At 40.3% G+C, this 116976-nt stretch overlaps 5 protein-coding genes and 2 long non-coding RNA genes across 11 annotated transcripts; 4 read left to right on the top strand and 3 right to left on the bottom strand.

Moving 5' to 3' along the window:
* The first annotated feature begins 13192 nt into the window (after positions 1-13192).
* CHP1 (calcineurin like EF-hand protein 1) lies at positions 13193-32795 on the top strand. The gene is made up of 7 exons (XM_033063175.2): positions 13193-13426; positions 19429-19501; positions 26514-26594; positions 27796-27923; positions 28828-28889; positions 29830-29952; positions 31293-32795. Exons 1-7 carry the CDS (start codon positions 13360-13362, stop codon positions 31344-31346), a joined length of 588 nt encoding a protein of 195 aa, XP_032919066.1. The 5' UTR covers positions 13193-13359; the 3' UTR covers positions 31347-32795.
* On the bottom strand, positions 32390-34344 carry LOC116997932. The gene is made up of 2 exons (XR_004418271.2): positions 33805-34344; positions 32390-33514 (listed from the first exon to the last, which is right to left on the bottom strand). It is a non-coding gene; the product is annotated as an uncharacterized LOC116997932 (long non-coding RNA).
* Positions 34345-35007: 663 nt separating this feature from the next.
* LOC116997316 lies at positions 35008-50239 on the top strand. The gene is made up of 4 exons (XR_004418166.2): positions 35008-35110; positions 39751-39786; positions 40508-40564; positions 41388-50239. It is a non-coding gene; the product is annotated as an uncharacterized LOC116997316 (long non-coding RNA).
* Positions 48416-56418, bottom strand: OIP5 (Opa interacting protein 5). Its single transcript, XM_033061828.1, has 5 exons — positions 55874-56418; positions 55713-55779; positions 54645-54767; positions 54047-54128; positions 48416-52757 (listed from the first exon to the last, which is right to left on the bottom strand). The coding sequence occupies exons 1-5, from the start codon at positions 56199-56201 to the stop codon at positions 52602-52604; spliced, it is 756 nt and encodes a 251-aa protein (XP_032917719.1). The 5' UTR covers positions 56202-56418; the 3' UTR covers positions 48416-52601.
* A 114-nt stretch (positions 56419-56532) lies between these two features.
* On the top strand, positions 56533-69019 carry NUSAP1 (nucleolar and spindle associated protein 1). 4 transcript variants are annotated; one of them, XM_033063251.1, is made up of 11 exons: positions 56533-56653; positions 57721-57786; positions 58849-59040; positions 60060-60225; positions 61843-61935; positions 62637-62737; positions 63503-63690; positions 65712-65884; positions 66808-66918; positions 67470-67581; positions 68069-69019. In XM_033063251.1, exons 1-11 carry the CDS (start codon positions 56561-56563, stop codon positions 68154-68156), a joined length of 1383 nt encoding a protein of 460 aa, XP_032919142.1. In that variant the 5' UTR covers positions 56533-56560; the 3' UTR covers positions 68157-69019. The 4 variants fall into 4 exon arrangements, with proteins under 4 accessions (XP_032919142.1, XP_032919141.1, XP_032919140.1 ...); XM_033063250.1 differs by having other exon boundaries at positions 65712-65896; XM_033063249.1 differs by lacking the exon at positions 68069-69019 and having other exon boundaries at positions 66808-67562.
* NDUFAF1 (NADH:ubiquinone oxidoreductase complex assembly factor 1) lies at positions 66024-77155 on the bottom strand. 2 transcript variants are annotated; one of them, XR_004418280.1, is made up of 6 exons: positions 77062-77155; positions 75209-75819; positions 73230-73415; positions 71993-72067; positions 70113-70465; positions 66024-66507 (listed from the first exon to the last, which is right to left on the bottom strand). XR_004418280.1 is itself a non-coding variant. In XM_033063252.2 (5 exons), the coding sequence occupies exons 2-5, from the start codon at positions 75710-75712 to the stop codon at positions 70325-70327; spliced, it is 906 nt and encodes a 301-aa protein (XP_032919143.1). In that variant the 5' UTR covers positions 75713-75819; positions 77062-77155; the 3' UTR covers positions 70053-70324. The 2 variants fall into 2 exon arrangements, 1 of the variants encoding a protein (XP_032919143.1); XM_033063252.2 differs by lacking the exon at positions 66024-66507 and having other exon boundaries at positions 70053-70465.
* A 139-nt stretch (positions 77156-77294) lies between these two features.
* RTF1 (RTF1 homolog, Paf1/RNA polymerase II complex component) lies at positions 77295-106300 on the top strand. Its single transcript, XM_033063257.1, has 18 exons — positions 77295-77483; positions 80103-80213; positions 88342-88489; positions 89972-90176; positions 92224-92338; positions 93896-94007; positions 94834-94969; positions 95575-95752; positions 96655-96737; positions 97068-97155; positions 97240-97347; positions 97916-97993; positions 99213-99334; positions 99716-99773; positions 100352-100429; positions 101525-101620; positions 101907-102018; positions 103649-106300. The coding sequence occupies exons 1-18, from the start codon at positions 77406-77408 to the stop codon at positions 103753-103755; spliced, it is 2013 nt and encodes a 670-aa protein (XP_032919148.1). The 5' UTR covers positions 77295-77405; the 3' UTR covers positions 103756-106300.
* Positions 106301-116976: the final 10676 nt, after the last annotated feature.

Here is a 116976-nt window from a genome sequence, read left to right as displayed (position 1 = left end):
AAGTGACGCGCGCTCGCCCTTGAGGCGCCGCGGGGGGCGCGGGGTGGGCCCGGCCCCATTCGGGGTCCCGGGGTGCGCTCGTTGTCACTCCCGGGACCAGGGCAGGCCGGGAGCCGGTGCCGTGCGTGTGCGAGAGCTTGTGCAGGCCTGGCAGCCCCTGCAGCTGGCGCGAGCGGTGAGGGGCTGGCGGCGCTGGAACCGGGGCGCTGTCACGGTTAACACGTGGGGACATTTGGTGAGGCTACGTGCGTTCTACCGCTTTCGCTTTGTCATGCACTAAGAGTTGCATGAGAGGCGCTCTGGACGAAATAGGCCTGAAGGTTAATTGCGAAGATGCTTTGCACCGCGAACACGGTGTGGCCATCAGCTGTTCAGCACCACTGCCTTCCAAAACTCATTAACTGGAGCAGCTTCATGGTGTTTAGTTGCCAGCTGGGCTTAAACCACCACACACAGTTGCTGGGTATAAAAATAAGACCATTGCTACTGCTCCAGTAAAAATTCACTAGACTTGTCTTTAACTAGTGATGCCAGTTGTATCCCTAAGTACAGCTGGGAATTGTGTGGTTTAGGAAGTGAGCGTGATTTGGTTCCATGTTAGTACCACGCTCGGACAAACAGATCTGGCATTGAGCAGCATCACTATGGCTGATGGACCATTAAAAAATAAGCCCTTTTTGCTTCTTTAAGAAAACAGTAATTTTCAGTCTTGTACATCAATGAGTGATGACTCCATTCCAGTATATTTCTTTCCATTATGCCATTCCCAAAAGAGAACCAAAGGGAAATGGGTACTTGTATTTTACCCAAGAAAGTTTTACTACTTGAATCATTATAACAGCACAGTTGCAATTAGACTGTGAAGTCCCTCTCTGGAAATCCTTGTTCCATGATAATGTCATTCCAGTCAGAGATTTAGTCCTTGGAAGAGGCTGAGAAAGCAGCTCAGTCTCTTACCAAGAAGGGTGGCCTCAGCAATCACTTAGTAACCTGTAGAGACATTCCATACCACTCTTCTACCTTCATCTCTCAGCTCCTCTTCCCTCCCTCCTTCCCTTACCTGATGTATCACCATTTTGTGTCTGGTAATAGGACTGACTGGACCCAGATGTTTTTGGTTGTGGAAATACAACCTAAGTGGTCTTGATTTCTCTGACAGGAGAGCCTGCATGTTCCACATTGTACCCCACTGGTTTGTAATAACCCATCACTGCTTGGAAAAATCTTCCTTCAGTTAAATGACAAAGAGAAAACCTTGGCAGTCCTTTTCTGTCACTCTGAGAAGCAAGCAAGTCTGACTTACAATTTCAAATAAAGACCTATTTAAATACTACCAATCTAGTACTTTGTGGGGAGAGGTAAAAAAACCCAACACACCAGAAAAACAACATGTTTCCCCTAAAAATATTTTTTAAATGTGCAGATACATCATAAATATAGTGACACCAATTTATGTCCAAAGAAAACCAACTCAAACAGGTAGTGGCATGTACTCACATGCAGACGTCACATCCCTTCCAAGCTGGTGTCTTTATTATTCCCACCTTTGCAGCCTGATGCCCAGATTGTTCTTGGACTGCAGTCTGGTTGGCACAGTGACCTTTGATCTTTTCCATTCTTCCCTATTCTACATTCATTGGTGTTCACCAATATGTCAGAAAACTTGTTCTGAGACTGAGGCATGGCCTACGTTAATTTTGCCCTAGGTAGAGCAGTAGTTTTGTCTTAACACCTTATTTTGCTTACACCTCCTAAACTGCTTTTTACACACACCACACAGCACAGTGGTGTTACAGCCTTATCCTCGTCAGTTGGATGCAGCAGCGCTGGCAAAAAACGGTGGTGATGGTCTGCAACTCCCAGCAGGAAGCTGCTCTAATGAGAATGTTACATACCTGCAACAGGTAACAAAACAACCAACACAGTTTAAGAAAGTGGTCTGTTAACAATGCAGGAAAAACAAAAGTCACTCTTTTAAAATCAAAAATAGCTCTTGGAAAATGGATGTCAAAAACAGAGAAGAGAAGAACAGTCAGACACAGCAGGAATTTCCTCCAAAAAGACCATTGTTATTTCCATTCAACAATGGAATGTTGAATTACCTGTCATTGTAAAGTCAGGAGCTTTTGTTTGACACCTCTGCAAGGGGAATAGCCCCTTTTTTCATTTGGATGTCTCCAAACACCCAATCTAAGCTCATCAAATCACCTGTGTCAGAAATTAAATTCATACAGTCCACTTGAGGTCAGTTTAAGGTCCCCCCACAGATTTTACCACATGAATTTGATTTTCAAGCTCTGCTTTGACAAAGTACATCCTTGATTTTTGAAGGATGTGGTTTAAGACCCTGCTTTTTGTTTGTTTGTGGAAAAGCAATACCTATCATCTCTGTAGTTTCTATCCTTCTGTGAATTGTTTCTCTCTATTAAATTCCATGGCTAGTTTGATCAAAAGACCATCCTCATTCATTCAGTGGTCCTCTATTGCTTTCTCCCTTCTCAGTTTCTGTATGTCTGCCAGCTGACACAGCTCCTCTGGCAGCTCCATGCAAGTGGGCTAATAAGGAAAAAGAAACAGAAAAGAAATCAAATCAATACATAGGAAAAAACATAGTTTTGTTAGGGACGAGCTCCCTCTGTAATTAGCCAATGGAACACAACAATCCTGCTATCACAGACAGCACAGCACCTTATCTACTGCAGCCTTACCATGAGTGCACTGGGGATATAGACTGTGGTGCTCATGGGTGTGGTCCATGGCTCTGTGGTACCAGAGCTCTGCACGTGAACTGGCACCTCTTAAACAAGAGGACTCTGCACTTCTAGGGAAATATTTGCTTCTGTACACCAGTGGCTTCCCAGGTGTCTGTTTCTTTGAATTTAAGCCCTAAACATGAGAACAATTTCCAAGTACCCAACAACCATATATGAATCCACAAGGAAGATTAAAAATGTAGTACATGTAGCAGCTCCTTTACTAGCTCTTTTCTAGTGATGGAGCTGCAGAGACACAGAAACACATTTTCCTAGGTCTCTGCTTAAGAACAATTACTGCTGGCAGGCAGTTACACTGAAAGTGCAGGAACTGCCAAGACTTTCAAGGTGGGAAATTTGTGTTCACCCCTCCCCCTCAGCAGTAAGGAAGATTATCAGTTTCTGAAAGACACGGAAGAGGGAAGCTGAGGGTTTCGATAATGAAGCACTGAGGATCAGAGGTCACTGCTTTGCATCTGGTGTGTGGGTAAAAAATCAGGGAGCTGAGGAGGGAGTTCAGGAGGGAGCATCTGCCATTCAGAAAACTCAACTACCACTTGCAGGTGATGGTGCAGGAAACCACAGAAAGTGTCAACATACCTTTCCAAAAACATCAGGATCAATGTGATGCCTTTCTTTTTATTCCCTTCCTTTTTATTACTTTTTTCTCTATTTTTTTCTTCATCCTCTTCTGCCAGCACTACATCACCAAAAAAGTTGTATTATCTCTTTTGGCTGCTGTGAACCACTGGCAATACTTTACTGTTGCTAGCAAATCAGGTACATGCAATCATGCATAAGTCTCAAATCAAGCACTCCTGAATATGTTGAAAACCACAAGGATGATGTGACTCTAGTAGGCGCTGTACATTTACTCCGAAAATGATTCTGGGTAGTTTGCCACTCTACATTTGGAGTTTAAATAAGTATTGCAAGCAGATTTCAAATAAAGTAGAAGAAACTTTTATTTGTGTGACCTACTCACAAAATATAGAAACAACAGAAAATTACTAACAGTGAAATGACAGTGAAAATGGCTACTTTTACTACCCATACTAGATGGCTGAAGCAGTTGCTTCAGAAGGCAACTGCTTTAGAATGCAGGAAGTATGACAATCAGATGAGATATCAAATTGATCTTCAAAATACTATTTGAAATACACAGGATCACATTAATTCCTTGACTAATCTTATGGAATAGACGGATTTACAAAAAGATTGTCTTCAGCAAGCTGAGAACCACTTTAAAAATTTTACAAGTAGCCCAATACAAAGCAGAATTTGTACTCTCTTCCCTTTAACAAACTGTTCTTTTCTCTTGTGTCATGCCTACTTTCGCATGCATTTCACATGGGAAATTCACATGTCAACCTCATTTTTTTCCGTGAACTAGGAATAACCTTCTTTTTCTGGCAGCTTTCTTCTAAAGAGGAAAGATTTTCAAATATGACCTCCTCTCTTATATCTGTGAAGCAACTATGACCTCTTGTGGTTATCTAATCTACTCCTAAATCCTCAATAATGGGATTTACGTCTCTGAGTCCTTAAGTAATTTCCAAAGGATTCAAGTCTGTGCTTCAGTGCTTTGTTAAACCAGGGCAAAGAAAAATACAATTTTTTTCATGAAGATAGACCTGCATTCTCTTTTCCTAATAAATACTTCAAGACATTTACAACTGCAAAAATGAAGCACTAAAAGGATTTAATCATGTTAGTTTGGTCTCTTTCTGGTGAAATACAATGTTTGACCATGCACTTTTCACCCACATTTAATACCAACAATATCTTACACAGTTAGTGCAACCCCTCACAAGATTATTTCATTGAGCAGACAGAAAAAGACCACAGAAAGCTTTTCATCATAGACTTCCACAGTTTACAACATATTTCCTGATGTTGATCTTTATTTTCAGTGCAACTGAATGCTTTCAGTATCTAAGGCCATCTGTGTACAAGCCTGTGTTGGTTAGAGAAGCAGAAGTTTGGAAGGAGGGATTGCTTCCTAAAAAAAACTAAAAACCAAACAGCAAAAAAACCCCAAAAAACAACAACCAACAAAAACACGAACCAAAAGCCAACACATACCTATTCTAGCATTTAATACTAGATTCTCTCTCATCTATCTGTGAAACTAGGTTGGATTCCTAAGAGCTAAGATAAAAAACCTAAAGGCAAAAAAAACATCTCCCAAGAATGGAGCTGGGGAAGCAGCTAGGGATAGGAACATCATCAGCAATCACAAATGAAACCAGAAGAACATGAAAATAACCCCAGTTAAACAGCATGACCATGATAGCCCAGGCAGAACTGCACTACAGAGTGGTTTGCACTGGTATACTTATTGCATGCACATTACATGGTCATTTTCTACTTTTAGTCTTCAGGGCAATAGGATGATTTGGGCTGGTACCAAGGAAGGCATGTTGTCATTTGGCTTAGGTTTGCCATACAGAATTCTCAAAACAGAAATTTTGAGAGACACTACTGGAATTCTAAAACTTCCATAAAAATAAAGCTGTGTTCGAATTAGAGGTTTCACTGAGTACCTTTTATAGCAATATCAAATAACATTTAATCCAGGCTTTTGAAAAAGATTTTAAGTCTATGAACAGGCAGCACAAAACCACTTGTATTTACTGAGGAAGTTAAAAGACCAGAATGAAGGGAGAAAAAACACTCTTGTAGGAAAGAGATTGTTCCTATACAGTATAGAGGTCTCATTAAATATCTAATATCCTTATTTAACAGCTTCTTTGGAAGTCTTCTTACCCCACCTCAACCCTTTCCCAGCACAAAAAAGCAAGGTCATGTGATTAAAAATCCCAGCAAAATGATAGAATCATAGAATCATTTAGCTTGGAAAAACCCTCAAAGATCATCAAGTCTGACTGTTAAGCCATCAGTGACAAGCCCACCAATAAACCACATCCTAAGTGCCACATCCACACATCTTTACCTTTAGGGATGGTGACTATATCGCTTTCCTGGACAGCCTGGTCAGGCAGTTGGATTACATCCCTGTAGGTCCCTTCCATATGAAATAGTCTATTTATTATCTATTATCAAGTTTATGTTGCCTAGATCTTAAAAGTTCTTAACCCATCAAATTTTCCCTTGCTTGTTTCCATCTGAAAGATTAACAAAACCAAGGAAAATAGAGAAAGATAATTTGGCTGCTGAACTGCACAAGAATTATTTCGTTCTAATAGTGCTGTCAATAAAAGTTCCCCTTTCCCCCATCTGACTCAGGATTCATTTTAAGCAATTTGCTGTGTTGAAACTAGGTTTCAGAATTAGTCAAAAATATTAAGATTTCCAGAACATTTTCCCACCCAAGTTATATTTAGCCTGTATTGTAAAATCTTTGTGGTTCTTCAAAACCTGAATTTCAAATGAGCTATTAGGAAATACCAGCATAAGCACTGATGCCAACTAATGCTTGCACCTGTCTCTCAAGGCAGTGTTACAAAATGTCCTTAACTACAGCAATTTCATCACTGCTTACTGCCTTGCTCTTAAAAAAACCTCACAGAAACATCTCAAGATGGGCAAAGGACAGCTAACAACTGACTCTTCAGAAGGTACCTCATTGAATCACTCCATGAAGTCACCTGCTGTCTGAACTTCATGATGGCGTCCCACTGAAAGGTATCTTCATCCTTAATGTGCAGTCATGGTGCAGAAGGAGTTGTCACTGAAAACTGCAGTACAGTTGCAAAGCATCAGCAACCTGTGATGGAAGGGATCAATATGCCATGACCAATGTCCATTAATCCAAGGCAAAGAATGTGGAGGTTTGACAGTGGGGTTGCATAATTAGAAGTAAAGTATGCTACAAGCAAATTAATCACCATTCTGAGTACATGCAGTTTTAGAGCTAGCAATCTGACTCCTTAAAGCTATTATGTAAAAGGGTAGTTTAGGTTTTAAGAATGACTTATGTAAGTTTTGTGTTGTATTTGTCTATGCCTCCTTCTAGCCTAGTACTATTAGTACCAGAAGAGAGTAAACATACAGCGATACTTTCCCAGGATACTTACAGTTTTACCTTTCATCCCAAACCTAAAATAATGATGCAAGATAAGGAAAACATAATGAAAGAATAGGTAAGTTGTCATAAACCTTTTGCCTACAAAATGATTTTGCCAGTATGACTCATCTTTGACAACACATAGAACCAGAGGGAAAGCAAACAACAGCCTCCAGTAGCAACTGCATGGCATGGTGTTCGCTTGTTTCTATTCCTGGTTTCATTCTTTTTACCTATTTGCATTGATCTGTGGAATCAGATAGCAGCAGTGAGTTCTTCTTCACTTGTACATTTTAAGGTCAAACTTTAACTCATAGACTCATGGACGTCTGTTTTATGGAAAGTCTCTCTCAAACTGTCAAATTTTCTGTATTTTTTTCAGCACACACCTTTAGGAAGAATTTTGGTATTTACTTTGGTAGTACACAGATATGCAACCTACATTTTACAATAGGCAGGAGTTTCAGAGTGTGAGGATGCCCAACAGGCAGACAACCCCTGCCCACAAGGAAGTCAAATGTAAAATAGCAGTATCAAACTTACACATATTTTATTAGAAGTTACTTCAAGAGGTGATTTTTTAAGTATTGTAAGAACATCAGTGGGGAAGACAGTGAACATCAGAACACCCCTACATTCTAAATAGTGTGTTAATTATATTAGTTTACTTATTGTAAGGAATAAATTGTTGCAGCTACTGGCCAAAACCAGGGATAATATTTTTCAAATTATGCAGGCAGGATTCCATGTAAACCAGAGATCTTAATTCCATTGCTGCATTTTTTATGCAGAGTCTCGCTCATGCACCCAGCCTGTTCCCATTTTAACAACACTGAAAAGCTGTCTCTAGGAAGTGCTTCACAAAAAGCATCTGTGAGAATTTGCTCAGAAGCACCTCCCAGTTATTTTTCCAGCAGTACAGAGTAGAAGACGAGACAGCTTAATTCCACAATATCAGGTACACCACAGGGTACCCAAAATCAGATGTCAGTCGCTTACTTCCATTAGAAGTAGGATTCGGGCCAAGGAATCAGTAATTGAATCTCCAAGCCTAGAGAACTATCAGTGCAAGGAAAGCAGGCATGGCAGCTCATACCAAGACAACAGAACAATGAGTGCAATTCTGTGTACCTTGGATCCTAGTGTGGGTAGTTCTGGTTAATTATTTCCACTGTTTCTTTTACATGTTCCAGCCAGTACCTTTGGGAGTGCCGGTGGGAATTTTCAACTCTACCTTTTTCATACAGTCAACACTTAACACTGACTGATACTTGATCCGTAATGAAATAATATAATTTTTAAGGGCAAAAGGCCAAACTAAGATTAGAAAGTAACTGAGAGAAACCTGTGCCATAAAAATTACAAATTAGCCCAGTTTAGGGCTTTGAGGAGTTCCTACAGGCAGTCCTATCTATGACAAGAAAAGTCAGTATGTATGCAAGCACAAGTCATACATAACTATGTATAACATATCCATGCCCATTATGAAGGATCATAGCCATTGTGTTACTTTCTTCTCTTCAAAAGGCTCTTAATTCTCCACTTAGTCGCATATTAATCACCACACCACCAGGGCCAGTACCAGCAATATCAGATTTTTGTGATAACTTGGCCTGTTCCCTCATTTTCACCTCTGCTTTTACCAGCAGATGCTTCCCAGCAGTGCGGGTGCCTGTATTTGAATCTGCTTCTACACTTGTGCAAGGGGCAGAAAGAACAAAGAACATAATGCACAAGCTGACCTGGCTCCTGCAAGTCGCAGTAGCCTCAGGTTGTTCCAAGTTTGATCAAGAACAGCTAATACATCTTTTAAAAAAAGCACTTTAAACCTGCTGCTATTATTGAGTAGTAACTACCTTTTAAAATGGGTCTACACAAGATTCTATCAGCCTTGCCTGCAGTTTCTTTCTAGCTAGAACAAAGCCACAATATTTACACGGTTCAACAACTAGAATGTTCATGTTGTTGAACATTCTAGTAATGTTTACCTTCTCTGAGAGAACGCCCTGAAGTTTCTCTTGGTTAAATTTTTGCTCCCAGCCAGAATGCCTTTGAAGGGTACCTGTGTATGCAAGACACTGAAGGACACTGTGCTGGTGAAAGAGACAGTCTGAGACACAGTGGCAGCCATGCACAACTTGAAGCATGAACTGTCTAGTTTAAATGCCTATAGTCTAGAACATGACCCCAACTCTGTTATTTGACAAAAAAACTGCCTGTTTAAAAGTGAACTGCAGCACTATGTTTTGTCATTATGATGCACAATTAAACAAAAAGGTTTCAGCTTAAAATATTGTGTGCACTAAAAACAGCCTGCACCCTAACTTCCGGGTTTGGCTAGGGAAGGGAAAAGATTGTTGCAAAGACAAAACTAACAGACAGACATCAACCCTTACTCTTTTTTTTTACTCCTGTACTTCGGTATTTGCATTATAAATATAAAAGTGAATGCACAGTGAAATAGCTGAGACACTTCGCATCTCAGCTGTGGAGAATATACAAACAGCAGACTATTGTAAAATGACTGAACCATATATTTTATATAAAAGGAGATGTGGATGTCCTATCCCTAGAATCGTTCAAAGCCAGGCTGGGTGAGGCTCTGAGCAACCTGGTCTAATGCAAGGTGTCTCTAGAACTAGATGATCTTTAAGGTCCCTTCCGATCCAAACCATTCTATTTTCTTTCCCACTACCCAGGTAAATGCAACTAACTTTTCTTTAGCCTACACAGGCCTTGCATTCTTGTCACCATTCTGTGAGAACAGAACAAGTGGTTTTGGATTTGTGCCTGTATAGGTATACACCTGTTTGAGAGTCAGAGCAGGAACCACTCAACCAGATCTGTGCCTGACAGCCCGCACAAATCCAAAGGGCAATAGTCTTACTGAGCTCTGAGTTATCTAGCACGCCATGTACATTTCAGGAACAAGTATAAGATTAAAATAGTCACCAAGAGGAATGCTCACTGGCTGAAGCACTTTGATTTCTCCAAAAGATCAGTTGTGTTGCTCAGCCATTTTTATAGTTGGTAAGAGCTACAGGATAAACATTTTGGAAAGCAGGCCCATTTCCTTCCAATGTCTGCAGATACTCTGTATCTACCTTTCTGTTACCATTGTTCTCTCAGAATACATCCTGTTCTGATACAGACAAACCGAGAGATAACCATCTCTGGGAAAAATGCTGTCTGACAAAGACTAAGTACATTGCTTGGCTAATATCCACATTACCTCAGAGGGAGTATTTTGAGCTATCTGAGGCCCTGAGATGGCTCTCTAAGGAAACAAAGGGAGAACTCCATGGGCCACAATCTGCTTGGTTCGGCGTCTGCTTGTTTGTTCACTTCAACAGCTTAAAGTGCACCTGAGAAAGCAGGACAATCAAACCTAACACAGAAGTTATTAAACATTATTAAGATGTCCATGCTGGTGAAATGTGAAGAGAAATATTTCATGTGATACCCTCTGCCTCTGATCAGAACTCAATTTTGCATGCATGGTTCTTACAGAAGATCCTGAAGCTGCCCAACAATAAGCTTATTTTTCAAAAAAAGCCCTTATCTCAGATAAAATTTCATGTTTATCCTAAAAATATAAGGTGAAAACAGAACCTGAACAGATGTTCACTGCAAAGATCAGCAACAATCTTAAGGTAAACTGGAGTTCAAGGTACAAAGAATGAAGTACCTAACCGGAACCCAAGAGCCATGCAAATTAAGTATCTGTAAGTCTTTACCCTGAATCAATAATATCTGTTCCATTCGTTAGGTACAGTAATTGGAGAGCAATTATACAAGCTCACCAATATGAAAAAATCATTTGCATCACTGAAACTTTACAGTCAAACAGAAGTAATTAAAATCATAAAAAATGGTAACATCACAGGACCATAAGGAAGAATAAACTATTCAAATAGTAGTCTTCTGAGAAGACTCAAAGCAAAGCCATCTAGGAGCATGGGTCTGCAGGAGTTTGAAATATATTTTTAATAGCTTTCTGAAGGCAGACTTATAAATGTTTTGAGAGCATCTATGTAACTCTAATTTCCCTGTGCAATTGTTCTGGAACTGTTCCACCACAGGTGAAATGCTCATAGGAAATTCTCCCTGAAACCACAAGCTGACAAGGAAACAAACCAAGTAAATTCTTCTACTAAGGAACACTACTGGGAAGCAAAAACCAAAACCAAAACTAACCAACCAAACCAAAACAATACAACCAAAGAAATGAGAGAAAAATGTGAGAGAGAAGAATTGTAAATAATACCTTGGAGGAGCCTTTTACCTTGGAAGAAGTCTTGTACCCACCACGTTGTTCACCTCTTCAGAGCTGAGGAACACACACTTGGCACAACTGAGTTTGAAAATCAGAATTACACTCACTGTAAGTTGTGGTTCCCCTAGCAAGTACATCCCGTTTCTTCTCCTTCTGTGAGAGGAAGGAAGCATTTCGATACACTCAAAAAGCATTGCTGTTCCCTTCCCTGAATCTGGTTAACTCAATGACAGAAACAATTTATATTCTAGTGCTGAAAAGCAAAGTTTGGACGCTTGTTACAGACTAGTTAAGTCTAATGACTTAAGCATCTCATCAGAAACAAAGTCACTATTGAACTACAACTAATTAATTTACAGACTGTTACCTATAGAACAAAGCAAGTACATTAAAAATAGGCAGAATGGAACAAGTTAATCACTTAGTCAGTCCAGTAGATGCCTTACAGCTAGTTGTCCCTCTACACTTTGCTTCTATCTCTGAAGCAAAGCAGATGCCAATAGAAATGCACAGACCTTTATATACTAGAGATGTTTTTCTTAAATAATCCCATATTTATGCCATTATTGAAGAAGGCTTAGATAAACAAATCATTTAATAGAGATGCTTTTGCCTGTGTGGATAAAAGTAATACCAAGTTAACACGAACTTTAAGAATTTTAGCATCCCAGCACAGTCCATAAGGGAAAGTCTTGCACATGTACAATAACCTACAATGAGCTTGCCTTCAGGATGTAAACAGGGGGCATTCTTATCTCAACTGATTACCTTTGGTCTAGTTACTTTCATTAGCAGTCTCATTGGACATTAACCATTGTTATTTAACCAGTAAGCTTTAATGCTACACAGTCCCAAGACCTTTCCAAAGTGAGTTGTTATTATTCTTATTTCACTTATAAATAGTTGGGGAACAAAAGCTGTGCGATTTATACACCATTCTAATGCCTGCTGATTTTAGGAGAAAAAATGAAACTGGATAATTCAGATGTCACCCAAAAAAGGATTTAAAATGCTGAACTACAGGTGGGCATGACACCCTGCCCCAAAATGCAGTAAGCAAAGCCTCACCATTGACTATTCCATGATGAAAAATTATCCTTAATCCTGGAGGGCTTCTGCCAGTTTCCAAATTCTTCACTGACATGAAGGAGGGTAAAAAACCACAGACATACATCAGATTCCACTCTTTGGGGTAAAAGCTTATCATTACCACTGACCTGCTGGAGAGCAGCTCTGCCAGGAGGGACCTGGGTGTTCTGGAGGACAACAAGGTGTCCCTGAGCCAGCAGTGCCCTTGTGGCCAAGAAGGCCAATGGTGTCCTGGGGTGTCCAGGAAGAGCACTGCCAGCAGGTCCAGGGAGGTGATCCTGCCCCTCTGCTCAGCCCTGGTGAGACTGCATCAGAAGTTCTTGTTTCCTCGGTAGAGGTGGAGCTCCTGGAGCAACCAGTGGAGGGTAAGGAGGATGAATGGGCAGCTGGAGCATCTCTCTTATGAGGAAAGGCTGAGGGAGCTGGGCCTGTTCAGCCTCGAGAAGAGATGACTGAGTGTGGACTTCTTCAATGTCTATCAGTACCTGAAGGGAGGGCGTCGGAGGATGGACCCACACTCTCCTCAGTGGTGCCAAGCAATAAGACAAGAGGGAATGGGCAGAAATGGATGCATGGGAAATTCCAGCTGAACATGAGGAGAAACTTCTTTACTGGGTGGGTGACCATGCACTGGAACAGGTTGTCCAGAGCGGTTGTGGAGTCTCCCTCACTGGAGATATGCAAGAATCATCTCGATGGGATCCTGTGCCATGTGCTGTAGATGACCCCACTTAAGCAGGGAGGTTGGACCATTTGACCCACTGCGGTCCCTTCCAACCTCACCCGTTCTATGATTCTGCGATTTGGTAAACAAAGCAAGACCGTAGGACCGGGCGCCGCTACTACCGCGGCAGAGAAACACCCACGCAGTTTCTCGAGGCGGCCGATCCCTCGCTGTGCCCAGGGGCTCCCCACACGCGTGCGCGCGGGGCCGTGGGCGGCTGCCGGGCTGTGAGGGCGGGCGGAGCCGGGCTGTGAGGGGCGGGCAGAGCCGGGCCGGGCCGGGCTGTGAGGGGCGGGCGGGGCCGGGCTGTGAGGGGCGGGCGGGGCCGTGGCAGTCGGTGCGCGCTCGCCTTCCGCCTCAGAGTAGTGGGGCGGCCGCGGTCGGGCCTGTGCCGGGGGCGGCTGTGGCACCGCCGTCGCTGCTGTTCGGCTGCGTAACTCTTCCCCCCGGCCCCTCCCTTCCCTTCCCCTCGGGCCCAGCGGCGGCGATGGGTTCCCGGGCGTCCACTCTGCTGCGGGACGAGGAGATCGAGGAGATCAAGAAGGAGACGGGCTGTGAGTGCGGGGGCCTGAGCGCGGCGGGGCGGGAGGGGCCGCGGCATCGGCGGCCGGAGCGGGGCCGTTCGCAGTGCCCGGGCCGGGGGGCCCCGCCCGCCGCGGCCGCGGCGTTCGCGTCGGGGCAGTGCCCGGTCCCAGCCACCCGCAGCCCCCGGGGCCGGACATGTCTGGCAGGCCCGCGGAAACCTGGGAAGCGCCTCTGGTTCCCCCCCACCGCTGCCGGTAGCAGCAGCGAGATCCCAGTGGGATAGAAGGGAAGCAGTGCTCTGGTGTGTGCAGTATTGTATTCGGTCGGTGGTAGCTCCTTGGGTTTTGAAGAGTTGTCTGTCTCGATGTCTGGTGCTGAGTTTCTCTCAGTTTTTAACCCAAAGAAGCTGTCGTTGGATAGTCATTTTTTTCCGAGTGTTGTTCTATGGGCTGGTGCTAAAGTTGCCGTAAGGGTATTCAAGGATGAATGCTGAGTGGCATTTAAACCATAAAGGAAGTAATGTAACTTGTGAGAGATAAGTGTTATTAACTAAAAAGAAGTGAAAATTCCTATACTAGTCAGCAACCGGGACAGCATTATTTAAGCTGGACTCTAATATTTAGATGCTTTATCCTACGGTAAACGAGTTGTTCTCCATAAATGTAAAATATTTTAGAGAAGCTGAAACTCCAGTGTTGCTAACTTGCCTGATAGGATGGTTACCTGCAAGTTCTAGCAAATACTAAATGATAATAAATGGAGGATGCCCTCCTAACTAGCTGGGGAGCAGAGGTCATAACATCATAGGTATCATTTTGCTGTTTGTTTCCCTAGGAAACTTCTCAGGTCAATGTGCTGTGGCCAGCTGACAGTTTTTCTTCTGAATATGCTTTCTGATCTGTTCTTGCTACTTGAAAATGCTTTCTTCAGTTTTCTTTCCAATATAAATGGTATCATATATTCTTTCTAAGTGATAGTTTATTTGTGTCAGGAAAATTAGTGGCTACAGAAGAGGAATAGAAGATGATTAAGACGGCACTGGTGCTAGTTTAGTGGCAGGCTGAGTGAGTTAACATAGTTTCCATGATCCTTTTTCCATCTGTCATGAAAACCTACAGGAAGACAGTGATAAACAAGTAGGAATGTCAGTCTGCTTATCCACCAATAACTTTCTAAGACTTTTTTCTTTTTTATCACAAAGTTCATGGAGTAAAGGTAGCCTCTTCTCATTTATAAAGATGCTTCAAAACCCAAACCCTAAATATGGAATATTTTTCCAGAAGGTTTTACATTTTTCCTCATGCTGCTACTTGATTTATTGTCTGTGGTGTTTTATTCCTAAAAGTTTACTTATATGATAGTTAAATAAATACCATTAAGATGGTTGTGTAGGCATCCCAAGCAGTAAATCCACTTGACTCCGGTTAGCCTCTGAGTGATTTTCTTGTGTTGTCAGAAGGTGATCAAAGCTGTGACTGGTGGGTTTCAGCTTTGTGACCCCAGGTCCGTTCATTTTCCCGTTTTTATCTGGTCAATTTTGTTAATCAACCATTGCTAATCTCTGACTCATGCTTGCTGGTAAGTCATCACAGTGTATCTCATTCACTTTGTCAATCATTTTCTTCTTCTCCCATCTGTAACTGCAGTTCGGGAATGTGATTTTTCTCTGCTTTTTATACTACTCTAGGTAGATGGAAAATTCCACCAAGATGTTAGCACTGTTACACACTTCATATATTTGTACATAAAAATATTTATACATATCTATTTATACAAGGTGGGGAAAAAACCCATACACCGGTTATCTGGATCAAAGTTCACAGGCAGAATGCTAAGGTAGTGTTACTGAATAGACTGCTGTGGTCTGTTGGAAATGTGATGCTGATGGTACTTCAGCTACTGAAGAGTTTCAGAAAGGACTTTGTAGACATGAAAAAATTTGGCAGCATTACAAGTCCTTCTTGAACTGGTGGTCTGATAAGTGCTCCCAAGGATTCTTTTTTTGGTCTCTTTACTGAGAAATGTGTTTTCTGCAGTTCATCTGGGGTAGGTGTGCAGCACTGAGTAGAATACTTAGGCAATTTGATTGAGTTCAACTGTGGAATTCTATAACTTCTGCTCAATTTTATGTACCACAAAACTGAATAACTAATGATACTGACATGAGTGAGGAACTGCCTGTTAATGTTCTTTAGCAAATCAGATGAAGAACATGTCTTTTAGGGCACTTGAAGCATAGTCTTTCAAAAGTCATGCAATGACACAATCTCTTGAATGAAATTTGCTTGGATTAAAATTCTGAGGTTTTTTTGTGGTAGTGAAAAGCAGTTTGTAGCAGAAGTTCAGAGACATCTGCATAGGTAATGCATCAGGCTCTCAGCAGCAGGTGCGAAGCCTGAAGTTGACAGTCCTAAATCTCACGTGATGTTGTCTGGAAATTGTTTGCTTTGCATAGAAACATTTTGAAATTTGAGTATGAAAACACCTTGAAGTCGTTCTAATTGCTTTGATATTTCAGTAACAATTATTTAAAAAAAAAAAGATGAGAGGCCCAAGATGTTGCTTGTCTGCATTCTGTTGCAAGCTTTTGGAAAGCCATTGGAATGTAACAGTATTCAAAATATTTGGTTCACACCCTTTGTTTCCATGCTTTGAAGCACCCTACCTAAGGATTAATAATTAATGCTCGTACCTAAATTTAGGAGAAAAAATGTTTGCATGGTAGCAGATAATAGATTTTTCTGATGGATATTTATGTATTTTTCTAAGTATATAAATGTTTTATATGGGTTTATGCTGCTATTGTAGATAAGAGTATCTAATTGCTAAAAACTTTACAATGATTTAACATAAGTAAAATAGAGGGAGCAATTCCTAATTTAGAGGTCTTGACCCTAGATTTTTAGAGTAACCTTAGTGGAGTAGCAGTATAGATAAAATAGTGTTTCAGCTAGTTTTAAGCCTTAACCTTGGATTTTCATGAAGCAGTCATAAATTGCAGATTTTAATTCTCCTGTGGTATTCAGGAGAATCTTTGTTTGCAAATGCACTGAAAAATGTCCAGTGACACAGCTTTTGTGAGGGATGAGAGCCAAAAGGAAATTACGCCAGAGTGCAGTGGTGAACCTGAATCATCCTCCTTTTTCACAGAGCTCTGATATGCTTTTTGTCCAGTGTGACGTTAATGAAAATATCACTTCTCCTGTCAACAGCTACGTATTATTTCTCACATGCTAGCTGTTACAGAGGTGTTCCAAAAATGGAGATGCTGACATCAGTTTGGGAATGGTAGCTGAGTAGAATTCTCATCACCTTCTTTGTTTACAGGGAGGAGTGGGAGTATGGGGCTTCTAATAGAAGATCTAAACTCAGCCTGTTTTTTCTTTTCACCGTCAGTTGTTGTTTTGGTTGCTAAAACATTAAATCAGAAATGCAGAAGTTTGAAGTCTTTAGACTACTGGTACTTGTTTTCTTTGTGTGTGTTGCTTCACTTGAAAGTGAGCAAGCTGCCTAGTCTGATTGTAGAGAAGTTGCCTTAGGTGAAACTGAGCAAATTGTCCAATCCTATGCAAAGAATGAAAGGTGCTGAGGAGACAGGAAGGCTGGGGGGGTGTGTGTGAAAACCCAGTTGCTGGCAGGTCATGCTGAAGTAGGGAACTGTTGAACCTAAACAGCCTCGATAAAGAAAGAACAAACCTGAAAAAAGAAATTTGCCTCATCTGTCATAGATTAAAAAAGTACTGTTCAACCTCTTCCAAAAAAAGTTTGAGCAAGTAAGAGAAGCATTGTGCATGTCCTGGTGAAGGCTTTTTAAACGACTAAATCTGAAAATTACATTAAGTCCTAGTTTAACATTGTAGACAATCTTTACTGAATAAGCATTAACATTCAACTCAGTCTTATGTCATGCATTTATTAACTTCATCAGAAGAGACTGAAAAGCCAAGATCTCCTGTAGGGCCTTGTTGTGATTTAACCTCAGCTGACAACTAAGTACCACACAGATGCTTGCTTAAACCCTGTCAAGGTGGGGGGAGAAGCTGGGGGAGAGGGGAGGTAAAACCCATGGGTTGAGATAAGAACAGTTTAATAATTGAAATAAAGTAAAATATAATTTAAAAATGTTATTGATAACAATGATAATGCTAATTGTAATGAAAACCCAAGAAAGACAAGCACACAGAACAACTGCTCACCTCTCTTGACCAATGCCCAGCCTGTCCTCAAATGGTGATTGGCCTCTCCTGGCCAATTCCCTCAGTATACGCTGGACATGATGTTCTGTGGTACAGAAGATCCCTTTGACCAGTTTGGATCAGCTGTTCTGCCTGTGCTCCCTCCCATCTTTTTGTGTACCTCCTCACTGGCAGAGCCTGGGAAGCTGAGAAGCCCTTGACTTAGCAACAGCCAAAACAACAGTGTGTTGTCAACATTATTCTTCTATGAAATCCAAAAACCACAGCACTGTACCAGTTACTGAGAAGAAAATGAACTCTGTCCCAGCTGAAACCAGGACAAGCATTCTTTCAGTGTTGAAGGAATTGCTATTCCATGTAGATTTATCCCACTCACATCACAGACCAAAGATCTAGTTGTCTAATATCTTGAGTTGTCTAGTACCTTGGTAATGTTGACACAGTTATACTGAACTTAATATTGCCTTTGTGATTTGTGTTTCAAACTGCAGATTTAAAGTCTGCAATAACTTTCTGCTTGCTTTGTATCCCAACTCCTTCACAATGTTCTTTAGAAATAGGCTTTTTAATTTTTAATTCGGTGTCCTAGAAGCCTGGAAATTAATTTTGTGAGCAATTGGCTTCTGGGTTGGGCTCAAAGGGTTACCGTGAAGGGGGTAACTAACACCAGGCTGGTGACCAATCACTAATAGGGTTCTGTAGGGCTCCATTTCAGGGCTGGTTCTCCTTAACATCTTTGTACACAATTTGGATGCATGACTCGAAGGCATGCTAAGTAAGTTTGCCGGTGGCACTAAACTGGGAGGAACTGTTTACTCCCTCGAAGGCAGAGAGATCTTAAGAGAGGGCTAGACGCCAAAGTATTCCTGGTTTAATGCAAGATCTAAAAAATACTATTAAATTTTATAATAAATCTATCTTTGGCTCTAAGTTCTGGAACAAGGCCTTCCTCATCTCTGCTCTCTGGTGACCAGTGATAGGGACCTGAGGGAAAAGCATGAAACTCTGACAGGGGAGGTTTAGGTTGGGTATTAGGACAAGGTTCTTCACCCGGAGAGTGAATGGGCACTGGAACAGGCTCCCCAGGAAAGTGGTCTCGGCCTGACAGAGTTCATAAAATGTTTGGACAGTGCTCTCAGGCACATGGTGTGATTTTTTTGGTGCTGTGCAGGGCCAGGAGCTGAGTTCCGGTGGTCCTTCTGGGTCCCTTCCAAGCCAGATTATTCTCTTACTCTATGAACCCCAAAATGTTCAGATTTCAGCAGTCTTGTAAAGGAAGAAAAGTAAAGTAAAAATTAAAGCCTCTCTGACCACTTTCCAGATGCAGAGAAACTGAGTTCACTTTCCATCTTTAGGTGGAAAAAAGACAATGAGACTAGAGTTAAGCAAAAGACAAGGAAAGGTACTATAGCTGGGGTCTTTAGTGTCATGAGTGATATAGAGGTCATCAGTGTAGGCTGGGTCCAGATTATTTCTAGCTATAAAGGAATGAAAGGAAATAAAGTGGAACTGTGAATCAAATATTTTTTCTTTTTGATTGGCATTTACTGAGTCAGATAACAAAAAAATTGTTAAAGATCAAAAATAGAAATGGGTAGAAGGTAAGAGTTAGATATTTGAAGAATGAGCTAATTTGAAGATTCTTGAATATTAAACTGTGATTTATAGCTCACAAAGTCCCTAAATGCTCATTGTCGTGTGCTTTCAGTGTAACTGGTTCTGTGTGAACTCTTTTTTGAACACAGCTTCTGGCAACAGCGCAGTTCAGTGTAATGAGGTCTGTTCCTATGAGGAATCATTGACACGCTAATTTGTCATCTTTTTTCTTTCTTCAGTCTCCCACAGTCAAATCACCCGCCTGTACAGTCGTTTCACCAGCCTGGACAAAGGAGAAAATGGCACTCTTAGGTGGGTAATTCAGCTGTACTTGCATTGGCACATCTGCATTGGTGGCTTGCTATTGCAGGATGTCTGCATGTTTTTCTCATTTGTAAATCACTGAGGCTGTTGTAGCAAGTTCTTTCATACCTACTGTCTACATGAAAGGTTTAATTGTTGTTAGGTGCTCTAAGTACTGTCTTTACTGTAGTGTTGAAGGTTTGTAGTAGTTAATAGGAGAAAGTTGAGATTTGCTATTCAAAGTCTTATAAAAATGTTCAGAACTGTGAAACAGTACTTTTATATTGTTATTTCTTACCTTTCTTTATATGATGCTTCTACTGTTTTTTATGAGAACGGTTCTGCTGTGTCATCTTTATCCTGGCTCTTAAAAGAAAAAAGATCTATACTTGCTTCTGATATCCAGTGTCTTTAAACACTTTTTGGATCTGCAATCCATTTGCTGTATGTAACTCTACACCTCTTGTTGAACATCCATATATTAGTATGCTCAAAATAAAAAACCAGCTGGAACCAAGTTACTGTAACTAAACAAGCATTCTATTATTTAAAGTGGTAGTGCAGGACATTCCAAGTTCCTTAGTTTTGTTTCCTATCTGCAATTCAAAAACTACAGAAGTAAACTGGTTTCTTACAGCTTAGTCAAATAAAGATCTTTAAAGTCTTTATCTGTAAAATGTTTTTCATTTTGATGGACCAAGTCTGCTGGAAAGAGTATTCTCAACCAAAAGGTAAACTGTGGTGAGATGATGGCGTGTTAAAATATCTCTCTGCCTGCTGTCATTCTGTAGCCTTCCCTACTCTCATGGATTTTGTTTCCTGTTCACTGTATAGCCACAGAGCACTGGAAATCTGTAGAAGAATGCAGGAGAGAATAGGAAGGGGAAAGGGACATTGCTGTAGCATAACATGAGATTTGGCTCTTACGGAGCCACATTTCATGTTATGCTACAGCATCTTAATTTCTTTCAGAGCAGCTCTATCCCAGTCAAATTCAGTGATTTAGGCATCACCTGAGGTTTTGTATGTGATCCTGTAAAATATGACTGTAGGATGCACTATAAACCCAGAAAAGCTGTAGGCCTACCTATAAACCAACTTAACTGTAATGCTGGAATCACCTCTTAAAAGATCAAAGTGGCAGGTTGTAAGATACATGGTCTTTGGCAGTACTTTGGGCTTATTGCAATTTCCTTTCCTGAAGGAAATGTGCAGTTCCTTCTGGTGCCACAAATTGCTGACTTCTCAGCATTGAAGTAATTGCATGTGGAATTGTACGGTAAACAGGACTACAGAGTGATTATTTTGGGTTAAAAATACTCTCCCTCCCCTTTTTCCTTGTGTAGTTTTTGAAGCTGATTGACTCCAGTGATTTAGACTGTGACTGTACTGTAAATTTCTAGACTTGCGTAGCTGAAGGGATGACTAAATGGATTGTGCATGTAAAAAATTGGCTTGGGATGGAATATGCAGGAACTGCCAAAAACTCACTCTGACACTAAAACCACCAATGCATTATATAAATTGTAGCATTGGCAATTCTGATATAGAGATTAACTGATGAGATTGTGGATAAGATTAATACACCTTATGTTTAAAATTATTTGGAAAAGAACATTAACAGCCTTTTCAGGCTTTATATGTGAGTTTAATATTCAATGATGAATAAAGGTGATAGCTACAGGATTAGTCTAGCACAATTTGAACCTAGAACATGTTCTTCCTCAAGTCTTCCATGTTCTCCTCCAATACTAAGTTCTCTTATTGAATCCGTAGGATTGTATAAATGTCAAAGTGATTGTACTCAGTTTATGCAAGAGGAGTAGTAATTGATTAAATATGCTATGAATGTCTGTTGCACAATGCTCAGTTTCACAGTATTATGCATCAGGAGGAGGTAGACTTCCATTGTTGATAATCATGTGGTACTTAGGAAAGGAAGTGGAGGTGGTTTGGAAAATCCCAGCAACTGTGCATATTATGATCCCTGAACTTGCAGTCTTAGCCTCTGAGCATATCCCACTGTCAAACATGTCTGACTTAAGAGTGGCATTGAATTTTTAAACTTGTTTTGGTGCCCACAAAATGCAAACACTATTAAGTTTAAGTAATGGAAAACTGCTTCCTGAGAAATAAAGATTGAGGAGACAGCAAGAACTACATCTTGGAAGGTCACAGATATTGGTTTCTGAGATACAGATCAAGGAGAACGTGCTGCTTTAAGACAAGTAAGAAGAAGTTATCACTTGCTTACTACCACCAAACAGTTTAGAGGGTATGTCTTCTGTTTGTTTCCTGTGAGCAAGATTTATTGTTTCCGTAAGGATGACTTATACCTTTGACTTACAAATCAAACATGACAAAATCACTCATGTGACCATGATTAGGAAAAGTTAGTCAGTTCTTTATGGCATTAAAGAAATCTTTAAATGTGTACCACTGTCCTGAAGAGGAGCAAGAAAAGACCACTTTGTACGGAAGATCTGGTAGATGATGATTAATCCTGGTAGCTCTGGAACTATAATAAAAAGCAGAAATCTTTCATTGCCAGATGTTTATTTAATTGTACTTATGTGCAATTTCAAGGCACTTTGTTTTTAAAGAGTTACATAAATGAAATATTAGAGATGGTTCTTGATAAAGATAAAACTTGATCTTCAAAAAGTTTTTGGTTTTTGCTTCTTTTTTTTCCTCTCACATATGTATTCTCTAAGACACTATGGCCATTTTTACCTGTAACGGTAAGAGTGTCAGGCTTACCTTCGCCTTTCTTTGAAACTGTAGAAAAATTTTGTGTTTTTCCTTCACTTTTTCTAAACAAAGTGAGTAAGTTCCCTCAGACTTGCAGCATCTGAACAAAACTGTTGGAAAAGACAGGACAAAACAGTTCTTGAAAATTCTTTTGTCAAATTTGATTTCAATATTGTGACACACTGAGTTGCCAAAACAAAAGATAGATACCCTTGGTTGTCCAAAGCTACATCTAAACTATGAAATCTGGAACATACTTGTTCTGTCTACATCCTAATTATAGCTCAGGAGGAAAACAGTGTGCCTGTTTCCTTACATGCTGATTTCCAGTATGAGGAAATAGTACAGCATGAGCAAGGTAAGTATGATTGCCTAATGAGTCTCCCTATTGGGCTGGTACTGTAGTGTACACCAGGCAAGAATACCTTTGTTCCGAAGTTTATCTACTAGTAAGTAGCTCTAGACAGACATGTAGAGAGCTATAAAAGGAGGTACTTATCTAAACTGCCATCTTCTCGTGTAACTTTTATATGGAACTTCCCACTTAAAAGTAGTTTCGTGAGCACTGGGGAAAAGACAGGTTAAGCACACTTGAGTAGTAGATTTTACTGTATAGTAATTGGTATAGCATGGAAGAAGGAAGGAAGAGAAAATGTTCTGGAAGCTGGTAGCTAAGAGAATAGACACAGGTGTTTATGCATGTCTCGTGTTTATGAAAGCTATTCATGTGTCTGATGAAGAACTTCAGAAATCCTCTGATTGTGAGAGGAGGGTAACTTGAGCCAGCCAGGCCATCTGTCAGTCTTTGTCAGCTGACTGAACCATCTGGGTCTGGAAAGATGTCAGGCTTGTTCTTATTCGTCCAAATGGATACTGCAAGATTGCAAAACGTAAAAGCTATAGCTCTCTGAATGTGGAATTCTTTATTTTAACTCAAGAAAATGCAAAGCATTTTTAGTTTTATTGAAAATAGAAAAGACAGGAAGGATATGGGTTTGGATTGGAAAAGACAGGGTACAATAATAGTCTATGCTTGCATTTCAACCACTCTTCATCCATGCTGCCTTTTTTCTTTCGTTCCTTATTGCTCATCTAATTATCGCCTTTTTGCATACTTCTTCACCTTATGTTTATAAACCAGTTAGTGCTGTGATAGTTGAGCAACTTTTAACATTTGTGTAGAGCATGTGTAAGGATGGAGTTAGATGAGATAGACGACACGATCCTGAAGGTGGGGGATATTGGTATTCTCTCCCCATAACTTCTCCACGTTTCCGGCACCTCATTGTCAGCTGTGGTGCTCTTAGATTTTTTGAAGTTTTTGAATTGTCTCAAGTTGTGAATTCAACAGAAAGCTAATTGGAGAGGAGGAAGGTAGGGAGTTTTTTATAGGAGATACATTAGAACACCAAAAGGTTAGATGAATGATAAAGCTAATGTTATCAAGGGAAGGGAGCAATGGAACCTCTTCAGCAGTAGCCTCTTAAATCTTTTTTTACCAACTTGCATGATACACCTTACTACTTTTAATTATTTCCCTTCTTCAAGTAATTTCTTGTTAACTGTATCTTCTGGGCCTCTTTCCTCTACCACTTCTGATGCGCATATATGTGGGTTTTTTTCTTTTCCATTGTTTTACTTTCCCTCAGCTGTAGATACCCCTCCTCATCCCTGGTGAGGGAACAGTGTTTTGCTACCATCTGGAAATAAAAGAAGAATGAACAAACAGAAACGGAAGGGGAAAAAAAGGTCATGTAGGCTTTGGGATAAGGCAGAACCATCTTTACAGTAGGGATCTGTTCTGTGCCCTGGAGGGACTACTCATGCTTGGGAATACTTAGAGTCTAGAAGTTCTTCGCTGCATATTACATCTAATTGTGAATATACTGGCATATGTATTAAGTGGCTGACCTGCATAATGATCACATACAGTTAAAGATTGCTTTACCTGTTGCATTTAAGCAAAGATTTTGTAAGAGCCAGATTCATGGGAAGATACCTTAGAAGAGCATTGTTGTCCATGAACACGTAAGAAGTAGAGGGTATTAAATTTCTTGTAAGTGCCAGCTTCAGCCAGGTGAAGTTGGTCTCTAATGACTGCAGGAAAGCTTAGCTTTTTAAAGTGGAGAATAACTTACCTCACATTCATTTGCTTTTATGGCAGTTGCGCAGCTATTTCAGCTACAACACTCTCTCAGTAATGTGCTCTTAATAAGCAAAAGGGCTCTACTGCAACCCTGATAATGACAGAACAAATAGATTTGAAACCGGGGAGTTATTTGTGGTTAATTGTTAATCTGCTGTTAGAAAACAATCACTGGAGGCTGAAATGCCAAGTGTCTACTGAGGGTGAATACTAAAAAGTCATGATAAGCAAGTAAAATTTCTGAAGCATTAGGATTATGCTCTACGTGGAAGAGAGGGCAGCTGCTGCTTTTAGGTTATAAAGTTAGCATTGACATTGAAGTTGTGCTGTTAAAATATTGTTATTAGGACATAGGCTTTCCACATCACTGCATCTTCTGCTTAAATCACTAATGCATACTTTGCCCTTCAGCAATAGCTTAAAATGCAGCAGTCCTGAAGGGTCTGGTAACAAGCTGATCATGCTAAACAGATGTTAACTTTGCCTATTAAAAATAACATGACCTGGTCAGAGCAGAACTTTGCTGGGATAACTTAAAAATAAGGTCTGGTCGCTCTGTTAGAAGGTCAGACAGTTTAACTGTGTTGTAACAGATGCACTGTAATTAGGAGTCTTAGCAGTGCTGTGGTGGTGACTGGGTGCAAAAAGTGCTTTAGAATGCCTTTAAAACTAGAACATCTTGCTTCTCTGCCTTTCCGGAGCTAGATTGGTGATAAAGTCAGCCAGTTTCTTTTTTACCTTGTCTTTGATATCACAGCATTCTAAAAGGTTTTTATGTTTAAATAATCTCAAAATTTGTTTATGTTTATTTTAGTAAGCCAGTTTTTAATGATGTCATGAGTCAGACCTTGTTGCCAACTTAGTTAGTGAGCATAGTTTTCAAAAGTAGCAAACATTCAGTAACCAAGTTTGAGACTTTGACCCCAACTTCAAAACCAGCAGGACTGCATTTGACTTGAAAGGAACTGCCAGTATTTCTGGTGATTGGGCTGGAAATGCCTAGTTATGTATCCAGACAGAATAGGGTGAGAATTTTTTGCAGCTTGACCCCTTTGCTGTTTGCAATTTAAAATCTAGATCATTATGAAGTACATCTTGCACTAACTGATAAGTTGCTGTGTTCTATTGTAAGGAAAACCAAATCAACCAAACCTGCTCATTAAGACACATTTGGTGTGTCTGCCTTGGTCACACCAAGATTACCCACCTTCCTGTCACTGACAGCCTGTTAGGTTGAAAGAAAAGAGAAAATACTAGTGCAATTCTAACAGGAAAATGAGGCCTGGGTTCGTGTCATACTGTTCTAAGATGTGTATGCAGTACAACTCACAATGTCTTTCAGATCAGAAGAATAACAATGTAAACATAACTGTGTTTATATTGTGCTATGTACATACAATCAGGACAATGTACATACAAACAGAAAAGAGAATGGCTGGCAAGAGCAGTGAGTCTTTGCCTCTACTGGTGAAATTTTATCTGGTGTACAGGTGCCTGTAAAAGTGTAAATTTGCCAGTTTAAAATAGGAGTATTGTTTGGTTGAAGCTAAAATAATCTGAAATTTGGCATTTATTTTAAAATATGAAGTTGTTGTATAAACAAACAAAAAAATCTATTTAGAACATGCTAATGACCTATAATACGCATGGAGAAGTGTGGTATTCTTCTAGAATCTGAAATGAGACAGTCTGGAAAAGTAATGATAACACATATGATTAAGTACCAAAATAATTATTAAAAAACCCCAATCAATATTTTCATATTGGAGCCATGATTTCTTTCAAAGCAACTTCAGAAACTTTCCTTTTCTTACCTTGCAAACTGTAATTGGCATGAATACAGTAAGGTTTCTAGCACAAATTACATTAGTGTCTGAGAAGTGTTAGAAAGTGTGATAAATGAGAACTGCTCTTTTGTAATGCAATGTAGGTTTGGCATTGTCTTTTGCTTTATTTTGTGCCATTAGTCATAAAGAAAACATAATTTTAAAAGTTGCATTTTCAAAGTCACCAAGTGTCTTGCTGCAGAAATGGAATTCCATGGATATTTTACTGTGAATTCTTTTTAAGCAGCTTCTTCTGTCTTCAACTTTAAGCTGACTTGTTGTGTTCTTGTTTACTTAGCCGTGAAGACTTCCAGCGGATTCCAGAGCTTGCCATCAATCCACTCGGAGACAGGATTATCAACGCCTTCTTTCCAGAAGGGTGAGTTTCAACAAACTGAATTTGTTAGCAGGCAGAGTTTGTCAGAAGTTTTCATAGGAGTGAAATGCTGATAATTAAAGCACAAAATTTGAATTTACTAATAACTGACCACTTCAAACTTGCCCTGCAGTGTGTGTGCACTAGTGATAGTTTCCTCAGCATATTTTAATTCTCTGATGAGAAATCCTTTATGGCTTTACAAGACTTTTTAGTGCTTTATTTATTGACAAACTCAGGCTTCTGTCATGGTTTTCCACTCCTCTTCCTAAACTACTGAGCACTTTTGAAGAAATTACAGGCTGTGTATGGACTGTGGTTCTTAAAGCAAACTTGTATCAACAAGTATTCTGTGTAAAGTAGCATTACAATTAACTAATTTGGTCTTACTGTATCTGATATAGTAAGTGTATCATGTTTATTAGGTTGGCTTTTTTGATTGGTTGATTTTAGGTTTTTATTGCACTTTAAGATATAGATTATGACACTTCTAAAACAAATCCAAAAAGATTATCAAATCTTCAGTATTGTCTCTCTTCATTATACTCTCTGGGTTGTTCTATGGAATCTGCTTCTCCTCTTGAACACAGTTGTCATTACTGATTGATGGAGATTGAATTGTCTAATCAAGTTGTCATATGAGCTGAAACCAGGCAGGGCTTACATATCCAGCTCCCACAGAAATTACAGAAGAGAGCTCTTTGTCAGAGAGCAGTGAGGAATGGCAGCGCCACAGGCAGGTGCCAAGGGTGTCAGCTGGAAGAGGTGAAATACCTGCTGAAGAAGGGCACACACCTGAACACAAAAAACAGAGCACATCCAGGGACGTTGTCAAGTCAACCAACAGTCCAGTGCTTAACAGTGCTGAAACTAATATCAAGTCAATCCAGGGAATCAGGGTCCAGATCAGCAAGATACATCGCTACATTCAGCCATAGCAGCAGCGTGGGTCAGGGCTTCAGCTTAAACAGATTTTGCAGGAAAGGGGAGCTCACAATAAGACTGCTCACAGCTTCTTTTTTTTACACATCATACTTAGTCACAGCATGATCCCAGCTTGCAACAGCATAGACAGCCAAACCCTGGGGAGGTGGGAATGGAAAAGTTCACATGGTCTTGATGCTTCAGATATTAATAGTCTTTACTGAAATGAAGAGCCTATATAAGGTAAGCCAAAAACTGACCTGCTGAAATGCTTACACAGAGAGGACCAGGTGAATTTCCGTGGATTCATGAGGACGCTAGCCCACTTCCGACCCATAGAAGATAATGAAAAGAGCAAGGACCAGAATGGACCAGAACCACTGAACAGCAGAAGTAACAAGCTCCACTGTAAGAAATGTGAACTTTCCTCTAGAATTAATTATTTTTCTGTCTACTTTTTGGTTGGCTTGGGTTTTTTTTTTCCCTCCTTAGGAATGGAGGAAAGGGGTTTGGAATCTTCTGCACAGATATTTCCTGTGGAATGTAATCTCTTCTAATGCCTGATTTTTATTTTTTTTTTAATTTACTTGGAAGCTTATCTGTTCAGAATGTCAACAATTGAGCCACTTTTGTATCAGAATTTGGTGGAATTGGTTGACTCTCGAGTAATATATATACTTTGCAAAATGTCTCATAACAGAAGTGTTTCAAAATGGTTTGTATTCAAAATTATTTCAGATTTAGAATCATATCCCATACATGAATGAGCTTTTCTGCTTGTTTCTCCAGTTCTTCCATATAATACAGTGTTTTTCCCCCACCTTCAGCTGAGCATTTTCTTAAGTATTTGGATGTCGGCCTACAGTGTATGAACAGAATGGTCCTTCTTGCTAATCAAAGTTGTCAACAGTCCTCAGAGTACTTAAAATTTTTGTCATATCTCATCCAGAATTGTAGTCAAAGAGAATGAATGGTAATGTAAAAATGGCTTGCTCTGAAATTAAAGGATTGTATGTATCTTAGTAATAACTATTCTTCCATGACTTGGTGTTTTGAGGAAATAGCCTGCAAGCAGAGTGCTTGTGAACATGAATTTTTTCCACTATTAGCAATAATGCTGTTCCTGTGTATGGTAATAACACTCTATAGAACTGAGCATGAGTTTTACGGTGAATTAAAATTCTAAGCTAATTCTCTTAAAATAATTTGCAAGTACTTAGTTTTGTTGTTTTTCTTTCAGATCAGTCTGTTGTTTTGAAGAACGACAATGGCACTTGAATTCAACTACTTTTTCTTTCTTTCTTCCCTGTAGTTGCTTTTCGATTATACGATCTAGATAAAGATGACAAGATTTCCAGAGATGAGCTTCTCCAGGTAAATAACACAGGGCTGATTTGAATGACTCAGTCATGATGTTCTCTGTGACTTCATACCTACTTAGAAGAGGGGAGTTGCAACAGTTTTCTCAGAAGAACTGCTGGAGTAATGTGGTGGCTTTGCTTACCTCTGCCTTAGAGCTTTATATGGTATGGGACTTTATTCTTATTTGGTAGGCTAGGCAGATCCTGTGGGAAGTGACACCTAAGTATTCAACAAATATATTAAACTCCTTAAGAACTACCTTCTATGACTTTCAAAGATGTTTCTAAAAGGATTTCAAAAGGAAAGTCACCGAGGTGGATTAGGTTGTTTGCCTGATCCTCTGTGCATCCTCTCTATAGAATAAAACTTACTGAAATTGCGGCAAAGGTAATCAAAGTTCATCACTGCTGCATTTGTTTGAAACTAGGCTTGTGCTAGGAGTAATTACATGCTGCTAATCCTGGAAAGTACACATGGCAATTTGTGGTTCCTGATGTAAGAAAAAGGTTTGCTTTTGACTGGAGCTGCCCTCTTCTATCTGCTGAGAAAATGCTTTACTGAGTGTGGAGGGTCATGGCAGTTGTCACTGGACCATGTACTTTCAAGATTGCTGTAGGCAAATATCTCAAACAGCAGATATGCATTCAAATGCTGGTATGTTTTCTGGGGGAAAAAGTAGAAGCACTGGACAAAATTACTCTTTCCTAGTTCCAAAAGTTTCCTCTTGCTTCTGCCTCTTCCTGCTGCCTAGTGAAAAAGCAGGATTCTTTGTCAATGGTGGCTGCAAAAGATACCTGTATTTTCTGAAAGACTTAATGTACAAAGGACAACAGAAGTCTGGCTGGAAATTACTTCAGTGAAAATCTTGTATTATTTTGACAGTACTCACAAAAATAAAGCACTAAGAATACTTCTGTTCCTATGTCAGTGATGGTTATTTTGTATGCTACAGGTGTTACGGATGATGGTTGGTGTAAATATTTCTGATGAACAGCTGGGAAGCATTGCTGACAGGACAATCCAGGAAGCTGATCAAGATGGAGATAGTGCCATCTCCTTTGCAGAATTTGTAAAGGTTTGTAAATTATGTTTTTAATGACTGAATGAAACGGCTCGGTAGTGAGCAAGTCATTCAGACAAATGCAAATGGGAACAGAGAGAAAGTAATTGAAATAGTTGTGCCTGCATTTGGGCCAAGCCTTCTGTTAGCTTTTTCATCCCTTTATTAGTCATGTTTTGGGTATTTTTAAAATACTGTCATGTTTTGGGTATTTTTAAAATACTGTCTGGGTGCTAATAATTAGTCCACATCTATCTTTATACTCTTACATAAAGCTACAGCCCTGAATATACTGAAGAATTTTTACTTTTTGTTTTGCAACTGCTTTTTTCTACAGGAGCAGCCTGACTAGCAGAGTTAGAACAGATTCATTATTCTGCTGTAATACCATTGGTCAGCTTTCACTTGTAGATCTCATCTGTTAGCAACACAACTAATACTGGTTTTCGTTTCAACTCCGGTACTTAGAATTCTGTGTTTTGATACTCTGAAACAGCTAATACTAGGGAGCCATTAGATAGTCAGTGGAGGAAGTTGTCCTGCAGCAGAACAATTTCAGCTACCTAATGGTATGCTATTGACAAGAGGAACTAGACTAATCTTCGAGATGACAAAAAATGACAGAAACAAATTGCAAAATGGAAAACTGTGGTTTGCTTTATGGAAAACTTTTTACTAAGAGGATGGTCATCACTTCTGGAAGGTAGAGAAGTTCCCCCTTCCTTGGCAATATTTAAAGCTTAACCAGGACAAGGCCCTAAGCAAGCTGATTTAGCAGGTCCTGTTTTAAGTAGGCATTGAGGGATTGGACTAAAAGATTTCTAGAAGTCTCTTCACACATAAATTACTCTCATCTTGGAGCACTGAAGACTACTGCCTGAAATAGCCTGCAGCAGAATAATGTCTTCATGCCTCAGTGTTAATAGTAATTTAGTGAATGAACTTGCCACCCCAGTTTTATAATGATCTACATTAGTAGTGCTCTGGTCTTGATTTTTGCTCTTCAGTGATTGCTCATGTCCCTTTCTCTACTCTGTTCTCCCTTGTTTTTCCTGGCTGGGAATTACCACACAATCTAGTTTTGGAAATCCAGGCCTTTCTGTGCTGTTGGCAGACTAAAACCACTTTAGTTACATTTTGATCGACAGCCTTCTTGTGGCTTTGATGGCTAAAGCTCCTTCCCCTGGACGGGCCTTAGCCCATAATGAGAAACAGCAGTCTCTATCTAGATGAAGGACTGGCATGCTGAATTGAAGACATCCCATGTTGCTGCCCATTTCCTCAATACTAGAATAAAAAACCTTGTAGGAGAGATGTACAGTAACTTAAGTAGCTGTTTCTCAATTTTATTGCAGGTTTTGGAGAAGGTGGATGTAGAGCAGAAAATGAGCATTCGATTCCTTCACTGATGGATGGAGAGCCTGTTCCTTTCTACTCCAACTACGTAATGAATAGAACTTCATTTTCTCCTTAGCACCATACCCCAGAGCATTGCTGCTGGTGCATATACAGTACATCTCCAACCTCTCCCTGATTTGTTCTACCAATCTGAACATTCCCTGTGCAACAGGAACAAAGGGAAATGGCTGCCATGCAACTTGGAAAAGGAGCTTTTTTTAATGTTGTCCATCCTGGGTTTTTTGCCCTTTATCTTGTCTCCTTCTGCACTACTGTTTCAGTAAAAATGTCTCTCCTTGTACACTACTGTTTAATCTACAAACTGATTCTTCTGAGCTCTGAATCTGAGAATGGAAAAATGGGAACATGCCACAGAAGTGCCCTCTGAAACATTTTGGAGACAAGCATCTACCCAAATACTAGGTGCATTGATAATTATTCACTTTTGCCACATTACAGCTGCCTTTTCTAAAAAAATATTTTTGCCCCTTTTCTATTTGGCTCTTTACATGCAGATTTTTTTCTTCAGTGCTTCTAAATCTGCCTTTTACTTGAGAACTTCTCAATTTCAATAGCACAAATGCATGATGATAGCTTAGAATGCTTTAAAGTACTGTGAATAGATTTTGTTCTTTGTGGAATGAATTCACAGGGACAATAGTAGAATCTATGGTGGGGACAGGCTGTGGTGTTCTCAAAAGGAATAGAAAATTTGCACTATGTCACTTGAACTGTTCCAGTGCCAGAGGCAGAAACTTGTTTCTTTCTTTGCATAGCTTGCAGGCTTGACAGTCAGTAGACCATGAAGTGTCCTCTCCAGATTGTTTTTGTCTAAGATCCCTCCCCTTGTCAGGGTGGTTTTGCTTCTGAAAGTGTAAATTTGTTTGCCAGTGTACAAAATAAAAGAAAACCAGTCATGCCAAAATCTGTATTTGTAGTTCTGTAACTGCTCCCTGGTAACAGTGTCATGAAACATGAAATCATGAGACTGATTTCATAGGGGTTTTTTCCCAATTATAGTAGCCTGCATAATTAATGATTGTTTATATTTTCCAATATGAAAGTCCTGGTCTGTTATATTTGTGTTGAGAATGGTAGCTGTATTTAAGAAAGCTCTGGCATAAGAATACAAATTGGGAAAGATCATATTATCCCAGATATTTCAGAATGTATTTCTATAAAAATCTTTTTGCAAATGTAAGATGATTAATACTATTAATGTAATGCTGATAAGTTCAAGAGATTGGAATCCTTGAAGGTTAAATAGTAACAACTTTCTGTGGCTAGATTGACAAATGATCTCGTGTAGTTCAGCTGGAGCATTCTACAATCTGGGAGATCCTTCCAGTAAAACCAAAAAACCCCAGGAGCTTCTTTATGGAAGAATCGGTGTTGTAACTGTTTCTCTGTAATGACACATGTGTTAATGTTTCTATAAATACTTACCAGTCTCAAAACTATTGTCAAATGTGCATTTCCTTTTTTTTCCTCAGTTGCTTTAATGATCACTTTCATTGAAGGATAACTTGCAAGTCTCTGAAGGATTTTTTATTTGTTTTAAATAAAGAAATTAAAAAGTAAAATGTTGCACTTTATAGTTTTGCAGAGTGCAGCACAGTTCCAGAAAGAAATATAAATTAAAAACCTTTACTCTGTAAGAGAAAGAAACACTAGACTTCTATAACTGTCTCCTGTAAAATAGGAATGTAACAGTGATAATGAAAAGTAAAAAGTGCTTGTAGGCTTTGTGATTTGTTTAGAAGTAGGTGTTGCTGTCTTCTGATGCTATAGCTGTAACCTACAGTTGTGCCTTATTGTCCCAGTGAAACTGGATATTGTATTTATCAATCCATAAATAAACCTTTCACTGTATAAACAAAACCCAAAACCAAACCATCCCCCAGCTCCTCCTGTATGGCAACCAACTATCCTTTAATTACTGAAAGAGCTAAATACCAGTAAGAATGGTGCTAGCAGGTCTTACAGATCAGTTTCCTATAACTGAGCTTGTTTTCAGATACTCCTTTATTCTGCTGGCAGAAACCAGTGCAAAACATGAGCTCCAGAAGAGGACACACAGGGCTTGTTTGTGACATTTGTTCCTACAGGCTCCCACCTCAGATGTCAGATATTCTTGCTAATGTGCTTGAAGGTGAACACAAATGATCTAACAGATGTACTGAAAAAAAAAAAAAAAAAAAAATACAATCAATCCAAGAACAACCAACCTTCCTACAATAAAAAAAAGATTCTCAACTATCAGAATCTAAGTTTGCCATTAGCGGAATAAATCACATGTAAATAACTATCTTACTCAATATTCTGAAAACTGTATATATATAACATCTAGTTTAAAAGGTGGTAGACAGTTGGAGGAGTTTAGAGACCTGAGATCTTAAATTTGTTAAATTGAAAATTGTTCAGAACTAAGCTCTACAGATTTCCACAAAAGTAGTATTTTTAGCATACCTGGCTGCTTATAGAAGTATTTTGTCTTTAGACCACGTCATCTTGAAGGTGAAAGTGTTGGCAGCTCAGAGGCGGAGCTACTTAATGTTTCATCCTTGTCTTTTGAAAAAGTAGTATAAGGGGCAGGATTTTAAATACAGATGCACCATTCTCCAGTCTACTGAGGGACAGTATTTTCAAATCTGCAGCCATGAGTTTGTTGAGAGCGGCTGGAGGCTTGACTGCAGAAATACGTGGTTGCAACCGGTTACCAGAGTATTGTGAAGACTGTAGATAGCAGAAATAGGTTTGATATCTAATCAGTACTGAAACCTGAGGCGCCTTAGCTTGGCAACAACGCTGGGAAAAGAAAATAATTAAAATACAGGATTTGACTCATGAAGAGCAGGAGTAAAAATAATGTTATTTTCTGTAAATTTACAATGGAACATAAAAACCTGCTTTTAGCTCTTTGAAACTGGAGCTTTGGTTGTAAATAGAATGTGTGTATAATATTGAAGTTAGCAAAAGTGTTTAATTCCAGTCTGCTCTAAAACGTGACGCGGCAGAAAAGCATTGTATTAAATGTTTTAACACACGTGTTAGGATTTCGAGCGAAAGGGTTTGTAGTAATCTGGGATGAATCACGGTGAGACGGGGGTGTTTCTCGAGAGATTTGTGAATGGGTACGTACTCCTCTTCACACTCTTCAATACATCCACCCGTCGGCTTGAAAGGCAAAATTACCGCTGCTTAAAAAAAAACCATTCCAAAAAATAATTATTTTTGCGGATGACACAAACCCCGTAGAATGACTGAAGGCAGAACGACTGAAGGCCGCCTTTCGGGGCAAACACAATGCTCGGTGAGCTCAGCAGGTGCTGCAGGGCCGCCGGACCGGGACCCCACGTCCCCGCAGCCCTTCCCTCCCCAAGCGGGCGGTGCAGGGCCCCAGCCCGGCCGCCCCTGCGGAGCGGCCCCTTTAAATCCCCGTGGAGGTCACCGCAGGACTCGCCCCGGGCCAGTCCCGCTCGCGCCGCCCGAGCCAATCCCTTCCCTGAGCCCTCCCCGGGGCCAATCAGAGAGCGTGGCCTTGGAGGCGGGAGCCCAGCCCCGTGATGGACGGCGCCGCTGGCCAATCCCCGCCTAAGCCGGAGGACTGATGCACAGACACGGCACCCAATAGGCTCGCGGCCGAGTGGGCGGGCCCGGGCGCAGCGAGCCCCCGCCGGGAGGCCGGGGGAAGGAGGGGAAGATGGCGGAGTGAGGGGCGGAGGAGGCGGAGGGGCCGGGCCGGCCGCGTCCCCGCGGCCTCGGCCGCGCTCAGGTGAGTGCGGCGGGAGCAGTGGCCGCGTCCAGCCTGAAGCCGGGTGCCGGATCCTTGACCGGGCTGGGACCGAGCGCCCGCTCTCCCGCCTCCCCGTCCCGCCCCGTGATTGGGCTGGGCCCGGGCTCGGGCTCGTTCCCGCGGCGCCGGGCCGAGCAGTGGGAGCGGCTGGCCGCCCTCGCCGCGCCAGCCCCGGGCGGGGAGCGGGCCGGCGTCCGTATGGGGACGGACCGGGGCCGGGGCCGGGACCGTGCCGACCCGACCCGCCCGCCGCCCTGAAAAGTCCCAGCAACTTCGACGCTGGGGACGAGGGCGTCCTGCAGCCCCGGCGCCGGGCTGCAGCAGATGCGGCGAGAGCGGGAGAGCCTGATCCTGCACAGCCATACCCGCACCGACCGGGGACAGCTGCGGCTGCAGCGACGTGGGGAAGGGAAACCGAAATTGTCTGAAATGAGGTTCGCATGTCTGGCTGCAAGCATAGCGCTGAGTACAGCTACGCTGCTGATAGCGTTCTTATTCATGCGATCTGTGGGCTGGAGGAATTCTGCTGATCTGAATGGTTATATCCTTTGATAATGTCTGTAGTGCTGACACGGGAGTGCGCAAAGGGGATGGCTTCCTAGTTGTTTGAGAAAACCAAAAGGTTTTTCTGTGGGAAGTGGAGAGATTATAATGGAATTTGGTTTAGTCTTAAAAATTCATATGGTCGTTCATAATAAGAGAAAAAGAATTTAACATACCATGAAACATGTGAAACTATTGCTAAACCCACTATCTCTTCTTTTCAAGTTAGTCCCATTCAGGCCAGGTATGCCCTGAATTCTTCAAAATTGTTCGTGGTATTTTGTGCTAGAGAATGATACTTAGTTGAAATTTGAAAAAAAAAAAAAAAAAAGATGAGGGGATGAACACTTTTTAGTGAAAGCAAAAGAATTAGTGTCACTAGCATGAGATTCCTTGTGTTCTATACTTGATAGCAGTGCTTAAAATCTCGAGTTCGTCTTTGTAGTCTGCATGTCAGATAAAAGAAAAAAGCTGAAGTGGTTAAGTAAAAAGTATAGCTTTAGATTTTGTGGAGACATGGTGTATTAGCATGCATGACCTAATAATGAAGTAGCTGTTTGTAACTGGTGAAATAACTCAAACGAAATATAAGCATGTCTGTCATAATTAGTTCTGAAAGCAGCAGCTACTTAAGAGAAAAATTTCCTAAGGAACATTTTACTGATTTTCATGTAGTAACAGAAATAGCAACTTAGGAGCAACAGAACATTAAGACACAGTATGTTGCTACTGGTGAATATTCCTACTTATACGTATCTATGTATGAACTTTTAAAATATGCCAGGGGATTTGTCTTTGGCATACTGCATATAAAGATAATTCTGTTTTATATTATCATGAGAAGAATGATAAATAATCAGCTTGCTTTTGTGTGAAATTGTACACTACTTTAGCAGTAAGAAATTCATATGGATTAATATTAATATTCTTAATTGCTTTCAATGCACAAGAACTGTGAGAAGTAGTATCTTAAAAATAATATCAGAATTTCCTATTGCTCTGTTATATGTCAAATCAATATGCATTGCTTTGCAATCTTGCCCACAGTGCTGTGAATCTGCAGTGTGAAAATTTCCATGAACAGGCTATACATCTCGTGGTGGTCACCTCTTACTCAGGGGTGTCAAAAGTTGTGGACCAGCCAAGGCTAAAAAGTCCTGACCAAGTTTGTAAAGAATCTGGAGTATCACTTGAACACCTCCCACGTTCATTCTTAAAAACTAAAAAAAGAGCAGTGTTTGAAACCAGCCCTGACAGACTGATTATGCCAGAGGTTATGTGAGTGCAAGATGCAAAACCTGCACAGTCTTCAGGGTGTTAAAAAAAATAAGAGGATTTTTCTGAAAAAGAATGTGGAAGAAGGGTTGTTTCTTCGCCTGAACAGTATTCCTACAGCACATTCCTACCGTGTGTGTATCACAGAATTGAAAGCTCTTCTTTAAGTAATTTTCCTTGGTTTCTCTGCGTGGTAGGAAGTACCTTTACAACATTGTACCAACAATGAAGTAGATGTGCGTTGGAAACCTGGTAAAAGAGGAAAGGAGTTTTATTTAAAAGTACAGAGTGGAACAAAAAATTAAGGTGGAGTGTGTGTGGTGCCTGAGATGTCTCTAGAGCAGCCAAGCACCATAGCAGCATGCTATGGATCCAGCAGTGGCAGTGTGCCTTGACAGGGGATGTCAGCTCACAGGTCCTTACTGTCTCCTGGCCTCTTCCTAGGCTGGCAACCATTCTAGGCTTCAGATGTGCCTTTGTGTGCTCTTTTGGAGGGGACATTGGCTTGTGTCTCTACATTGTCCTGACTCTGTGGGTTGTTGGTGTTACCTCCAGATCCGGGTGTCTTCTGAAGTGGCAGGGGGATGTGCCCTGCTAACCTGAGTGCTGCTGACATAAACCCCTTAGAGCCCAGTTCCTGCTCAGCGTCACATTTGGTGCCTCCACACTCAGGCACTCCCATTCTTTCTCCAGTCTTAGAACTTTATTTTACAAGTTCTCACCTTTGCCTTGTAGCTTGGAATTAGAGGCCTAGTTCAAAGTTGGCTAGAAAGCAAAAAGAGCACAAAGACAGCTAATTATTTTGCGGGACTGTAAGCTACTTTTGTGTTTATATTTGTGCTTATAATTTAAGCATTTGTCGTTGTCCACTTTCCAGGCTAAATTTGGCAGTTTTTGAGCCGTGGGAAAAACCCTAGGTGTCTTGTGATGCGTAGGGCTAATTTTGCTTTCTGTATCTCCATAGGTCTCTGCTATACTTCCAATTTTTTGTGTTTTGGTCTTTTTCTATAAACCTGTTTCTAGGTCTTTCCTTTCTCACTTCCTCATATTTCTCAGGCTCTAGGCAAGAGAAGAGGAATCATCTTCTGAGTCCTTTTAAGTCTGCTCATCTCCTGGAGCATTTGCCTCTCTGTGTAAGAGGCAAAGATAGTATTTTGGAAAGCCAGATCTGATGGATCTCAGTTTTTGTTGTACCTTAAAACAGAGCGTGGGGGGTGGAGTGAAAGTTGATTGTATAGCTGTATACTGTTAGATTAGTGTAGTCTCCAATTCCAGTGTGCTGATTATGTCAGAACACTGACTTTGGGGTTTTTTTTGCCCTACTGGTGGATTGGTAATACAGTATGTTAGTATATATGAGAGGACAAATATTGCAGTTTTGCTGGTAAATATATTTGTGAGATATTTCTTCATCTCTTTTTGGCTTTGGAATTCCTGAAGTTAGTGAATTTCTTGGATACTGAATGTGAGATCTAAAGTTCATGGAAACTAATCTTTAGTTATGGTAGAGTGAAAAAATGAATGGGCAATAGGTCAAGACTTAATGAAAATAATACTTTCTGAATTTTTAACGGAGTCATTTAGGCAGTGTTGAGCTTTCACGGTTCTTTTTTGTACCACATCAATTGGTTGTGTGTTCAGTAATGTAGGAGACAAGAACTTTTTTTTCTTTGTAATGTCCACTAGCTTTTTCTGAAGAGTTGATAGTGTCACCATCAGTCTCAGTGCCTGCTCATTTTCAATAACCTTGATGTGTATCCAGTTGCATTTGCAAGTTCTGTTGGACTACTGTGAACTCTGTGCTCACATAATTGATGAAAGTCAGCTAGAGAATGTATCAAGCAGAGCAGTTAAAAACTGGGACATTCAGAGTCAGTGAACTTGTTAAAAAAGTAGGTTAAAGCTAACTGAATTTCAATGTTGGATGAACCATTCCTTTGCTTGAGTTGCTTTAAATGTCACCAGCTGCTTTTTAATAAGACTTGCTTTAGTGTTTAGTTTAGTTAATTCATAGTCTTAGTGAAAGAAGACCCAACTTTTCAAAGATTGGATTGGTTTCTATTATGTAGTTTCTATTATGACAAGGCAATTTGGGACCACTTAATTACCAATCCTGGCAACTGTTCCTTTTCAAGTTTATTCTTTTGTGAAGCATTTGCTGTTGGTTCCTCAATGTCTCAAACTCCCATAGTGCTTGGCTGGTTCTTGAGGGAAAATTTGAGTAGGAAGGGTCAGAACTGATAACATGGGAACAGAGAAACTACCCTGAAGTAGGGGTTGTCTTTTCTGAAGGTCCAGGTGCATGGTACTTGTAGAAATGCTGTGTTGTGCAGGAATGTGGAAGCTAATAATACTTTGCTGAGGAATTTTGAATAGTTTGTTTCTCTATGATGAGATAGTTCTGCTTGTAGCAATCCATTATTCTTTCAGTTAGGTTGTCAGCTCAGCGTCCTCACTACGGTAGTTTGTTTTTAATGTGAAAGAGTTTCTTGCCTTACTGGAGACTGAATATGTGTCCATCAGTTCCCATGAAACTGAAATGTGTGCCTGCTCTTATTTAAAGTTTGTGTGTCCTGGCTCTTCCACACTTGGGTCCAATTCTCTGGATTTAAACTAGAGGAGGGGGTATATCTGATAATTTGAAAACTAACATCAGAATGTTTTAGGTAGGAAGTCTAAAAATGTTACCTGGTTCATGGAAGGTACAACTACTCTTTTGTGTCTTGTGCAGATAATGTATGGTGTTGAGTTGGTTCCTAGATGCAAAATTAATTTTGTTTATTCATCTCTTTCTTTCTAAGCTCGCTGTAGAAGATGTGGAATGATCAAAAATAATGGTAAGTACAATTGTAAGGTTATCTAGGTACTAAATCTAAGGTACTAAACTTAGCAAGTTTGTTGGCTGATTCAGATGCCTTTTCCCTGACCAAAGAAATCTGTCATTGAGATTTTAATTTTTTGTGGTGTGCTTTCAGAGAACTGAAATGTTGCCACAGTGTAAGCTTTCAGCTTGGGCTTCACCTTAAAGAAATGTTGATTTAATTATTATATATTCTAACAAGAATAAATGCTTTGAAAATTATAAAATCTCTATCCTGTGATGTCATTTGCTCTGCTAAGACAATTTCTGTCATTGTATTAACTTGGAATAGTTATCTTAAAAGTGTTATTTGTTAACTGATAGGAGTGGAAGAATGATAAAATAACAAAATGTAAATTATCAAATAGAAAAAAGTACATTCAGGATTTCTAAGATTACAATAAACTTCTGTAGTTTTGATTTGTTTTTTCCCAGTGAGTGAAATGAAGATATTCTGGTAGTTAAGGTGTGCAACAAAGGGCTGTATTTTTTTCTCAGCTCTGTCACAAACCTTTGGCGTGTTTTATTGCAGCTCTCCAGGTCTGTTTTTCCTCATTTTCATAAGAATAAGACTTTCCCAACAGTCTTGAGTGTCAACCCAATGATCAGCTGAAATATTTGAGTGACTCAAGAGAGATATCAATAGTGGCATGTACTGTATTTCCATTTTCATGGTCTACTCTCTGTTTCTAACATAGGAGCTGGAAATTGTCACCAGAAGACTATTTCTGGACTTGATCAATGGAATGGTTAAGGTAATTAAAATAAGAAAGACAGGGAGAAGAGAGGAAGAGGTTAGTTATTCTCATGTTCTTGTATATGAAAAATATTTTTTTTCCTTCTTTTTTCTCTATTTTGGCTCTCTTATTTTAGTGCAAGAGAGTGCACTAAATAATAAATAATAAATAAATAAACATTTCTGGCAATAGCTATGCAGGAGTGCAATTAGCTTCCAACTTCATGCAGAAATATCATGTCTTAGCTGCTGTGACTAGGTAGTACCAGGTGAATATCACTGATGGAAGGCCAGGAAATTGTGAAAAGATGAGTTACTGAAATTTGTCTATGCTGTGGATAAGTGGGGAGAAACGAGTGAAAGTAAGAGCCTAATGTATGTGATCCTAAAACTGAATGCTCTTCTCCTCTGCAGCACTGACAGTTTGATAATTAGTTGGGTGATAGTTCTTGGCATCTCTCTGAACTGTGTGTGACCTGCTGGAGCAGAGTACATGTGCTCTCTGCCGTGTACACTCTGCTGCTGCCTCGTTGTTGTCACGCTCTGTGTTGGAGACATGGTTGAAGCCCCACAGCTAATTAACACTGGTGTATTTTTAGCTGCGTCGCTTCTGAGTAAGTGTATAGTTCAGCATGTCTGAAGTGTTTCCTTAGCTAGCTTATGGACTTCTAAAGTTAGATGTAAAATCTTACAGACCAAGGGATTAGTGGTTTGTGAAACCAGATAATTTTATCCATCAGAGTCAGGCTTTTGAAGCAGTGAACTGGTGGGCATTTTAATGTTGAATGTATTTTATTTGGATTCCTAAAGTACTTTCCCTGTTTTTTAATTTGGAATTCCAGATCCTCTCCTAAGAAGGTGGTCCTCTTACTTGCTCAAAGGCTATAAAATGTGGATGTTTCTCTTCTAGCAAGCAAAACTTGTCCTTCATTTCCATGGAGCTGAACGAACAAAGATCTGTACACTTCTGTTTGAATCATCCCGCCAAACATTTGATTCACCAGATGACTTCCCCCGCAGAAGTAACCCACTGTTTTATCAAAACTCAAAAGCAGAGTAACAGAAATCAGCATTTGTTTTCCTGAAAAAAAGTCTACTGTGCCAGCTCTTCATTCAGTTTCTGCATTCTGTTTTAAAATGAAAAATACTTTGTAATCAGATGCAAGGGCAAGCTGGTGTTTTTCACTGATACTTCCTTCTTAATTTTAGAAAGGTTAAGTACTTCGCTGTGTCAAATTGGAATTCCTAGCAGATTTACTGTGTCAGACTGACCTGATATATATGAAAAGTTGCAGCAGGAAAACCAGAACATTTTCTGCTCTGACATGAGGAAGAAACTTATCAAACAAATGGGGGCATCTCATACAGGTATTTTCTAGCCCAGGTCCCAGACTTGACTTTGTAGATAGATGTCAACTCACATAAAGCAGCTAATGCACAAGAACAAATTCAGAATTATCTTGTCTATACTGTGTATCCCAGTCTGTGATCAAAATGTATATTTGCATGTGTGAACCTCTGTAAGTGCAGGATATGAGGAGCTTTCACTCGAAGAAGAAATTACTCTGCATAATTTCATTTTTAGCAAAGAAAAAGGAAGCTTTGAAGGCCTCTGGGGTAACAGGATAATGACTAGGTTTGCATTAAATCATTCCCTTCCTCAGGCTTTTTATGAATCCTTAGCATCAAAAGGAACAAGACCACTCCACAGTAGAAGAGCTGGGCAGAACATCTTTCTTTACTGTAGAAAATAACTTCTGATGGAATGGAAGAGACCAGAGCTGTAAAGTTGCAGTTCATCCACCTGGCTTCTTCGACACAATTTCAGATTTCCCTACTGCTGATGGAGTCTTGCTTTTTGATTTTTTCATGATTGAGAACTGAAGGACCTGTCATCTAGGTAGATATTTCTGTCATCTAGGTAGAAATAGGCCCAAGAGAATGGAATGTTAGCCACGTAAGAGGGGTGAGTTGAGAGCAGAAATACTTAGTGCAGTCCTTTTTCTGGCTCTTCTTATTCCTTCCCAAACTAAGGCACAATCTGGTGGTTCTTATGTTTACACAAGATTCTTCGTCTACATAATTTGTGATTATATAGGATGTTTTCTGTCATTCTAAGATGGGAGCACATATTGTTGACATGCTCCCTACTATGGGATTATCTGTAACAAGTAAGATTTTTGGCAAAAAACTACCAGAATTGGGATATGCATTATATTCCACCTCAAATCTGAAACTCTTAGTGCACCTTATTTCAAGCTTGTGATTTAGAAAATGTGACTTGCTAGCTTAAAATATGGGAGATACTAAAATGGTTGGGGAGGTGTTCTGCATTTCTTGTTTTGTTCTGTTTTTCCATTTAGAAAACTGCTGGAGAGAGCCAGACAGCCTGAAAATGGCTGAAAAAGCAAACAATTGAAATCCTTCTTAAATCTGGGTGATAGATTGCCATGCCAAAAATGTGGCATTTTATGGGACTGAGTTCCATAGCAGAGTGAGGACAAGCATTGATGTTGATCCTAATCTTCCAAATAATGTCTCTGTTTAAACTTGTTTTGTAACAGTAGGATTTAGTGACAGCTTTACCCATTTTTTGTTTCCATGAAGCAAAGAACAGACACCTAAGCTTAAGAGTGATGGGCGGGACGCTGCATATCAAAGTAATGCCAACTTTAATGAGCAGAGGTGCTCTAAAATTGTAATATTGTGGTGAGCTGTGTGATAAGAGTTAACATTGAGCTTGATGAGGCAGCTGCCAGCTTGGCCTGACTTAGGATTTCTTTGCTAAATATGGTCTGAACTTTCTGGCATTGGAGGCAACTAGAAAAGCACACTTCCTTTCAGGGCCTCCTTATTGAAGTCAATAGGATCTAATAGAGATGTCTGTAGAAGCAGGATCCATCTCTAAAAGATGGAAAATACTGTTGACATCATAGGATTACAGTGGGTGGGAAGTATGTGGTCTAAGAAATGTCTGATTTTAGATCTGTGAATTTTCTTTTCTTCCTTCTGTCCATACTTACTCCTCTGATGTTAGAGACAGCAAGTGTTTCTTGCATAGCTTGATGACAAAATACTCGGGGGACAGGAAGGTATTTTTGTTTTCTGTGGACATGTACAAAAATTGCAAATTTGTCTGAACTAGAGACCTGATAATCTAAGCTCCTTAACCTCAATATTTTGTAACCCAGCATTGTAACAAAAAAGTAGAATTACTGGTTTTTTTTCTTGACTCCTATTCATGACAGTATAGCAAAATTAGTTTTCAAGTTTAATTTTAGAACATCAGGATTTTATTAGGTTAAGGATCTGTGGCTTTCACAGAAGTGATACTCCAGTAGTGCATGCCCAGAAGACCCCCATTGTTGTACCTTCCTGGCCAGCACCTTTAAAGAACTGCTGTGTTTGGAAATGCTGCTTCATCTGACTCACTTTTTCTTGCTCCACTTTTTCTTTATGTTGGTTGGAAATCTTCCCACGTGAAAGATTACAAAAACAAGGGGCATGTGCAATAGCTCATATATATATATATATACATATATATATTTTAATACTTGTGGACAAAATGATGTTACAAGTTGTTTGAAAACAACAAAATCACCAATGTCTTCCATTTTGAGATGTGTATAGTTCCATAAGCATTAGTGCTTTGTAGCAAACTGTAGTGCCATGTTAGGATCAGTGCATGAGCCTAGTAGTATTTTTACAATTTCCGAGTGACAAATTTATTAGTAAACAGTGATGATAATGTAATTAACACTAGAAAGGATACAATAGAAATATCACAAACATGGTCTAAACATGCAGTATCCTCCCTTTGACAATGGCAATGCTATCCTTAGAAGTGGAACTCGTTCACTTAATGGGCTTCATAGAATCATAGTTGACTTTTTGATATTTGTCTGTCTGTCCAGCTGTAATAGTAAGCTAGAGTATGCAAGCATCCATAATTCTCACCTCTACCGTGCGATTCTTTCCTTTTTAATCTTTGTTGATGTTTTCTTCCGTTTTCAGTTTTATTGAACCATTTTTTACCCATCCTGTGATATAGTCAGAAAAGTATGAATATGCTAAGGAGTTTGTGTGCATTCTCTACTCATCTCTTACCTTCAGATAATTTACAAATTCTGTTAAGTAATCTTTTCTTTTTTTCGGATCTGATTATATGATTATTATAGCTAGCAAAACATTATCCTCATTGTGTGATAAGTTAATAGTTGCAAAATATGATGTGCTAATTACGCGTAGAAGACTTTTATCCATTATTGCAGGAATGGGGAACCTTTTTTGGCTGAAGTCCTATTGAACCTTAATATAACTTTGGTGGATCCTGCATTTACATACATCTTAATAAGACAGAATATGGTAAGGTCAAAGGCTGTTGGAAAACAGTGTTGAAGCCTGTATCTCTGCAGCAGGCTGTCTCTAGCCAGTGGATCAGAGATTCCCCACCCCTGTATTATTGAGAATTCAATATCTTGTATTTTAGGTAACTTCCAGTTTTGCTTTCAAGCTCTAAGCTCAATTCTAATGATTTCTGTCTCTCCCTCTGCTTTTTTCAAGAAGGAAAGTTTAGACCAGGGAAGTGAAATTGATTTAGCACTCAATGGGCAGCTTGGACTGGTCAAATAGGAGACTGATATAATTCTTGAGATGTGCATTGCTCTGTGGATGGCATCCTCTGATGTCCTAGGAATAAGTCTTATATTTGATGCCAGTGCTGCTCTTCACTCATTTCTCTCTTTTAGCTTAGAGAGGATACTGCATCTTTTTTTTCCTGAGACCTGCCTGTAAATGGCCATTAGGGGGAGGGAGGGAATGGGTAGCTTGGTTTTGTAATTTTGGTACGATATATCTTTAAAGTAATTAATCAAGAAGCATGTACTTCCGTGCAATGGCAGTAATCCAGGCAGAGTTAATGTATGTAACAGGGAAAAAAACCCCAACAAAACCAACCAAACAACCCTCTGCATCTAATAAATTTCTGAGAAAATTGGATAGGTGGGCCATTTACAGCAGAGCTCTGGGGGACCTGTGCTAAGAGTCAGGCTCAATTCTAAATGGACGTAGCTGTACCATTGAATAAAGTAGTTTAGTGCTTGGGAGAATCAATTGAAAAATACCTCTGAAACTGGAATGCAAAATAGCACAGTATGTAGGGGGAAGAATCCCTGATGCAAACAAAGCCATAAGATGATTTAATAAGAAAATAGAACTTTAGTAGCAATAACTGTTTTGCATGTGATAGTAAATAACTTGCATTAGCAAGACTGTACAGTAGAGTAAGTGGGTAATAACCAAATAAGTTTGTGGCGCTCTGTGCTGCAGGGAGTTGTGTGAAGAGTCTTCCTGAAAAGAAGGGCAAATTCTTCTTATGTTCCTCTCTTTGGAGGGAATTTGGAACTTGAATACTAAGTTAAGGAACTTGATATATATATTAAAAAAAGAAAAATTAGCTTTGCCGCATGTCTGAAGCACTGCCAGTGAGTGCTGGGGGAAGGGCAGACAGTTCTCTTTCAAAGGATAGCTGAAGTTTCCCTGTAATTTTTTTCTTTTTTTGTAGCCTAGCACTTGCTCTATTTCTCTGAGAAACTAAACTTTTCCAAATACTGTACTGTGAAGAGAACCTGATTCTAAAGTTAGAAGCTTTTGTGGTGGGAAGTACTTCCTGTTTTCTTTGTTTATAAAGACCAATCTGAGATAGTCTTTAAATAAAAAAAAAATTAAAAACGTTAGTGAGCACTTGACACTCAAAATATTTGTACACGCCAAACACAACTGTAGAACTCTAAAGATGTTACAGCAGAAAATAATTTCAGCTTTGCTAAATACTGTTTCAGACCATAATTGATTTCAGTTGATGCCTGGAGTTTTGCAGAGGAAAGTACTGTGAAGCCTCTGGTAACACAAAGGGTTATTGATCTACGCCTGTAGATCTGCATCCAACGAATTACTTGCTATCAAAGGGTTGCATAAAAGAGCCACAGGAGTTCTGAACTCTTCCTGGTTGACACTTTCCAGTGTAGATACCTTGTCTATAGACACAGTATGACCCAACAGACAGTAATGTATTCTGAACAGTTTATTTGATCAGAGGTTAAATCAATCTGGCTGCATTTCTTCTGGAAAGCTGAAGTAATTTAGACTGTGACTTCCAGCTTAATGGAAGCTTCTTGTGTTTTTAAAGCATGGGGCTGAAGCACTTTGGATCTTCATAAATTGATAATGGAACTGTGAAGGCTGTGAGCATTTTTACAGTATAAAGTAACCGGATAAGTATGAGAATGTCTAAATTGGCTAAGATGTAATATGCTTATGAAAAGCTAATTGATCTGAAAGACTGTAATCAGCTTAAATTCCAACTATTGAATTTTTGATAAAATTGGAAGCTGGCCATAGGGGACCTTAATTTGATTGCTCTCTGATTACATTAGAGAAATGAGGAATTTACTGTGGTCTGTGGTCAGGAAGTACATTTACATAATAATTAAATTATAATGAAAACAAAGTCACATTCGTGCTTCAGAAGTATGAACTTTGTGGCTGAACAGAATTGTTCACGGGTATATCCACTCAGAAAAGTGAGGAGGAAATAAAGACTTATGTAGCCAGGCAAGCTACTACATGTACTTCCCAGTTCAGGCTTTTAGTAATGATCTGAATTTTGTGGGCTACTGGACTAAGAATTACTATTCACAGCAACAAAAGGAATTCCTTTGCCTTTCAGCTCTTGTACTGTGGCATGACTTTTGCTTCAACATCCTTGATTTAACAGCTTCTAAACCTGAGTGGAAACGTTAGGTACTACCACACTTGGGTGTGGTATATCAAAGGTACAATGACCAGTATGGACATTCCTCCTTTAGCAGTACTAAACCCAGATGATACAAATATATTCTGTTTGTATACACTGTAGTGCTGCTGCAGAAGGTCTAGACTGCACTCCTGTTGGTACCTTCTGAAACGGAGGGTAATTGTCAAATTTAGGAGAGAAAAGAAAGTCTTGCAAAGACTTCTTGATAGTGAGAAGGAATTGTACTGAGCTTGAGGATAACTGATGCTTTACATGAGGATTACATTGTCAAGAGCTGGCAGTCTGTTTTTTTTTGGGGCAGGAAAGGACAAAAATCAATTGAAAATAGAAAAATTTTTTATGTACAACAAATCTTAGAAATTACTGCTTGTTGCATCCTTAGGAAACTGGCTGGTCTTCCTCCAAAACTAATAATCCTGCTTGCTGGTCAGGTACAGAGCTGCAGAATGACAGTTCAGGTTAGATTCCAGTAGATTTCTTTCACAGAACGATCCAGCATTTTGCCCCTGTAGCACTTTGACTGGCACACAAAAGCTAGCAGTTGAACCCAGGGTGTCTTGTTCAACAGTGCAGAGCACTAACCATGGATTCTGATGTCTGTTCCCTTTCAGTCTCTACACTTCCTCCTGTGTTTTAGAGAAAGTGTCAGTGTTCATGATGTCAGCAGAACGTTTCTGTCTCTGAGCCTATGTACTGGGTTATAATACAAAGTCCCAAGACTTTACCCCATCTAAAGAGAGAAGGTAACTTTCTGTTTAGTGTGTCCTATGTAAATCCTGTCTGCTTCTCTCCACTTCCCCTCCAAAAGAGTGTGTTGGCAGGTCACATAAAAGGCAGGTAGTTTGTAATGCCTTAGGCATGAAGAACTGCATGGAGAAACTGAAGGAAAGCTGCACAGGCCCACAAACCAAATCTTAGAGCTAGTATTCTAATTATGCATGATTCAAAATGTCTAGTGTAATGTAGTTATTACCAGTTAATTGAGATATGCATTTATACATAATGAAGCAATAGGAATTAATATACCAATAGCTTGAACTTCCTGCTTTGATTCTCAAATTTTGGGGTTTTTTTAGAGAATGTGCTGCCTCTGTAGAGAAGGGGGCAGAATGTATAGATAGGGGCAGAAGCATGGCACCAAAACTGTAAATCAGGAACCAGGATCAGCAGAACTCGCCTTTATAACCTCTTGTCTGGTTCATATCACTGTCCTGAGCATGTAAAAAGCAGGGCATGAACTAAGCATGTTTAGAGGCGAGATGAGGTTTCTCACCTGCTGCAGCTGTAGCAAGGAAAAGGGTGCAGAGTTTCTTACAGTGCAGGGGGACCGACTGGTGGGAAAGAAAGAAAACCAAACCCACAAAATAATCACCCCAGAACCCAAGCCAACAAACAAGTAACAGAAACCACAGACTCAAATTGAGTGTAGTATTTGCCAGACTGTAGGTAATAAACTTGAGTGTGGTGAGAGAAATTATTTGGAGAAGACTGAAATTAAAAAGCACAGTACATATTTTTCAGGTGTTGAATAGCTTTTTAATAGACAGTATTTTCAGGTAACTCTAGCCACATAGGCAGCTGTACTGAAGCATACTGGTACCAGCCAGCAATAATGGCATCTGCAGGAATGAACCTGAAAATACTGATAATCTTGTATATTTTTTAAGTTCTTTAAAGAGATTTTTAAAAACAGAAAATGAGATTTGATCACTGAAGGTCTTTATCTTCTGCAACAGAGGTTGCAATTGTCTTTTTTTCTTTATTTCACTTATTAAATAAAAGGGAATTTGGATGCCATCTTTCTGTAAACTCTTAGTGTGTTCTCTGTAATTCAAGTCTCTTAGTGGATAATGCAGTCAATTTCTGCTGGCAGTTTGAAAATAAGAGAATGTGTGGCATAGCCTACATCACTAATACTTTTCCAAGTTTTAACCTGTAATTAAATATGTAGAATACTGGCTTGTTGTTGCAGAATTCCATATTTGTAGCTTAGCTTAATTTTGTGGGCTTAACTTGTACAGAACACTTCTCCATGTACAGAGGCTCAGTCCTCTCTCTTAAATAAAAAAGAAGTGTCTTGGAGGAAGAAAAGGTGTGTCAAGTTAACTCCTGTTCATACTTCATAGCCAGCCATTCATAAAGCACTGTGTTTTGGGTTTAGAATGGTAATTGTGGTTTTTACCCATTAATGCTCTGTTTAGATATGTAAGGATTGCCAAACGAAGATAGGGATATTATAAGAGAAGAGAACTATTCCATGGTATCACAAGTTAGACTGAATAAAAGTCTTTGAGCCAACAAGAAACAAGAAAATTCCTGAGACAAATTTAGTCCAGTGGTTAACCGTGGTCATTTTTAATTCTTTAGAACACTATGCATGGTTTTAAAATGTGTTAAATATTTTTTTGTAATGAGTAAGCCATTGTATCCTTTGTATTTCCCCTCAGTATAACTTGGGGAATAAGCTACTTCAGGATGTCAGTGAAGTTATTTTCCTTTTGAAAAATATAACAGCAAAGGAGAAGTATTAGGTAGAAATTCCAAAAAATTACCTTAGTACTTAATAAGCTAAATTATACTGAATTTCTGATAGCATTCTTGTATGAATTAGTGGAGGAAATTATTGGTGTGACTACGAACTATGTACTCCCATTGCACATGTTTTACATGGTAACAGTGAAAGAATGTCTCCCTGCAAATTCTGATTTTTTTCCAAAAGGCAGCTTGCTTTTATATCTATGCATCTTTGAGGATTTCAAGATAATATTTTATTCTTTTGACACTGTAAAGAGGAACTGTTTAAAAATGAACCTGGAAACTCTGCACCTGTATACAAATTTTTTTAGCAATAAAGCAGCACAGGCTGAGAATGCACTAAAACTGGATGTGTCATCTGTTCAGAGACAAATTAATCAAATTACTGTACATTCCATTCCACTTCTGAGGTGTACTTGCTGTAGCTTTGTCAAAACTTATCAACTTGAGCTGAATTAAAATATGCTGGATATCTGCTTTGGGGTCAGCTGTCCCAGCAGACTTCAGGCACAAGAGCTTTTGACTTAAACAGCAGCTAAATAAAAATTGTTATCCCACTCATTCTAAGATGCTTAACTTATCAGGTAAGAGCTTCAAGGGCAGTTTTAGAGGGTAGCAGAAACCTGCTGTTTCTTGTATTGATTGCCTAAGAATAACAAGGCTCCTCAGAAAACTGCTTTATGTATGTAGTGTTTATTGTTTTGATGACTACACTTATGAAAAATTTGGTTGGTGGAGGTCCTCCAGTTTCAAAGATTTGAGAAGTGCAGTTTAAAAATTAACCAGCTATTTTTCAGCACATACTCACTATTTGAATCCATGCTAAGCTAAGCTAAGTAATATAATTTGAGGAACCATTACTTTGATGTTTCATAACAAATGAGGACCAAAGCAAGATGAAGTGATGTTTTTCTTTCTGCAAAATTAATCAAAGGAAAAGAAATAGGCCTAGGACTCACATAATGATTTGCACAATATGAATTTCTGAATTTCACCTTTTATTTAACAAGTTCCTTCTTCACAACTTTAAATATAATGCAAAAATGCAACTGACAGCTTTTTTTTTTTTTGGGATCAACACTAATGAAGCAAAACAATTTAGCATTATCCATAGTATAGACAGAAAATAGCAAAAATCAGGAATGAAAGGGCAAAATCAAATAGTCCCATTTTCAATCACATTTCTTAGACTCATGCAACAACACAAGCACTAAGGAAGTACTTCAATGGTGGTATCAGAATTTGTGAGAGCCCCTCCTCTCCTTGCAGAATGACTGTTAATACTCTGTGGTTTTGCTTACTACAATGAACTGAGATCATAGAGAACTCCCAAACAGAAAGCAGCACAGTGAGCATTAGTACTAGCCTAAGTACCAGCTGCCCACCTAAAACCTCTGAGATGCCTTACAGTGAGTTTTGTCCCCTCTGCTCCAAGCCCATTATGAGTTATAAATAAGACAAAACACAGAACTAGCAGCAGCAGCAATGATGTCTGTAACCTGCTGGTTATATATATGGAAGAAGCCAGTTTGAATCACTGGAATTAAACTGATCAAGTAAATAGAATCCTCTCTAGACTACTACAGACAACTACTAAACTTTCCATTAAGTTCATTATTCCCTTAGGGAAAAACATTAGCCCTTTAGGCAGAAAAAGAGAGGAAAAGGGCCTTTAACCTTCCACAAACAAGAATTAGGAATATTCTGTCCCAGTAACAAAGGGTAAGTAGTGCTTTCTTTTCTCTAAAATTATTTCTCTAAACATTTAGAAATAAGCAGAACCAATTTTCAACAGAGAGAAATGCCAATGAGGCATGAGAGGTATTTTTATGAAATGTCTTAACTGGCCAGTTGAAGGCAACAGGCAAATGATAACTGCAGGAAAGCACTACTTCATTGATCGTGCAGACTTCCTTGGTTTCTTAGCTGATCTTCCAGAAAGAAATGTTCAAATCTGTTCAAAGCAGTTGCTCACAGCCTTAGCTGGCAGAATTTGACTCAGCCCCAGGAACAGGACTGCCCTTCAGCAGACACGGCAGGCACGTGGGTTGCCCTTTACCTGAAATCCAAAACCTTGTGTTCTGCCTCCACGGTGCCATCCAGACTCATGCACTAAGAACACTGCAGTATCTGTGACGTGCTTATCTGCTGCTTTTGAAGGCAACACACACAAGCAAAAATCAAAATTATTCAGGAGTTCATTTAGCAGTGGCTCACATATCAGATATAGCTAATGAGCCACTTGACCAGAAACTAGCTGCCATTAAAACAAAGGCTGCCATTAACACTGTGTCTGTATTAAGAGGTAGGACAAGAACTTTAGGTCTCTAAGAGTGTTCAGTTTGTAATGGTGGCTCTTGAATATCATCACCTTTTTAAGTATGTTTTGCATAGCTCCAGAAACCTGACTTAAGTACTTATAAGGCTGGTTTTCCCCCTGAAGTCATTAGAAAAACCAAACCCACAGTTACACAGCCTCAGAGAGTGACATGCTGCATGAGTGAGCTATTCAATCTTCCAAGCATAACTTCAGTATGTCAGATATGCAGATGTTCCCCTGAAGGGATATTCTTCCTCATCAGTTCTTTCCACACACAAAGTGACAGATCAATGCTCAGACCTGGTCTGGTGTATTATTTCTTTGTAATGACTAAACTCAGCAGAGATGCAGAACTTTTTCAACTCCAACAGTTCTTGAAAAGGGGTATTAGTTGGCATTAACTCTTGCATGTCCTGGTAGTAGGTCATCTGGATCAGTTGAAGAGTTTTGCCATTCTGTTACATAATTATTTTCTTCCATTTTCTCCAGCTTCCTTATCGCTTCTTCTATGCGACGGTTGAAGTCCACAAGCTTTTCTTTCACCTAGAAAAAAATAGAAATTAAGAGTGTTAAAATTAGCAAAACCAGTCCTAACACTGGATCTTTAAATGACCTGCACCCCACTTTAAGTGGCTAAAGAGCAGCTCACTTTCAAGATGGGAAAATATAGAGGGCTTGATCTCTATACTGCATGTTTAATACTGACAAAACCAGCACGCAGATCAGAGGGCTGCACTACTACAAACTGGAGATGGATTAATGTGTGCCAGTATCAGCCCTTTCAGGGACATAATGGAAATAACTATTTAAGGAGATGGAGTTGCTGCAGTTTTACTATGATGAATCTGATCTTTCCTAGTTAACTCATGTTTTCACATAGCCAGGGACCTTCTTTGACAGTGTGTGGACAAACTTTCATCTTTAGCTTAGGAATACACGTGGACATTTTGTCTCAAAAAGCAAAGGCCGGATGCTTGAGCTTGTTCTAGTCAACAAGAAAACTCTCTACAGGGACATAATTTGTGTTTGCTACCATATGAAGTGCTACCATATTTTTACTTCAATCACATTTTTTTACTTCGACTTCAAAAGTTTTATCTGGATAAGATTTTTGCATCAGCCTCACTCGAGCTGTAAAATAACTCAGACCTTACAGAAACTGGAAGATGACTCAGAACAGGACCAAACTTATGAAATATCAAAGACCCATTACAAGAGAAACTGAAATCTAAACTCAAACCCAAAGTAAGGAACAAATAAACATAAATACTGGGTATGCTGGCTGTCCCCTATACACAATAACTTTATTTGAGCTAAGGCACAGGCAATTAACTAACGTAACAACTAGTCAGGTTACAGATAAGAACATCCAATTTGAACACCAAAACAGCAGGGAGGTCCTAGAGTTGTCTCTGAAACAAGAAATACTGCCATGCTGTTTTGAGCTTACACAGATATAAAAATATAACTCTTTAAAAATCTCTTTCAAATTAAAAAAAAAAGTCTATTTTTAAATTCAACAATGACCACACAACTCATAATACTTAGGCCAAGTCTGTAGAAATAATTCTTGGGGGTTTTTTTCTTTGCAAGGTATAGAGATAAAAGGATAACAAACTTTTGCCAAAACTTAGCTAGAACTGGGTATGTTCTGCAGTTTAGGGATCTTAGAAAATGTTCCATGTCTCGCATTGAGTCAGTTACTGTCACATAAGGCAGCATTTTCTCAATCTTGGGCACTTAAAAACTCCACATTTCTGTCAATGTTTTTGAATTAATGTCCAAAATTATCAGCAATTTAAAAGTATTTTCCATTATTGTGAAAATCTTACTTTCGTCATGTGTTCCTTTAAGGTCACAGGTGGAAAATTCACCTTAGAAGCTTCTACAATCCTTTGGTTTTTTAAGAGGTAACTGGAAAACAAAAGGGCAAAGGGAAAAAACACAACAGTTAAAAAACCTATAGTTGCCTTATTTAGACAGATGATTTAAGATACTTTTAAGGCAGATAGAAAATTGTTGCCAAAAATAATAATTATGAAAATACTCAAAACATAACAGTGGTTTTACTTTGGAATCAAGATCCTCTCATCCCCAGCTATAAGTAATTTATAGCTTCTATAGTCAAGTCCTCAACCTATCACAGAATCACTTTGATACCTTACATTCGCCAAATGAATGTGGAACTAAAGAGATTTCAGTGTTGCACACAAGTAAATCTGAAGCCTTTCACTGCACAAGGACACTCAAGAGGTGCAAAGCAAATCAAAGGGATTCACATCAACACAATTTAGGCATCAAGGATATTAAAATCCCACACCAATATGCTCAGACAAAAGCCAAAAGCCACTTTTGTTAGGTGTAGGCTACTTGTACAGTAACTTACAACTAGCAGTGAAGTCAGGGACCATAAGGGTGCAGTGTACTCACCAGATGATGCTGTCCTTGAAGAAACAGAACAAGTCTCGGAGATATGCCAGGTCACTGACAGAAGACTCAAGAACGAAGCCCACAGCCAAGCCACATGACCGACAGGATAATAAATAATAAGCACTAACAGGAGAAAGGCAAAAGTGTTCTCAAAGAGAAGCTTTTGAAAACACAGATGCTGCATATTTGTCAGAGGGTATAAAATCTTCAGTTCTGTTGGGTCAAAATCCAAGGCATAATAACACCTCCTCAAAAAAATATGTGCAAAACCAACATGACCATAAGAAATTGGGCATGTTGTAAAAGAAGTAATCTCTCTAATAAGTGAACTTGGTATTAAGGAAGAAAACACACATTATCACAGAGTGGTTTAGACTATTCTACTCAAACAAGATTTAAGTGATAAAACAATGCATGTGCCAGGTGAAAAGTCTTTCTAATAAAACAGATTATTGCCCATGAAGACAGAGGGGCAAGGGGAAAAGTCAAAAAAAGAGCAAGAAAAATTCCCAGTCCTTAAGGCATCACTTATAATATGTAAAACAGTTTTTAAACATCATTTAAACAAGCTACTGGTTCTGTAAGCCCTCAGATGACATTTTACATTCTTCCCATTAGACTGAGTTACCAAATCTTGCTAACTGCAGGATCATGAATAGGGGCAGCACAAGTTTTTAATTTCCATTATAAGAAAACCTAACTAACCAAAAGCCACCCCTCCCCCAAAAACCAAACCAAACCAAACAAAATCCCACCAAACCAACCAAATCCAGGTATGTTTTAAGTTTAGGGAAAGAAAGAAAGGGCTCTACAAGCCCTGCATTGCTCGAATGTTTCTCTCCACCCATAGAGGTTAGAGCAGCAAAACTTTTGATTTCAAATGAAAACTACATCCCTACAAAAGGTTTCTCCATCCTAAGTGTGAAACAGGCACAGACATCACCTGGGAATTGCCAGCCCCTCAAAACCCGCCGCGCACAGCCGGAGGCGCTCCCGGCTCTGCCCGCACATTTACCGCGGCGGCCGCTCACGGCAGGCCCGCTGCCAGCAAACACGGGAGCTACGCACCATCCCAGCAGGGCTCCCTCGAGGCCGACCAACAGCGAGTCCTCCCTGGTCACGTCGTTGGTGACTTCTGAGGAGAAAGACAGAGAGACGCGCTGCAGCCGAGAGCGCCCGAGCAACCCCAGCCCGGCCGCGCCGCCCCCGCCGCCCGACGAGGCACTGACTGAAGCAGACGAGGACGCTGAGCCCCGGCGGCTCCTGCCCGCACAGCTGCAGCGAGTCGCCCAGCACCGTCCAGCAGCCGCAGCAGTGGAACACGGCGCACTCCTCCGGCAGCGGACCCTTCCGCCGCGGCGGCGACGCCGGCACCGCGGCCGGCGGCAAGGAAGACGGCGACGACGGCGGAGGAGGCGGCGGCGGAGGAGGCGGCGGCAGGGGCGACGGCAGCGGGACCCAGGTCGTAGCGGCAGGGGCGGGTGGTCGTTCCAGCACGATGGTCCCGGTGGGCTGCGGGTCCTGGAACACCCTCTGCAGCTGCCGCCTCAAGTCCATCTTCTCCCGCCGAGTGTTCGGGCGCGGGGCCCGCCCTCCGAGCCTCGCAATTGGAGCGCGGTTCGCACGTCTGCCTTGTCATTGGCCAGCGGACGCGTCAATCTTAACTGCCCGCGGCTATTGGGCAGAGGCTCACACCGCGCGCGTCTTTCTCTGCCGGGAACGCCTCGTCGCGCTTGAAAATAAGCACGCGCGGCGCACCGCGTCGCCATTGGCGGCTCCCGCGCCCCGCCCCCTCGGGACACGCCCCCTGCTCTGGCCCAGCCAATGGGCAGGCGCGGCGGCGCGGTTTGAACGGCGGGGCGCTCCGAGCCGTGTCGGTTGGCGCGCGGCGGGCAGGGCCGCTCGCAGCTGCTGTCATGGCGCTCGCTTCGCTGCAGCCTCTGGAAACGCTGAAATATGCCGAGCTCCAGCGCATCGCCAAGGCCGCCGGGCTGCGGGCCAACCTTCGGGTGAGTGCTGCCCACGAAGCGCCGCGTTCTGGGGTACCCCCCCGCCGTGCCCGGCCGTGAGCCGAGGGAACGCGGCCTCGGCCTCGCGGGGCGCTCCCTGCCGGGTCTGGTGCGGCGCTGGCTTCGCGTGGGCGCCCCGGGGGCTGCGCGGCCGTCCGGGATGCGGGCAGGCACTCGGGGAGCGGGAGAGCGGGGCTCCGGTGTCCCCCGGGCATCGAGAAGGGCAGGGCTGCCCCCTCCTCTCCGGCCCTGCTGGCCCGGCTCTTCTCCCACGCCCGTGTCTCCGCGCCGTGTGCCCCCAGTGAGGGTAGTTGTGTTTGTTTGTTTGCCTTGGTTTGGTTTGGTTTTTTTACTACTTGGAGTGGGGGGAGCAGTGACAACAAAGTAGCTTCAGGGAGGAGAGGGCGCGTTTGGCGGTCGCGGTTAAGGGCGAGGGGTTCAAGGATGCCCCGGGTCCTGCTGGAGCTGCAGGTGCCTGTGTGACACTGCAGGCGATGGCAGCAGTCATGCACTGCCTTAAAAGAGAGATCTACGGCTTGCGGGGACAAGGCAGGCCCCCGTCCTCACAGGACTGAGGGTTCTGGGAATGTCTTAGTTTTGGGGTGTGGTGGTTGTTTTTATGCTGACTTTTCCATTTAGATGTTTTCATGGTTGGTGTGTTTTCATTGTTATTTTATTGCTCTTACTGCTGAGCGTATGCGAGGGGTAAAAATAATGCTTTGAGTGTAGCGTGGGCAAGACAGAAGCAATTGCAGAAGTTAGATACAATTTTAATTCGAAGTCAGCTGCGCTGCGAGGCTTAAAACTGCCTCATTCCTGGAAAATAGCTCCGGAGAAACCTAGTCAGGGAAATTTTGCCTTTGTGCCTCTGTGGAGAATATGCTGCATATTTATCTGTGGCCTTAGGCACTTTCTCTAATGGAATGATGTTCTAGATATGCCTTATTCTGTTGGAATCAGGAAGTGTTCTGCTTCTTTGTTGAATTGGTTTATAGGATGTGGCTTATGCAAGTCTTCAATGACTTTATGGATTGTTTGCTTCATGTGTTGTTTTACTTTCTCTTCAGGCAGACAAATTGTTGGAATCATTGAAGCAACACTTTGAAAGGACAAAAGAAGAAAGTGAAAATATGGTAACAGATAATAAATCAGCCGTTGCTTTTAAGAAATGCAAACCTTAATTTGTAACCCATAGATGGGGCATGTGCTGAAGGGTATTTTGACTGTAATGGGAACTGTAATAGAAATACCATTTTCTTCTTAGTGCCCTTAGTTTAAAGTACTTATGTACTGATAGAAATAGATATGCTAATGTTAATTTTGAAGCAGCCTCTTTAAGTGAAAGCTGATTTCCTTCCAGCTGCCAAAATTAACTGTATTTTTCAGCATCAGTACAAAAGTATTCTCTGAACAATAATTTCATTTTCACTTGAACAAATCTTAATTCTTGCTTGTTTGGCTCTAGACACTATTAAGTACCAAATATAAAAATATTGTATTCATTTTGCATGCCCAAATGAAGGGGACTAGATACTAATTGGAAAGTGTTTTGCATCTGCATCTACTACAATTTACTTCCACTATAATAAAAACAATGGAGTTGTGCTACTTACTTTATTTCCCTGTGTTTTGTTGTTTTCTTAATTTTTTTTAAAGTTTTCTGTAAGCTGAATTCTTTTGTTGAGTGTGGCAATCGTTATGGAGCTTTTGATTAAAAGTAATTTGTTATCTGTTTTTTCTAAAATACATCTCCCTTTAAGTGCATCCCTTAAAAATCTTCTTTAAAGGTTTGAGGAACTGGCGTAAACCTTGTCAGCTTTTGTAAAATTCTCACAAGCAGGAAAGGAGCCCTGTTTCTATTGGTGAACAGTATTCCACAAATGCACAAATGTGGGAGGGTCATGGCATCATGCAAGTTAGATGTCAATTATAAAATATTAGGCTTTTATAATCTTATTAAAATGAAATGTGATAAACCTGTCAGAGGAATTGTATTTAAAGTATCCAAACAATGAACTTTGATGCTTAGGGGAATCCACATAGTGCCAATTTATTGATTACTATGCTGCTCCATGGCATGCTGCGGCTTATCCTCTATGTAAAATACTTTTTTCAATAATAAAATTGAAACTGCTCCTGGAGTATTTAATTTATATTTGTCGGATATCTCCAAGTTAAATATTTTTCTGCTACAGGGTCCTTTAGAGAGTGTATCTGCTTCCATTAAATTGGATGAATTGAGCAATCAGGAGGAAATTATGTCTGATTCTACGTGTTTTATTACAAAAAGAGGTGGTAAAGATAAGAAAATAATCGGAAAAAAGAGGAACTCCCATGAGGAAACTAATACCAGTGAAGAAAACCCAGTGCTTTCTGATGAGAAACAGGTGATTTGTATTGCATGCTTGTGCTGACTGTCCTCCCTTCCTCTGAGCATAGTTTAAGCACACTTGATTTCTTTTCACTCAGCATTTATAGTTTATATGTGTGTTTGTGTGTGTATAGACATGTATAAAAATTCATATGTAAGCATTCTGGTACTGGTCTTCTGTATTTTCTAGCACTGACTTTTGTCTATGTGCTGTCCCATAATAAAAGGACGTTACTTGCTAGTCATCGCTTCAAGAAAATAAATTCCTCTAAAAAATATACAATTTTAAACACTTTATCTGACTGTAAGACTGCTTTCACTAGTTCATTTCAGTATTCTGAGTCTTAGGCTAGTTTCAGAATTTATCTAAAATAAGGGTGTTGTTGCTTTTTTGATACAGAAAGTTTATCAGAAATTGCACAATTGCCTAAACCTCATAATTTTTTCTATTATGAGGGTTGTGTGACTGAGGGGGAGAGTTTCATGGTGAGATGGAGGTAGAATTTTTTTTTTTAGTTACAAGGAGTAGGTAAACTAAGAGCTGTCTGAAAGACTTTTACTGAGGTAGAGTAGGGAAATGATAACATAAGCAGTGTTAGTCTTTTACTGTTAGAGAATTGTGCAGTATACAAAAATACAACAATAAGAAGCAACATCCCCAGGAATTTATTCTTACTTGCAAATAAGCAACTTTTATCTATAAAGGCAATCTTATACTACAAATGTGAGAGCTATACAGGTCAAAGCTTTCTAATATATCTAAGTTTGTGAAGTATCAGGGTAAATATTTCACAGGTTAATTCTGTTTGCACTTGGGAAAATCTCTTGCTCAATTTCCCAATCAAAGCAAACACAGAGATGAGGTTAGAGCACAGTGCTTTTAGGCTTTATCCAATCTGATATTGAAAATCCTTGAGGATGAAGCCTGTGCACCTCTGGGCAATCTGTTCCACTGACTCACTGTTCTCAGAACAAGAGCCTTTCTTTATAGCCAGTTGGAGCAATCTGGTTCAACAAAGTATGTTTAAATTGCAGGTGCATTCTGAAATGAAAGAAAATGAAGTGCCTCAGGGTGAGCACAAAAAGGGACAGAACCAAGAAAACCAAATAACTGAAGAGAGAGCTATTGAGAATCCAGGGATAGGTACTGGACAGAAGAAACAAGCAAAGAAGACTTCTACTGAAGGCAGGGGAGAACAACGTAAGTAGAAAATTGGATAAAAGTAATTTTAATTTATGCTACTTAGAATAACCAAAAGATAATTTTATTCCGTCTTCCAAGATCGTGGCATGTCTATTGATCAGTACTTTGTTTTGGGGATACCAGAAGAAAAATTGGTCTGGTTTGAGTTTGTGTTACTTGTTTAACATATTGGAACACAAATCCACAAATTCTGCAGTGTAGGAACTTTGCTGGGTTTGACTTCAGAACTCTCAGTGAAGGAGTCCTCAGAGATCAGAGTGTATTTGAATTTTACACTTCCAAAAGGATCGGTGTCTTTTGGATTACCCTTGAGGTGCTATTTGGCATTTAAGAGGTGGCAAGAAAGGGACTACTTGCTTCCTCATGCTTCATTTATCTTTTTCTACAGGCAAACAGTTTGGACTTTTCCTTTCAAGGAATAAAATTAGCAGAAAAGATTATAGAATCCTATATCATTTGTTTGAACTACCTAAGAGTGTCTGATTGTATTGCCCTGGATCACTTTTTCACCTGGTGGTGTTCTTAGTCCTTCAAATATGATGCCATTGAAAGTACACATTAATATATCCCCCACTGCTTTGTGTATGCAGCTGACATGAAGAAACGAATTTGTCTACCTAATCTGATAATTTATTGATATTGGGGGTCTGTCAAGCAAGATACACCCCTGCATTTGCTGTTAGGCTCAGTGTATGTAGTCTGTAAGCTTATTATAGATATCCTTGTTGCTCCGTAGAATTTACAAGGTCTCTCTTATATAATTTTGAACTAACTCAAAAATGTGGGTTTTTCTATGAAGGTTGCTTTTAAAAACAAAAACAATAGGGTATGTGGAGGATGCTTAGGTTGAGGCAGCATTCATCCTGACAGTTGGTACAGTGCTCATCTCTTCCTATAGCTGTAGTAACAAGTGTCTGCATTTAATATTAACAAATCTGGTTTTGAACAATTATTTTTAACTGCACACTATTATTTTTTTCCAATAAGGCTTTCTTTAAATATATTGAGGTTATCTAAGTTTACTTTTGCGGGGCTGTGAATGACCAGAAAAGCAAATGTTTGCTGTTGATATGCAAATGTTGAACTTGATGTAAAATTTTTACCTGATTTTTTTCTTGAGAAAATAAGTCACTGAAATGTGAGCGTGAGTTTATTACTATACCTGAGAGCAGAGATGACAAAAATAACCTGGACTCTGCACGTAAAAAAGGCAGTGGCAGAAAAGTTGGCAACAAGGTATTTCTTCTTTAGTATCAGCATTTAAAAAACACAGATCCAAGGCCTGTGGATTTAAAGTTTTTGTTTACCACATGCAGAGTTCTCTTGTAAACTTTCCCTGAAAAATCTTTACTATCTTAAGATACTAACCCAATATGACTTTAGGATTCATGCTGGGCTCATGATTTGTCAAGATATATTACTGACAAACCAATTAAAATGCATTTGAGAGACTTAGAACATACCTATTCCAGCTGGTTTTATTTCTCAAAACCTATACTGACTTCGAGGAGATAAAGTTTTCAAACAAATCTGGAACAATATTTCAAACTTATGTGATTACTTTAAATAATCTTCCACGAGTTGTAATGATTTTGTCTAACCTTACTGTATCAGGTAATGCTCCTCCTGCAGGAGGAGGGAAGATCCCTTTGCTTGCAAGCCGTGCATCTAGGTCGACAAGAACAGGAATGACAACTACTACACCAAGTAAGAAAACCTTCCATCTTTAGAAAGAGATGTGTGCACTCTGTGTAGAGAGAGACTCGACTTAGTTTTTTACAACTCAAATTTCTATTTCTGCTTAAATAAAATAATATTCTCTTTAAAAAGCAAGCAAACAAAACAAATTTCCCAAGTGTTACATTTCAAGGTACCTATTCCAGCTTGTAAAGTCATAGTAATAAATGACTGGCATGTATGTAAAAAAAATGGTTTACTGAACATACTGGTGACTTTTCAATATGATACTTGCATTGATTATTTTCAACATACATGACATTACTCCTGCTTGTTTAATTTTCACTTTAAATACTATGGTATGTGCTGTACTACTATACATTGACTAATGTTTATCACTTCTTAAAATGTGTTAAATAATCTCAAACATAGAAGTATTTGTTATCATCTTTAACTGCAGATTTTGGGAGTTGGGTTAGATGATCTTTAAAAGCCCCTTCCAACCCAAACCATGATTCTATAATCCTCCAGATTGCCCGGTAACGAGCCATGTAGCTGGTGAAATAGATTCTTTTGGTGCTCTTTGGTCAGCTGTGTCTACAGCCTTTATAAAAGGGATGCACTGACTTCTTTGAGGCCATAACAATCGGGGTCACAAAATTCTCCTATTGAGTACTAAACTTCCTTAGAACCATATCAGATCTGTGAATCTTATCTTTGGAATTTCTTAGACTTTAAAAAGTTGCACGAGGCTCAGTTCAAGAAAATGGAATCTATTGCTGACTACGTTGAGAGGAAAAAAAAACTGAATGAAAGTTGCAGCACAGTCAAGGTAAGAGATAACACAGGAAGATACCTGTGGGTGGCATATTCATTTATGTCCAGGCTCTTTCTGTAAAAGTCCTACCAGGTCTCTTTAGATCAGCAAGTGCAATGTTATGACCAATGAAATTTAACTGTAGTCCTTTATAACTAGTTATATGTAGTTCTTTGGATATAATTTGTATGACTATATGAGTTTTTACATGTTGACAGTGTACAGCAGTAGAAACCAACAAGTGCCTTTTTATTTTTGAGTAAAAGTAATTGTCACAATTACTTTTGTGAAAGATTTGGAACTTCTGTTTACAGCTGTTTGAATTGCTGACAACTTAACCAAGGGGATAGATTATTTTTCAAAGTGCAGGAATTAAATATTAAATTTCTCTTTTGTGTCTGAACTATCATCCCATGGCTGCATATGATTCTCCTTAAAAATACATGCAGTATGTGTCGTTCTCAGTTCTTGTATTTCACCCTCACATGGGTGAAAGCTGCTAGCAGCTGTGGAGCACTTTTAACAAAAAGTGACAGTAATGTATCAGTGAATGTATGAATGAATATGTCAGTGGCACTCCACGTGATAAGGTATGTGTTGTCAGGTCAATTTAATAATAATAAAAATACTTACATTTAAAATATCCTTTTAAAGAGAAAAAAGGGAGAAAACTGAAGAGGCCATATGCTTCTAATTCACTGTGTATTTTCCCTTCCTCTTTGCTGCTTTGTGAATAAATTTTCAGCAGAGTCTAGTAACTCAGAATTTGCTTTTCCCTAGAAACAAGCCAGTGGCAAAAGATTTTTATTCAGCCCAAATCCAGAAAGAGGCAGATTCTCCAACACTACCACTCCTTGTAGCCTCCGGCGCTCACCACGCAATTCTCTGAATGCTGCTAATCGGAGTATTTTATCCCAGAAATCTTCATTTCATCCTTCTGTACTTTCAACATCCAAAATGAATGTCAGGTAAAAAGAACAAACCAAAGCTACCAGCAAGCCATTTGATAGAATACACATGAAACAATCAATTCTGACTGTGATTTTGCTATATTATTTCTCTGCCAAACATGAACTATGCAAGACTAATTCTGATTGCTAACTTTCAGCCCGGCTTTGGGGGTGGTTTAAGCCTCACTGTACTGTTACTGTCTTCATTCTTCATTTTTGTCTGTTAGAAGAATCTCAGATCCTGGCTTTAATTTTGCCAAAGCCAAATGATGCAAAATCAAGCAAATAATTTTTCTCTTGTTACTGTTTTAGGTTTTCTATTTTGCCAGGCAACCTAATAGTTTCTGTTTATCTGAATTAATTTATCTGTAAATTCTTTTAATCAGAACTCTCTTCAGTATTCCAGGTGAGTCTTGCAATGGTTTTCTGGTACTTTCTTCCTTTTGTCCTCTACTTCCCCTCCTCTTCAGTGTCACAGCAGGGGTCCTCTCATGACTGACTACTACTATTGCAGACCATTTCTAGGAAATGGGAACCAAGCTGGCGCCAGAAGGAATTGCTAAATGAATGGACTTGTACTCAGTGCTATTTATTATACCTCATCTTATTTCAGAACATCATGTATACGGCATCATTCCTCCACAGTAATCTAATTCTCTATTAGTGTTAACACCTCATGAACCTCTGTTATCAGTATATTTTATTTGCTTCTTAATAATTTTCCTGAAGTCTTGATTAAGAAACATTTTAAAAGAAGGAATTGAAGAGACATCCCTTATCCTATTAATAAGTGTCCTTTGGCTTGAATTTCTAGTGAAAGCCTTTATTTTTACTATTTCTTTGTTGATTTCTAACTATTACATTAATTTTTACTTTCATTTGTTTCCTAAATTTTCCACAGAGACTGAAGTTCTGATTAGACATTCTCCCTTTGCTAACAATACATGGTTGTTTGCAGGCATTGGTTGTGTTACTTTCTCTGACCTTCACTTTTCAGCTTTTGCATGCCAAGATCATGGCTGCTGGGGCTTTTTTTTGTTCCTGACTAAAGTGTGTGTGGGATTGTTGTTTTTAAGTCAGATAATACAACTTCTCATATTGGTGTCTGATAATGTATAATTATGTGACTTTGGAACGCAGGTCTTCTGCTGTTCAAAGGTCAAAATCAGGTTTACAAACTTAGTGGCTTTGTTTTTACTTTAAATGTCCTCTTTTTGATTTCAATAGATACCAAATGTAAAAAAGGCCCTGCTGTTAGTGTCCTTTTGGCTGTCTTCACTGCAGCCCCAATTGATTCCTAGCAATACGAGGACCAAAACATTACTTTCAGAATTTGCTTCCAAAATTGCATTCATCCAAAGTTGCACTGTGATGGACCTTGCAAGCCGTAATTCACCTCAAACTTGCTTGCCCACAGAAACGGCTTTTTTCACTTTTACTCAGTCTTTCTAAATCTTGCAAACTTATAGTTTATTCTCAGTACCTTTTTGCAAGATTCTGAATTTTACACACATACACATATATAAGTAATCATAGGTATTCATTAAAAATGTGCATGTATGCATCTACATATGGAATATATGTGTTTTGGTATGCAGGTAAACTTGTATGTTTCAAAATTCTCAGCTTCTTGTAGGTCTTTGAGGTCTAGCGTTGTTAGTTGTCTTTTGGTTTTTCTTCATTTGAATTTTAAAAATAACAAAATATGCAATACTTTACTACAGAATTCAGATCTAAAGTAAATCATATCTGTTGGTGAATAAATCTATTAGCTTATTGCATCCAAATATATTTGCTTTTCAAAACAAGAAGGTCAGTTCTTTGTAGTTTCTAATATTACTTACTGCTATTGACACTTAATATGTTATACCAGCAAGGTATTTTAATACAGTTTTTGTATGAGCTGTGAACATCTTTCACACAGTAAATCTTTCTACATGTAGTAGAAGGTTCTGCATTCTACTTCTACATTCTGGCACGTTGCTTCACATTCCTTGTAGGGTAACTAAATTTGTCTCTGTATTTCTAAAACCTTTCAGGTTCTCGGAAGCCACGAAAGACAATGAGCACAAACGCTCCCTTACCAAGACTCCATCTAGAATGTCTCCATTCATGGAGATCTGCACACCTGACACTCAAAAGAGCCGCAAACTAAGAAGTCAGAAGAACAGTAAGGGAAATGCAAGAAATAATGATCTGACTGCATCAAAGGGTAAAGTGGATGGTCAATATTTGGTTCTTTCAGATTTTGTTGTAATGAATTACTACACAAGTTTTCAACAACCAAATGTCATGTAGACCCAGGTTTTAATTTAATTCTTGAATTTGACTGGTTCTCCAGAAACTGCAGAATCTAGTTTCCTTTGTTTTCCAGTGGTTTGGCTAAAATGTTTAGATGCCATGACTTAAACATATGGAACCTAACTACCTACAGAAAGAGGACAGAAAATCTTCTAGACTTCAAGGACTACATAACAAAAAATTCATACAGCAGATACAGGGACACTCTACACAGAGAAGAATTCCTGACAGCTTCTCAGAGGTCTCATTCTCCTTGTGGGGTTAGCATGCATCAGGCTTCTAGCTGTGCTTTAGGACAACCAATTATCAGCCTCAGCACCCTGATCAACTCAAGAACTAAAATTTAAAAAAATCAGAAGTCGTCTGATTACTCACAATCTCTGCAGCAGCACAGCTCTGCTGTCCAGTCATTGACACCCTTAGCATCACAGGGATATTTGTGCAGGTCAAGAACCCAGAGCTTCCTGGTTTGCTGTAATGTAATACTGATATTTTTAAGGGGCAAGCAAAGTTCCATGCCGATCTGAAGCTGACCTGTTTCAAAAGAATGCTTCTTTAATATGAAAAAACACTTGGTTCCAAAGAGGCATAGAAGAAATATAATTTGCCTTGAAGGGCTAGAAAAACTCGTGGGTAGCATAATCATAGCTAAAGTGCCAGTGCTCTACAACTCTTGCCTTCCCTATTTCAAGGGAGCTGCGTTCGTGCCATTCTCTTTAGCGGTAGCAGCAGGGGCATTCAAAGGCACTTTGGTCTTGATAATTGCATTGTGGTCTTCCTGTGTACATTGATGCTCTTGCTACTCTAATTATGGTGTCTTGATACTTTTCATAGCTCTTACCCCCTTCAAATTTGGAGCTCAATCTGCGGAACCCACGAGTGGAAAGAAGACATTTGATCTCAAAGCAAGTCTCTCTCGGCCCCTTCGGTATCAGCCACACAAAGGTACCGTGACTGTGCAGTGCGTGGTGGTCACACAACCCCTTCTCCTACAGGGCTGCTTTGATACAAACAGTGAGAGCAAAGTTTACAGTCTATTTTCCTCTTCCTTTTCCTTTCTCTCTGGGTTCCCTTGCAATCTGATGTTAAAGTTCTTATTGATATATGCTTTAAGAGCCTCCCTACTGAAGATTAGGATTTTATGTCCAAAAGCCCATAAATACAAGAATAAATATCCTTGTATTCCACTGAATAGACACATGTACAAGAAATATGAAATATTCCTTAGACAATGGAGGTGGGTTTTTTAAATCTCATGTGAGAAACTGAACTTTGCATGGTAAGTATTACTTCTAAGTACAGTCACCTGTTACTACTCACAGAACTACTTGAGGGGAATGGGCTGGTGAAACTGATCATACAATTTAGAGGCATTTCATCTTCAAGACAACCAGCAACAAACAGGCTAGTTAGGATAAATCATTGTAAGAAGTTAAGCACACAATTGCTAAGCTATTAAACTAGTCTCTCTCTCTCTTTTTGCCCCTAAACTGCAGGACGACTAAAACCGTGGGGAGAATTTAAAGAAAATGCTGTTCTCAGTAGGTCTGGTGGCACCAATATCTGTTCACATAAGAAAAATTACAAACAGCCACATCTCCAGACAAGGTTAGTACACACTCATCTTTATATAAAGTGTTACTTAAAATAATGATTCAGTCTTCTTAGGATTTAAATGTAGTTTAGGAAGAATACTTTTGCATTAAAGCCATTCTTCCTTCCAAAGACTGTTCAATTTCAGGCAGGCCAATGAAAGTCTGCCCTGAATTTGTAAGACTTCTTTTCCATTAACAGTATCTGTTCCAGAGTTTGGAGATCAACCTTCATCTTGGAAGAAGCTGTCAATATTGACATGCTGTTATCTAGAGTGTTAGACCTGCATGCCTGAGCAGAAGTATTTGCCTGAATGTTTGGGTTTGGTCCATAACAGTACTGTTATCTCTGCCTATGGCAAAGGCAACGCACTGATTAAACTAGTGTTAGACTGTGGTCAGCTTCAGATTCCTTTGGTTGCTTGTGTCTCTGCCTCTAATGAAACCTGACATAGTCGTCTTTTTTTTTTTTTTTTTTTTTTTTTTTTTTTTTTTCCCTCCAGGGAAGAAAGGCGTGAGTCACTTGAGCAGGACAGAAAGAAGAAAAGGGCCCGGGCTCTGGGAAAACGTAGAGGCCTGTCTGCATGTTAGGATGAATAAGATGTATCTAAGACATCACTGTAAATATTGTTCCTGTTGTGTAAAGGCTTGTGCTGTCTGTATGGTTCAGGTTGCTTTTAGCTAGTGGAATCTAGAGAGCATTTAATGAGACCTTTCAATGTGCTCTGAGCATTATGTTTCTGTGATCAACTTCTCCACTGAGATGAGAGTTCTAAACTTTCAGGGGCTTAGAACTCTCTTGTTGCTTCATAATGTTTTCATTTAACTAATTCACTTGACTAAAAGATGTTGAAGAAGAAAATGTAAGTGAAAAAAAGATGTTCAAAAAGCCTCCTTACAGCTTAGTATAGACTTGTGCATCGGAATGCACCTGTTGTGTGCTAAAATGCAGGCTTTGGATAGCAAGCTTCAAAATGTTCCACAGTCTTCAAAATGACAAGAGTTGGAAGTACCTGCCTGCCCTGTTCTCCAGATCAAACCTTATATTCTCTATGATACAGCAATTATTCAGCATTTCTAACTGCATGCTTATGAAATAGTAGAGAATTTCAAAGAGAATATGCAAACTCTCTGGCAAACTAATGTCTAACATAATAACAAATCACCTTTTTGAAACAAGTCACAACTGAATTTACAAATTACCAACTGAATGCTCTGAACAGTTAAGGTTTTGTTCCTTTCTATGCTAAGTAGATGTTAAAATTCTTACTTTTCATCTCCAAGATGCTTAAAAGAGGTTATAATTGTGTTGATGTACATTCAATGCCTTGGTTTTAAAAGCAGTTATTTTTACATTCAAAAAAATACATAGAAAAGTTGTCTGCATTTGTTAGGGACAGAAGTAGAAAGGCAATTTAGCAGTTGTAATCTCAGCTGTTGAGAAACTGTTTCACTGAATTTAGTGTCCTATCAGATGTATGTTGCAATGTCAAGAAAAAGCAATTTTTTTATAAACTTAATAGAGGAAATAAATATTTTGTATATGTCCTCTTTATCCTGGGCTCTATCACTTAGTATACTATGTGTAACTGCCTCCTTACTGTGGCACTGTTTTTGTTCCCACTTGTATTTGCTGCTGTGTTTTCCTGTGCCAAGGTTTCCTCAGCACCTCACCTGCCTCCTAATCAATGAAAGATGTTTGCTTTGGTATCTTTAGAAACAATAGCCCTCACCCTCCTTCTACAATTAAGCTGCTGGAGTGTGTGCCAAAGGAAAACAATAGCAGATCCTGCTTCATCTTGCTTCATTGTGTTCTCTTCCATATAAAATCAGGCACATTTAATATTTCTAAAGTATACTTAAAGAAGGTCACTGTGGCAGTCAGTGCTTTGATTACTTAAATTTAGTGACAGCTGAAACACATACTTTACAAAGCAAATGTTGAGTGGTTATTTTGAACTACTGAAAAAGGGGGGTATTGAGGTCCTGTGAATTCTTCCAACACAGCTGAGTTAGGCTAACTGCACACAGTGAAAGTGGGATCTGCTCTGCCCTGTAATGGTGCACAGTAAGCCAAGTTGTGCCTCCTCAGGGAGCAGATAGAGCTGGGGCTTTTTTCTCACTCCTCCTTTGGAGTGTTACTTCTTTCCACCAGCCTGGCTCTGTAACATTGTAGGATTATTCTCAACAGCTCTAAAGGAAAAGTCAAACCTGCTCCCTAGCTCTTGTTTCCATCTTGGCAGTGGCAGCTTTTTCTTTTTTTAGCTATCTAGAAGAGCCAAAGCTAAAGGTTGAAATACTTCTGCCTTTTCCCCTTCTGCTGCTGCTCTTAGTAATTGCAGTAGCTGAGTCACACTTAGGCTTAGGCACCAGTCCTCAGAGTATTAATTCTCATACCTTTTTCAGTTTTAAACTAGCAGCTGCAAGTGTTTTACAACTGTCAACAAACCACATAATGTAGCAAATGAAAGTGCTGGACAAAAAAAAGGAACAAAATAATGAACTACTTTTATTTCAGCAAAGGTCAAGACAGAACCCAAAACTTACCCAGGGAAGTGCTACTACTGCTCTCCATCTATGTACAGTCTCTCCAGGATTCTGTAGTTGGGAGTTTAAAGATGCCAGTGCTGTCACACTTAATGCATTTATCTCTTTAATGTTTACATAGGCTCTTCAAGTTGTTAAAAGCCCTCTTAAGAAGTGTTTTATAAAAATAAACCAAATATCTGAAAAATTTTCCAAAGGACACCAGCCCAAACTTAGACTGGAGTGTTCTTGTCATAAGCTTCATAGGCAAACTCTTCTCTATGAGCTCTGTCATTTAGCAGACCAAGAAAATCAATCTCCAGCTGGAATGGACCATCTATTTTATCTCCAATGGTGAATCCAAGGGTTCTAACCTAATTAAAAGACACAGAGAATAGAACAATATTTATAACATTACAATTAAAGTCAGTTGTATCTCCCCTTCCTGTATTTTATACAGCTATCCTCTTTAAACTGACATTTTTTAAGGCTTGAACATTTCACTACCCCATTTCCAATACAGACCCCAGTGGGAAATGACTCCACATTTGCCTTTCTACCACTGTGGTAATAAACCCTTGATTTAAAATGGCCTGAGCCTAAAGCAACAGTTACTTTTATCCTTCATGGTTTGTGTACAGCCACTTTCATCACAATTGGCTTTCTAAACACATTTTCATAAACTCACAATTTTTTCATGAATAGGAAAAACAAAGATGTAATTAAGGATGGAAGGGATCATTCTAGATCAAATGATACACCATCTACTCTGTGAAAATGCCAAACCAGATATTTTAGAACCTAATTTTAAGCTGGCATGAAACTTAATTACTGAATTTAATAGTAAGACAAGGTTCTTAGCCACTGTTTTCCAATTAGAATAATGATCTTAAATACAAGAACAAAATCTGTGCGGCTCAGGGGTGCTTTCTGTGTGCCTGTGGCTTGCCCAAATGCACTGGAGTCACCAGTGCAGGCCACCCCATGAACCTGAGCCCTGCTGAAAGTGCAGCTCTGAGCAGTGCCTTTGATTTTAACGACTGCTGTAAGTTCAGGAAAATAATACCTAGGATTTGTCGGATGAATAAATGTGGATTGAGTCTAAATATATATAAATAAGTAACAGAATAAAGCTAGATAAATGCACTGGCACACCTCTGGATCGTTATGCTTTCAATGCTACTCCTTCTCCAGCAGCAAGCCCCTTGGCTTTTGGAGCCCAGAGAGCTTATAAAGCTTTTTTCCAAATCACATTGTTACAGATAATCTATGAGAGTCACCTAAACTCTCAGGTCTGAAGAATCTATTCCTCTGCAAGCCCTAGATACCTTGACTGTTTCCTGCCTTTTTTTATTCCTATTTAACAATTATTTTCTGCCTTTCCAGGTTCCTAGGAAAACATACATTAGTACCACAAGGGCCATTCATTTAAGAGTTGGACTTGATGGTCCCTGTGGGTCCCTTCCAACTCCAAATATTCTGTGTGTGACCAAAATATTTTACTAAGATTTCTTAAACTACCTTCACACTGCTTCTCTGATTTTTACGTTTCTTTAAAATACATTTGTAAAATTACACTGCAAGTGCATAATTTTTACTGTCAAATGCTACACATCAACAAAGCTTCAGTGGAGGATAATTAAATCAAGTACTAATTTGTCCCTTTAACTCCTAGTAAATATTTTAAATACCCCATATACAACTTTATGTTTTCATTTATCACACATGAGAATTGAAGAGGCCCTTCAATTTCAAATTCACAAACATTAGAGAATTTGTAAGTGATCTATATCAGGCCAATATCATCTTGAAGGAAATTCTGAATTTCTTACAGCTCAGTTTTGTGTTCCTTATACTACCTTTTCAAATGAAATTTCAGATAAAGCCTTCAGAAAACTTGCCTTGTCTAACCAGATAGGATGCTGGTTATCCTGGACTCTTCCCCGACTGGAGAGAAAGAATTTGGAGAATGGAATCTGACATAAACAAAACAAAATCACACTTTAGCGTCACCAGTATATAAAACAGAGACTTAGGGAAAAGAAAATAACATGTGTTAGTAAAGTAACACTCGGCTATACCTGGTACTGGCATTAGTTGGGTACACAAAACTGGCACAAAGAAATGGACCATATTAAGCCTTTCAGCTGGCCACTCACAGCCAGCTCCTGGCCCACCCTGTCCTGTGGTGGCCGTACCATCACACCGGAGCACTGCCCTGTCAGGACACAATGAAAGGCTGCAGCACAGAAGGTGGCTGTTTCCATCGAGAATATCTCCTCCCAATAACATGAAAACATAACCCAGAAATTACTGCAAAGTCTAGCACGGGTACATACTGACAGCTCGTCTGCACCAGGCTGTGGATTTCACAGCGCAAACTTTGTACTCAGCCATCAGTATCTCTGGCAAAGCACTTCAGGATAATGTAGAAATTTCTCTGAAAGTAGTGAGAGCAAGAAAGCAGGCCTGGCTGGTGGCTGGTGAGGGCGAGAGGAAACATCCAAGCCAGCAATGACACTCACTCCAATTTTCATCCTCCTGGCTCCTCATCTGTGGAACAGCAGGTTGTTCCCAAATGACTGGACAATGGAGCACTCAACACCAATTCATAAGGATGTGCAAACCTCCCTATTGCTGTCATCAGACAATTACAAAAGGTCCCCAAGTTGAAAGAGAAAAGAGCCACAACTCACACTTATTAAAAATACTATTTTGTGTCAGGGAGTCAAGGGTCACAAATGTCAAAACCCCAACTCTTGAGTCTGACTGACACAGAGAGGCTGCAAGTTAAGCAAATCCTATTGCATGGAACAAACCCTACATCAGCCTACACCCATTCGTATTACAGATAAATACAGGCAATACCCAGTAAGCTTCAATTGCTGTATCTATCCTATTACTCCAGCAGGAGCCAACAGTAGGCATTCAGAGGAACATATGGTGGATCAATTCTTTAATACAATTGACACAGTGTGCCCTCCCCCAGTCCAGTTTTGGGAACTCCCAAGCCAAAGGCACAGTCTGTTGTATAATGAAAGCGTCAAGGGGACAGCAATATAAACAAACTGCGAATGTATAAAAGAAATCCCCTTCCCATGTTTTGGCCAGGACCACAAGGCAGTCTCATTAGCTTACCTTTATTTCCTCCCAGTATGGGCCTCCTCGGGTGAACATGAAGTAGCTGTAGAGGTCATCCTTTTGGTGAGAGAAGTAAGGGTCTGTATAAATGTTTACCATCCAAGGCCTGCCATCACCACGGACACGTAAATACAGAGTGTTGAAGTTTGACCAGTCATAATACTTCTTCCTGTTAAAAGATCCCTACAAATTATTGATAAAGAGAATTATTCCTCCTTAATAGAGGGACACTATGAGGAACATACAAATGTTGCTTTGATCACTGCATATGTCAGATAGCATTTACTGTAACACAGTGAACACAGCTGCTCTGCCATCGCCCTGGCTGCTGAGCTCACTGACTTTCCTTCAGCACCATATTAGAGACCACAAATTGCAATATTGCCACTCTGAGGATTCATGCCTTCATTATAAGCCACAATCTTGTAACTATCAGAAATCAGACCTCCTTCCTAGGACTGAATTTCCTACCAGCCAAGTACACAAACACTACAGTGATAGATCAGCACTTAGTAGTTCACTAAGTAGTTCACAGTAGTTCACTAAGTTTGATATTCTGTAGTCAGTTCTAGATAATTCAGAAGTGATAACAGGAAGCTGAAGCAGTAAAATAATCTACCCCTTTCATAACTCCTCATTGAAGACTAATGAACATTGTCAGCATTTAACATTTTCCAACTTTTTTTCATTAACTGTGTAAAATAACAAGATTGCAAGCATGTCTAATTCTTTAATGCATTTTTTCCAAAGAAGTGAAAAATCCTGATGTTGTCATTTGTAAGATGGCACATCCAAGAGTCCTCAGAGAGCTACACTGAGGTCACTTGGAGCAATGAGGGGCAGGGTTATTCTTGGACAGAATTGCCAAGAAGTCAAAATTAGCACGATAATTCATTTTCCCTTTTATTTTACAGCACTACTATGGTTACCTATCTGCTACTGTTCTACCAACTCATCTTGTAGGTAACAGAATACATATGAATATATAAATATAAATACAAGGCCTGTAGCCACTTGATTTTATGGTTTTAACAGTTTTGACCTTTCTACTTAAAGATGGACCGATACATTCACTACTTCAGAATCAGGAGGTGAAAGTTTGAGTCACATTTGCACAAGTCAGTAGCAGTCCTGAGAGTTTAACTCAGACAAGACTCCACTTGTTCCGCTCATCTGATCCAATGTCACCATTTTAATCAGTGTTCATATGTCCCTCATTTACCCATTGATTTTGCTTACTCATATTCTCTGCTCCCCATGATTCTGGCCCAGAAATGATTTTACCTGAGTACTTGTGCCAAGACACAAACAAGAGAACACATTAAATATTTAAGGATTTTATTCAGTGTGTGAAAATGTTCCTTTGCTTTTAAAGGTGCTTAGAAATAAGGGATGAAATCAGCAGTATCCATAATAAGCACACCTATTTCTGGTTCTACTTTGCTCAATTCTGAGCTATCAAAGATTTGTACTTGCTTTTTCTGATATACAGTAGGAGGCAGACCTTTCAAAAAGTACATTTCAAAGCATTGTTTTCTGTTCCCATGAGAAAATTAGTTCATTCACCCTAACCAAATCTGATGAACAGACCAAGTTAAAGCCCAGAGAATTCCTACTTATGACACATTCAATTAACTTCAAATTTAGAAAGACGTCTATTTTAATCATACCAATTTGGATATGAAGATTCCTTCCAGATCCTTCATTTGTAAGGATGCTGCAAACAGGTCTATCCACTGTATATTAAGTAAATTATTAAATATGTGTTATTCCTTTTCTAAGGAAGGAAAACAAAATCAAAGAAAAAGTTTCAGTTCCTTCCAGGTCAAAGTGGGCACAGCAGTAATTACATCTCTGAGAGAAAATCAGTAGCCCTGAAAGTGATCAGCAGTAAAGAGCCACTTGCTGTCACTGGGATTCCACAAACACCCTCAGATTCAGGAAGAGAAGCTGTGCAAGCACAGACCTGTACTTACCACTGCTGGTCTGGATCTCATACTGCAATATCCACTGTATTTTGTCTCCCCATCACGAGGTGCTTCTGTATTGAGGGTTCCATACAGCAGAGCAGCCTGGTTATTCCTGCCCAATTTGATGTAAACTTTACTTTTCCCTCCAATCTCCACATCAGAGGAAATAACCCATTTATTTAAATCTTCTTGGCTCCTAAATTGCCATAACACCTTTGTTTGTTCCAGCAAGTGCTGACTTATTTGATGGCCTGAAGGTCCTTTTAAGTAATCTTGTGTTTCCTTCTTCAGCAAGCTTAGCTGAGTCTTTAGGTGATCAATGCCCTTCTTAAAGCTGAAATCAGCATTCTGCCATGACAGTTTTTTCGCAGGCTCTGCCCCTGGCCTCCTGTAGCTGCTGCACAATTTTGAATCGCCGAGGAGAGGTGCACGTAAGGAGAGCAAAACTTTGTGCCTGCAGCATCCAGCGTGGAAGGAAGCACTGTTCAGCAGCATCACAGCCAGAGCCATAGCAGTAACTTGAAGAGTTCACATCCAGTAAGGCAATTAACAGATTGAAAGTTAATTTAACAACAAATCTTATATTCAGAGCTATCTCACTGTAGTTGATCTTCACTCTTTAATGAAAAAGAGAAAAGGTTACAAAAAATTACATATGAGATGCTTGTGAAACTAACTTTTATAACTGATATCAGCTAGAAATCCAAGTCATTGGAAAACAGAATGAAAATAAAATCTGGAATAACACTTCCTCAGAATTTACTACTGACTTCCACACCACGCTTTCCCCTCTCCCCGTGGTGTGAAATCCCCATGTAAATAAGAAAACCCAAGTAAACTACTTCAAATAAAAATGAAAATAGAACAGAAAATCCATTTCTCTTCTTCCCTTCCACTGTAAATAAGTTTAGGGGTTAACACCAGCGAAAACAAGATGACACCTACATAACTAAAAAGTTTTATTCCCTGTATGAAAATCACAAAATCACAAGAGGCAGTTGCTGCTGCCACACAGACAAAAATGACAATCTCGTTTGACACAGGTGACAAGGCTTTTCAAATATGAAGCTCTCCAGCAGTCATACTACATTCTTCTTCCAAGTCATCCTCAATATACCTGTTTTAGGATTATAGAGACATTTGCAAAGACCAAAAAGTTTAGCATGGAAGACTGCAATTCAATAGAGTTTTTAAAATAAGTCTTCAGGGAAACTCTGCTCAATGGTCGGTACAGAGGTTATATTTTCCGACTTTTCTAAAATTAGACGGGGGTTTTCTGTTGTTTCTTTTCGTGCCACAGAACAAAACCAAAAATTATGTCACATGCATTCAACTTCTCTGGGCTTTTAAGAATGGAGTCAGGCATCCCACTCATATCCTCTATATGTCACTTACCTTCCTTTACCCACTGTAAAATTTACTACTGGATTCTCACACTCTAAGTTATGTCTAAAGCTACACTGAAGAAATTCACATTTTGCTTTATCGTGCACTTCACAAGACCGGAGGCAAGCTCGCGATCAAGAAACCCTGTCTCCTCATTGCTTCACCCGAGTACGAGCAGAGAATGGAGAATTCGAACACATTCTCCTTTAGCCCGGCCTTGGTCCAGCAGCCCGCCGGTGCAGCGCCAGCCCGATGCACGGCCCGGAGCGGCGACGCCTCGGCTTCCGCCATGGCCCCGCCTGCGCCGCACCGCGGCCTGCCCGCCGGGCCCGGATCCCGCCCGCACGCCGGGGCCCGGCCGGCACAGCCGAGGCCAGGCCGGGGGGGCGGCGGCCGAACCCCTTCCCCTCAGAGCGGCAGCCTCGCCGCTTCTCCACCGTGACCGACAGAGCCCAGAGCCCACACCGCCTCACCTTCCCGCCGCCGGGCCGGGTCCGCCCCGTCCGGGCCGGTCAAGGAACGCGCACCGCGTCGCTCGGGTTTCGCCGGCACCGACGGCGGCCGCGATGTCCCGCCCGCGGCAGCGCCCCGTGACCCGCGCGGAGCTCCGGGCGCCGCGGGAGCGGCCGCGGGGACAGCGCGCGGCTCCGTGAGGGGACAGCGGCGGCGGCCCCGCCCTCGCCCCGCCCCGCGCGCCGCGCATGCGCGGTGCCCTTTGTGTCGGGCGGGCGGGCGGGCGGCGCGGGTCAGGCCGGGCCGGGCCGTGCGAGCGCCGCCGCCGCCGCCGGGGCGGGGAGGGGGCACCGCCGGCTCCGCCATGGTGAAGAAGCGGAAAGGCCGTGTCCTTATCGACTCCGACACCGAGGACAGCGGCAGCGAGGAGAACCTGGACCAGGTGCGCGGGCAGGCCCGGCCCGAACGCGGGGCCTGGGATCGCCGGCCCGCGCGAGGCTCGGCGCCGCCATCCCTCCCTCGCTCCCGCCCGGTGGTTCCGCGCCGCTCTCGCCCTCCTCAGCACGATGGGGCCCCGCGGCCGCCGTGGGGAGAGCCCGCGTCCCTCCGGCGGGTCCCCGGCCCGCCCCTGGCAGGAGGCCCGCGGTGGCGGGGACTCTTTGCCGCGGGCCCGGTGCTCGGCGCCGGCGGGACGGAGGGGCGGGCGGTGGATGCTCCGGGGCGATGCTCCGGGGCGGTCTGGCCCTGAGGAGGGGTTAGCGAGGCCCGGCTGCCAGCGGTCTTCTCACTCGAGTAGTGGGGAAAGAGGCCCAAAGGGCTGGGCAACTTTTCCATGCTACTTTGGTACGCCGGGAGAGCAGCGTGTCAGGTCCCTGCCTCCCGTCGGGGCAGGCGGGCTCCCGGAGTGGTAATGCGTGTTTAGTTCGACCTCCTCAATCTTGGTGACTGCCCTGGGGGAGCTCTGTTGGTGGGAAACCAGCCTGTAGATGTAAGAAGGGGTAGTGTTTATTTATTTGTCATCAGGGCATCTCCCCGGGTTGTAAGTGTTGTCTGGTGTGAGTTCAACCGTGTCAGGGTTGCAAAGGGGCTGCCTCCCTCTTGGAGGGGGCTGCTTTCAAAGACTCGCCGTTTGGTGTAACAGATATTGATGGTGTAATTCCAATGGTAAATAAAGACCTTATAGGTGAAGTATGTTACAACCTGGCAGTGCTTGCTCCGGGGAGAAGTTTGGCTGATCAAATATGCTGAAGCCAACATGTCTGATGTAATTTATGTGTTGAACCTGCAAAGTTTTTAATATAGAAGCTGCAGCTATGTTGCAATAAAAAGCCTTCCCAAACACTCAAAAATACTTTTGCATATTGGGGCTTCAGAAAAACCAGATCAGATATTTTGTTAAAACAGGTACACTGGAGCTCATGTGGTTGATCTTGCATACCTCTAGAATCCTTAGCACTGCCAGCATCTCGCTGCTAGTCTATCAGTTTGATGGTTTTAGAATTTGAAAATGGGAGTTGGACTAGCTATAGCATCAGTCAGACTGTCAAAGTGATGGTGGTAGGAACAACCACATGGTTCTGTATTTGTTCCATCCCTCGCTGGCAGCAGGCATCATCTGCCACTGTACCTGAGTGCTTCCCCCTCCACTGAGCTGTTTGTAGCAACTGTAGCAGCAGAGAGATGTATGTGCAAAGGTGAACATCAGGTAGCAGGGAAGCAATGCTTTTGAGATGAGAGAATACTGACTTAAATGTTAAATACCGAGTTAACCCCTGTAGATTAAATGTTTGATAGCTTCCCATGGCAATCTAGGCTTGTTGAATCAAAGGGCTAGCAGCCTTTAAATATAGTATCTTGGAAAACAGAACAAGTGTAGAAAGAAAAAAGGAATATTTCTTGGCTTAAAAGTGGTGCTCATCTTCAGGAGCTTCCCAAAGAGAAGCACTGTTGAAGCTTCTCCAGGAACTTCCAGAGGAGAGATGTTAATTGTACAAATGTGCAATGCACATTTGATGTTGCAGGACTTCTTTAGAGAATGGTTGGTAAAATGCCGTTACTAATGGAAAGTTTCTGTGTCGATAAGTAGGCAGACTATCAGTTTCTGCAGTGTTTATATTCTCATTTGAAGTACTAAACTGTAATCAATTTGTTGAGATAATCTTCCAGTTGTGAAGCTAATGGAAACCAATCTAGCATCAGCTTCCCAAGACTGCAGAAGCTGGTGTGGCTGTATTTCTACACATGGCTAAAATTCATAAGCCCCAGAGCAATGTTTCTGAGGATAGATTCTGTGTCCCTGACTGCAAAGACAGTAACACAGCTTCAAAAATGTTTGTTTTGTACTACTGCTTGTGTCACCTGAACAAGTGATGAACAGCAGATGATGAGAGTATTTGGGAGCCATGTAGTTCTCTGTGTGGGTGTGTGTTGCCTGTAAGCAGAACAGCTTTCTTTTGAGCAGAACAGCTGTACTAAATTTCACAGACTTTGAGCTTGATACCTGCTCTGTGTCTATCCAAAGCTTTAAATGCATTCTGCTGTGTGTATCAACAATGAAAAGGAATTGAATAGGCTGACTAAATATTACCAACCATTATGTAAAGGTGATGTCAAAAGCATTTCCCCTTTCAAGTGTATAATTGTAAACATCTCTGTTGTTTAGGAGAAGAAGCTGCTATCTACTGGTATTAGGCATTTCAGGGCTAATGCTTCATGGTGTAGTTAGGGTAGTTTTGAATTATTACCCAATCCAAGTAAGACAAATCTGGACATGTCTCGGGAAGTAATTTGTCTTACGTTGTTGATACCAAGAAAGTAATGGTACTAATAGTTACTTTTTATAGCTTGTTATCTTTAAAATCCCTTTGTAGCAAGCAACCAGTATTAAAATTGTGTATGCACACCTGTATTTATGAAACAAGTAGACTTGTTCCTTAGTAGGTGACAATAATCATGCTACTGAGATGTGCTCAGATGTTGCAGAGAACCTGCATGGTCACTGACTTGGATTGTTAAAACTAATTGCGATGCTTTGAAATAAATGTGTGTGTTTTTGCACCAGGAGCTCCTGTCATTGGCCAAACGGAAACGCAGTGACTCTGAAGAAAAGGAACCACCTGTGAGCAAACCTACAGCATCTTCAGACTCTGAGACATCAGACAGTGATGATGAGGTGAGTTTATCATGTTATCATTGAGATTGCTGTGGGTTATTTGTCTGATCATACCAGAGATTTTTTTTTTTTAAATGAATATGTTTTGATTTCGAATTGTATATAAAAAATTGTATATAAAATCATCTGGCTATAGAAAAGAGGACTGCCAGTTTAATCCCATGTTCATATGGTCTGGTGAGCTGCCTGCTTTAAACTAGTGTTTTTCCTGTGTTATGCTTGCACTTGAGATAGCAATGAAGGTGCTAAAGCTGGACTCTGAATTCAGGGAGAGAGGTTTTCACCTTTTGAGTGGAGATTCCTTCCTAAGAGAAGGGTCAAGGCAGGTAGTACTATTTTACAGGTAGTAAAACTGTTGTATTTAGCTGCTTTGATTCTCCTAGAACCATGCTGTGAATTAGCTGTCTGGCCATTTGGATATGCAACAGGGTGTGTTTTGATCAACATCTTTGAAGAAAGAGGCAAGAAAGAATTCAGCATTACTTTGTTCTAAGGTTTCTCAATTTCTTGTATAGAAGTGCTTATCTGCTGGTTCTGTTTTTAGTATTTGTTCTTGGTGCTATGGTCTAAAGCTGGGTAAAAGCCTTTGCATCCAGAAGAGAAAATTAAGAAAAAAAACCTGTTAAAACAAGCATTGACAGATGTTATACCGGTATTTGAGTAAAAGCAATTTCTGGAAAGCTTACAAATATCTTTTGCACACTTTCTGCAAATTATAGTGAGGTCATTTATTCCACCTATTCTTAAAAAATTGACAGGAAGATATTTGGTGTGGATTTTTGTATTTTTTTCCTTCTGAGATAACAGTAAGGATTTTCCATTGTGGCAACTTGCAGACTAACAGGATAGGCCAATGATGAACCATAAAATATTTGTTAGTGTGGCAGAGTTCTTCCAATAAGTGTGAAGAATGTGCAGTTTAGTTTTCTTTCTGAGGCATTTTTGAAACAAGTATGCTTGGAACTCTGTTCCAAATCAATCATTTTCTTAAAAGAAGTGCTTCTTGTGTATCTAATGTACATTTAAGACATAGAGGCAGACAAAATTGTGAACAACCTAGATATAATAGGTTTCTTGTTGAAGAACTACTCAGTCACTGTGTGTGTTCAGATCTGCTGGCTCACAGTTTATTTATTCTAAGTTATGTGGAGACCAGCTTGTTGGAAAAAGTAGACTTGGGTGTGGAGAGCATGTGGATGATAAAGCCTTCTATTCTGTGTTTATCTCTGAAAGCTGTCAGAATTTTAGCTTGTGTAATAAGTAAGGTCTACCTTTCAATTATGTGTAGAATGTGAACAATACCGCTTCACAAATCGGCACAGATCAGTAGTGCTACTATTGCACCCCGTGCATTTGATACTCTTTCTAATCTGTGAATTATTTCAAATTGATACTGTGTTCTTTCTGACCTCCATGCAGCAGGAGGAAAAAGATTTAGAGGAGAGGTAATTAGGACACTTGCTTCTATTCCTGTGCCTGAAATATGCATTCTGAACTGCTGCTTGTCACAGCAGGATGAGCGACTGGCTTATAACAGTTCTGCTTCTGCCAGTCATTCGGTTCTGTACATCCCTGGGCTTGGCTACACTAATCCTGCTGAATAACTCAGGTTTTAATAAGTATTCTTATTAATATAATAAGATACTGGTTTGGTGGTGCAGTGGTTGGTTTGCCGTTTGTTCAGCCTTGGGGATTTGGATGGGCGGTGTCTAAAAGTTGAAGTTGTATTATTGGACTTCCTGCAAGGTGAAGACATTGAGGCAAAAGTATGGACGTTGTTGCTTTGGGCAAATGTGCCTAATTATACCCATATGTTCTGCAGAGGTTTTTCAGTGTGCATGTCCTTTGTAATTCCTGGAAAACACTAAATGTTCCGAGATTTGCACTATGTTGCATGTACAGAAAAGAAACCTAAATTTCTATTTCAGACCATAATTCAGCATGCTGCTTTCTTTTAGAGGGAGGAGGTTTGTGGGGCGTAGGGGAAAGAAAAACATTTTGGAATTATTGAATGACCACAGGTACAAATTACGATGCATCTATGCAACAATGCCCAAGGGATGTCACTACATCTTTAATGTTATATTTATGTGTATCAGCGAGAATGCATTTCTCACCCAGATGCTGAGTTCTGTAACACTTAAAGAACCTCTGTGGTCTGAATCCAATCTCCTAGCCACCAGACTGAAAGTGAGTTGCAGTCAATGAAATAGGAGGGATGCTCTGAACTGTCTTCTGTCTTCTTGACTGAATTACAATAGACTTTTGTGCAGAGAACTGATAAATAGCAATGACTGCAGGGTTTTGCAATAAGAAGAGCTACCTTTGCAAAGAAATGTACTAATATTGACACTGATGGCTCCTTTATCTGGTGTGTGACCACGTCTCCTCAAGGGCTCACCATGTCAAACTGGGAGCTTTCTGCATGTAACCAGTTTGGTGCTAGCCAGGTTACTGCTGTGGCTACCATGAGAGTTTTGTGTGTCTACAAGGTGGTGTTGTTACTGATTAAGGGCATTGGGTGGATGATGTTCCTCAGTTGCAGTAGGTTAGTTCTGGGCTGTTGCTTTTCCTTTTATTATGGCTTCTTTGCTTGCAGTAAGATAATTAACTCTATTGTGTATGAAGAATGAATGACTTCTGCAACAACTTCACTGACATTAGTGTTGATTAGACAGAAAACCACGAGACTACGGGAGCTCCTGTTTGTTTCTCTTGAAAAGTACTCTCATTCTATTGTCAGGAAGGGTTTAGTTCTGCCTTTTAACACCTACGGAGTCAGGACAGAATATCCTTCCAGGACTAGAAAACTTATATAATGAATGCTTAGTACCGTTCTGGAGTTTAGTGAGGGTTGTCTGTTTTTACCTTTTTTTGCAAATGTGCTAATTTGTTGGGGAACTGTATAGTTGAAGATCTTGTCAAGAGCTATGGGACAGAGAAGGAGGTGAGCAGCAGTGATGCAGCTAGTGAAGAGATTGGTTTCAGGTAACAGCCTGGAGGGTTTTATCCCTCTTTGTATCTCCTTACTGCACTTCAGGTTAGAGCACTACAGCAAAGCACAGATGAGCAGAATACTGCATATGTTCTTTCTGTTTTGGGGGTGTCTTTTTGTGGGTTTATAGAAATTACAGTACTGAATGTTGTCTTTTTCTGTGTGCTTTTATTTTATAATACTGCTTAATTAAACCATCAAGAGTGAGTGGGTTCTCCAGTCCTGTGAGGCCTTTGCCATACATTTTTTTTTTAAATTTGAAATTTGAAACTGGCCATGCTTTAATCTTCTTATACACAGCTTATAGACTGTGTGCTTTGTAGCTTTGACTTTTCTTGGAGACAGTTTCCTTCAGCTATTAATGGGTGCAGTAGTAAAGTTTTTCTCAAGGAAGAGAGGTGGTGTTACTTCTTCTGCTCCAAATAAACTGCAAGTGCAAATCTGAGTAGCACAAGCTAATTGTTTGAAGGCTGGCATGTGCAAAGGAGTAATGTGAATACGCTGTGGACAAAATTGGTATAAAATTTAGTCTGTAACTAACTTCTTTAAATTGCAAACTAGCATGGGGATAACCTCTTGGGATTTGATTTCTGTGAGCTTCTTCAAGCAGAATGAAAAGGGTAGATCAGGTGTCTGGTGATATTCTGGCCCATGAAGCCTTCTCTCAGCCAGTTCCTGGCAAAGCCTTTTCTGTGGCTTCTGAAGGTGTTTTCTTTGTTTGCTTATTTCCTTTCCATTTTGGTGTTGACACCTAGAGTTTGCTCTCTGTGTCTAAAATAGTTAAGTTCTCTGATTGCTGGGCTGTTGTCGTCATGAAGGTGTTTGCAGTGTTCAAATGATGTGTAGATCCTGAAAGGCAGGATAAATAACAGAGGCTTTTTATTTACTATTTAGTTTTGAAAGTAGTGATAGAGAGCATTTTCCTTCTTGAAGCTCTTGGAGTGCTGTCTGTACAGTTTTCCAAGCTTTGAGAAAGCCTAAAGACAGTAAATACTGCCTAATTTTCATAGCTGTGCTTCCTGCTGTTGAGTTCAGACAGGCTGAAACTGTAGTTTCATGACTTGCCTGGTGGACTGCCTTATTTTTTTTTCCTATATGAGTGCATGAAAGTTTGTAAGCAGAGCTGATCTTACCCACCTTGGTGCACTTAATTTCAACAACAACAGGACAGCTGAAGTTTATCAGCCTTGGAAAGGAACACATTGGTAAGGAGCCTATTTTGCTTTGGTGTTGTGGCTTGTAGTTTGCATTTTGCTTATAAAGCCATTGGATATGGAAGGAGGGAAGGATATGGCAAGGACAGGCTGGCAACCTTACTTGTGTATCTCTGGCTTGATAGGGGGTTAAAAAAATGCTGGGAGAACATTTGCACCTATTTGCAAATTAAAATCTCAGTGTGTAATGCATTTAGGTACTGTGTGAATAAAAGCAAACCCCCGCTACCCGAGCAGTAAAACAATTCTGCGCTCTGAGCTCACTTCAGGTATGGGATCTTTTGGGGTTTTTTTTCTGTTTTTCTTTTTCTCTTTTTTTCCCCCCCATGATCTCATTTCATCTCCCTAGTGTAAATATGTTCCAGGTTTGCTGAGCTATAAATTATTTTCTTAAATCACTTTGTGTAGTTGCTTTTTTAGAAGCTGACTTATAAATTTAGGGACAGGGACCTTTAGGATCATCGTGTCCAACTGTTTCTTGGAGGAAATATGCAAGCTATTAGCACTGTGAACCTTGGCAGCAAGAGGAAAATTCAAAAGGCTCTTCTGGCTGCTTCTTGTGAGAGAACCATAAAGCTCTGTTGTTTGGTAATACTAAACAATAAGCAGAAAGTCACATTGCAGTCCACTTCTGCATGAGTTTATTAACTTGCTGTGTCTGGAACCATGGAGGGTTCCAGATGGTGGCCGAGGAGCGGCGGTGAATAGAGGGGCTGTTCCGAGGAGCCGTTCAAGTCATGGGGAGCACGTGAGAAGCACTGATGGTGCTGCCTGGCTGCAGCAGGGAAGAAGGGACCTGGAGAAACTGTATTAGAGGGCAGATTTTGGAAAGTGATTGTTGTTTGAAGTTAAGGGAAACAGAGCAAAGAAATGTTTCTGACTTTAAGTGTGCATTTTTACTTGATGTTGCTTGTGAACATGTTGCATTTTTGATTTCTGGTGGTGTGCTGGAGCATGAGGAAGGGCCTCAAGAACTTGGCTTTCCAGCATTGCCTTCCTTCTGCCTCCTAGACCAGCTAATCTGTTGTCTTCCTCTGTTGCAAGAAGAATTCGTGTTGGCCACTCTAGCTGAGCAGTGCCGATAGATCATTAAGTCAAATGACAACTGCAACACTGTGCAAATGCAGAGCAATTTTTGAGCCTATGTGCTGTGTCCTGGTTTTGATGAATTAGTGGTCCAAGATTTGCCCTAACTCTTGTCTTGTCCTGTAGTTGTTCTGGGAATGACCAGGCATTCATGAGAGATTGAAGTAACTGAGTAAGCCTAAAAACACCTGAGCTGGATAAGAATTTGGCTTTGTGAGAGCATTGAAATTGGGAGATGGACATAGGCATCATTTGCATAAACAAAAGTGAGATGAAGTGTTATCTCCAGGGTGAAATAGAAAACCAAGCACACTTTTCTAGATTAGAGAGCAGATTTTTTAATTACCTTTTTCTGTGTTGGTTTGTTTGGGTGGTTTTTGGTTTTGGTGGTGTGTTTTTTTATTTGTGGGGGTTTTTTGTTTTTGTTTGGGGTTTTTTGGTTTTTTTGTTGTTTGTTTGTGTGGGCTTGGGTTTTTTTGTTGTTTGAGTGGGGTTTTTTGTTTGGTGGGTTTTTTTGGTTGTGGGTTATTTTTTTTGATTGTTTCTTTTTCCTCTTGTTCCAAGTGTTTGTCACATAGGTTTCTTTTCATTCCTATCTTCCTGGTCACAGGTTTTCTCCACAATTCCACTAGTGAGTTAAAAGCTGAAAATAGTGATATGAAACACATGTATGTACAGCTATTAAACATTTTATTCACCAAAGTCCTGCTGTTTTTTATCTGATCTTAGCTTCTTTCATCTCAGCACGACCTCTCAAGGTCTTGATGTAACTGTGTTGTGTACTGTGGTTTTCCATGTGCTACTTCCATACAGCATGCTGACATGAGGTATAATTCAGAATAGAACACTGAAAAGAAGTGGCAGAGCTCAGAGAGGGAGGCACCTCTGCATCACTGCTAAATGCTGTTTCACTTTTCTTGCTGTTGTGTCTTCTCCGGAATGCTGGCAGTAGGTGAGCATTTGAGCAAATAGCAAAAATGTGCTTTTCTGTTCCCCTGAGAGATGATTCCTTACTGAGATTTGAGAAGATTTAGACAGAGTGCAAGTTTGTTCTTAACTGATTTATATGAGCGTAGTAACCAGAAATAATATCAGGCTGCAATATTGAAGCACTGAACAAGTAAAACTTTAATGCTGAAGCCAGTAAAAACTTCAGTACAAGCTCGGGCTGGTATAAAGTCAGAAACTTTCTGTGCAGTTACTCACCTGTCCTACAGACCTGCCTGCCTAGGGTATGAATTGCAAGGCTCACCACTGTAGTTTTACCTCAGGAATAAAAACAAAACCAACTTTTGCATTGACAGAGACTTTTGAATACTCTGATGGTGCCTAAAGAACATGATGAAGGATTTGATACTATGGAAAGTACCAGGTTGGGTGTGAGAGTGATCAAAACCTGGGAAATTCCAAAGATATTAGTGCAGGTGTTGTTAGATTAGGTAGTAGCTTATAACTGCTTGCTTAAGTTTCATCTGGAGTAATTGAACACCAGGGTTCTCTGAGAGTGGTGTCTTATCAGGCAGAACAATTTATCAAATTTGATGGAATGATTAGTGCCTGCAGAGATAACTTGATTGCGTGAGAAACCCTGAAGTTTGTATGCATCTGAGGTCAATCTAAAGTGTATTTTTCCCACTTAGAGTAGTTTTGAGTGCAAGATCTCAGGTATGCACAGTTGTATTTGCTCTCTTGCATTATGACTGTTTTTTTAAGACTGCATGTTCAAACAGATGATGATGTGCATGAAAGATGAGAATAATATATAGGTGTTTAGAGGATTTATAGATATAGATGTATTTTTTTTTTTTAAACCCTGTTATATTCCTGAGGATCTCAGGCCTGGAGATTTTCTGGGAGAGGTGGTGAAGTGCAAAATGTTGTAAAGCATTTAAGTAATATATGGAAAATCCTTATTGCTTCTATTCCCTTGTGGCTTTACCCAGGTAGTTGGAACAATGTAAAAATTCTGTTAAGAAATCACACTGTAACGTGTGATTACTAGAATTGTGTAGCTGTGTGTAGGTGAAAGATGTGATTAATAGAATACTAGTTCTTCTGGGACTTAGGGGTATAAAATGGCTATCTCTCTGTGTCTGGTGGTGTAAGTCCTGTACTTGGAAACTGTGGTCTAAATTAACTGAAAATATGACATTAAAAGAAAATTAAAATTAGGATTTGATACTGTGTTTTTTTTTCCTTTTTTCCCTGACTTCTGTAATTGTGGTTTGATTCCACTTTGTGTACATAGAGGATAGTGCTACCTCCTGCATCTATGAGTGCACTGTTGCCTTGTTGCATAGAAATATAGACACTGTGTACTTTTGGTAAAACTGAGATTCTGAAAGTCATGTATAATTGATGTCCTTCATGAAATGTAAAATCTACTCCTGATTAAACTAGTTCTAGAAAAACATCAGTTGCTTCTGTTTAATAGTAAGTTGAGCTAATCTTTACAAACACATTGGACACATTGTTTAAAATTATTTTCTTAGGAAAATATTTTCAATACCACCTCCCTTGACAGATATTGCCAGCAAGTCTTCATTATCTTTTAAAAGGAGTGACCAATTGTTGTAACTAGTTTATTTTTTTTCAAAGAAAAAACTTAAGCCACACAGCACTCTACTCCCCAAAACCTTGTAAAAGGTTCGCATTTATCTGATAAGTTTTCTATTGGTTTCTCTTTTTTTCCACTCTTCTTTATACTTGTATGTTGTGGGTTTTCTTGCTGTCAAGTATTGGGCTATTTCTCAGCTGGTTTTACTCCAGTGTTCTGGGAGAAGAGAGTTATGTTTGTGTCTCACGATCCCTTTCTTGGTTTCTTTCCTTGCAGTGGACTGTTGGAGGTTCTAAAAACAAAAAAAAGGGAAAAGCGGGTAAGGCAGAGAAGAAAGGAGCCATGAAGAAACAGATGAACAAAGCTGCCTCTTCGGGCAGCTCAGATAAAGACAGCTCGGCTGAGAGCTCGGCACCTGAGGAGGGTAAGATAACACTCGTGCATTTGTTTAGTGTGATTCCAAGTGAACTTATTTGTTGTGTACCCTGAAGAGTAATGTTGCATGGTGATTTTGAAGACCATCTTCCAAGCCTTTTCACTGTATAAGTTACAGTCAAGGTAACTTTTAAATTTACTGTGGCTTGAAGTGCCTGTAATTCGATGTAGCATTGCTGTGAGCACTCCATTACAAGTGCAAACTAAATGTTATTTCAGCTGGAGAATGAGTGACATTTCATCACTTGACTTTTTCCAGGAAAATTCCTTGCTTCCTTCTAGCATGTCCTGTCTATCCATGTGGGTAGCATTTTTTTTTCTCATTGATGTATTTTCCCATCCCAAACTTCTTGTGATAAGAAATGGGAAGGTATATCGTGTTTGTTATGCAAATAGGAGCTTATCTTGCATGCTTTTGCTGTGAATTGGCATTCTTGCACATTTATACTGACACAGAAGAAGAAAAATCATTTTTTAACTTTGTCAGAATTTTTTATGTGAATATTGAATACATTTCAATGCTGGGAAAACTTCCTGTCTTCTGTTTTCATCATGCCCATGAAGGCTTGCAGGTGCTTATTTGTGATACTAAAAAAGGGAGTTAAGAAAGTATATGAAGGAGCTTACAGTTTTAAGTATATCAAGCATGGCAGGTACAGACAAAGGCATGAAGTGACTGCACCTGTATATATTAATGCTTACAAATCAAGGGTTTTCACAGTGTGAGCTTGCAAAGCTGGAAGTTTCCAGAAATACTGATCCCAGAATAGAAGTGAAAGAAGGAATCCTAATGGCCTGCTTCCATAATTCAATGTAATTTAGTCAATTAGGTGAGATAATCAAGGCACTCAGACTTGGATCAAGTTTAAAGGTGATGTTAGCCAATACTATTGGGGAGTCAGCTGTTCCTTAAACTCCTGTGTATCTGGGAGAGGTTATTACAGTAACAGGGCTAGTATCAGGGCCTTACCAGCCCTGAGGGTATTGGTTTCAACTTTATCTCCTGCTGTAGCAATTCATAGTGTTGAAGTCTTCACATGATGAGTATTGGTCCTTCGGGTGGCTATAATGAGGTGGTTAATTGTGCAATTCTGTGGTGGTTGATCATGGTGTTTGAGGTGTGCACACACAAATTCGTGGCTGTATAAGCAGCTTGTCAGATACATAAACATATAGGCATAGAAGTCTAACTTTAGGACTGTAAGACATTACTAAAAGGCCTTTAAAATTTGTTAGTTCTACTGAGATTTTTTTACTTACAACACAATTTGTGTTCAAACGTAGTACCACTCATTTTAAGATTTTTTTAGCATACATATATTATGGTAATTTCAACCTGGCCTTAATTTTCATTATTTGTATGTTTTTAGTATAGTGGAAGATGAGGCATGGAAGCCCTTGCTAATATGCTATAATGAAGTGGTTGGGCTTTGCCCCAAACTGATTCTACTATCTTATATTTTTGATTTAGGAGAAGTCTCTGACTCAGAAAGCAACAGCTCCTCATCTAGCTCAGATTCAGATTCTTCATCTGAAGATGAGGAATTCCATGATGGCTATGGAGAAGACCTGATGGGAGATGAGGAAGACCGAGCTCGACTGGAACAAATGACAGAAAAGGAGAGAGAACAGGAACTGTTTAACCGGATAGAGAAGAGAGAAGTGCTAAAGAGAAGGTGAATTTTTTATCTGTTGACACTTGGTAGCAAATTCTTAAAGGCTACATAGAGAGTATGCTGGCTGTGCTCTCTTGTTTAAGGTCCAAGCATTCAGCACTGCTAAGTGAGTTAAGCTTGACTGTATATTTTTTGTATGTAAACTGTCCCTGTAGTAAAGAAGCACACAGCAGGAGTTCTGCATATTCTTGTAGAAGACAGTATCTAAAAGTTTCTCAGCTGTTGAATATGCACAGTTTCATCAGCTACCCTTGTAGTTATGTTACTGCTCCATACGTTAGAAGCCTGAAGGTCTGCTTTCTCTTCATTTTTTTTTAATTAAATGTCATGTGCTGATGCTTTGGGAAAAGGCAAAGCATAAGGTATACATGAATTTCTGGAATTTTTCAGAAAGCAATAGTGAAGCGCAGATCAGTGTTAGTTACCTGTATATGGTTTGGGCCATAATAGAAGATAGACGTACTGAAATAAGGAGTGGTGTTGGATATGTCATTTTCATGGAATCTTTTGTGGATTTTTACCTTATGTACTGTGATTTTGTTGTTTGTCACTGTTACACTGTCCAGTCAGTCAGCTTCTTTGCAGTAAAGCTATTTTACTTTCCGTATGTCTTAATTGAAAGGATTTGACATGTATGGGGCAAGGTTTCTCGAGTTTCTTTATTCTTTAGTGCCTTCTCTTTTTTCACTTGCTGAGAAATTTCCCTAGAGGACTGACAACTGTTGAGTAAATCACATCAATACAAGTGACTGCCAAACTGTTTGTCCAAGCCATAGCTAGAGGACTGCCTACCTGCCTTGATTTTAACACTGCGTTCAGAATTTTATGTGGTCTGCTGCTCTCCTCAAAGGGATCAGAATGATTGCAAGTTTGGATTTAGATCATGTAGAAGGACATAATATCTTTCAAATTTTACTCTCATCTTTGGTAGCTAAATGAGTCTTATTTTAGAATGAATGCTGGAGAATACTTGATGCAAACAAGCTAAACAGTCAAAGCTTGAGTTGCTGATTTAATCTTAAATGATTTTGTGCCGTTCTGTGTAAAGTCTTGGCAGGTAGAACTAAGGGGGTGGTGGGGTAGTCATTTAACTTTGTGGTAAGTTGAATCTTTTAAAAGCTCTTTGTATGCACAGTATGCTATGAATTCATTTGGATTACAGCAGACATTGCATCTGATGTAATGCCTTGCCTTGTATGTTGTGCTTCATGTTAAAGGCATAAAGGGCAATGAGCTCATCTAACACTTCAGTTTGTTGTGTACAAAATATAGGTGTACAGGACTGGAGAATAATGGAATGTGTACTGTGCACAGTAATGGATGACACGTTTTGAATTTCAGTTATTGGAAGTTTTATTTTTTCTTGTGTATGTACATATGCACACTTCACTAAAGCAGTGACCAGTCCATGGTGCAGTGGAATCTCAGTTCTATTGAAATTACTACTCTTCTGAATACAGTGCCTGAAAATAAGACATCAGGTTAATATATTTCATGAAGGTAGACATGGAAGTGCTTAAATTTTTCTGCAGAAACAGAGTCTGATGAGAGTTTTGCTGGTGAAGGAGGAATCCATAAAACGTTGCAGTCATTCTTATACAGACCAATGCCAGCAGAAAGGTGAAGTTTAAGTGTGAAAAAGTTAGCATGATAGTGACTTTAAAGAAAAAAATCTTTAGCAGTTTAGGTTCAAATTATATGAAATAGCCATATGATTTTAGAGTTGGAGTGAAATACTTGCTGCACTGGCAAGAGGAAAATGGAGTAAGGGCATATTTCTGTGGAATAGTAATTTCTACATGATCTCATCAACCCTTTAGGTTAGCTTTCTGTAGGACTGCCCTTGGTGTGCTCAGCTTTTCTTCGCTTTATTTTCTTGGGGAAGGGACGGGAAGGGATTAGGGGACAGGATAACATAAAAGGGAGAAGCAGTTGAAGTGTTCCTTGCAGCCTAATAGCAATTGTGATAGCATCTGAGCAATCCTTTGCTTTCTCAGGAAGAACATTCTTTCATATACATTCTTTTTGTTCCCATAACTGCTACTAGATTTGAAATCAAGAAAAAACTAAAAACAGCAAAAAAGAAAGAAAAGAAAGAGAAAAAGAAAAAGCAAGAGGAGGAGCAGGAGAAGAAAAAACTCACACAGATCCAGGAATCCCAGGTAGGAAATGAAACTATTCTTGGAAATAAACCCTTTTCCCTTGGCGAAAGGAGGTAGGATGTGGCCTCTCTACCCCGATGTTTTCCCTTAATGTCAAATAGTGTAGTAAGCAGATTAGAATTTAGTTAATTTATATGCTTAAGCAATCTTCAGCTTTTCCATTTCATTTAAAGAAGTTAACATCTTTGACCTATTGAGGGGTGCACTGGTACTCCTTTAATGAAAAATACAAAGTTGCAGCTATGTGATAGCAATCCCACATGAGAAAAGGAAAGCAGCCTTTTACAGTTCCTTTAGCCAAACTTCTGTCATTCAGCCTGAAACAGTTCATACATGATTTTCCTGAAAAGTTTGAGAGAGCAGGCCAAAAACTGCTCAACTGTTGTATTAATTATTTAGCATGCACGTACATACAGTGGAAAAAATGCTTAGTTTCTTCTGGCAGGGATGTCAAGGAAAAGCTTGAATGCCAGGAGGAGCAGAAGTAGTTCTATAGTTTTTCCACCTCCAGTGAAAAGAGGACAACACCAGTTTTTGAGGCCAGGCCTCTGTAACTGAACTGTGGTTTCAAATAGTGAAGATCTGCCTCTAATATATAGTCAGGGCAGATAGGCTCCCAGGGTGGGATGGGATTCATCTTGCCTAACTTCAGCTATCTAAGAACCAGTCAATTGTTTACACTTTTTGGTGCCTATTGTTTTGTGCAATGGAAGAGAGCATCTTCAGCTGACAATTCACTCCATGTTATTTTCTAGTGAAGTAGATGTTTAACACCTAAAATCGAATTAGATGAGTTTTCCCTTAGGCACATGTTGACCGGAATAAATCTCATTTTCCTACTCCCTCAACTCCGTATATATACACATGTGTGTACACTTTATTAGTCCATTTATAATACACAAAGTGCACTTGCAAATACATATATGCATGTGTAAAAGGATCTCATTTAGAGTTCTTTTACTGTGTCTTAGAGAAATTACTTCAACTTAGATCAAATGACTTTTATGCTTGCTATAGAGGCTGCTTGCTGTATGTAGACCTGTTAGAAATGAAAACCACAAGAGGAATGAAAACATTTAAGATTTGGATCTATCTTGCAGATTTTACAAGCAGCTTTATTTTTGCTTTAAGTATTTTTAAACATAACTTTTTTCTTTGCTATTAAATGAAAACTAGTGCTTTGATTTGGCCTTGCAGAAGCAGCAAATGAGAATAATATTCATCTGGTTTTTCCTCATTAGATGTTATTTGCTGAATTACTTCTATTTTATTTCTCTAGTCCTTTTTTAACTTTAAGGAGGAATTTGGAGACTAAGACTTGGTGGCAGAAATGTTGAACTATAAATAGGTTCATTATTTTTGATATGAAGCAGGATGAAGAAATATGCTCCAGATTGATTTCCCTCTCTAGCCTCTGTAAAAAATGAACTGAAAAGAATTTATTTCAAAAAGGAGTACGTTAGTAATTTCTATTTGAAAAATGTAAATAATCTTTGTTTAAATGCTTTTCAGCTTATGGATTTGTGATGTTGAGGGATTTTCTGTACATATTTTTAGGTCATGTCACATAACAAAGAGCGGAGATCAAAACGGGATGAAAAGCTAGACAAGAAATCTCAGGCAATGGAGGAACTAAAAGCAGAAAGAGAGAAAAGGAAGAATAGAACAGGTATGAAAGCATGTTGCTATTGCTACAGTTTTTGAGACCTTTTTGCAGCTTTCTGAAAGTGCTACTTCCTGTTTGAGTAATGCAACAATTCTACACCTCGGAGTGAATGAATTCCATGTCTGTGTTTTCCTTGGTCTTTGCCCAACATGACCACCTATATTTGGCAACCACTGATGCTGTATTCCTCATCCTTACCCCTCCCTGGAGTGGTCTAAAAACAGAACTTTCATCGCAGTCCACTAAATGGTTCTTAGAAAGGTTTAGTTAATGTGTCTGAATTGGTCACTTAGATTCATGTTTTTAATCTCTGGATCATTCAAACTCCTACTTACTGTACTTGTGATATCCTGTCTACATTTGCTTGTTTCTTCAGCGGCGTATCCCCAGGACAGCATATCACCTTGTCCATCTTGCCACTGACTTTTGATGCAACCAGTTTTTTTACTCTATTGGATTTTATCATGATCCTCTCCAAACATGAGATTTTTTCTTTTTCCTTGTAAAAGAATGAGTTGTCTGATCATAATAGTTTTTTTTTCTTATATATCTAGTTGTTACACCCATCTTCAATTACTATATGCAGTCGAGTTGGGAGACTGAAAATAAGTCCAACTGACATTTAGGATGATTTTAAATACTTCATGTGTATGCAAAGAAGTCAATGAAGTGCACAGCTTACTAGTGGATTTGAACATGTGCCACTTCTGTCTAGTGTAAAATTAATACCTCTTGGATTTTTTTAAAGCAATTAAGGTTCAACTCTTATAGGCAAGCTTTCATAAAATATTTATAGCTTGCTTTTCATTGTTCTCTGTCCTTCTCCCAGCTGAATTGCTTGCAAAAAAACAGCCATTAAAAACTAGTGAAGTATACTCTGATGATGAAGAGGAGGAGGAGGACGATAAATCTAGTGAGAAAAGTGATCGCTCATCAAGATCATCATCCTCTGATGAAGAGGAGGAGTAAGTAGTAAACACTGGGCAATGATTACTTGTAAGTATGTTAAAAATAGAGATCCACTTTAGGTAGACACATGCTGGTTTAGAGGATTGTTTGGAGCAGTTCAGTGTTTCTAAAGTATTTTTGCCTCTGGGTGCAATTGCTTGCTCAGATTTGAGTCCTTGGACCTAAGAGGTCATGGGACTCATTTACCTTGGGTGGCTTTGCAACTTCAGTACCCTGCTGTCAGGTTTAGCCCAAATTACACTGTTGTTTACTGATTTGTTTAGTCCTGCAGTTCAGCAACTGCAGAGATCTGGCACATATCTGGACAGAGATGTGCTGGCTCTTTATCTCTACAGATATGGCTCTGTATCTTAGTCTATAAACTGCCTTGGTGTGTGCCTTTCTGCTTTCTGGTAGCAGGAGCAGTGTTTAATAAGCCTAGGACTTAATGTAAAGTCTTTCTCATGAATGCTAAATTCACACATCTGCAGTCAGCTAGTGCATGATGAATCATTCCTGGTAATAAACAATGCTCATGCTGCACCTTATTCAGGACCTCCCTTTTGAGTTTTGATTATGTCTCTACTTTTTTCTTTATTCCTTCTCACCTTTCCCAAATCAGGAAAGAGGAAATTCCTCCCAAGTCCCAGCCAGTGTCCTTGCCTGAAGAACTGAACCGAGTACGGTTGTCGCGGCACAAGCTGGAGCGCTGGTGTCACATGCCCTTCTTTGCCAAGACAGTCACTGGCTGCTTTGTCCGTATTGGCATTGGCAATCACAACAGTAAACCTGTTTATCGGGTGAGTTCAGCTCTCAGGGATTTAGTTCTTTTTTTGTGCTGTAATAAAATATTTGCAGCTTATCAATTCTCGGGTACTGGTAACTGTTTGATTGATATAGAAAGATTGCTTATAACCAGAAAATGTAATGGCTACTAAAGAGAAGGAGGAGACTGGTTTAAGAATAAAGAAATCTATGTGACCACCTAGGGGAGGGAGGAGATGAATTTAGTGAGAGAGAGGGAGCACTAACAAAACCTGATCTTCCAGCTTTGGTTCATGTTGTCTTATAATTTCTGTTGCACACTAAAGTTCCAGACTCTGCTTAGACCAAGTGAGGATGAGTAAGATTCACTCCTTATTTCTAGGACTGTTCCCAAGTTATTGTGTGGTGTTGACTCCTTTTTTTACGAAGTTTCTAGTACACAAGTGTGCCTTCCATGTGATTGAGAGCACAGTTTTGTTTTTCTGTTTCATTGCTGTAATCAGAGGATGCAGTAATAGTCTCTAAAATAGAATAAAAGAAGGCCCCCAGAAGGGCTGCGTTTAGTGTATGAGCAGCAATAGTGTATTTCCCTTGGAACATATGTTAAGTCAAACCAACATCATTTGAGAAGGAAATAGGAAAGATAAGAGAGTGTACACTTTGGTCAGGAAGGCAGAGCTAAGAAGATAAAAAACTGCATCAAGCATTCAGATGGTATAATTTATTAACTCAAAAATTATGTATGAAGCAACTCATTCAGTACCTGATAATGTAGACTGAAGAGTCTTGCTTTCCTTGATCTAGTTAGAATTGTTAGCTAGATTAAGTTTTTTTATTTCTAGTGAAGAGGCTCGAATATGCCAGATACATTCCAGGAATATGAAGGAAAAATCTTCTCTTGTATCCTTCTTCTCATGTATTTTCCTCTGTGGTACAGGTTGCTGAAATAACTGGTGTGGTAGAGACTGCAAAGGTTTACCAGCTTGGTGGCACACGGACAAACAAAGGACTACAGTTGCGGTAAGATGCTAAAGGAATCTTCTTTAGCTCATCAATCAGCGTCCTTTTCAAAGCAAATAATGTTCTGTGTGGGGTCTGGCGGTGGGACTGAAAAGTAGTCTGAACTTTGTCATGCTATTTAATGCTAGAATGTTTGGGTTGGGTTTGTTTGGGGTTTTTTTTTCTCCTTGTGCATAATGGAAATTATAAAATACCCCAAAATTTTGTGCAAGGAGTTGTGATTGTGTTGAAATGTGGTTGTCTGGTTTTGGGCTTCTTTAATCAGTTTACATATATAGATCCAATGTTACCACACCATCACAAGGGGATGTTTTATATTTATTGTTGCAGGCATGGCAGTGATTCACGTGTGTTTCGCTTGGAGTTTGTATCAAATCAGGAATTTACTGAAAGTGAATTTATGAAGTGGAAGGAAGCAGTAAGTTTACCAGACTTTAGTTTCCTCTTAGCAGCCTTCTGCCAACATTCTTTTAAATGGAAAGTAACTCTGTCTCATGTTTAGATGTTCTCTGCTGGGATGCAGCTACCCACACTAGATGAGATAAACAAAAAGGAAGTGTCCATCAAAGAAGCTCTCAACTACAAGTTTAATGATCAGGACATTGAAGAGGTAAATGGTGCATTGTAGTGCAGTTGTGTCTGTGCTTAAAAGTGACAGGAACTCATGCAGTAGAGCAGTAGCTGTTACAAAGCAAAATGATCATGGTGTTTGCTTTCCAAGAAGGAAATAAAAGAAAGTTTTGTAGCTGGATAGAGTAGCTTGGTGATCCTGCTGTTGTTTGGTGTTCGCTCCTGTTTTTCTTCATCATGTGTGCCCTGTTGTCTCCTCTTGAATTTGTGTTGTGTAGCTCTGAACTCCTGAGTATGGCAACTTAATTTTCAAGTTCTGAAAAACTGACAACTGTGTGGTAGTTGCACTCATCACAGTTTTTGCAGTTCTGTACTTGCTTGATACTGTCCAAAGATGATTAGCATCAGGTTTTTGTAGATAGTGAGGAGAATGGAGCTGTAACTCAATATCAAAGGCACAAACTAAAAACAACCATCAGCACATATGTCAGATTCAGTGGCAATAAATAAATTTCTTTGGTGATACTCATCTGTTGCTTCTAAAGTGCAAGTATTGAAATAGAGATTTCTTATTTGCATATTCCTGTTGTTTCCTCTGCATCTTACAGATTGTTAAAGAGAAGGAAAGATTCAGAAAAGCACCTCCAAACTATGCCATGAAGAAAACTCAGCTATTAAAGGAGAAGGTGAGAGATGAGATGCCTGCAAGCTTAATGGAGCTCATCTGGGTTTTGGCAGTAGTCAGCAGTAAGCTCGACTTTAACAGTGCAGCTGGAAGGTGCTTCTCAAGGTTCATTGCTGGGGTCAGAATACTCAGAATCCAGTCAGCTATTGCACTCTTTTTTTAGGGGCAATTGTCAACAATATAAACCTTCTCTTTTTGTGTCCATTAAGCAAGGTCTCAAACTTGTCTGCCTCAGAAACTTTTCCTTTTTTCTTAGGTTTCTTTTTTATTTTTGGTGTTTTTTGGGGTCAGTTTTATTGTTGATTTTTGTTTTGGTTTTTGTTTGGCTTTGCTTTTAGAGTACCTCATAATAATGTTTGAAAGTTGATTTCCTGTTCTTATTTTAGGATAGGAAAAACAGAAGTTGTGTTACATTATTTTTTACTCAGGGTTTAACTGAATTGTCACTTTATGGCTGTTTATTTATATTGGGAAAAAAAAGAAGTGGCTGAAAGATTTACTTGCCATGAACTGTTTTTACTTGTAGTCTTCCTGGGACAAGTAGACATAATAGTGCATAAAAGCCAAAGCCAAGAAGTGAAGAAAACAAGCAGTTTGAAGTATCTCTGAAGATAGGACTGCATGAATAGAACCAAAATCTGTTTGTCTTTCTCGAGACATTAAAGCTTCATATACAGTAAAACCCAAGAGTTTGTACTGAAATACATTTTTTGGTTCCTTGGTTTAACTGTTTTTGTGGTCACTGTTTTACTGAACACGAGCATGTAAATGATTAGGTTCCCGTCACAGGGTGTGCAGTTGCTTTTTGTTGTCACCAGGTGGCACAATAAGCTGTTGTCGGGCCTCAGGGGACTCGCTGCTCCTTGAAGTAAATGGCAACTGGCAGTTGAGGAAATAATTATTTTCCTATGTGCTAAATGGGGATGTTACATTTTAATAAAAACTTGTAACTGAAGTCATCTAACTGACCTGTCCTCCTCATCCTGGGACTGGTGTTCCTACATCCTCCTTGGTGTAGGGGTTTTCAGAGTTCTTCAGAGTAAGAAACCAGTTTTGCCTTGAGCTGTAAGGAAAGTGTAGCTTCTTGTTGAACTCTTACCATGCAGGGAAGAACCTTCACGACTGGAGTAGGGTTAGCTGTCTGATTCACAGATATATCCTTTGTCTCTGAGTAATTCTGGGTAAAGGTTAGTGCCTAATGAGTTACTGTTTGGTTGAAGGCTATGGCTGAGGACTTGGGGGACCAAGATAAGGCCAAGCAGATTCAAGATCAGCTTAATGAACTTGAGGAGAGAGCAGAGGCCCTGGATCGTCAACGAACAAAAAATATTTCTGCAATCAGGTAAGAAGCAGATACTGGGAATTTTCTTTCTTAAATAGTATCAAACAATATTATTTATAAAGAGAAACCAATGCATTAACAAATTAACTACAGGATTTGGGGTTTTTTTTCTGCACAGTGTGTTAATGTGTATTTTAGTGGCTCTGTTAGTGTTTGTCTTTCTTAACTTTCTTATATCTCTCATGTAGCTAAAACTGTCAAAAATGTAAACTCTCTTGTATAGACATACCCCAGGGGAAGCTGTGTTGCAATAAGAGTAATTTGTGGTCAGGATGAAGCTGCAAGAATACTTTCAGGTGGTTTTTTTTGTTTGTTTAGGGACTAATAAATGACAGTCACTTTCTTTTTCTTTCCCCCACCCTCCTTTTTTCCATTCTGCAGTTACATCAACCAGAGAAATAGAGAGTGGAATATCGTTGAGTCTGAGAAGGCTCTTGTGGTAAATAGTGCTGAATTAATACTTTCTTACAAGTAGAGATGAAATGATGCAAAGAGGGATAATTGCATGGCAAAGTTACTAAATTTTTAAATTATCTTTTAAAATTTTTCATATAGGCAAATGACATGGTTTTAAAGCACATTGCTTTATCCTTTTGCTCAGTTCCCTTATCACCAGATTAGTCACTATAAGAGTGCCTTAATGCATTTTATATGGGAAAGAAAAGTCTCCTCATAAAGGAGACTTCAAATAATAAAACAGTGAAGAACATACTTGCTTCTCTGTAGTTACATTTTTATTAAGGAAGAGTTAAGCTTGTTAACAAATGCTTAAGCATTAGCTATCCTGAGAGCTGTGTGCCTATTTTCTGTTGTATGCAATAAGGACAGTTTTGTCCTGTGAAGCACGGGACGATGGGTGCATTAAAATCTTTCTATTCTGTAATGTTGTTGCTGGTTTTTCTCTGATCTCAGTATTCTATATAGCAGATGAGTAATTGCATGGATGGGGGGCTGTGGGAGGATTTAAAATAGTGCAAGTAGCAAACTCTGCAAAACCATGTGCTATTTCTTCTCCAGGCTGAAAGTCACAGCATGAAAAACCAACAAATGGACCCCTTTACTAGGCGGCAGTGCAAGCCCACAATAGTGTCTAATGTGAGTGTAATGCTTAAGTTCACTTGAGGCAATTTGCTGAAAAACAGAAGCCAATGTAATGCAGAGTGTAGGAACAAAATTCCCAACTGTGCCATATGCTATTAACGCCCTGAATGCCAGTATGAGGTACAGCTGAGTGAGATCCTGGTCCCTCTTCTTTTTTAATGCAGTGTGAAGGACATAAGTGATGTGGGTATGTACTGCAAAAGCAGCCATGATTGAGACTTATGTTGTGAGTTCATCTACGTTGAATTACTCAGATTTAGCTAGCACTGGGAAGACAGTTTGCTTTAGGTATGAGTTTCACTTTTAGTTAGCTGAAAGTTTCCTCAAAGATTAATTAAAGGTGAGAGGAAAACAAACATTTTGGGCCTGTGATGGATGAAGTAGTTCAACACAAACTTCGCATGTGATACTGTGGCAAAACCTTCTACTGCAGTCCCTCCATATATAAGTGAATAACATATTGATGAATAACAAGGCATTAACCTCCTCCTTCTAAGTAATCTGGCCTTGTTGAGGTCTGTTCTTGAATAGTATGGTTCTGGTGTAGGTACCTAAAAAAACAACTGCTCAGGCTGACTCTCATCAGTCTCCACAAACCAGCAAGGAAATAAAATAGAAATTCTATTGCAGGGCTTGAATGAAACATTTCTGAAATACTTCTTTATTAGAAAAGAATCATAACTGAGTAGCTTCATTATGCTAGTGAACTATTGGGTAAAGAAAATAGTCTTCTAAAGATTTCTTCTCTCTAGTAGAGTGTTTCAGCCAGAACTGTAAGCTGAAAGCAAATGTGTATTACAGTAGCATTAAGAGTAGTCAAAGAAACAAGCCATATAATTAGGAAATGTATTTCTGATTTTTCCAAATAAAAGCTTTCTGAAGATGATTTTTAGTTTGTTAGTGTCAGATAATCAGGATGATTCCAGTAGCCTTTTGAGATTCTGAAGTTGGATGAACTGATATGCAGTCTCTTATGGTTTTAGATTCATGAATACAAGCACTGTTTTAACAAAATGTAGTTCCAGCTTTTGCAAATTTAATTGCAGTAATTTTAAATTTTTATTCTTCCCTAATATTTCGCCTTCGCAGTCCAGAGATCCTGCTGTCCAAGCTGCCATCCTTGCCCAGCTAAATGCAAAATACGGATCTGGTGTATTACCAGATGCTCCAAAGGACATGAGTAAGGTAAGTTTCCATTTTGGTCTCTGTTATGTTCTTCACACTGTCACCCTTCTGCTCTGTGAAGCTTGTGAGTAATATCTGGTGTGCAAGCTTCAATTCTAGAAAAAGGTACTTGTAGAACTTTATCATAAAAAAACAACAGCTTCTTGTTTCTTAGGAAAGGAAATTTAAGTTGTTCTAGCAGTGTAAAAGCCACACGAGTATGTTTATGACTGAAGAGGGGGAAAAATGTTTTTGTCTCTGTATGGCCGGATAAGGTTTGGAGACTTACTTGTAGTTTTCATTTCAGGGTCAAGGAAAAGATAAAGATGTGAACTCTAAATCAGCTAGCGACCTCTCAGAAGATCTTTTCAAAGTGCATGACTTTGATGTAAAGATTGATCTTCAGGTTCCCAGTTCAGGTAAGTGTTCCCTCTCAGTTTGGGGATGTGATTGTCCAGACATTTTGGTAGAAGTCACTTCTTCCAGAATAATTCTTTCAAAGTTATTGATGAGCTTTTGAAAATTGGGAGTAAGGTCTTTTTACCATCTTGGCAAGTATCTTGAACAGAGGAGGAGGGGATGTGTGATGGTGACATCCATTGAGGAAACAAGAACAACTGTATTGTATTGTGTTAGACTAAAAGCTTGTATGTCCCTGTATCCTTGATTTGAAGCCTAGGGAGAGAAGGAGATAATTAGTGGTTTTGATATGCTCTTCCAGTCTATATTATCTATGACTTGCATAATCTTTGGGGAAAAGATGAGTGCTGTATTTAATAAGTCCTGGCAGCTACCTTGGTACTTACTTTGTTAATTTGTCTAATAACTTTTGATGACAGATAAGCTGTGTATCTGTGCTGTTCTGTCGTCTGTGCATGTACTGTGGGGATAAGGTATTTTTACTTGATTTTGAGCCTGCTGCTTTACCAAGTTGCTGGTCCCTAGCTAAGGCATTGCATATGGTATTGAAGCTAAATTTTAGAGGAACAAAAAAATTCTGAAACACTGACCAGTGAGTGAAGATAATAGACACAAACTTGCTGGCTCTTCCTCTTTGTTATCTTGACTTTAACAGCAGGAGTTGTGTGGCAAGAACAGTTGAGTATCATAGGATCATTTTGGTTGGAAAAGACCTTTAAGATTATCAAGTCCAACCATTAACTCAACATTCACAAGTCCACCACTAAACCAGGTTCCCATGTGCCACTACTACATGTCTTTTAAATAACTCCAAGGATGATGACCCAGCCACTTCCCTGAGCAACCTGTTCTGATGCTTGACAACCCTCTTGGTGAAGGAATTTCTTCTAATATCCGGTCTAAATCTCCCTAGTGCAACTTGAGGCTGTTTTCTTTTGTCCTATAAAGTTGTTTGCCAGTGGGAGGAAGCATGGGAGGAGTGTACCAGTGCAATTTGACACACAAGGTTTAGTATTTCTTGCATTACTTGAAGAATTAGATCTGCAGCTTCTTGGAGGACAATAATTTAGGATGTACTGTAAGAATGCACAAAGACAAAGCTTGTCAGGAAACAAGAGCAGGAGAAGCTGTTTCTCCAAACTAGGTCAAGATGAAAACTCTGGATGTAAGACTACAGAATGAGAGACTTCCTGAAACATCTAGTGAGGGTTATGAACTTGGGAGTTAGCAGGCAGATGAGGGTTAGGCACTAAAGGACACTGAGGAGAGAAGGGTGAGAAACAGAGTTTTCCTTAGAACACCATTCTGACATCTTTGTGCAGTCTCCTTGCTTAACAGAAGAATCTGGAGACTGATAAAAATGTGTGTTGTAGACATAGATAGAACGTTTGACTTTTTCTGCTTGCTATCTGTTTCTGGATTAACAGCTGGATTAACACAGAGAGTCAAATCTGCATATGCAGCATCTATGAAGATAATCTCCCCGATACTTCTGTATTATTAACTGAAGTTCTAACCTGACGTGTACCAGAGAGACCAGACATGATTTTTTGGTGAAGTTGTCTACAACAAGTAAAAAGTTATAGTTTGCATGTAGTTTGATTCTTACTCTTTTCTTCTCCCCAACAGAATCTAAGGCACTGGCCATCACCTCCAAGGCTCCTCCAGCAAAAGATGGTGCCCCTCGGCGATCATTGAACTTGGAGGACTACAAAAAGAGACGGGGGCTTATTTGAGCATGCCCACTCTGCTGCTTCTGATCCTGCATGCTCCATGATGATGTCCTACTTTTTCTTCCTCCCTTTTCAGTTCTCCCTTCTGGGTTGGAGCAGCAATGGAGCTGGGAAGAGACTCTTTAAAACTGCCAGTCATCTGTAACATAAACCATTCAACTATTTACTGTATAGACCTCCCTTCTTGCCCTTTCCTCTGCTCCCCTCACAAATGTGGATCTGTGCTATTTGGGGTTTTCCCATTTCTTTTAGTTTGAGTTTTGTTTTTATTTTGTTGATGCAGCTCGTTGGTCCACTCTGTGTTCAGTATTAGCCTGAGGTCTGGATTTCCATAGGAATCTCTTGGCAGTTGCAGAATCAGCACTTGGTGATCTCCCCTTACATACCACCACAGGCACAGTGAATAAACATTGGCGCAAGACCTTTGTGGCTGGAAGGTCATCTGCACTTTCTCCCTCTTCTTCCTCCTTCATCCTAGCTTTGGAGAAGGGAATCTTCAAAAACTGGCCTAGGTTCAAAGTGTAAATTTTTTTGGGAGGGTTGTGTGACTTTTTTTCAGGTGTTTTTTATCATTTTTAAGCTGCAGTACTATTTGTATCCGTCTGTCACAGTTCTTTACGGCTGTTTTGAATTTCTACCAGCTGTACTTGAGCATCTGAAATTGCAAGAAAGAAACTCATTAAATGTGATTCTTCTTACTAAAATGGCTTGGCTGATATAGCTATTTAACTTCATGTTCCCTTTTTTAATTACACTTAACTGATGAGAAAGAGGTACACAGCTCTTAATGTGGGACTTGTCATCTGTAGCACATGTAGACTCTACAGCTGTAACTGGTGAAGTAGCTTGTTATGGGGTGGGAGCTCATTTGGTTGGGCTTTAATTTCTTCTCCAAGCTTTCAGTATTACATATTTGTTATCAGGTCTTCACTGGACTCCAGTTCACTTTGTTTCTTGCTCTCTGAACCATTTTAATGGGGCTTCTGTCAATAAACAATTTTTTTTTTTTTAAATCACATTCTATGGAAGTGGAAGGACATAATAGAAAGGTCAGTGGGTAATATGAGAGGTAGGTGATGGACATTTTTCATATATAAACTAGTACAAGTGGAGTGCAACATGAGCACAAGAATTGTATGGCTTTATGGAATATTTGACTGGACACAAATTGACGGCTAAATTATCACTCAGGTGTAAAAAAGAAAAAAAAATCAAATGTAAATATAAGTGACATTTAACAAAGAACTTTTCCAAACAAGATACAACTGAATATATGAAACTAAGAACTAAATTAAAAGAATTAGAAGTCTAAAAGGTTAGAGGCCCTCGTTCAGGTAAGCATGCAAGCACATGTGTGTTCCTACTCAGGCCAGTACATATATAACAATGTAAGCGCTGAACTGGATAGGAATGTTTTTCTGAGGGACTCTAAAGAGGGAAAATGCAATGCTCTTCTTGTGTCAGAGCATTACTGTTTTTCTGAAATCATACACTGGTTGTATTTTAACCTGTGTTTGATACTTTCTTGCTGGATTCTTAATGAAACTTTAATCTAGTTCTTATTTAACTTTCTCTTCCTTTTTTTAACAGTGGCTTTAAAGAAACATCATGTAATTGTGCAGATTGATTCTACAAACTGTGTATAAAAAGAATATCAACGTATAAAGCCTACCATGTAAACAAATAAATAGAAATGTTGCCATTCTTATTTACTGAATAGTCCATAGTTCTAGGATATGTGGATTATTCTGTAAATATGTAATCATAGATTACTTTATTTGATGGCCTATTTTAGCAGCTTCTCTGGAATTACAGTAGGCTCACATATACATACTTAAAATTTTTTAAGATTGGATTTATGAGATCTACCATAATAACTTCGTAGGAAACATTATGATTCACTGTGTAGATATCCATTTAATATGATTTGTTTTTTTCAACAGCTGAAGTGATTTGTGATTAAAAAAAAACCTTAAACTTACTTTGCAATAGACAGTTTTAAAAATAATCACACTCTAATGGTTTGCAGAAATAATTGCCAAATCAAACAGTTCAGGAACTGATTTTTTCCACAGAAATGTCTCAGAGCTCTGAGATGCAGTGACAAATACAACCAAAGTGTGAATGAGACCCATACAGTGTTGCAAGTAACTTAGTAGAGAAAACTGAAACACAGCAGATGCAGTGAGTTTAGGATGCCAATCTGAATGATGGACTATGTCCTAGTTATCTGCAATTATGAAGCTGCCACTTAACCTCTCAAAGTCTCTGGGTTTTGCTAAAATACTGTTTTTCAGAGAAGACAACCATCAGTAAATTATGCAAACCTCTTATATTGAGAATAATACATGAAGAAAGTACTCTTGAATAGTTACATAATTGTATGAAAGCTGTAATCTTTTTTCCTTTAAGTGCATGTAAAGGTGAGTGACTACACCTCCCACTTGTTAGAGAGGGAGCGATTTGTTTACTTTGTTTCGTTGGTGTCCTAGCATAGTTCATCACAATTGTACAGACTTATATAAATAAACTTGGTTTGTTGGTTTAATAAGGTTGATTGTTTATCCCTTGATCTGAGGTGCTAAGGGTTTCCTGTTTGGATTTTGTTTTTTTCAGAAACTCACACTTCATTTATCAGTCTGGACTATTATATTTAATACTAATATTGTGAAATAATTAATGAAAAGTAAACCCTCTTTCTTTGCAAGAGCAGCTGTTGATTCCTGGATCACTCTCTAACATCTGGAGTTGGTCCTTATCACTAGACTCAAATGGAGCCTCTTGGAAGGTCAGTTTGCTTGCACCTCTGCTGCACCTCACTTAAAACACAGACTTTGCTTGTCTTGTAGAAATCCAGACTTCTTTTGTAATAAAAACGCTAAAGCATATCGCTGAACTACTGAGTAAGAAGCGACTGAGTAAGGTGAAGCAAGACTTCTCAGGAGTGCTCGGTGTGGGGATAAGACACAACAACACATAATTTGAAACAGGGTAAGTTCTTCCAAGATGTAATATTTTTAAAAAGTACCCTTAGGACAGTTAAAGAGTGCACTAGGTTGCCTGAGAGATTTTTCTGTCTATTTTGGAGGTTTTCAAGAGAATGCTAGATTAAGGCAGAAGTATCATGATCCAATCTTGTAGTTTGCCCAGTTTTGAGAAGGAGCGTGGATTGGTGATCACCCTGAGCTCCTTTCTGACCTGAATTAACATATGATTCTATAAGTAATTTCATACCTTCTCCAGTTTTGTCTGTCTTCCCTGCAAGTACTGCCCCATCCCCCTTTCGATGTGCAGAGTAATTCAGCACCCGGAATTTGTCTCACAGACATGGTGGCTTAGGATGAGCAGTGCAGGATTTCCCAACACACACACTCTTTCTGAGACTCCTTGGTTGTGGACACCAATAGGGTTCCTGCTAGGGCTGACTGTGAAACAAAATTGTCCCTAGAGATTAACCACTGAGCAGACTGGAAGACTTAGCCTGGAAGTTTGAGTCAGGAACTGTAACTGAGATTTGCTTGGCAAAGTGTTCCTTTGCAGTACTTGTGAGTTGTAAAGTAGGTACTTGAGCTACTGATACATATGCAGTTTACAATAGCTTAGTCTTTTAGAGGGAGTTGCTTAAGGAGCCAAACAAATAGAAGCTTTTTTTAAAATCTGGAGCTCACTGGTTTTACCTTACCACCATCAACACTTGTTTCAGATTTTAGATCACCTCTCACACTCAGTAGCTGAAGGAATGGGATTTAGTTCTTTCTTTGGGCTGTGGGGGTTTTTTGTGCAGTTTGTTTTTTGGTAGGTTTTTCTGACTTCGTGGTTGGTTGATGGGGTTGGTTTGGTTGGTTTTTTTGTTTTGTTTTGTTTTATTTGTTTGTTTGTTGGTTTGGTTTGGTTGTTTAAGGCTTCAAGTTATCCTTTCCAGCAGTCTGATTTTGAGATGCAAAGTAACAGTAGAAGGGTGAAAATAACCCCTAAAAATGAGAGAAATGGAGAAATGTCTTACAAGTTTATTACTGCAACTTCTGTATAAAAGTACACAACTTACATTATTATTATTTTCCTATAGTAATTACATATAGACTAATAGACTAATTGGGTTGAGATCTCCATATGCTAACAATAAATTGTGTGTATGTTATGCTTCCTCTTTGCCCATAAACAAAACCTTCAGAAGATGCAACTTCAGGAGGAGCTAATAGCAACCTTTCAGTGAATGTGGAGAGGTTTAAGGAAAGTGGTCTGCTTTTTCAGCTGTGTGTCAGATAACAGTATCATTTGAAATGAGAGGTTTTGATTAAAGGTGATGGAAACTTTATGAGGACAGCAAACAGGCTGCCCAAAGAGCTTATTTTTGGAGGTTTTTCAGCTGGATAAAGCTGGAGCAATGTAACCTTGGATCTGATCATGCTGGGTGTATGAAACTAATCTTGGGGACCTCCTGAGGTCCCTTTCAATCTAAATTATACTATGACTCTATTTACGGTAAATTCTAAGTGAAGCCTGAGTTTACTTTGCTGTAGCTTGTCTGTTCCATAGTGAAGATGCTTTAAGAAAAATGACAGGAATTGCCCAGCTTGCCAAACAGGACTTGCCTGTTTGCCAATGATTGATTTCTTTAAGGTCTGGCCCCTCTAAATACACCGTGCACATAAGTTTCTCAAGTTCCATCTTTTAATTAAATGCAAAATGTAAAGTGCAGTTGTTACTGTAGCCCACTGCTGGTGTGGGCAACAACTCTAATTGGGAAAATGCTGGAATTTAGCAACTATTCCTAAACTCTGCATGTTGCATTCCAGTAGTCTGTGGACTGGTAAGTGTATTTTCTGTAAAGCAAATAATTTGCCTGAGTGTGATTAAGTTGCATAGAACGTATTTTGGGTAGAATGTACTTTGCACTCTGTCTTCAGTACTGGAACTGAAGAGTACTTATTTGACATGAGAAAGGATTGTTTTATTTGAAATGAAAAGGGATTGTTTTCTTTAGTGCTGAACTCAGTGTCAAAGCGTGAGCTGGACACTTTGAGACTCAGTACCCTTAAGCAGTATGAAGCAAGGAAACGTGTTAAGCGTGATAGTTATGGAGGGGTGTTCTTTGTGGGATTTTTTTTCTTTTCTTCATATCAAGCTTTAGAAAAAGATTTAATTTCTTTGTGTGTTTGTGACACCAGCTGATGTCTAATTGCTGAAAGCTAGCTGCATACTCTGTGCTCCACTAAAACTCTTCAGATGCCATTTTGAGCTTCTGTCTTTCAACATATTTGTATTCCCCTGGCAACAGAAGAAACACTGAGCGCTGAAGAGAGTAGGAAAAGAGCGGTCATAGCCTGAAAACACTAGGAGCCTCTGGTCCATGAGGAGGAATTCTGTGCAAACTTAGACACAATATGTTGCTTTCTGTTGGCTAGCCTACCACTTCTGTCAAATGTGGCACCAGCTTATCACCAGGAGTGAAACACATTGTTTTCACTCACATTACAGAAAACCATCACGCGGGAAGTAATTTTCTAGAATTATTTTAAGAAACATTAAAGTTTCAAAATTGATCCATTGGGTAATTATGGTTACTCATACAAATGCTTGCAAGCAACATCCCTGACTTAATTGAATCTGCATAAGTGATTGTGGATTCTGCACAAGTTTGTTTGGTTTTAGTAAATACACACAATTTTTCTATATGAGAGCTATGGTTTTTGAGTACTATGCTGGAGAAATTAGAGCAGGTCAGTACAAAAAACCCATGATCACAAAAAAAGAGAAAGGGAAGAAAGCCATTGATGAAAAAACTTGCTGGAAGTCTCAGGTTCATGTCCTAAATCTCACATTAGCATTCAAGTAAAAGCTTTATATTTCGTCAGGCAGGTTTTTTTGTTATTAAACCTCTGTCAGCTTGTTCTGCAGAAAATACAAGGGTGGATAGGGTAATAAATTACACTGCAGATGAGTAACTTTGTCAACTTGTTAAAGACCATGTTAAACAAGATTCATAAATACGGCTTAATGCCAAGTGAGCATTGGAATGGAAGCAAAGAATACAGGTTATTTTTTGGCATAAGTATATATGTAAGATGACCAAAAGACATCAAGTCTTTGGGGAAATTGAATTTATGATTCAGTGGCTTGAAGGAGGGGGAAGTAGAGTAGAACATAAGAGGCTGGGAGTGATCTACCTTTGTAAATGGCTTATGCAAGGTCACAGTGCCTTGTTTCACTGTGCCTGCCTAGGAAAGCAATCTTCACTTTCACATCTTCACTTTAGGGCAGGGAAAGGGATATTTCAACAACTGTAAAATGTGCCCTTAAATCAAACAGATAAAATTTTATCTGAAACTCAGAATGATTTGGACTTTGGTCTTTATTGAAAGACCATTCCTAAATACAGTAATTTCACGATTATAAGCCGCACCATTTTGACTAAAATTTTGGTCTGAACCCAAAGTGCGGCTTATATATGGACAAAGAACAAAAAGTTGCTGTTTTAGTTTGGAGGACAGGTGTCTGCTGAGAAAGGCAGGAACTTCTCTTTGAAATGGAGAATGTAAACCCCCTCCCTCCAAATTATTATAATTAACTCCTCTTACCCTTTTGCTTCACACACATCTCCTCCCTGTGGAGACTGAGAAACATCACCCCAGCAGGGCAGGGGAAGCATGAAATCACTCCCACATCTCTCTTCTCTTTCTTTCACAGGACCTACAAGACACTGTGAAGCTTGAAAATTAATGTCAACCACACAAAAATCCCTGGCTTAAAATTTTGCAGGCATTTAAATTTTGCAGTATTAAAATTTTGCAGGGAGCATTATCTGATGAAGGTTGGCAATAGAGGAGGGGACCAAACTGGAGCCAGGTACCATCAGAATCTTCCTGGTGGCTAGAAGTTTTGGCCCTGCCTGTCATTTCAGGTGCTATTTCCCTTTCTCCTTGCTTTATGCTGTCCATCAGCATTGTCTGACAGCATGATGTGGTTCATTAAAAAAGGGAGGGATCAGGTGCAAGATTAATTTTCCAAAAGATCTTCCAAACAACCGTGTGTAGAGGCACAGAACAGCTTTCTGAAACAGAGTTAATACAGTAATTTCACGAATACAAGCCGCAGCAATTTGACAAAAATTTTGGTGGAAACCCGGAAGTGCGGCTAATAGTCGGGGGCGGCTAATATGTGAATAATTTTCTGACATTTACAACCCCAGACGTGCCAGCCAGGGTGCCGAGCCAAGCACCTGCCAGTAAAAGCCGGCATTCCGCGATTGTTACAGTGTTGCTGTGTTGCCCTGACTCCCTGCAGGCAGCACGGGGGGCGGGGAGAGAGGCGGGAGAGCTCTCTTCTTCCCTCCTCTGCCGCAGCCCAGGGGAGGGGGGGGGGGGGGGGGCGCCGCCATTGCCACGGCCCGGGGAGCCGACGGGGGCCCTGCGCCACCATTGTCGCGGCCTGGGGAGGGAGGGGGAAGTGCGCGCCACCATTGCCGCGGCTCGGGGAGCCGACGGGAGCTCCGCGCAGCCATTGCCGCGGCTCGGGGAGGAGGCGGGGTGCTTTGTCCCCGCCCGCCGCCGGCGCCACGGGTGCAGGAAAGCTCCGTCCCCGCCCGCCGCCGCTGCCGTAGGAGCAGGGGAAGCTCCGTCCCTGCCTGCCACCGCGGGGCAGCGCCGACCCGGGGTGACCGAGCCCAGTGGCAGCGGCGGCCGGCCCCGAGCGGCAGCACCGGGCTGGGCCACCTGGCCCCGTCAGCGGCCCCTAGCGGGCCGAGCCTGCACAGCCTTAGCTCAGCCAGTAAACCCCGCCCTCCCGCGGTTCTGTTGCTAATTGCACGCGGGTCCTCGCTGCGAACGACAGAGCAGCTTATATTCGGGTGCGGCTTATTTATGGACAAAAACCGAAATATTTGCCAACACCCAGAGATGTGGCTTATACTCAGTGCGGCTTGTATTCGTGAATTTACTGTAATTCCAGTTGTTAATAATACTCCACTCACAGCTGATGCTGTTCCCAGCACCCACAGCCAAGCTGTGCAGATCCCACTTGTTTGCAGGCAGGTTGGGAAGGAGAGAGAAGTGGTTCTGAATAATATTTCATTTCATGTGACATTTGGCATTTAAGAATGTTATGGCATTGTTTTAAAACACTTCATGATTTCTAAGCAATCCTGCCAGAGATTGCATGTATGAAAATGTGCTTATTTGTTTCTATAGGTTGACTTTGCACATGTGATCTCCTCAGCTTTTCAGAGCACTTTTTTTGAGCATTGGGACACACCACAGACTTCCCCAAATTAATTGTGCAAAGTGCACAATGTTTTGAAAACCAGTTCCTAAATAGATACTCGGTATTGAGCAAGAAAGGTAAGTGATTGGGAAAGCACATGAGTTGCTATTTACAGCAGCTGAATTTCAAAAAGTTTTAGCAAGTTACAAGCCCTCTTGAAAACAAGCAGGAAATATTCCACAATATTCCTTCAATTCAATTGTCATTATTAAGTTGGGTTTTTTTAATGACACAGCTTTTAGCAGCTCAGACCACCTGAAGTGGACCTCCTGCTCACTACCCTGGCCAGCAGGGCTGCAGAAACATGGCATAAAGGATGATCAGGGCTCAGGGAGCTTCAGGGATGTGCTTCAAATGGCTTTTTTATTACTCTGCTCATCATCTTCAGAGCTCTGGGCACTGTGTCAGGCTCTCAGCAAGTGTGGAACGGTGGGAAAAAAAAACAAACAAGGACAAGAAAGAGGGAAGATTGTGTCTGTAATTGCTCACCTGTAATTATCTGCCACTGTGCATTCTGTTCCTGCTTCTCAGTGGCATAGAACCAGGAGAGTATTTAATTGCAACATGGCTCTGTCCATGGCATTATCTGCAAGCAGAGCAGATCAGCTCAGCCTTGTGGGGCTGAGGGAGAGATGAACTGCTCTGATGGAGATCAGGAGGGGCAGCAGGACACAGCTGCTGGATCAGGAGGCAAAATACATATCACAGGGCACCAGTCTGGGATTAAACAAGTGCTCTTCTCTCTTTTTTCTACTGATCACTTGGTGGTGGCAAAGTCCCACATCCCAGCTAGCATCCCAACATGTTCTGCACTGTGAGGCTGATTTTCCAAAGCATCCACAGCTGGCTGGGGGTACAGGGAGCTGCAGGAACCTGGATTTGGGATTGGATTTCCTGGCTGTGCCTCGCTATCCTGTCCTGTGCATGGGCATTGCACAGTGGCGCTGCAATTCAGTCCTGGGGTTGCACAGGCGGCAGCAGCTGCGTGGAGAGGAGAGGAACAGAGCTGTGCTCTTGGGAGTTGTGTGAGGAGGAGTGAGGCTGAAGAATGCACTGAAATCAAGTCATGACTTGCAGCAAGAGAGGCTCTGTAGCAGTGAGATGTACCTGGCCACAACTCTGTGGATGCACATGATGGGGGATGATGTGAATTTGAGCTGCTCAAATTCAGAAGCGGAGGGAAAATTATCCAGACTTGACCTGCAGTGTGACCTGAGCACAGGGAGAGATGCTGAAGCTGTCCCCTCCTCAGTCCCTGCTCCTGTCCCCTGGCTGGAGCCCAGCTCAGGCCCATTCCCAGGTGCAGGCTGCCCCTGGCACAGGCTGTGGGTGAGTGCAGTGCGAGCCTGCAGATCTGGCTCTGTGCTGTGGGCACTCACCTGGGTACCAAGGAATTTCAGAGCTCTCTGGCAGCACTTTTGTGCCACAAAGTGAGGAGCGGGGTTTCAAACCAGTGCTCTCTGCTCTCAGCTGTCCTCTTCCCTGCAGGAAAAGGAGTTTTTATACAGCCTGGCTGGATCTGTGCTCACGAGCTGATCTGACCAGTGAGGAGGATAAAATCAACACTCTTTGGTGTGTTAGCCAGAACATCCAAGTCACCACACAGCTCTGCAGCTGCCTCATCTCCTGCTCCCACTCCCACAGCCTTGATGCTGGTGCCCTGAAACACTGCCACCAGCATTAGACATAACAGCAGGCTTAATTAGAGCCTGGCAGCCTGCCAGCATCCAAGAGGCAGAGCTGAGCTGGCTGCACCGCTTTCAAAGGGGTATTGAAAACCCAAAAACAATACACTGGGAAATAGCAGAGCAAGCTTCGTCGCCCTGATGTTGCTGTGGGTCAAGCACCTGTTTTGCCTCAGGTTCATCCCCTGGGAAGAAGAGTTGAGCAGGGGCTCTGTGGTCCCTGACCCCACTCCCAGGATGCTCCCAGGGGTGCCCAGTGTGGTGTTGAGTCACATCTCCACCCTGCTCTGCTGGAGAGGGAGATGGAAAAGTGGGATTCCCCCCCCCACCATCCCTGCAGGCTGCGGTGGAGCTCAGGAATTTATTCCCTCCTGTGACAAAATGAGATGACACAATGTATTTCCATGGTTATCGCAGCAGCACATCAAGGCTCCTGGGGCAATGGATTGCCAGACAGCCTGGGGGTTTCAGTGATTTCTTTTTTTTTTTAGTGATGCTGTTTTAACTCAGAGAGTGTGAGGCTCCCAATGAATCACATCACAGTCAATTAGAAGTTTCCTGTCAGTCGTGACTTCTTGGATATTATTCCCAGTAGTGTAAATGCCATGCTTGGAGCCAAAATTTAGCTCAGCCAGAGAGAAACCCTCGCTTGTGTAAATGAGGAGAGGGCCCCCCCCAGACCCCTCTGAACCTCCTCAGGACCCCCACAGAGCTCCCCTGAACCCCGTCAGAGTCCCCCCAGGACCCCCTCAGGACCCCCCCAGGTCCCTCTGAGCCTCCCAGACCCCCTCAGGACCCCCCAGACCCTCCCTGAACCCCCTCAGGACATCTCCAGACCCCCTCAGGACCCTCTAAACCCCCCCAGGACCCCCCAGAACCTTTAGCAATCTCGGTCGTGCATGTGAAGAGACATCAAACAGGAATACAATTTCGGATTAGAAGAAACAATTCGGCAGATTAAGAAACAAAAAATGCAGCACTACTAACGGTAAGTACCCCAGAACTCGGAGAAGGCGGGACTCAGGGATATCCCCCTTGTCCCTCCCAAAAAGAGATTGAAGGGAAAAAAAAAAAAAAAAAAAAGATAGGAAGTACATTAGAAGAAGGTAAGTAGAAATTACTAGATGGGAGGGAATTAATTTCTAAGGATTGCACCAGAAAAATTCTAGAGACTACATTTGCAAACACATTGGGGATCACAGGCTCTGGCAGAACAATTTCTGAAATTCTTCGGGTGTAAGGGGATTTATGAATTAGCTAAACAGGAAGTACAGGGGTGCCTGATATGCTAAAAGGTTCACAAAGCCAGGACACGACAGGTAATTTGGGGTAGTTGCCCTATAGCCTATCGTCTATTTGAAAGAATCCAAGTGGATTTCACTGAGTTACCAAAGGTTGGGAGGTATAAATTCTTGCTGGTACTAGTAGACTAGCTCAACTATCAAAATTAATGATATAAACAAAAATGTCCTGGCCAAAATATCTCCCCTTAGCATTATCAAATATTGGGACGATGCCTTACTCTGAGACAGGGCTATCTCCTTTTAAAATGTTACACGAGATGCCTTATGACCATGGGATGCCAGTGAGACATCCAAAAATAGAAGATGGACAAATACAACCCTGCTTGATAACAATAAATAAAAATTTACAAAAATTGCGAAAACAAGAAATTGTCACACAAAATGCTCCTTTGGGGTTCGCCATACACAAAATACAGCCGGGAGATCGGGTCTTCATTAAAACCTGGAAAGAGGTTTCTCTCTCTCCTCACTGGGAAAGTCCTTTTCTTGTCCTTTTAACCACAGACACAGCAGTCCGGACAGCAGAAAAAAGGCTGGACACACGCCTCCAGAGTGAAAACCAGAAACACCCAAGTGCAAAGTGGCTTCCTCCCGTCAAGATAAAATTGCCCCAAACAAGCCGATGATCAACCTAGATCAGATAAGGTGAATAGCTTCTGGATGCAGATGTTTTCCTTTTGTTCGTTTCAAGTGCCAAATCTGTTGTGAAGTTTAGGTTACACATTGTGTACGGGAGATCTGACCTAAAGGGCTCTGTACTAAGTGTTTTGAAAAGAGCTGTCTTTGACTGACGGAATTCTAGTACTTGCCGCTGAATTGAATATTGCTGAATTAGATTCTGTAGAGTGGGTTCTCTTATATCAACACGGGGTTAGTGGGAAACTAAATTGCAGGGCTGAAATTTTAAGAGTAGAGTGCCAGAGAACAAATAAAGTACCTTGTTGGACGGACACGATAAAATTATCGAGGTGGGATGTCTCTAAGAGACGATATGCAGCTCGGACTCTGCGTTGGTCCCCTAAAGAATACCTCTGCTGCCAAGAAAAGGTTTCCCTCGCCGCTAGCAGCAAACTAGTGGGCGTAGGCAGAGGCAGAGAGGTATGCATTAACCGATTAACCCATACCCAAGGAATTCTACGAGCTCTGCGGCACAAAGCCGTAACAATGAGTGTGGGGAATCCCCACTAATTAGCACCCGACTCGCTCTGTCCTGGCCAACTGCACCCGTAAAGAAAAGGAGGAGACTGAACATTTAACGGCACTCAGTATGTGAGGTGTAAATGGGGAAAGAAAATGATATGCTATGATCTCAAGGCAAGACATGACAAAGGGCAGTCAGAGACATTTGCTCACAATATCCAGAAGAGAAATGCCAATCGCTCGGTGTGGGTAGGGGGAAAACAAAAGTCGGTATATGTAGCTTATTTTCAGGTGAATGAGTTATGTTATGACAATACCCGATTAAATATGTGTGTCATAGAAGGAAAAATGTATTGGGCAAAAATCTTAAGTTTGAGAATGGATTAATCTCGGACGGTAAACCAATCATCATCGACCTACTTGAAGAAAATGACAAACGGGTTTGTGCCCAATTCAATAACACTTTTTGTTTCTCCAGAAACAAGGAAGGCATGGATCCTGAAAGCGAAATAGAACAAATAGCCTTAGAACAGAAAGTTGTGTTGAAATTGATTATAGAAAAACTATAAGGGATTTTGCTACAGAAATAAAAAGGGTGGCACATGTCCCAATTCAAAAGTGAAATTCCATTCTCCAGGCATCTTGGTGAGAACAGTTATTCTCGGGAGCATAGTGGAAAAAATTGTATTCTTTATCCTGTGCTCAGTAGCTGGAGTCATCTTCCTACCATGCTTGATACCTTGTTTCATCAAATTAATACACTCAGTGGCGCAGGGCATGCAAATAGCTGCTATGCCCATGGACCCAGAATTTAAATCTGGAAGAGATGCTTTTGG

Source organism: Catharus ustulatus, chromosome 6 (assembly GCF_009819885.2).
Source record: "Catharus ustulatus isolate bCatUst1 chromosome 6, bCatUst1.pri.v2, whole genome shotgun sequence".
In the NCBI taxonomy this organism is placed as follows: domain Eukaryota; kingdom Metazoa; phylum Chordata; class Aves; order Passeriformes; family Turdidae; genus Catharus; species Catharus ustulatus.
The sequence above is the reverse complement of the archived record's forward strand: the minus strand, read 5'-3'. Positions and strand labels throughout refer to the sequence as shown.

Bases quoted from the DNA above. Each gene is read 5' to 3' on its own strand.
- CHP1 (XM_033063175.2), top strand. From the start codon at position 13,360: ATGGGTTCCCGGGCGTCCACTCTGCTGCGGGACGAGGAGATCGAGGAG. The intron at 27,924-28,827 runs GTAAGAAATGTG...TCTTCCCTGTAG, and splicing joins CAGAAGTAACAAGCTCCACT to TTGCTTTTCGATTATACGAT. The intron at 28,890-29,829 runs GTAAATAACACA...TGTATGCTACAG, and splicing joins CCAGAGATGAGCTTCTCCAG to GTGTTACGGATGATGGTTGG.
- OIP5 (XM_033061828.1), bottom strand. From the start codon at position 56,201: ATGGACTTGAGGCGGCAGCTGCAGAGGGTGTTCCAGGACCCGCAGCCC. The intron at 54,768-55,712 runs GTGCGTAGCTCC...TTCTCCTGTTAG, and splicing joins GAGGGAGCCCTGCTGGGATG to TGCTTATTATTTATTATCCT. The intron at 54,129-54,644 runs GTGAGTACACTG...TTTGTTTTCCAG, and splicing joins TTCAAGGACAGCATCATCTG to TTACCTCTTAAAAAACCAAA.
- NDUFAF1 (XM_033063252.2), bottom strand. From the start codon at position 75,712: ATGGCTCTGGCTGTGATGCTGCTGAACAGTGCTTCCTTCCACGCTGGA. The intron at 72,068-73,229 runs GTAAGCTAATGA...TGTTTATGTCAG, and splicing joins CATACTGGGAGGAAATAAAG to ATTCCATTCTCCAAATTCTT. The intron at 70,466-71,992 runs GCAAGTTTTCTG...TCTTTTAATTAG, and splicing joins ATCCTATCTGGTTAGACAAG to GTTAGAACCCTTGGATTCAC.
- NUSAP1 (XM_033063247.1), top strand. From the start codon at position 56,561: ATGGCGCTCGCTTCGCTGCAGCCTCTGGAAACGCTGAAATATGCCGAG. The intron at 60,226-61,842 runs GTAAGTAGAAAA...TTACTGTATCAG, and splicing joins TGAAGGCAGGGGAGAACAAC to GTAATGCTCCTCCTGCAGGA. The intron at 63,691-65,711 runs GTAAAAAGAACA...AAAACCTTTCAG, and splicing joins ACATCCAAAATGAATGTCAG to GTTCTCGGAAGCCACGAAAG.
- RTF1 (XM_033063257.1), top strand. From the start codon at position 77,406: ATGGTGAAGAAGCGGAAAGGCCGTGTCCTTATCGACTCCGACACCGAG. The intron at 80,214-88,341 runs GTGAGTTTATCA...CTTTCCTTGCAG, and splicing joins CATCAGACAGTGATGATGAG to TGGACTGTTGGAGGTTCTAA. The intron at 92,339-93,895 runs GTAGGAAATGAA...ACATATTTTTAG, and splicing joins CACAGATCCAGGAATCCCAG to GTCATGTCACATAACAAAGA.